Source organism: Microcebus murinus, chromosome 16 (genome assembly GCF_040939455.1).
Source record: "Microcebus murinus isolate Inina chromosome 16, M.murinus_Inina_mat1.0, whole genome shotgun sequence".
NCBI classification, from domain to species: domain Eukaryota; kingdom Metazoa; phylum Chordata; class Mammalia; order Primates; family Cheirogaleidae; genus Microcebus; species Microcebus murinus.
The window spans coordinates 64,501,060-64,614,651 of NC_134119.1; the positions used below are offsets into that span (position 1 = coordinate 64,501,060).

A 113,592-nucleotide genomic window follows, 5' to 3' on the forward strand; every position below is an offset into this window, starting at 1 on the left:
TCTTTCTAAATTTGCATGATTTTTTTTTTTTTTTTGAGACAGAATCTCGCTTTGTTGCCCAGGCTAGAGTGAGTGCCATGGCGTCAGCCTAGCTCACAGCAACCTCAAACTCCTGGGCTCACGCGATCCTTCTGCCTCAGCCTCCCGAGTAGCTGGGACTACAGGCATGCGCCACCATGCCCGGCTAATTTTTTCTATATATATTAGTTGGCCAATTAATATCTTTCTATTTATAATAGAGACAGGGTCTCGCTCTTGCTTGGGCTGGTTTTGAACTCCTGACCTTGAGCAATCCTCTCGCCTCGGCCTCCCAGAGTGCTAGGATTATAGGCGTGAGCCACTGCACCTGGCCTATTTGCATGATTTTTATTTCCTTTCCTTGAATAATTTCTCTGACTAGAACTTCCAATACTATCTTGAATAGAAGAGGCAAAGGCAGGGAACATTTTTAGTCTTTCACATTGAGTAGAATGTTAGCTGTGAGATTTTCATATTTGGCCTTTTTTATGTTGAGGTAGTTTCCCCCTGTTCCTAGTTTGTTGAGTGTTTTTATCATGAAAAGGTGTTGAATTTTGTCAAATGCTTTTTAGATGATAATGTGGGTTTCTTCCTTCGTTCTGTTATATGTTATATTACATCAATCGATTTTTGTATGTTGAACCATCCTTGCATACCAGGGATGAATCCTGTCTGGTCATTGTGTATAATCCTTTTAATATGCTACGTAATTCATTTTGCTAGTATTTTACTGAGGATGTTTGCATCACTTTTCATCAAGGATATAGGTCTGGGTCAGGCGTGGTTGTTCTTGCCTGTAAGCCTAGCATTTGGGAGGCTGAGGTGGGAGGATCACTTGAGGCTAAGAATTTAAGGCCAGCCTGAACAATATAGCAAGACCCCACCTCAACAAAAAATTTTAAAATGAGCTGGGCATAGTGGGATACACCTGTAGTTCCAGGTTGACAAGTGTTTTTCTTTCAAGACTATAAATAGGATGTCCCACTGCTTTCTGGCCTCCATAGTTTCAATGAGAAATCTGCTGTTGATCTTATGGAGGCTCATTTATTTGTGACAAGTCACTTTTCTCTTGTTGCTTTCAAAATTCTCTCTTTGTATTTGGGTTTTGATAATTTGACTATAAAAATATTAACATCTCATGTGGATGTCATTTAATTATGTGATGTTTGTTCAGCTTCTTGGATATGGGATATCATCAGATTTGGGATGTTTTCAGTCATTATTTCTAAAAATTTATTTCTGTTCCTTTCTTTCCTTCTTCTCTCATAGGTACTCCTGTGATATGTACATTGGTATACTTAAAGGTCCCTCAAGCTCTGTTCATTTTCCTTCACTCTTTTATTCTTCTCCTCTGACTAGATACTTTTAATTACCTTATCTTCAGGCATGCTTACCTTTTCTTCTGCCTGCTCAAATGTGAACTTAGTGAATTTTTCATTTCAGTTATTGCATTTATTTCTTCTTCTTCTTTTTTTTTTTTTTTGTAGAGGAAAGATCTCGCTCTTGCTCAGGCTGGTCTTGAACTCCTGGCCTCAAGTGATCCTCCTGCCTCAGCCTCCCAAAGTGCTAGAATTACAGGCGTGAGCCACTGCACCCACCTGAGGTGTACACTTTTGATATGGGTGCTTTTCAGGGTCTGTATTATTCTACAATAAAAAGCTGAAAAATAAAGTTGGGAAACCTTCTCATAAAAAAAAGCTTCCAGCCTGGATGGCTTCATTAGTGAGCTACAAAATATTGAAGTACAAATTAACAATCTTATCCAAAGTGTTCTAAAGACTAGAAAGAGAGTATACACTTTAACTCATTTTATGAGGGAATATAATCGTCACACCAAAACCCAACAAGGAAATTATAAGAAAGAAAAGTTAGAACATAATCTCCTTCAGAAACATAAATACAAATATACTAAGCAAAATATTAATAATTAGCTAACCAAGCCCCATGATATATAAAAAGAAATATATATCCAAATCAAGTGAATTTTGTTCTAGGAATGCAAGGATGGTTCAGCATTTGAAAATCAATTTATATAATTCACCATATTAACAGAAAAAAATGGATAAAAACTATATGATTACCTAGATAGATAGAGGAAAAGTAAGAATTAATTGCTAAGAATTAACATACTTCTATTATTTTTTAAAAAATCAAACTAGGCCGGGTGCAGTGGCTCACACCTGTAATCCTAGCACTTTGGGAGGCCAAGGCAGAAGGATCACTTCAGGTCAGGGGTTTGAGACCAGCTTGCATAAGAGCAAGACCCTGTCTCTACAGAAAATAGAAAAATTATCTGGGCATATAGCACCCACCTGTAGTCCCAGTTACTCAGCAGGCTTGAGGCAGGAGGATCTCTTGAGCTCAGGAGTTTAAGGTTGCAGTGAGCTGTGATGATGCCACTGCACTCTAGCTGGGGTGACAGAACAAGACTCCATCTCAAAAAAAAAAAAAATTATATAGAAATGCAAAGGTCCAAGAATAGCCAAGAATGTCTTGAAGTGAAACTCTACCAGATATCCAGAATTATGAAGATACAGTAGATAAGACAAAGTATGATATTGGTACCATGATAGAGGAGTAGACCAAGGGAAATAACAGAGTCTAGAAACAGACTCATATACATGGACACTGAAATTCCAATAAGATTGTGCTGCAGGTAGGTGGCAGGGAATGTTCTTTCAATAAATCCAAGTGGACATGCATAGGGGAGAAGTAAATGCACTTTACTTTCACCCTATATGCCCTATCATTTCCACTGGGGTTGTAGATCTAACTATGAAGTCAGACTCACAAAGCATAGAAACTTCTAGGTAACTTATGAGAATGTCTTTATGATATTTCTATGAAAGATTTCTTATGCAGGAAACAACATAAGCCACTGAAGGGAGAGACAAACAAACTGGATTGCATTATTAAGAGCCCTTATTCATTCAAAGATGGCAGTAAGAGTGTGAGCGGGCAAGCCACAGAGTGGGAGAAGACACATAACCAACAAAGGGCTCGTATTTAGAATATATATCTTTTCAAAATGAAAACCCAATTTGCAGAATGGGAAGCAGATTTGAACAGACACTGTCCAAAAGAGAATCTCCAAGTGGCCAATGAACATAGGAAAATTTCTTCGACCTCATTTTTATTAGAACTGCGAATTCCAATGAGAGTTAGCTACAACTACACAGGCACTAACATGATTAGCACCAAAAGTACTGACAATACCAGGTGGTGTTAGGGATGGGGACCAACCAAAACTCTTATGCTTTGCCAGTAGGTATAAAAATTTGGACCATTTTGGGACACTGTTTAGCAGGACCTCCCAAGATAAGAGATATGCATAGTCCACGCTACGGTGGACTTCACTCTTGGTTATATTATGTATGAGCGCTTACGTGCTACAAGACTGTTCCTATATAGGCCGGGCGCGGTGGCTCACGCCTGTAATCCTAGCACTCTGGAAGGCCAAGGCAGGTGGATTGCTCGAGGTCAGGAGTTCGAAACCAGCCTGAGCAAGACTGAGACCCTGTCTCTATATAAATAGAAAGAAATTCGGTCAGGCATGGTGGCTCACACCTGTACTCCTAGCACTCTGGGAGGCTGAGGCGGGTGGATTGCTTGAGGTCAGGAGTTCGAAACCAGCCCGAGCAAGAGCGAGAGCCCGTCTCTACCATAAATAGAAAGAAATTAATTGGCCAACTGATATATATATAGAAAAAATTAGCCGGGCATGGTGGCGCATGCCTGTAGTCCCAGCTACTCGGGAGGCTGAGGCAGAAGGATCACTTGAGCCCAGGAGTTTGAGGTTGCTGTGAGCTAGGCTGATGCCATGGCACTCACTCTAGCCTGGACAACAAAGCGAGACTCTATCTCAAAAAAAAAAAAAAAAAAGTGTTCCTAGCTAAATTGTTTCTTTTTATTTATTTATCTATTTTTATTTAGATCAGTGCCATCATCAAGGAGATAATTTGTTTCTAGCCCCAAACTGGACACAACCTAAATGTCAATCCATAGGTGACTGCATCAATAGAGCATGCTGTAATCACAACAGATGATTATAGCAATGAAGATGAATGAACTTAGCTGCACACAACACAGTGAATCTCGCAGACAGAATGTTCAGCAGATGAAGCCAGTGATGAAAGAGTACCTACTGCATGATTCCACAGAACCAAACAAAACTATTTTAGAGGGTGTTAAAGGTCAATGGGGACTGGGGAGGAGGCAAGGGTGGTGGCTGCAAGAAGAGACACATCTGGGACACTGTCAATATTATTTCCTATGGGTGGAGGTTAAAGATTTGTGTTCATGGGCCGGGCGCGGTGGCTTACACCTGTAATCCTAGCACTCTGGGAGGCCGAGGTGGGCGGATTGCTCGAGGTCAGGAGTTCAAAACCAGCCTGAGCAAGAGCAAGACCCCCATCTGTACTATAAATAGAAAGAAATTAATTGGCCAACTAATATATATAGAAAAATATTGGCCGGGCATGGTGGCGCATGCCTGTAGTCCCAGCTACTTGGGAGGCTGAGGCAGGAGGATCGCTTTAGCCCAGGAGTTTGAGGTTGCTGTGAGCTAGGCTGACGCCACGGCACTCACTCTAGCCTGGGCAACAAAGTGAGACTCTGTCTCAAAAACAACAACAACAACAAAAAAGATTTGTGTTCACACAAAAGATCTATGCACACTGGTGTGTGTGTTATACTTTTTTTTTTTTTTTTGAGACAGAGTCTCACTCTGTTGCCCGGGCTAGAGTGCCGTGGCGTCAGCCTAGCTCACAGCAACCTCAAACTCCTGGGCTCAAGCGATCCTCCTGCCTCAGCCTCCCAAGTAGCTGGGACAACAGGCATGCGCCACCATGCCCGGCTAATTTTTTCGATATATTTTTAGTTGGCCAATTAATTTCTTTCTATTTTTAGTAAAGACAGGGGTCTCGCTCTTGCTCAGGCTGGCCTCGAACTCCTGACCTCAAGCAATCCTCCTGCCTAGGCCTCCCAGAGTGCTATGATTACAGGCGTGAGCCACCGCGCCCGGCCTATACTTTTTTTTTTAAATTTTTTATATGATTTTTTAATTTTTTTGGCCTATACTTTTATAAGATGTTTACAGATCAAAAAAATCCAAAGGGAGTAATTTATAGAATGAAAGTGAAATTCTCCCTTCTACCTCCAATCCCATTCCCTAGATGTGATCCCCAATTAATAATGTGGTAGGTATTTTTTTTCTCTATGTACATGGAAGCATGTAGGTGTATTTTTTTTTTTATTCAGCTGGAGACCTGCTGTTCTGCACTTTGCCTTTTTAAAGTAGCCTCATGCATCTTGGAGATATTTCCAATCAGAATAAAAACAGCTGAGCCATGCCCCTCCCTGGTCACACAGCGGCCCACCCATTAGCTACCCTGTATTTGGTATCCCATACTGTTGAGCAATCAGGGTGTTTCCTGTTAATTGAGACTACAATAGTGTTGCAAGGAATAAATATCTTTCAACATTCTCATTTTCCACATGTGTGAGTATCTTGGAAAGAAACCAATTTCTAGAATTGGAATCGATGGCTCCAAGAGTGTATGCATGTTAAATTATAGTAGGTGCCACTTAAAAAAAAAAAAAAAGAAGGTAAGTTAGAAAATAAAATGTGGGAGTGTGGCAGGGCCGGTGGAAGGGGAGAGAGTGATTGGCCCCATTTTTTTCCCCAGAGCATCTCAGATATTGTCAACTGCAATCTGATGTCTGTGGTTCAGCTGAGGCTGGGCTAGGTGCATGAGCCTGTAGCCCTAGCTACTCAGAAGGCTAAGGCAGGAGGATGGCTTGAGCCTAATAAGAGTTCAAGGTTACATACAGTAAGCTATGATCATACCACTGCACTCCAGCCTGGGTGACAGAGTGACACCCTGTCTCTAAAAAAAAAAAAATAGAAATAAAAAGAAAGGAAGAAAGAAAAGAAAAGAAACTGCTAGACTGTTTTTTCAATGTGGTGGTTGCACCATTATACATTCCTACTAGCAGGGTGTGAAAGTTGCATTTCTTCTACACCCTTCCCAGCACTTGGTACGGTCAGTCTTTTTCATGTTCATTCTAATACGTGGGTAGTGACCTTGGTATGGTTTTCGTTTGCATTTCTCTAAGGACTGATGATGTTGAGCATCTTTTTGTGTACTTATTCGCCGTCTGCATATTTTCTCTAGTGACGTGTTTATTCAAATCATTCGCCCATTTTTAAGAATTGGGTTGTTGGCTGGGCGAGGTGGCCCACGCCTGTAATCCTAGCACTCTGGGAGGCCGAGGTGGGCGGATTGCTCAAGGTCAGGAGTTCGAAACCAGCCTGAGCAAGAGCGAGACCCGTCTCTACTATAAATAGAAAGAAATGAATTGGCCAACTAATATATATAGAAAAAATTAGCTGGGCATGGTGGCGCATGCCTGTAGTCCCAGCTACTTGGGAGGCTGAGGCAGGAAGATCGCTTGAGCCCAGGAGTTTGAGGTTGCTGTGAGCTAGGCTGACGCCATGGCACTCACTCTAGCCTGGGCAACAGAGTGAGACTCTGTCTCAAAAAAAAAAAAAAAAAAAAAAGATTAGCCAGGCATGGTGGTGCATGCATGTAGTCCCAGCTATTCAGGAGGCTGAGGCAGGAGGATCACTTGAGCCCAGGAGTTTGAGGTTGCTGTGAGCTAGGCTGATGCCATGGCACTCACTCTAGCCCAGGCAACAGAGTGAGACTCTGTCTCAAAAAAAGAATTGGGTTGTTTTCTAGCTATTGATTTTTAAGAGTTCTTAAAGTATTTGGATACTAGTTGCTTATCAAGTTTGTGATTTGCAAATATTTTCTTCCAATCTGTGGCTTGTCTTTTCTCTTAATTGTTTTTGAAGAGCAGGAGTTTTTACATTTTTTTTCCTTTGAGACACGGTCTTCCTGTGTCGTCCAGGCTGTGGATGACAGTGACAAGTTTTTAATTTGGATGAAGTCTGATTTATCAAGGATTTCTCTTATTAATCATGCTTTAGGTGTTGTATATAATGAAATTTTGCCCCCTCACAAAGATCATAAGATTTCTCCTATGTTTTCTTATAGAAATGTTCTTATAGAAATGTTTCTTATAGAAATGTTCTACTTTTAGGTTTGCATTTAGGGCTATGGTTCATTTTGAGTTAACTATTATACATAAAATGTCTTTATATTTAAAGTGCATTTCTTGTGGCAGGGTCTTGCTTTTTTCATTCAGTCTGACAATCTCTATCTGATAACTGTGTTTACATAATTTGGGGTTTTTTTTTTTGTTTTTTTTTTTGAGACAAGAGTCTCACTTTGTTGCCCAGGCTAGAGTGAGTGCCGTGGCGTCAGCCTAGCTCACAGCAACCTCAAACTCCTGGGCTCAAGCGATCCTCCTGCCTCAGCCTCCCAAGTAGCTGGGACTACAGGCATGCACCACCATGCCCGGCTAATTTTTTGTATATATACTTTTAGTTGGTCAATTAATTTCTTTCTATTTTTAGTAGAGACGGGGTCTCACTCAGGCTGGTTTCGAACTCCTGACCTCGAGCAATCCTCCCGCCTCGGCCTCCTAGAGTGCTAGGATTACAGGCGTGAGCCACCTCGCCCAGCCCATAATTTGGGTTTAATGTGCTTATTAATATGGTTAGATGTGAATTTATTTATCTTCATATTTTTCCTATCTGTTCTATCTGGTCTTTGTTCTCTTTTTCTACCTTCTTTTGGGTGAATCAAGTATTTTTCACGATTCCACTCTATATTCTTTTTGGGTATATTATCTATAGCTCTTTGTTTTGTTATTTTTGTGGTTGCTTTAGAGTTTATAGTCTGCATCTTTACCTTGTTGTAAATTCAAGTGACATAGCTGAAACATTCAAGGTTGTTGAATTTTTGTTGGTTACACACAAACCAATCTAAGTCATCTGCCTTATTAACAGAATAAAGGAGAAAATAGTTTGATTACCATAAATGAAGCGGAAAAAGCATCTGGCCAATTTCATAGCCCATTCCTGATAAAAACTCTCGTGGGAGGGCGGGGAGTCGGGACTTGGTAGATTGTGGCTGAGTGGTCTTAGAGACCATCTGATCAAGGTTCGAATCCCAGCCTCTGCCTCTGACACACTGAGTCCACTGGCCATTGCCCACTCTTGTGAGCCTCCCTCCTCCCTGGGAACAGCCTCTACCCAAAAGGCCACGGGGACAGTGCCATGGGGCACTTTGCATTTAGGACACACTCAGCCAGCCCCTTGCACAGTACAGGCAGCGGGTGAACAGAGCAACCCCACCCCAGTCCCCAACTCGAGAAGGATGGCATCGGGATTCAAACCCACAGTCGCCTGCAAAGGCACTTAGTGAATCCATGGGAGCAGGGTACTTGGCATTCAGTAAGCGCTCAATAAATGCAGCTGTCAGGCCCTTCCTCTCCATTTTACAAAAGTGGAAACTGAGGGTCAGAGTAAAATCAGAGCTTCCCAGGGGCCCCGAGAAAATGCAACCCAGAAAAAAATCGGGTGTGATCTTCGTAATAGCCACAAAGTGGAAAAAAACAAAACTTCCATCAACCGAAACACAGATAAATGACACGTGGTACATCCATATGGTGGAATAGTATTCAGCCCTGAAAACAAACGCGGCACTGCCACGTGCTAGAACATGGGGGGACCCTGGAAACCTTATGCTAAGCGGAAGAAGCCAGTGACAAAGGACCACGTGGTATGTGACTTCATTTGCATGAAATGTCCAGAACAGGCCAATCCATAGAGACAAAAAGCAGATCAGTGGTTGCCAGGGCCCGGGAGTGGAGGCCAACAGATGTGTGGTTTCTTTTGAGCATAATGAAAATGTCCTAAAATTGATGGGTGCGCCACTCTGTGAATAGAAGGGCTATTGAATTGTGCACTTTATTTATTTATTTTTTTGAGACAGAGTCTCGCTTTGTTGCCCAGGCTAGAGTGAGTGCCGTGGCGTCAGCCTAGCTCACAGCAACCTCAAACTCCTGGGCTCAAGCAATCCTGCTGTCTCAGCCTCTCGAGTAGCTGGGACTACAGGCATGCACCACCATGCCCGGCTAATTTTTTCTATATGTATTAGTTGGCCAATTAATTTCTTTCTATTTATAGTAGAGCCGGGGTCTCACTCTTGCTCAGGCTGGTTTCGAACTCCTGACCTCAAGCACTCTGCCCGCCTCAGCCTCCCAGAGTGCTAGGGTTACAGGTGTGAGCCACCGCGCCCAGCCCGAATTGTGCACTTTAAATGAATGAATTGTCTGCTATGTAAATTATATTTCAGTAAAGCTGTTTTTAAATGGAGGCCCAAAATCTGAAAAGAACATTGCCAACAACTGAGGTTAATGCATTTTAATTAAATGTCTACAGACTGAAACATACTGTTGCAGAGGATTCTTCAACTTTTCCCTTGTTCTTTTGCATATCAATGACATTAAAGTGTCGTTTTTTTTGGAGGTACATCCTCTAGACATCTTACTCGGGCCTAGACAAAGAGGGGTTAAGCAATCCCCTGGGGAGGATCCGAATCACAGCCCAGAGAGGGGCAGCTTCCTACCCAGGGTCACACAGCCCTGAGGCTCCAAGAGTCCGGAGCCTCCACCTCCCTGAGTTCACACGTGTGAGATTCCAACCCCAGCTACAAGTGCTGACCCCGGGCTGCCTCTTTCTGACTTCTCAGGAAAAACAACAAAAAACAAACAACAAAAAAAACACCCACAAGCCAGGAAACATCCATCATGTGCTGTCTAGCCCAGGCAGGAGGGGCAGGGGTCAGCAGGGGGATGACCTCAAGGTCTCCGTGGGGACCAGGATCCGGCGGGGCTGAGGGTGAGGGAGGCTGGAAATTTTCCCACCCTGAGATTTTCCTGCGTCAACCCAGGAGGGCGCCCTAGATGCCGCCGGCCCTGCCCCCAACCTCCTTCCTCTCTGGACGCGGCTTCCCGGCTAAAGATGGATGGGGCGGGCGGGCCACGATGGAACTGCCAGGCCCGGGAAAGGACGGGCACGTTGGGATAGACACCGTGAGGGCCCCTGGCTCAGAGTGGCCAAGGGCCTGCCTCGGAGCCACACAGCCCAAGTCTCTGCACACAGGGTCGCCGGTGGCTCCGGCCCTGCGCGGCCGCCGCCCTGCCCGGGAGCCGGGGCCCCGCCGGCCTTGGGCGTGAGAGCAGCGCTTGGCCCGGGGCCCTGCCCGGCCCTTCCTCCCCCACACTCGGGACTCGGCCCTTCCTTGTGTTAAATAGAAACCTCTTTATTCTAAGTATCGAACATTCCTTAATACACTGGACTTGGGCCAGACCTTGAGGTGAGGGGAAAGGGGGGCGGCGCCGGGATGTTTCTGTAGAGCCTTCCAGAAGGCCACCTACCCCACCGGGCAGCGGCGGGAGGGGTGCTGGGAACCGGCTCCGTGGCCTTGGGAAGGTCCGTGCTCCCTCTGGCCTCCGTTTCCCTTCTGACGTTGGGGTAGGGTGAGAAAACCTCTCAGGGTCTTGCCCTCCCGGGGCTCTGCGTCGGGCCCGGCGGCGGGAGGCGGCCATGCTCGCGCGAGGAATGCTCGCCAGCAGCACATGGGGGCGCCCGAGTCGGGGCGGCGCGGGCCTCAGCGCTGGGCCCGGGGCAGCGCGGGGGACGCCGGCCGGGCCCGGGGCAGACAGGCCAGGTTGGGCCTGGCCAGCCGGGAGACGGGGAGGCGGCCCAGGAAGAGGGGGAGGCCGAGGCAGAAAGGCGGGCGGGGCACGGGGATGTCTGCGAAGAAGGCACGGTCCCGAGGGGGCGACAGGGCTCCCCCCTCAGAGAGCTCCAGGTCCCGCGCGATGGCCAGGATCTCCTGGCGGGCAGCCGCGTTCCGCAGGCCCCGGATGTCGAGGAGGGCCGCCACGTGCTTGCGCCTGGGGGGAGAGGAACAGAGAGGGGCGTGGGGGGTCTTTGGCTCCAGGGGTACCGCAGGCCTAGGAGTGGACCCCGCGTGGCCCCCACCGGCTCTGGAATCAGCTCCCTCGTCCCAGACCCTCACCTCATCCCAGCTCCCCTCCAAAACTTCACTCCCAGCCACTTCCAAATACCCCCCCACCTACAGTCCATTCCAGAATGTTCACCTCCAAACCCCGCCCTGAAATCTTCCTGTTCACCCCAAACCTCAGCTTGTGATGAAAATGAACCTTCAATCTTCACCCCCATCTTAGCTCAGATGACTCCGAAATTTCCATCCTGGTACCCTCGCCCAAAATGCAAATCAAGACTTCTCAATCTAGAACCCATTCTAGAACTTTCATCCCCACATTTGACCTTGGAATATTCACTTCACCCCCATCTCACTCCCAGAATCATGTTCCACCAAAATTCTACTCCAGGACTAAAACTCACCTTGGGGACCCTCACTCCAACCAGAAACTCCGTGCCCCAAACCAGCTCTATTCTGCAACCCCTGCTGCTAAACCCAACACATTAGGACCTTTCCCTTCACCCCCACCTCAGCTCCAGATCTCAGAGCCAAAACTCCACTCCAAACCAACACCCATGTTTCAACTCAAGATCCTGAACCTGACATTTCCTTTCAAGAACATTCGTTTCAAACAGAGCTCTGGGGTCTTTCCTGCCACCTTCAGCCCAGCCCAGTGTCTTCATCTTCCCATATGCCAGGTTTGGAATCCCCACAGCTCCAAAATAGTCATCCAAAACATGGCTCAAGAACCTTCCAGCTCAATCAAGCTCCAAAACAGGGCCTCCAAACTCAGCTTTGGAATCGCTTCTCCCAGCCCAGCTAGAGAACTCTTCAAACTTAGCTTCAGATTCAAGTTCTGATCCAAGATCCAAGATTCAAGTTCAGGCACTCCAACCCAGCAGGAATACTGGGACCCCTTGGGACGCCTTAGGACCCCAGGGCTCTGTGCCTTCCCGAGGACATGACCCCATTCCCCAGAACCAGAACTGACCATCCTGAATCAGTTCCAGAACCCTCACCCTCGATCCTGGAACATAAACCCACTCCTGCCTCAGTCCTTATTTCCCTAGGGTTTTGCATCTCTGAGTACAAAATCTCAGTCAGCCTGAAAAGCACTGCGGGACTAGTGGTGCTGCCACCAGTGCTGCCACCCAGCGCTCGCAGAGGGTGGGGTGCTGTGGTGTCGTGGTCTGGTGCACTGGCTTTGGAGCCAGTTTGCTGCCTGGGTTCAAGTCCCGGCTTTGCAGCTGGCTAGCTGTGATATTTGAGAGGAGATATTTAATTTCTGCATGCCTCTCATGAGTTACTTGCATATATTTTCTAAAATAATCTTAATTATACCTCTTATAGAGTGGACACGTCAGATGCTTATTTAGGTTTGAAATAACTCAAGGAGCAAGAACTGGTATGGTTAGTGCCGTGTATGACAAGGATGACGATGATGATGATGATGACGATGTAGTATTTCCCCAATAACCCCAAGAAGAGAGTATTATTATCCCCATGGAATGGATGAGGAAACTGAGGCTCAGAGAGGGCCACATGGAAAGGAAGTGGCCCACCAGGATTTGAATGGCGCCTGCGCCAGCTGCTGTCCCAGTGCGTGTGCGCCCGCGTGCCCATGCGTGTCCCCGTGTCCCCCGCGGCTCCCCTACCGGGCCGGCCCTTCCTGCCGGCGGGCGGGCGGCCCCGCGCCCCCCTGCCCTGGGCTTCCTGTGACGGCCTGTTTGTTTGCAAGCCCTGGTGGCGGCGGCGGCAGGAGAAGGAGGGAAATCGTATTAATAATGCCCTGGTTCCAGCAGGAAACGGCCGTCAGACACGCTCGCCACCTCCCTCCCTCGCCCAGGAGGCAGGAAACGCTGGGACCGCCGCCAAGGCCGCGGGGAGACCTCGGCCAGGCCGCGGCGGCGGGCGGCAGGCGGGGCCTCTCACCTGATGTCCGGGTAGTCGCGCACCAGCACCCCCACCTCCACCTGGATGCTGGGCGTGTCTTCCAGCTGCAGGACTTCGGCCAAATGGGGCACCACGGCGTCCAGCCACGAGGCCTGCGACTCCTGCGGGGGAGGGCTCGCGCTCACATCCCACGGCCCGATGTCCCCTCCAAGCCACACCCTCTCCCTACGCTGGCCTGCTCTTCCCCCTCCTGGCCTCAGTTTCCTCTTTTGTAAAAACCTCGCAGAAAACAGACCGTAGCCAGATTTTGAAAAAAAAAAAAATCCACAGTGTCATCTCCTCCCTGTTCTGCAGATAATCTGGGACTCAGGGACACCCCTCGAAACCGCTTCCAAGTTTGCAAAATGTTCCGATGGGGAGGAAATTGGATCAAGTGTACGAGGGAGCGCTCTGCATTCTTCCCTACATCCCCATGTGAATCTACAATTCTCTCAAAAATTTGTCCAAAATAAACATTCCAAGGACTCCACGCTAGAAACTTCTGGAAGAGCGTCTAAGCGAGGAGGCCCTTCCAGTCCTGCTCAATACAACTGAGTACAAATAAGATCTGGCGATTTTTAATTCTTGCGCTTGGAAATGTTAGACTTCCGAGTTTCTGTCGCATTTAGCTTAGCTTCCGTTTAAGCTGGTAGCAACAGTTAATGTTTAGGGACCGTCCTCAGCACTTAGGGATAACTGATCTGACCCCCGCAGCAGTGGAAGGGGACCCGTCCTCTCCCCCTTTTGCAGCCAAGGAAAGCGATCCGAGGCGAGCTGTCTGATTTTTAGGCGCAAAGGGTACGGGTCAGGGTGTTAACTGTTTCCAGGGACCGAAGCTGGGCGAGGCCCTGCCCCCGCCCCCACCCCGTCCCCGGCCTTTAGTCCTGGGGTTCTCGGGTCTCGGAGCGCCCGCCGGGCCCGCACTGACCAGCCGCCGGAACAGCCTCTGCAGCTGCGCCGCGTCCTCCCGGAGCCTCCCGGCCACGCGGCTGCGGGTCCGCGCCGAGCCGCAGCGCAGGCGCCCGCGGAGCAGGGGCCGCACGTACTCCACCAGCGCCCGCCGGTGCAGCTCGGCCACCAGCGCCTGCGGGCGGGCACGGGGTGGGTGGGGTGCGGGAGTGTGAGCCGCGTGCCAGACCGACCCCCACTCGGGGGCGCGGCCAACGGGAACCCCTCCCGCAGGGCACCCAGCTCCAGCCCCCACCCCCTCCCTGCCCGATCTTGCCTTCCCCGGCCCCTGATCAGCCCCTGGACACCCCCAGCGGCCCCCAAAGGGTGCCCCACCCCAGCCTCTCTCCATTCCCCAAGCTCCACTCTCAGAGGCGCCCACCCAGTCTGCACCCCGCCCCACGCCCCAGTCCCCGCAGGAACGCCTCCCGGACACCCCAGGCAGGGCGCCACCTCCTCCACCCCCCCAGAGGTGCTCCCCATCTAGAAGGGGGGTCGCCCCAAGCAGGAGCGTTCTTGCTCTCCCCACCCCCACCCCGGGCGTGCGCACCTGGTAAGGTTCGTCCTGCATCCGGCGCAGTGCCAGGGCCTGAGCGCCCAGCGTGCCCACGATGCCATCCAGGGCCTCCGGGCTGCTCAGCCACTTCCGGCGCATCAGCTTGTTGAAGTGTGGCTGATGGGACAGAGCAGGGGGTCGCCATTCTCCTCCCGCCCACCCTCCCCTGCACTTAGAAATAGGTTCCCAGAATTCTGCTCCGCGCTGAACCAGGGCTCCATGGTGCCAGGGACACATGAGGGATGACACAGCCCAGGCCGTGCCCTCCTGGAGCTCACAGTCCAGAGGGCGAGAGAGACCCGTCCCCAGGCAGTGATGACCCACAGCTGGCAGGGCTGGGACAGAGGAGCCTGGGGGTTTAGGTAGCTCAGAGGGGCTGCCTGACTCAGCAGAGAGTCAGGAGGGCTTCCTGGAGGAGGGGAGGCCCAGGTGATGATTGTCCTTAGCCAGGTAAGGAGTGGGGCAGTGTGTGTGGCTCAATGGGAGGGAAGAAGCAATGTGAAGAAGGCTGAGTTTAGATCAGAGGCCGGGCGCGGTGGCTCACGCCTGGCTCACGCCTGGCTCACGCCTGTAACCCTAACACTCTGGGAGGCTGAGGCAGGAGGATCATTTGAGGTCAGGAGTTCAAGACCTGAGCAAGAGCAAGACCCAGTCTCTACTAGAAAAAAGTTAGCAGGGCATGGTGGTGCATGCCTGTAGTCCCAGCTACTCGGGAGGCTGAGGCAGGAGGATCGCTTGAGCCCAGGAGATTGAGGTTGCTGTGAGCTAGGCACTCACTCTAGCCTGGGCAACAAAGCGAGACTCTGTCTCAAAAAAAAAAAAAAAGAAAAGAAAAGAAAAGAAAACGGGCGACCTGCATTCAAAAATTAACAACTTTAAGACATGTTTTTTAAATTCATTAACCAGTGGATAGCCCTTAAGCAAAGGAGGGCGGACTAATTCCACATTCCTCGTTCTGGATCTAGTTTGGGAAACACGTTCCCCGTGCATGCTCTTAGGAAGGAGCAGCGCCAGTGTCTCGCTTAATCGCACACTCCTTTGTGAAAGGTGGCTTCGCTCCCCACCCTTGAGAAGGCCAGGATGTGATGGAACTCGTGACCCTGTCTTGGTCCCCCTCTTTTCCCAGATGCACTACATTATGTGACTGTGACTTTCAAGGAAATTTGTCGGCCATTTGCTGATTTGGGGGGGAAATTAATTTCTAACTTCTTTTACTGATCAATAAAAAGCATTGCACTTTTGAAATACACCAAATGGTCCATTTGTTTATAATTAAAAAAAAAAAGTTTAGGCCAGGCGCGGTGGCTCACGCCTGTAATCCTAGCACTCTGGGAGGCCGAGGCTGGAGGATCACTCAAGGTCAGGAGTTTGAAACCAGCCTGAGCACTACTAAAAACAGAAAGAAATTAATTGGCCAACTAAAAATATATAGACAAATAAAAATTAGACGAGCATGGTGGCGCATGCCTGTAGTCCCAGCTACTGGGGAGGCTGAGGCAAGAGGATTGCTTGAGGTGTGAGCTAGGCTGATGCCATGGCACTCTAATCTTGGCAACAGAGTGACACTCTGTCTCAAAAAAAAAAAAAAATTTTTTTTTTTCTCTGTCCAAAAAAAGAAAAAAGAACTTTAAGACAGCAACAACCGAGCATGAAACCAAGCTGGGTTTCAGGGGACATGGGACATGGGGCTGCCCAGGTGGGCAGGGCTGGGCCCTGTGAGAAGCCCCAGCTCCTCCCCACCCCACCCCCCAAGGGCGCTAGAAGCCATGGTGGGATTTGAGCACGGGAGGGAGAGGGGTCAGGTTTACCAAGATGGATGGGCAGAGGCTGGAAGGAGGGGAAAGTGGGGGTGAGAGGGCGTAGGGAGGAGAAGCCAGGTGGGAAGATGGGTGAGAGGCCCCCGGCTGGGAGAGAAGGGAGGACCGGTGGGCAGTCGGTCTGTCCATGAGATGGAGGCTGGAGGGGGTGGGTGGGCACAGGGAATGTGAGGTGCCGGGATGTCCAGGCTTGGTGTCCCCAGGGGCCTAAAGCAGACCCCTATCCCTCTCGGCCCCAGCACCCAGTTCCTGCTCTCTCGTCCGGACACCAGCCCAGTTATCTGAACCTCCAAAAATGGGGCCCTGTGGCCTTCTGTTGAAAAGCGGGGCACAGGGAGTGCTTGGGCCGCGTTTGCTGTTGCTGCGAAGCTTGTGCATTTGTACAGACAGCCATGGCCGGTGCCTGCACGCTGGGCCCTGAGTTAAGCACTTTGTGGCCCAAATCCTATTGTTTCTTCAGAGCCATCTGAGAAGCCTGGAATTCCTGTGCCCATTTTCCAGATGTATAAACAGAGGCCCCAAGAGGACAAGAAAGCTGCCCAAGGTCCTCCTTACTTGGAAGTTGTGCAGCCAAGCCCAGAACAAAGGCTGCACCCTCTTCCCGGCATCCCCGAGTTCCCCCATTGACTCACTTTCTCTACATAATATTTATTCATTTAGTCACTCAAGAACCACTCTCTGAGCCCTTCCTGTGGGCCCAGCCCTGAGTAGATCACTAAGGACCCATTATGCCCAAAATGCCGAGGACATGGCAGAGAGTGAGACAAACAAATTCCATGCACAAGATAATCACAAACCAGTCAGGGGACTCTAAATACTGATCTGATATCTGATGATAGTAAGGAATTATTGTTCCACTTATTAGGTATGAAAACGACACTGATGTTATATTGTTTTTTGGTTTTTTTCTTTTTGAGACAGAGTCTCACTCTTGTTGCCCTGGCTACAGTGCCGTGGTGTTAGCCTAGCTCACAGCAACCTCAACTCCTGAGCTCAAGCGATCCTCCTGCCTCAGCCTCCTGAGTAGCTGGGACTACAGGCACATGCCACCATGCCCAGCTAATTTTTAATATATATATATATATATATTTTTTTTAAGCCAGTCAAATTTAGCAGTGGGGGGTTGAATACCAACTTTAGTGACACTAATGTTAATAATTTCTGATAACCCACTACCATCAGACCAGCCTCTATATATTTTCAGATGGCCGATTAATTTGTTTCTATTTTTAGTAGAGACGGGGGTCTCACTCTTGCTCAGGCTGGTTTCAAACTCCTGACCTTGAGCGATCCTCCCGCCTCAGCCTCCCAGAGTGCTAGGATTACAGGCGTGAGCCACTGCACCAGGCAAGGATGTAGGGGATCTTTAAAAGAATTCAGAGGTGGGGTTGGGGACAAAACAGGATTGGCCAGAGGTAACATTTGCTGGAGTTCAAGATGAGTCCAGAAGGGGTCACTCTGCCTACTTGTGGGGCTGTATGTTTAAAGTCTTCCATAATAAAACATTATTTTAGAAACATTCCAGTGAATTCCTGCCCTTGAGAAGCTACCATTCCAGTGGGAGGAGGCAGGTAAAACAAACAAACAGAAAAGCAAAGGACAGAGTGGGTGGCAGCCAGTGCTTTGGAGACAAATACAGCAGGGAGTCAGCAGGCGGGTCTCTGGGGCTTCACTGAGAAGGTGACATTTGAGTCAAGACTTGAAAAAGGTGGGAGAGGGAGCTATGTGGCTATCAGAGCGAGAGCATTCCAGGCGGAGGGAATGGCAGGTGCAAAGGCCCTGAGGCAGAATGTGCCTGTTGTGTTAAGGGACAGCAGGGGGAAAGTGTCAGGAGCTGAGGTCTGGGAGGGAGCGGGCAGCCCCTGCAGCCCCAGTGGGCTACAGTGAGGATTTGGGCTTTTGCTCTACGTGAGCTGGGGGCTATGGGAGGACTCTGAGCAGAGAAGGGACATGGGTTGAGCATGTATGACAACCGGGAACACATACCCGCCTCCGTCTCACTCTCAGTGCCCCTACTGCCCTGCCCTCCCCCCTTCTCTCACCCACCTTTGAACCTGGCCCCCTCAGGGTGTGTCCAGGGCCCCAGAGATGGGCATTTGGGGTCTAGGGTCTAGGAGAGCCTGAGCAAGGGGTCTGGGGGACCTTAGTGGGAAGGGGCTCCACCCAAACCCAAGCCCCCACCTGCTGGTGGCGCTGTTCCCCCCTTGGCCACATCCTCCGACCTCTTCCTTCCTGTACCCCCCTCTGACCTCCCAAACAGCCCTGGCATGGCCCTAACCCCCCACTCCTGCCTGCTTCCCAAAAACTGAGTCACGGGCTAAAGGAAACTGCGGGACGGGGAGGTGGGGGGGTGCTTCCCTGCCCTGGCGTGGGCCCCCCCCCCCCGTCCCCCCCCCCACTCACCTGCAGTTCCTGGAACAGCAGGTCAGCCAGAACACGATGGCAGAGCCGGGTCACGCGGTCCAGAGCGCTGGCTGAAGCTTCTCGAGCCGGCTCACTTTCAGGGGGCCCCACCCTGGCCAGCCGCTCGGCCAGAGCCCTTTGGGGATCAGTGGAACCGAAAGTCACGGCCCCCAACGTCTCAGGCCAACTGCCTAGACCTGTCTCCTCCACATCATGGGGTGGGCCCCATTTTGTCAGGCCCAGGGGATGGCCAGGGGCCCTGGGGTGGGCCTGGGGGCTGAGGAGTGTCAGGGGATGGGGGGATGCTGGGGTGAGGCTGGGGTATTTGGGGGAGCCGGGGGTGTCTGGGGAACTGGGGGTGTTGGGGGTTGGGAGATGTCTGGGGGGTGTAGGGCATACTGGGGGACGGAGGGGTCTCTCTGAGTCTCTGGGTCTCAGTTGCTCTCGGTGCTTTCTGGGCAGGAGTAGGGAGACCTCTGTTCTAGAAGTCTGTGGTTCCAAATGTCTACGATTCTGAAATTCTACCCTTCTCACTGTCTGTCCCTGTGGCAGACCATGTTCTTCCACCGCCGAAGGGCAAGTGACTTGTTCAGCAAGTGACTTGCTGCCCAAGTCACAGGCACTGGGCCTTGTGCCAGGGGACCCCTTCTAGCAAGACTCCTTAGAGGGTCCCATGGGAGATGACATGTGTACCAGGTTCCTCCCTGGAAAAGTGGAACCACCGCCCTTCCACGGGGGACCAGTTACATAAATGAGGGGACAGCCAGGCAGTGGGACATGGTTCAGACATGAATGCCTCACGCCCTAACAGGAGCCCTCCGAGCTGTTATGGGGGAAAGGGCAGAAGTGGGTACGATATTCTGCCCCTTGTAATTTTTTTTTAAAGGAAAGAAATAACATATACACGCATAGTTAAATATGGTTACTTGTATTTGTATAAAATGTGTATATGTGCTCATCTGCACATATACATTTATTTACACCTATTTATTGGCAAGCGTGTCCTGCAAGGACATGGAAGATTCTAGAAATACTGGCTGCCCCAGAGCGAGGGGAGGATATGGAAGGAATGAGACTTTTCACTGTATGCCCCTTTATATCTTTTGAATTTAGAGTTCTATAATTCTAACGCTGCGATTTTCCGATGACTCTGATTCCAATGCTTGGTGATGCTATGGTTGTTTCTGGAACTCCCAGATTTTATGGTTCTAAGGTTCCATGCACATGCCCTCCCCTGGGGGGGTGGTCAGTTCTGTGATCTCCACCCAGGGACCAGGCACCCCAGGCCAGCTGTCGCCTGGGACTGGCCCTGCCCCCCTCCCCCAACACGCTGTGGGTTCTCTCACCTCAGCGGGGGGCCACAGTTGACCAGGGCGATGGTCCTGCTGATATAGGTGTCAGGTGGCAGCTCCCGGACTCCTGGGTTCTCGTGGAATCGTTCCACGCGTTGCTGGAAGCTGGTGGCAGGAGAGGGGACACGCTGGGCTGGGTCCGGGCCCGTGCTGGGCACTGAATCTACAAAGCCACCACCCCTGCTGTGGCACCCTGCCCGCCCTGTCCTTATTGATCCCATTTCATCCCTCCTCTCTCTGTGGGATCCCAGCTCCTGACGCCGCCTGGCCCCCATACCTCTGCAGGAACTCCGCCAGCCCCCCCAGGCAGCAGTGGGCCATCCGCTCCCCAAACTCCTGGCTGATGCGGGGCGCCCGCTCCGTGTGCTCTTCCAGAAGCTTCGGGGCAGGGGGCAGGATGAGAAGAGGTGAAGGGGCCAGGTCCCACCTAGCCGATCTCCCTCCATCACCCGCATTGTCCCACCCATCCCCCACCCCCTCCCCACCGCCTACCTCGCACACGTCCTGGGCCAGGCTGCTGGGCTGCTCCTCCGTGCTCCCCCAGCGCTCCTCGTCCTCCTGCAGCACTCGAAGCAGGGCTGCCCGGGTCTGAGCCTGCAGCCGGGAGACAGGCAGCAGGGGCGGGGGCTGCCTTGATCTCTCTTTCTCTGCCACAAGCCCCTCGCCCTAAGCCCCAGCAGTCCTGGATTCCACCCTCTAGCTTGCCCGGGTGATGCTGGAGAGAGAGGCCGAACCAGGAAAGCTCCTCAGCCCTGCGGTCCGAGTCTATGGCTTAGAGCTGCATATTATATTACAGTCTGTGGTTCTAAGCTTCCTCCGCCTAATAGCCAAGGGGCTTAAGGGTCTATTTGTCGTCGTTTGATGGTTGAAAGCCTCTGCTCTCAGGTTCTGCCAAACAATTAGTTCGAGATTCTCAGATTCTGTGATTCAAGAATTCTGAAGGTCTGGGATCATGGATATTTACACATCTCCGATTCCCTGGTCGATGTGTTGTCTTTAAAGGATCTAGATATGCTCAGTTCTATGATGCTAGGGTTAGGGTCACAGGGATTCTGACTGCCGTGGCTGGGGGAACTGGCACTCGGACAGGAAACCACCACCGTGGCCAGGCAGGGTGTTCATGACTGGGGCCACTCTGCCCAGCGGTGCCCAGCAGACATAACCCTAGCCTGTTAACCCTTTACTGTCAGCCCTGCTTATGTGCAAAGCTGCTTCCATGCTGTACTTCCTCCAGTCCCTGGGCCCCTGAGTTGAGGTTCTGGGACTAAACTTTCTCTTGCCCTAAGATTTGAAGTGTCTGAATGTACTGATCCTTCACTGAGTGTCTCTACGCCTGGGGGCTGGTGCCTGAACAGAAACAAAATGATCAGCTTGGGTGCGAATGTCGATGGCTTGTGGACAGAACTCAGAGGTTCACACACGGAAACGGGAGATGGACATAGTGAAAGGGGGAGGGGAGAGGGCCCCCAAAGCCACCATGACTCCTCTCTCTCTGCAAAGCCCCTCCCACTCCCGAATTGCCAAGTTCCAGGTACCTTAACGTCTGTGACACATTCATCCTCCAAACCCCGCAGGGTGCCAGGGGACAGAAGGGGCCCCAGCTCCCCGTTCTCCAGGGCGACCATGTCCACCAGCCCTAGGACCTCTCTGGGGTTGGGGGGAGAGAGACAGGGAGGTCTGTGAGAGGTGGGGCCAGGCAATCAGACCTGTCCCCCACTCACTGTGTTTGTGACCCTGGGCCACTCCCTTCCTCTCTCTGAGCCAGCTCTGCTCATCCCTCAAAGGAAGTCTTTGGGACTGTGGCTCCCCCGGTTCCAGCTCTCTGAGTCAGCTCCCTGATGGATGGTGTCCGGGCAAGATTTGCAGGGTCAAGTTCGGGCTTGGTGATCTGACACGCAAGGCCTCACCCATGATCACCTTCAGCCAACAAAAGCTCCCTTCCTCCTCTGCTCCTGGCCTTGGCGGCCTCCCCATCCAGCCTCCATTCCCATCTTTCTACTCCCCTGCATGCCTCAAACTATGCATCCCTCCCACCCCATGCCCTGCCACCCCTATGCACACCAGGCTCATGGCTTCCTCTCCATCAGAAACGCCATCTCCCTACAGATTGGACCTAACCCATGTCCCACCACTCCAGGAAGCTTCCAGACTCCCTATCCTGCCTCCATCTCTCACGGGTGGCATGTCACATGTATTCCCAAATGACATCATGTGGTTGATGTTGGTAGCTGTTGCCTTCCCATTCTTCTGATTTTGTTGGATAACCACCCACCCCTTTCACGTGTGGTTTGGGTATGGCTAAGTCCCTCTTCCCTGCAGTGGACAGGAGACCCAGTTGTAGCTAATCAAAACATTTCATCCTCCAGCCACAAGAATGGGTATGTTTTAGGAGTCAAAGTCTCAGTCGTAAGATTCTAGGACTTGGGGGGTGGGGGTCAAGGGTATGGAGGTTCTGGATGTTACAATTATAGAATCGAAGGGGCCAACAGCACTCAAGTCCTCAAACTGGAAGGATAAACAGTGTCAGGGATCTAAGATCCAAACGGGGATGAGGCTAAGGTTTAGGATTGGAAAGCTCATTGGTGCTAAGGTTCTAAAGTCGACAGAGTCATAAATCTAAAGTTTTAAGATTGGGAGAGTCAGTGGCCTGGGATCTAGAGAGAAGCCAGTGTAAGACTTCTAGAATCCTAAGGGTCCAGTGTGCTAACGTTAAGGGTGGGTGGGGCTAAGGTTCTAGACAGGAATGGCCAACAGTGCTGGAACTCTGGGACTGGAAGGGCGGACAGCTGCGATTCTAGCAGTGCGAGTGGCAGCGACAGGGGCAGGTCCACAGCTGAGCTCCTGGGACTGAAATGGTCAGTGGTGCTGAGACGTTGGAACTGGAAGAATCGATGGTGCCAATAGGTTCTGGGTCTGAAAGGGTGGGAAGTCCTAAGATTTTTAAGGCCGGAAGGGTCAATGTCACTAAGACTCTAGGAGTGTGACTATAGATGACATGAAGGTTCTAAGTCCAAAAGGCTTAATAGTGGAAGGGTGGACAGTGCTGTGATCCGGGTGTTAAGTGTCCGCGGTGCTGTGATCCCGGGTGTTAAGTGTCCGCGGTGCTGTGATCCCGGGTGTTAAGTGTCCGCGGTGCTGTGATCCCGGGTGTTAAGTGTCCGCGGTGCTGTGATCCCGGGTGTTAAGTGTCCGCGGTGCTGTGATCCCGGGTGTTAAGTGTCCGCGGTGCTGTGATCCCGGGTGTTAAGTGTCCGCGGTGCTGTGATCCCGGGTGTTAAGTGTTCGCGGTGCTGTGATCCCGGGTGTTAAGTGTTCGCGGTGCTGTGATCCCGGGTGTTAAGTGTTCGCGGTGCTGTGATCCCGGGTGTTAAGTGTTCGCGGTGCTGTGATCCCGGGTGTTAAGTGTTCGCGGTGCTGTGATCCCGGGTGTTAAGTGTTCGCGGTGCTGTGATCCGGGGTGTTAAGTGTCCGCGGTGCTGTGATCCCGGGTGTTAAGTGTCCGCGGTGCTGTGATCCCGGGTGTTAAGTGTCCGCGGTGCTGTGATCCCGGGTGTTAAGTGTCCGCGGTGCTGTGATCCCGGGTGTTAAGTGTCCGCGGTGCTGTGATCCCGGGTGTTAAGTGTCCGCGGTGCTGTGATCCCGGGTGTTAAGTGTCCGCGGTGCTGTGATCCCGGGTGTTAAGTGTCCGCGGTGCTGTGATCCCGGGTGTTAAGTGTTCGCGGTGCTGTGATCCCGGGTGTTAAGTGTTCGCGGTGCTGTGATCCCGGGTGTTAAGTGTTCGCGGTGCTGTGATCCCGGGTGTTAAGTGTTCGCGGTGCTGTGATCCTGGGTGTTAAGTGTTCGCAGTGCTGAGGTTCTTGGCCAGGACACTGCCGAGGTTCTAGGACTGGAAGGGCCGCGGTGGTAAGGTGCCGAGGCGGCAGGAGTGGACAGACTGAGAGTCTAAGATTGCAAATGTCGCCAGTGCTGAGGACTGGAAGGGGCAATGGTGTTGGGGTTAGAGGATGGAAGGGTCAGCTGTTCCAAGTCTCTGGGATCACTAGAGGCCAGTGCTGGGCGTGGGGCTGGGGTTCTAGGCGACTTTGGGCAGCCCGAGGCGGTCCCGCTCACCTGGGGTACACCTGGTTGTGCCAGTGCAGCAGCGCGTAGCGGTCGGCCAGCGGCAGCCTGCGGCGGGCGGAGGTCCCCAGCCACTCGGCCAGCGCGCTGTGGTAGCCGCGCAGGTAGACGCCGAAGGCGCCCAGGCCGGCGGGGTAGGCGGGCGCCAGGCGGCCCCGCACCACCGCCATGTCCTCCAGCAGCCGCGCCCGCAGCGCCTCCAGCTGCCCCGCCAGGCCCCCGGGCGCCCCGGGTGCCGCCGCCTCCAGGCGCTCCCGCGCCGCGCGTGCCACCGCCTCTGCCCAGCGGGCGCGCAGCTTGCGGGCGGCCCCGGGCCCCCGGCGCCCGTCGGCCGCCTCCTCCTGCACCAGCACCTGGCCCAGCTGCGCCACGGCGCCCGCCCCGGCGCCCGCGCCCGGCCCGGGGCCCGCCAGCGTCTCGCGCACCAGCGCCCACAGCTCGCGCTGCAGCGCCTCGTACAGCAGCGCCACGTCCCGCGCCCGCCGGCCCCCGCCGCCGCCCTCGGCCTTGGGGGGGCCCGGGGCGCCCCCCGACGACGCCAGCTCCTCGGCCTCCAGCTCCAGGATGTGCTCGTCGGCCCGGGCCAGCTCGCGCTGCTGGATCAGGCTCAGGATCTCCAGCACTGCGGGGGCAAGGCGGGGTCAGCGCCCGACCGCGCCAGGAGGGGCAGGAGGGCTGGGGTGTGGGCGCTGAGAGGGGCCAGGGATGGGTCCCGAGACGGGAGGGACACGGGTGTCAGGGGAGGGGAGTAGGGAGGGCGGGGCGAGGAGGGTGGGGGAGAGGTGGGCGCCAGGCGAGGAAGAGGAGGTCCACGGAAGAGGGGTGCAGTGAGTGGGGGGGAGGGGAGAGTAGAGTGGGGGAGAGAAGATGGGGGTGAGGGAGCGGGCCAGGCCTGGGGGCGGGGACAGCAGCAGGTTGGGAAAGAAAGAGGATCTCTGGAGGTGGGGGGGGTCTGGATATGGGGTGGGGGGCAAAAGACTAGAAGGCGCATGCGCAGAGTTGGGGCCGGGGTCTGTAAGCGAGGGAGACGAATCGGGAAGTGAGGGGCTGGGGTGGGATTGCGGAAGAGGGAAAGAGTTAGGGGCCGGAGTGAGGGGTCAGGGCAGTGGGTTAGGGAGGGGAGAGGGGTCAGGGTGGGAGAAGTTCGTGGGGCTGGAGGAAGGGACCAGAGGAAGTGGGAGGGGTAAGAAATGGAGGAGGAGGGGGGAGGACACCAGAGGCTGGTGCGGGGACGGGGCTGGAGACCGCGGGATAACGGGCTTGCAGATGGGGAGAGGGGATGCGACTAGAGATGGGGTCTTTTGGGGACTGGACGGCCGTGGGGGTATCCGGCGCTCTGGCAAGTTCAGACCATCCCGACAGAGGGGAGCCGCGGTTGGAAGGCCTCCGGGTGGCAGCGGGAGGGTCCCGGCGGCCCAGGGTTACCCTCGACACCTCCACTCCCCCCTCCGCTTCCTCCCTGGCAGAGAAACTATTTCCTGGCCAGCTATTTCTGCCCATCCGTTTCCAGAAGGCGGGGCTCCAGGCACCCCCTCCGCACCCCCCTGCAGTGCCCTCCCAGTCCCCCGGAGCTGGGGCTGAAGCGGCCTCCAGCCAGAGGTGGAAAGATCCGGACAGAAAGGGCTCTGGGGGGGACATGGCCCGAGGGGGCCAAAGCCTGGCTCTGGGAGTGGAGAGGAAGACGGGAGGGGGCGTGGGGAGGGAGGCAGTTAGGATGGGGTCGGGACAGGTTTGGGGATGGCACCAGGGATGAGGATGGCGTGCTGGTGGGGTCGGGATGAGGGAGTTGAGGATGAGGATGAGGTTGGTGCCAGCTCTGCAGGGGGAGTGGGCAAGGGACTGAGAATGACAGCCAGACTCAGGGTAGAGGTGCGGTGGGAGGTGTGGGGGGAGATGAGTTTAGAAGGAAGTTGAGGATGGGAGGAAGGGGGAGACTGAGTCTGAAAATGAAGTCAGGCCGGCAGGGAGTTGGGACAGGGTAGGAGTGTGGGTGGAGGGGAAGGTGCAGGCTGGGGGTGGGTTTGATGATGGAGAGGAGGTTGAGTTTGGGGCTGGGGGTGGAGTTTGGGGCTGGGACAGGACTGGGAATGGGACTGAATAAGGGGGCTGGGGAGGGACATGGGGCTGGGGGGTGGCTGCCGACAGGGGCTGGGCTGGGCTTAGGAGTGAGACGGAAGAGGGGAAAGGGCTGAAACATGTTGGAACATGGGATGGAACTAGGGACACGGGATGGGAGGAATGGGACGAGAAATGGGACCAGACCAGGGTGTTGGGCATCAATCAGGTGTCAGGCGTGGAGAAGAGGCTAAAGATGGTGCTTGGAGGAAGCTATGGGTTGGGGACAAGCACAGGGACATGTGTCAAGACAGAGGTTGCTGACAGGATTGGAATAATTTGGAACAGAAAAGGCATCAGCGGGACAGTGGGGGAGGGGAGGGGATGGGTGGAGTTGTGGGTTGAATCGTGTCCCTCTAAAAGCAGTATGTGAGTCCTAACCCCAGTACCCCAGAAGGTGACATTTGGAAATAGGGTCTTCACAGAGGTGGTCAGGTTACGATGAAGTCTTTAGGGTGGGCCCTAGTGCAATGTGACCAATGTCCTTAGGGAAGGGAAACGGGGATACAGAGACAGACAGTCACACACACAGAGAATGACGAGGACCACCCAGATCATGGTACTTTGTCATGGCAGCCCTGGGAACGGAAGGAAGTCGAGTGGTGACAGATTGGGGAAATGCAGGTAGGGGTGAGGCGGAGGCTGGGCCTGGGGCTGAATTTGAAGATAGCGATTTGGATGTGAATTGAGATAGGGATGAAGTCGAAGGTGGAGGTTGGGATCAGGCTGGAGTTAGGGTTGAGGTTCAGCGTGAGACAGAAAGGGAAAAGAGATTGGGGGTGGGCGAGGAGGGGCGGAGACCAGAGGTTGGGGGGCCATCCAGTTGAAAGTGGATGAGGTTGAGTTCAATGTTGGGGGCACAGGGGGTTGACAATGGGGGTAGGGCGGGGATCGGAGGAGATGGGACCAAAGCTGGAGTGGCAGGTGAGGTTGGAGATGGCAGGTGGGGGAAGCTGGATTGGGGGAGGGGTGGGAGGCTGGGATGGGCTGAAGTATAAGACCAGGGCGACCAGGCTGGGGATGGAAACAGACACCATGATTCTCCCAGGTCCAGGTCAGGGTCCCGACTCACCTGACAACGGCTCCTTCATCTTTGGGGGCTCCGGGACCTTGGGTGGGGGTTCAGGAGCTGCCTCACCGGCAGGCACCACTCTCTCCGCCAGGGACGTGCGCCGGGGCTTGGGCCCGCGCCCCAGCCTCAGGAAGGCCAGTCTCCTGGCTGCCTCCCCAACGGTCTCCTCGTCGCCCTGGGTCCGGGTCCCCTGAAGCCGGGCCAGGAGGCCAAAGTCTGCTGAGCTCCTGCGTATCCCCGGCGGCAGCACGCGGCCCAGGAAGGAGCGGGGCTGCCCATCCCCGGGGCTGCCTGCCCGCCTGCCCGGGGCCCAGCCCAGCCGGAAGGGGGCCAGGCCCGCCAGCTTCTCCAGGGTGGCGCGGCGACGGCAGGATGTCCCGTTGGGCAGGGTCCCCAGCTCCCCAGCCTCTTCTTCTTCAAGCCCTGGAACTTCTTCGAAGGGGTTCCGAGAGGACCTCAGGGGCAGGGTCCCCGCCCGGGGCACCTTGGGGTCTGCCACCCCTAGACTCTTCAGGATGGGCATTTTCACAGGTGGGGACCTGGAGGAGAAATGAAGACCATCGACGGTGTTGGTGACAGTGCTCTGCGTGTGAGCACTTGAGGAGGTGTGTGCATCAGGCACAGTCTGAGCACTTAGTGATTCCTTGAATCTGCACAATCCTGTGAGATGGTGACTGTTACTATCCCCATTTTGCGGATGAGAAAATCGAGGCTCAGATGTGCAAAGGCACTTGCCTAAGTTCCCACAGGAATTCAGGGACAGAGTCGGGATTTGCACCCAATGTCTCTATTTGCAAAGCTCAGTTTCTCTCCCGTGAGCACCAATGTTGAGACCCTTTCCCTGCCCCCCTCCTGCCCTGACCCCTCCAGTACTCGGGATCTTAGTCCATCCTCTGGTCTTCCTTCCAGAGCCAGGAAGGCTGTCTCCCAAGGTGGCACAGCCTCCAAGGGTAGAGGCTGCACAAGGACCCCCCATCTTCCTAGACATCTGGGCCAGACTCCCCGGCACCTGCCTCAACCCTGTATCCCCTCCTGTCCCCTGTCTGGTTAGGACCCCTGTCATTTCTGCCTCGTTTGTTCATTCCTCCAGCAAAAACTTACCAGGAGACAGCTAGAATAGGCAAATCCTTAGGGACAGGGAGGAGAGTCGTGGTGCCTAGGGCAGCGAGTGGCTGCTAATGGGGACGGGGTTTCCTTCTGAAATGACAAAGATGTTCTGGAACCAGACAGAGGTAATGGCTGCACAATGTTGTGAGTGTACTAAATGCCACTGAACTGTACACTTTAAAATGGTTTAAAAGGGCTGTGGGCAGTGGCTCCTGCCTGTAATCCTAGCACTTTGGGAGGCTGAGGTGGGAGGATCACTTCGGGCAAGGAGTTCAAGACCAGCTTGAGCAACATAGCAAGAACCCATCTCTACAAGAAATAGAAAAATTAGGCCGCGCGCGGTGGCTCACGCCTGTGATCCTAGCTCTCTGGAAAGCTGAGGCAGGAAGATCGTTTGAGCTCAGGAGTTTGAGACCAGCCTGAGCAAGAGCGAGACCCCCGTTTCTACTAAAAATAGGAAGAAATTAGCTGGACAACTAAAACATATTTATATATTGGCCAGGCATGGTGGCACACACCTGTAGTCCCAGCTACTTGGGAGGCTGAGGCAGGAGGACCGCTTAAGTCCAGGAGTTTGAGGTCACAGTGAGCTATGGTTGTGTCACTCACTGCACTCCAGCCTGGGCAACAGAGTGAGACCTTGCCTCAAAAAAATAAATAGATAAAATGGTTTAAAAGAGTGAATTTTATGTTATGTATATTTTACCACAATTTAAACAAAAAAAATGTACTTAGGTATTTATTTGCCATGGGCCACAGCCCTGTGCAGGCACTAGGGACATGGCAGTGGCCAAAGCAGACCCGGTTCCTGCCCTGGCAGGGCTCACGGCTTCCTGAGTCCGGCCCGTCCCATCTCCTAAGTCCCTCTCTCCCGTCCATGGTCCCTCCTCTCACTCCCTTCCCACTGTCCCAGCCTCCTCCCTGGTCTCCAGCCTCTAGTCTTGGCACCTCCAGTCCACCTTTGAGGACCTTAATAAGTGGCAAACCTGCCCTTCCCCTTCTCCTAACCCTTCCATGGCTCCCCAGTGCCCGTGCACTAGCGGAGCCCCATTCATGCTTCAGCACTCATTCTCAATGCCCCCTCCTCCAGGAAGCCCTCCTTGACCCCGCCGGCTCCCCCAGCCCATGGGCTTTCTCATCCCACCCCTGCTTGTTCCAGGTCATCACTATCTGGGGACAGGGCTGTGTCCCCCGCTGCACTGTGAGCCCCAGGAGGGTGGGGCTGGGGACATCTCAGTCACCGCAGTGTATGTTCCCAGCTCCCAGCACAGGACAGGCACTCGGGGAATGGGTGCTACACAGGAAGCGAAGGAAGGAAGGAGGCAAGACAGTTCGTTCCTTGAGTGGGAAGGAGGCACGGTGAGTGGACCTGGGAGAGGTCAGGAGGGAGTTGGCCACACAGGGCCTTGAATGCCGTGACAAAGGATTTCATCTTCCCCATGGGCCCTGGGGAGCCCTGGAAGGGCGATTTTTAAAATGATGAAATAATCCAAACATTCAGAAAAGTACTGAAAACAAACTTAATATACACCCCTGTGCTTGCAATCTTAGCTACATCAAATGCTGTATTTGCTTCAATTTTTTTGTTGTTGTTGTTTGAGACAGACTCTCACTCTGTTGTCCCGGCTAGAGTGCCGTGGCGTCAGCCTAGCTCACAGCAACCTCAAACTCCTGGGCTCAAGCGATCCTGCCTGCCTCAGCCTCCCGAGTAGCTGGGACTACAGGCATGCGCCACCATGCCCGGCTCATTTTTTTTTTCTATTTTTAGTTGTTTGGCTAATTTCTTTCTATTTATAGTAGAGACGGGGTCTCGCTCTTGCTCAGGCTGGTTTCAAACTCCTGACCTTGAGTGATCCACCTGTCTCAGCTTCCCAGAGTGCTAGGATTACAGGCTTGAGCCACCGTGCCCAGCCTTGGTTTGGGTTTTTTAAAAGAAAAGTGCATTGCAGCCTCCTGCCGTCTCCTACCCCCACACTCGCTCTGGCCTTCTCGCAGGGAAACCAGCATTCGGAATGTCCTGTCCGTCTGTCCAAGCAGATCTTTTTCCCGTGCTGCATAGACTTGTATCCAGACGTATTGTTTTACATGGTTTCCAACTCTCTATAAATGGTGTCATACGATTTGGGTCCTGCAACGTGCTTTTATAAATTGTTTTGCTTACATCGTGACCTTACAACATGAGCTTGATCCGTGTCTAGCCATATGGCTCTAGTTCATTTATTTTAAGTGCTACATAATATTCCACTGTATGATTAGGACAAAATCGTGCAAATAAAATGCCAGATGTTTACTCTGAGCCTCCTATCTCCCTCCAGCCTCCATGGGCCTCTACCTCCAGGGAGGCAGCCACCTTGGCAACCCCTAGCCTGCATCTACGTGCGATCAACACCCCCCCCCATGCACGCACACTGTCCCCACACTCATTCCTCTGACTTTCATCTTCCAAACTGGCCTCCACGTGCCTCTTCCCAGAATGGCTTCATCATCACCCCCAAAACTGTCTCCGCCTCCACCCCAAAATTGCAGCTTCCGATTTCTCTCCAACTGAAGTCAACGTGGTCCAAACTAGGTCTGAGAGTGTCCCACCTGGCTCCAACATTCCCCCTGCCCGCCACTACTACTAAATTGGATTCAGTACCCTCAAACTATTTCCAACACCCCCAAACATTTGGCTGCAACATTTTCCCAAAAGTGGCCCCGACGTCTTTCCTCTTCCTGGCTCCAACACCCCCTCTGCAAGCTGGCTGTGACATCCTGCCCCTCCAGCCCCTGGTGCCCGGCCCCTGACTCACTTCCGAGGCATCCCTCAAGCCCCTAGCCTCCCGCCCGCCCCGCAGGATGTCTTGGCCACCAGAGCTTCCCTCCTCCGGCCCCTCCTCCTCTTCCTCGCTGCCAGCCTTTTCCCTCTGCGCAGAAGCCCTGACCTCTGTTTGCAGAATCTGTCACCTCCAGTCCCCAGCATGTGCATTAGAGAACCATCCTGACACACTGTGTGTCCCCAAGCCCAGCCCCAACTGATACAAGCCCGGTGGAGTCCTCGGCCCCAGACCCCGACCTGTCATCGTCCTAGCCCGGTGCAAGCCCGTCCACATCTCCGGTTCCAACCTGGCCCCTGTCTTCCCACTGGGTCTCCAACCCAGCTCTTGCCACCATCTCCGGTGGCCAAAACCCCATCTCTTGGGATGGATCGGAGTGAGCACCCAGTGGGCTCGGTCTTTCCACCGGGACTCAGAGGGCATCGGACCCAGTGTCGTCTCATCTCTCTTCCCCCTTGGTGGTTCCGAGCTCTCCAAGGCGCCCTCAAAGCCTCTCTGGGCCCCAGAGTCCCCAAGAGCTGCCCTGCACTGTCCCCCTGCTCCATCTCCCCTCTGCCCTCTCACCGGCACCCCCCCTGGGGTCAGACCCCCAATTCTCTCTTTGCTCCCAGCCTCTCCTGGGTTCAAGACCCGGGTTCTCCTGAACTCCAGGCCAGTCCGACTCTGGGCAGTGGCTCTTCCCCAAAGGCACTCGGGGGTGTGAATGTTCCCCCTGCCCCCAGCACACTCACCTCTGTCCTTCGTGCCTGTCCCTCTGGCCCTGCTGCTGTCCCGTCTCCAGGCTACTTCTGCCAGGACTGCGGAGAGCTTGGATCTGAAGGTGGGGGGGCTCGGAGGAGGACAATTTCCTGTCAGGAAACCCCTCCCTCTCTGGGGCCAGGGGCGGGAAGGACTCATTATCTGTCTGCCCTTTCTGGCCAGGCTGCGGTTGGGCTGGGGAGCCCACAGCCCGCCCCCCACCTCGGGCTCTTCACGCCTCCCATTGTGACAACACCATCCTGGGCACCCCGGGAGGCTCCCTGTGCTGGACTGGAACCCAAAGCTGCTTTCCAGCCTGCAAGCCCTGAGGCCTTTGGAGCGAGGAGGGTGGGAGGGCGTCCCTGCTATGGGGCGAAGACCTCAAAGAAAGTTCTGGGCCCAAAGCCTGGGCTTGGGCCAGACGGGGGTGGCACCGGAACAGCTCTGGAATTCTAGTTCTCTTTGCCTCAAAGCTTCCACCCCAGGTCTCTGCATGGTCCCCTCCTGATGTCTCAGCTCTGTCGCCCCTTCCTTGGCTCCCCTGGGTCCCCTGTCTCCCAGGATGTCACTCTGATATGCCAGTCCCTATGTAGCACCTTCCACAGTCTGAAGTTATCAGAGGCATCTGGCTTCCTTGCAGATTCTGGGACTGTGTCCCTCCACTGGAATGTAAATTCAGCAAGGGGACTTTGGGTCCCATCCCTGGCTGCCTGCCTGGTCCACAGCAAGCGCACAGTGGAGATTTGTGAAAGGACTGCATCAGTGGGGACAGAGTGGTGGCGCTGGGGACAGGAGGCGAGTCTGGGGTGGCTTCTGCTACAGTGACAGTCCACATGGCAGGTGTAGTTGGGGCTGGGGTTGGGTCAGGCCTTGTGTGCGGTTGGATTTGGGAGTTTGCATGACTTTTAAGGGCCGGGTTTGGGGGTTTAGGAGGGATCACCAGCCTTGGCAAAGTCGGGGCTGGGGTCTGCATTAGGGTCGCAGCAGACCCCAATCCCAGCAGATGGAGAAGTGACCCAGTTTTAAGATTCAAAGAGCTTGGCCTGGTGCGGTGGCTCATGCCTGTAATCCTAGCACTCTGGGAAGCTGAGACAGGCAGATCGCTCAAGGTCAGGAGTTGGAAACCAGCCTGAGCAAGAGCGAGACCCCGTCTCCACTAAAAATAGAAAGAAGTTCATTGGCCAACTAAAAATATACAGAAAAAATTAGCAAGGCATGGTGGCGCATGCCTGTAGTCCCAGCTACTCGGGAGGCTGAGGCAGGAGGATTGCTTGAGCCCAGGAATTTGAGGTTGCTGTGAAATAGGCACTCTAACCTGGGCAACAGAGTGAGACTCTGTCTCAAAAAACAAACAAACAAACAAAAAAGATTCAAAGGGCTGAAGGCCTCAGTTCAAGACTGAATTCTCCAGTTTAGTTTAATTTTATTAAGATGTAATTCACATGCCATGAAATTCACTCTTTTAAAAGGTACAGTCCTGTGGGTTTTAGTATATTCACAAGGTTGTGATGAGCATCACCGCTACCTAATCCTGGAACATTTTCATCACCCCAAAAAGAAACCCCCATACCATTGGCAGTCGCTCCCCATTACTCCCCACCTCCCCCCCCCCCAGGCCCTGGCAACCACTGGTCCCCTTCCTGTCCCTGTGGACCTGCCTGTTCTAGACGTTTTATGTAAATGGGATCGTACACTCTGTGGCCTTTTGTGAGTGGCTCCTATCACTTATAGCACAATGTTTTCAAGGTTCATCCATTTATAGCCGCCCCCTCTGTAAGCCTCAGTCCCCTCATCTGGGAAATGGGGTGTGGCCAGTGCCGGGGACAGGGGAGCAAGGGAGTGTCCTATGTAGTGAGAGGCAGCCTGTGCAGGGTGGCGATCTGCTTCCCCCGTGTGGCGCAGGGGGAACTGCAGGTCTCAGTGCTAGGGCTGGGACATGATTGGGGGGGGGAGTTCAGCCACTCCATCCCATCCCTCACCCTGCAGGGCCCTTGGGTGCTTCTAGAACACTATCCTGAACTCCTCCCTCTCTGTTTCCCTCCCTGAGACTCCTCAGGCTCCATTTGCCGAGTAAGAATAAGAATGTCCCTACATAGGAAGTTCTAATCTCACCCCCTGTGAAGTGCTTTACTCATTTTTTTCATTGATTGTCCCAGCCTGAGGTTGCTACTATTATTATTCAGGGACAGGACACCATAGTGGTTGAAACTCCAAGTGCTATAGTTTGGGGGCGCTTGGAAGTTCAAATCCCAAGGTCACTAGCTGTGTGACCTTCAGATGTGACTTTTCTTCCTTGGGCCTCTGTCTCCTCATCTGTAAATGGGGTTGACAACGATGTGCCCTACCTCATGGGGTGGCAGGAAGGATAAAGTGCTCAGAGCCTGCCACAGGGGAAGCCTCCATGATTCTATGTAGGTGATAGTTTCAACCAGTTAATGTTTAACAACCAGCTCTCTGTGGGCGGGGGTTGGCGAGCCTTGATTTGCAGCACTTGCCAATTTCCATTGTGTAAATATTCCCACCGTGGCTAATTCCAGGCTACCAAGGTGATGTCGCTCAAAGCATTTTTGGAGGAGAGATGCACTAGGTGGCCCACCATCATACAGAAGTTTCGTTATGCAGATAAAATACATGTAAACAACCTCAGGATCATAGATAATAGTAGATGTAGTCAAATAATTTGGATGTGATGAGTATGTATTACCTGTACTATTAATACAATTTGTTTGATTGTATGTTTGCATAATTTAATTTCTAATAATGGCTGTGGTTAACCACCAGTTCCAAAATTCCTGAGACTGTAACAATCAACTTGTTTGACAATCGGCTCGCCTGAGCCAGCTCCAGCCCACTCCTGTTACCAACACACCCATTTTTTAGAAAGGGAAACTGAGGCCCAAGAAGGTGGTCAGATAGACTGGGGTGGGGGTGGGACAGGGCACAGACACCATCCCAGGACTGTGTGATTCTGGGCCAGGACTACGAAAAGCCCCTTTCTTTCATCCCACCCTGGTCTGGAGGCCACGGGCAGTCCCCACACCACTGTGTGGCTTCGGCCAGGTCTGAGTGTGCCCATCTGGAGAGTCGCTGTGTCCCGTAGGTGATACCCCCACAGGGTTCCTTTGCCCCTGCACCAACCCTGCCAGGGAGTCCCATCCCTGTCCGTCCCCCCATTTTACAAACTGGAAAAGTGAGGCCCAGAAAGGGCGAGTTCCTGCCCGCGGGTCCCGCTGCCAGATAGAGAGGACACTGCAGCCCCAACCCTGGGGTCTGGAGCTCCGGGGTGAGGCGGTGTCACTCGGGAGGTCAGTCCGCCTCCGCAGTGGCCAGGCCCCCCGCTCGCCCCGCCACCCCTCCGCACCCCGAGGCCTCTGTGCGGAGCCGCGACTCGCGAGAGGGTGGGCCGCGAGCGAGGGTGTGGGCACCTGGGTCCTGCCCCGCGGATCTCTGCGTCTCTGTGTGTATCTCTTTGTCTCTGTCTCTCTCGGTCTCTCTGCCGCTCCCACACTCTGTGTTTTTGCTCCCTGCGTTTGTCCCTCTTTCTGCCCTCCTTCGCCTCCGTTCACCCTGCCGTGTCTCTGCGCTTCCCTCCTCCTGTCGCCGGCTCTCTCTGTCCCTTTGTATCCCCGTCTCTCTCTTTTTGTGTGCGTCTCTCTCTACATCTCTCACTACTTTCTCTGCGTCTCTGGCGCTTTGCCCCGGCGTTTCTCTCCCCTTCTCTCTCCTCCGGCGAGTCGCCACCGTCCTGTAGGAACACGCTCCCCACCTGCGCGCCCGGACCTGCCTCCACCCCCGGAGCCCCCGGCCAGCCCGGGCCTGCGCCTTTAAGGGCCGGCGGCGGGGGGCGGGGCTTCGGCGGCCCCGCCCCGGCCGCCCCTCCCCCTGACGTCCCTTCCTCCTCGGCCCCTCCGCCGCCTCCCTCCGCCGCCGCCCGCCGGCTCCGCGCCCCCTCCCGGCCCGCCGGCCCGCCAGCCCGCCAGCCCGCCGCCCATGGCGCCCGGCGCCCCGGCTGCCCGGGGCCACTAGCAGCCGCGGCGCGCCGCCCCCCGCCCCGCCCGCCTCCCCGGCGCGGATTCCGGCGTCCACCGTGCCCAGCTTCTGAGCGCGTCCCCGGCCGGCGGGGGGGGAGGGGAGACCGGGGACCCCAGGATCCCCGCCCCCCCCACGCGGCCGCCCCTGCCCCCGGGCCCGGAGAAGATGTCTTCGCGGACGGCCCTGGCCCCGGGCAACGACCGGAACTCGGACGCGGTGAGTGCGGCCCGGCCCCTCGGGGAGCCCCGGCCGGCCCGGCCGCCACCCCCCGCCCCGCCGCGTCCCCCGGCCCGCGAGTCGCCGCTCGCGTCTCCCGGGCTCGACCCGGCTCGCCGCCCCCACCCCCGCCGGACTCCGTGCCTCCCGGCCCTCCCGCCCCAGCCCAGCCCGACCCGGGGCGCCCCTCTCTCGGGACCCCTCGCGCCCGGCGCGGACCGCTTCCGCTCGGGACTCTTCCCTCCAGGAAGCCCCCTCCCCTGCTTCCAGCAGCCCCTCCCTCTCTGGCGAGTGCGGGCCCTCCCCTGCAGCCGGCCGCTTCGGCAGCTCGCCCCTCCCGGACCCGCAGGGCCCCTGACCCCCAGGCCCAGCCCCGGCCCTCTCCCGGGAGGCCAGGCCTGGCCCAGTCCTGCCTCCGCCCCGGCCTTCCTCGTCCGAGGCTGGGGGCCGGCCCCCCAGCACCCCCTCGTCTCACCCCGGGCCCTCTGCCCCTCCAGGACACACCCGGCCCCGTGGGTGCCCTCTCTCGCGGAACCTGGTTTCCACCTTTCCCGGGCCCAGGGCCTTTTCTGGATTCCTCAAGGTCTCTCCATTCCCAGGCCTGGTCCCCATCTTCCAAGCAGCCTTGTCCCCGGATCCCAGCAACCTGGGGCCCCCAGATGCCACCTGGACCCTCTCTGGTCTCTTCCTCTCCCAGGAAGCCTTGGCCTCCAACCTCCAGGCCCCCACCCAGCCCAGGCTCCGATTTCTAGGCCCTGGACCCGCTGACTCCGGGCCTCATCCTCCCTGTGCCAGCTCCTCAGCCTCAGGCAAGCCCCCTCCCCAAACCCGACCTCCCCACCTCCCTCCTAGGCCGAGTGCAGGCCCCTTCCTCTTAGGCCACTGTCCTTTCTCCTGCCCCAGGGCCTCCCCCTTCCTTGGGGGGGGTCTGGCCTCCTGAGGAACCCCCTCCTCAGCTTCAGAGGCCTTCCTCACCTCACAGGGCCTGGCCCCACATCCTTTTTCCAGAAGATGCATGGGCTTGAAGTCTGTGGTCTTGCCTTGGCTTCAAGCCTCCTCTCTTGGGGTCAATCTGTTGGCAGCCTTCTCCCCAAATTTCTAGACCTCTTGCCTTCCCATAAGGCTCAGCCCTTATTCCTCTAGGCTGTCCCTTGCCCAGGAAGCCCCTTCCCCATAGGTGCAGGCCCCCAGCCCCTTTTCTGGTTTTAAAGACCACTCCCAGGATCCCCTTCTCTGATTTCTAGGAGATCCCCCCCTAGTCCCAGGGACTCTTGGCCTGTGATTTCCACTGTCCCCATGGCTTCGTCACCTCTACCATTCCTGGGCTCCCCTCCCTGCCCCTACACTGCAACCCTGACAATCCCAGGGAGACCCCCCCTGCCCCCCCATGTCCCATGTTTCTGGTCACTCTAAGTGCTTGTGAAGACCCACGCCCAGCCATGCCCGGCCTCCTCTCCAGTCGCGGTCTTTGTCCCTTTCGCCCAGGCCTTCTGCCAGGTCCCTGCCCCCTCCGCTGCCCCCCCCAGGTCCCCACCAGGGAGATATCTTTGCCCCTTGTTCATCTCGCAGGACCCTCCCCATCCCCCATCGTTGCTGGGCCAGACTCCAGTTTGGAGCGTGATGAAATGCCCACCCCCTCCCTTCCCTGATCTCTACTGGGGGGTGCCAGGGTGTCCACGGTCCTGGCTTCAAATGCTGGCACTGCCGGCTGGTTTGCACTCGTCCTCAGACCACTGGTTCTCCCTTTCTGAGCCTCAGTTTCCTGCCCTGGAAAATAGGGGTGAGCACTCGAGTCCCTTGGAAGGCTACTCGGTTTGGGGCAAGCCTGGCACATAGGAAGTGTCCCACATGGTCGCTGCTGTTGGGACTGTGGCTCTGAGTCACATAGCCCGTGGATTCGCAAGCCAGGGCTGTCGTTAGTGGTTGAGTGAGCTTGCCGATTCCCTCCCAGCTTGGAGCCTCAGTTTCCTTATCTCTAAGTGGGGTCCATGGTAGCACCTCCCTGTCAGAGGTGTGTTCAGGAGCCAACAGGATGATGTCAGGAAGGTGCACTGGGCCAGCGTGTTGAAACTGCTATTGTTGTCATTACTATTAGTCTAATTATTCAGGTGAACTTGGGTGAAGCCCAGTTTCTGTCTCTCCCTAGCTGTGTGACCTCGGGCAAGTGACCTCACCTCTCTGAGCCTTGGTTTCCTCGTCTGTAGAATGGGGTTCACATGCAGACTCGCTGTCCCTTTGTCGTCAAGAAGTGTGCCGGGAGGGGATTTGAGGATGGCTAATCCCTTCTCTGTCCTCCACCTCTAGTCAGGAAGACATGCTTGGCCATCCTCGCAGGGTGTCACCTGTCTGTCCCTGGAATCTGAGTTTGTAACCCCTTCCCCTGCTACCTGGTTACCATGGCCACAGCCACTTGGGGTCATGCTCCCCCACCCCAAGTTCCAGGGCCCCCCACCAGGGGGCCAGCCTCCCTAGGTTCCCTAGCAACAGGCCCCAGTGTTGGGGCGCCAGCCGGGCAGGAGGGAGCCAGGCCAGCTGGTGGTGCCGGCCAATTTTAGCTCCCGCCCCCAGCCCCTGGGGCCTTTGTCACCCACTGCCCCAGCTGCCCCTCGCAGGGGTCCCGCCGCCCTGCTGCCTTCCACGGGGTGCCATCCCATCTGTAGTTGGCTTCCCTGCTGCCACCTGATGGGGATTCTTCTCCAAGCGCTTATCCCGGTGGGGATGGGAGGCCTGTCGCCTTGCTCTCCACCTCCCCTCCCGACCTCCCCGGGGAGGAAGCCTGGGGGGCGCCGCCCCGTGGGATGTGGGAAAGAGCTCGGAAAGAGCTTGGTGCCCAGGAGCAATCAGCAGGCCCAGGTTCGAATCCCGGGCGCTCTGCTCCATCCTCCATGTGCCCTGTGACCTTGGGCAAGGCACTCCCCCTGCCTGAGCCCCGGGGTCCCGTCTGGAGCGCGCAGACCATAGCTGGACCCGCGCTGGAGGCCGTGGGCCCTGGGCGCGTGGTTGGTTGCAGCCCGGTGCTTGGCACTGCTGGGGGAGGGGGGCTTGTGTTTCTGCCCCTTGGGAATGAACTGTGTGACCTTCACAAGCCACCTCTCTCCAAGGCTCAGTGTCTCTTCTTGGGGCTCGGAGGACAGGTGCCTCCCTCCGTGGGGACTAAATGTGGGTGCGGTGCTCGCTGCACGGGACGTGGCCCTTAGCACGGGCTGCTTGGTGGAAATGCACCAGGCACATGGGGCATATAAGCGACGGAAAGTGAAGAGCTTCAACTCCAGGGCAGACTGTCTGGGATTAGATCCCGGCTGTGGGCCTCAGTTTCCCCACCTGTAAAATGGGGGTGATGATGCAGTATGAGGCATCGTGTTGCGTAAGTGACCAGCACTCGTTAAACGTTGGTTGTCACTGCTATTAAGGGGCCTGGCGGAGACTCCCTGCAAGGACCAGAGCCAGGCCCCCAGCCCCCTGGCCACCCGGCGCCCTTCTTTCTTCCTCGGCTCCCTTTGTCCGCGTGTTTCCCACCCGGCCCTGGGACGGGCACAAGGGCCGCACAGGCTCTGCGCGGAGCTGTCTGGTCTGGGCCCTCTGGCACCCTGGGCCCCAGCCCTGAAAGGGAGGCACAGTCCCTGGGGCTCGCAATCAGGCCAGGCCAGCTCGGAGCAGGCAGGTGACCTGCGGGGGAGAGAGGCCTGGGAGGGACAGGACAGCAGGAACAGAACGTCGGGGACAGGGATGGGGACAGGGAGGAGCGGTGGTGTGGGAGACAGTGGGTCAGGGCAGGATCAAGCGGCTGCCGTTGCATGGGGCAGTGGAAGCAACAATGTTTTACACGGAAGGAAGGGAACAATGACTCAACCAGGGCTTCGGGACAAAATGAAAGACTTGGTTGCAATGTTTGGAGCCCAGTCTGGGGCGACAATGACTGGAATAAAATGTTGACCTCTGGGTTTGGAGTAGAATTGGGGCTAGAGCAGCGACAGTGACCAATGGCTGGCCCGGTGCTGGCCGCGGTGGAGCGTTGAGTCCAGACTGGGCTCTGATCAGCGTTCAGAGCTGCAGCATTTAGAATAAAATATCGTGGCGATGGCGGGGCATACCTCCTTTACTCCATTGCACTTCGCAGATATTGCATTTTTTTTTTTTTTTTGCAAATCGAAGGTTCGTGGCAACTCTGCGTCAAGCAAGTCTGTCGGCGCCATTGTGCGCCGCCGTGTGCTCCCTGTGTCACTTCTTGGTAGTCCCCACAATATTTCAGACTTTTTCGTTATTATTACGCTGTGCTGATCCGTGACTGCTGATCTTTGATCATGACTCACCAAAAACACAGATGATCGTTAACATATTTTAGCAGTACAATATTTTTTTAATGAAGGTATGCTCAGTGTTTTTGGACATAATGCTATCGTAGCACACTCAAGAAACTACAGCATAGCGTGAACGTAACTTTCATATGCACTGGGAAACCAAAAAAAATTCGTGTGGCTTGCTTTATTGCGATAGACTACTTTGTTGTGGCAGTCTAGAACTGAGAACTAGGTCTCCGAGGTAGGCCTGTAACTAACAAAGGAAGTTGAGGGTAGACAGATTGCAGTGAGGGGGGAAGAAGAGGCCCGATGTCTGAGGACCCGGATGCAGTGGATTTGGGAGACCCCGGGGTTTTTGTTCTCAGGGGCATCCTTTTGTAGAGAGAGAGATGGAGCATCCAAAGGCATAGCGGGTCTCCATGGCCTGAGTTTGAAAAGGGCCACCAGCGGGCTGGTGACCAGGGCTAGAGTTCGTGGCCCCAGCCCGCGGGTGCCACTGAAGGCAGGCTCGGACAGCTCACGCTCCCCTGTCTCCCCCGCCCAGCATGGCACGTTGGGCAGTAGCCGCTCCTCAGACAAAGGCCCGTCCTGGTCCAGCCGCTCCCTGGGTGCCCGCTGCCGGAACTCCATCGCCTCCTGTCCCGAGGAGCAGCCCCACGTGGGCAACTACCGCCTGCTGAGGACCATCGGGAAGGGCAACTTTGCCAAAGTCAAGCTGGCTCGGCACATCCTCACCGGTCGGGAGGTGAGTAAGGGCAGGACCAGAGCCTCGGGGGGACGTTGGTAGAGATCAGGGTTGACCCTCATTTGCTGGGACAGGTTATCATAGCTCAGATTTTCCCAGTAGGGGGGGAAAAAAAAGAACCAAATTTCAGGCATCCCTGAAATTATCCACAGCACAGTGAGAGCCAGGTGTGGCATTTCTACGGACGCACGTGGCTTTGGTGCGTGAACCGGGGGCTATCTCCCGGTTTTCATGGTGGCTTTTGGTTCCTTGAAGTCTTCCAGTGATCTTGAGGGTACACCAGGTTTATTCCTGTCGTGTTTCAGTTACACACAGCCTCAGTCTCCCCACCTTCCCTTGCAGAGTGGGCATCTGTGCTGAGCACGGCAATACTGTTGCAGAAAGGGCTGTCCTAGACCTAGTCCTAGACGCCAAGCCTCGGCCTCACACTTAAATGAAAAACAAAGGCGGTGCGTGGTTTCATGATTTCCTCTGCACTCCCCTTCAACTTTAGAGAAATCGCTGGAGCAATTTCTTCTGCCCTGGGTGGACCCTCCCCTGCCCTCGTGCCGCCTCTATACCATACGCAAAAATGACACCAGGCCCCGAGGGTTTTATGGGCAAATTCTACCAAACGTTCAAATGTTATGCCAATTCTTCCAGAGACTAAAGAAAGAGGTTCCACTGCCCTGCTGATTTTTATAAGCTAGCTTGGCTGTAAAAGCAAAAACAGATAAGAAACAAAATTACAGGCCGGTCTTACTCTGGAACATAGATACAAATATCTTAAAATATTAACTAAAATCTGGCAAATCAGTAAAAGAAAGCTGTGTGATGACAAAGCTGGGTTTATCTCAGGAATGCAGAGTTCTTTTTCATTTGACAATTTATTCATGTACTTCACCACATTCACAGACAAAAGGAGAGAAACCATATGATCGTCTCAATACTGGTGTAAAAAAGTGTTTGACAAATTTTTTAAAAACCCATTCGTGAGGCCGGGCGAGGTGGCTCATGCCTATAATACTAGCACTCTGGGAGGCCGAGGCGGGCGGATTGCTCAAGGTCAGGAGTTCGAAACCAGGCTGAGCAAGAGCCAGACCCCACCTCTACTATAAATAGAAAGATATTAATTGGCCAACTAATATATATACATATATATAAAATTAGCCAGGCATGGTGGCACATGCCTGTAGTCCCAGCTACTCGGGAGGCTGAGGCAGGAGGATCTCTTGAGCCCAGGAGTTTGAGGTTGCTGTGAGCTAGGCTGACGCCACGGCACTCACTCTAGCCTGGACAACAAAGTGAGACTCTGTCTCAAAAAAAAAAAAAAATGTTCTTCAGTACTGAAAAACTTATAATGTTCTACCCCAGTGTGTAATTCAATTTAAAAACTTGACCAATAACATTCTGATTTTTCCCCCCGTGCTATTTCAAGGCTCTTTAAAAATATATATGTTTTTTAAAGTTTTAAGTGTTTGAGAGGTAGACTTTATCAGGCCGCATAAGTTTAAATCCAGCCCACAACTTACTAGCCATGTAACTTTGGCAAAATGACTAAACCACTTTGTGCCTCAGTTTCCCCACTCGTAAAATGGGAATAATCATAGCACTCATAGGGTTGTTGTGAGGGATTAAAAGAGTTCTTATTTATTTATTTGTTTTGAGGCAGAGTCTCACTCTGTTGCCTGGGCTAGAATGCCATGGCGTCAGCCTAGCTCACAGCAACCTCAAACTCCTGGGCTCAAGCGATCCTCCTGCCTCAGCCTCCCGAGTAGCTGGGACTACAGGCATGCACCACCATGCCCGGCTAGTTTTTTCTATATATTTTTAGTTGTCCAGCTAATTTCTTTTTATTTTTCTTTTTTAGTAGAGACGGGGTCTCACTCTTGCTCAGGCTGGTTTCAAACTCCTGACCTTGAGCGATCCTCCAGTTTCGGCCTCCCAGAGTGCTAGGATTACAGGCATGAGCCACCGTGCCTGGCCAAGAGTTCTCATTTATAAAGCACGTAGACCACATAGTGAGTGCTCAGTAAATGTTAGCTGGTTGTTTATTATTCCATAGTTCATGTGCTCAAAACAATGCTGTGATGGATAAATGATCTGAGATGCCCTAACAAAGGGATCCTGTCACAAAGGGATCCCCTCAAGATCTTGGTCACCCTAACACAGTCCTCTGGAGTAGCCTTGTCTCGCCCCTACCATGGAATAAGGGATATTTCGCTGCAGAAGTAAGGGCAGCATTGGAGATGGAGGGAAGAGCATGTGCAAAGGTCCTGAGGCCCAGGTTCTCCCATCCACTAGGAATGGCCCAGATTGAGGGTGCTCCTGAGAGAGGGGGCCAGGGAACGGTATCCCAGGGTGACCTGAGTCGGAGAACCTCCCCCACAGGGAGGTACTCCCTGGTGCCTTGACCTTCCCCCCTTCTCTCCACCTCTAGGTCGCCATCAAGATCATCGACAAAACCCAGCTGAACCCCAGCAGCCTACAGAAGGTGAGGCCCAGGGAGAGGCAGCGGAGTGGGGGCTGGGTTCCGGGGACAGCCGGGTGACCTGCCCGGCCCCTCCTGCTTCGGCCTGGCAGGGGAGAGGATCCCCAAACCACCCGCCCTCACTCTTCTCTGTCTTCCTTTCCGGCCACGCGCAGCTGTTCCGCGAAGTCCGCATCATGAAGGGCTTGAACCACCCCAACATCGGTGAGGAGGGGAAGGGAGCGGGATCAGAGGCAGGCCACCACCAGGCCACTAGGGAAAGGACAGAATCGGGGTGGGGGCCCTGGGCAGTGATTATGAAATAGTTAGAGAGACCTAGTTTCTCCTAGTAGCATCACTGCTGTGTGATCTTGGGCAAGTCGCTTAACCTCTCTGAGCCTCTCTTTCTCTTGCCAGAGTGGGCGTGAGAAGAGGGCCAAGGTCACTGAGAATCAGATAGGATCGTGCGTTGAAATGCCTAGTTCAGGCCTGTGCGGAAGCTGGTCTGGGCATTTTCATCGGTAGCAGCATTGCCGTCATTGTCATTGTCATTAGTCCGAGGGGGGAGGGAGGGGTCTTCACCGAGAGAAGCAGAGTTTAGCCTGTCCTGGATGTGGCCGCGGCATTCGTCCATCCATTTCATTCATTGACTCGGTAAACATTGACCGAGCGGCTGCTGTGTGCCGGGCACGGGGCACGCCAGTAAACAGGCACAGGTCCCCGGCCTCGCCGCGCGGATGTTCTCGTGCGGGACCACGTGGAAAAGGTGGCACAGCGAGGCTGAGGAGTTGGGGAAATCTGGCCATCAGTAGGGAGCCATGGAGGGTTCTTGAGCAGGGGATGACATGGTTGGCACATCCCGCCGTTGCTGAGTGTAGGCTAGAGAGTGTCTTCCCACCTAACCCCCACCCCACCCCCGGCCTGTGCAGTGAAGCTCTTCGAGGTGATCGAGACCGAGAAGACGCTGTACCTGGTGATGGAATACGCAAGTGCCGGTGAGACCGCGCCCCTCCTCCCCCTCCCTTGACCCCCGCACCCCTCGCTGACCCTGCCCGCCTCTGCCTGCAGGAGAAGTGTTTGACTACCTCGTGTCGCACGGCCGCATGAAGGAGAAGGAAGCCCGAGCCAAGTTCCGACAGGTCAGAGGGGGGCTGGGGCTGGGGCTGGGCGGAGTGTGGGGGTGCCTGGGTCCCTGGGGGGGTCCGCGAGCTGGGTGTGGCCTGGGCTGGCCAGGGACCTGAGGATGGGGCTTAAATCTGGGCGTCGGTGAAGGTGCAGAGTTGGGTGTTCGTGACATGCAGTTGCCCAGGTGCGGGGCCGTGCAGGTGTAGGCGTGCCCAGGTGTGCGGGGCCGTGCAGGTGTAGGCGCACCCAGGTGTGTGAGGACGTGCAGGTGTAGGTGCGCCCAGGTGTGCGGGGGGGGCACAGATGTAGGCGCACCCAGGTGTGCAAGGACGTGCAGGTGTAGATGTGCCCAGGCGCAAGGATGTGCAGATATAGGTGTGCCCAGGTGTGCAAGGACACGCAGGTGTAGGTGCGCCCAGGCACGGGGCTGCGCAGGTGTTGGGTGCCCAGGTGCGAGGCTATGCAGGTGTAGATGTGCCCAGGTGCGAGGATGTGCAGGTGTAGGGGCGCCCAGGTGTGAGGCTATGCAGGTGTAGATGTGCCCAGGCGCAAGGATGTGCAGGTGTAGGTGTGCCCAGGTGTGCGAGGACGCCCAGGTGTGCGAGGACGCGCAGGTGTAGGTGCGCCCAGGAACGGGGCCGCGCAGGTGTAGGCACGCCCAGGTGCGAGGCTATGCAGGTGTAGATGTGCCCAGGCGCAAGGATGTGCAGGTGTAGGTGTGCCCAGGTGTGCGAGGACGCCCAGGTGTAGGTGCGCCCAGGCATAGGGCCGCGCAGGTGTAGGCGCGCCCAGGTGCGAGGCTATGCAGGTGTAGATGTGCAGGTGCCCAGCTGGGTCACGTTCAGGTGTGAAGGCACCTGGGCGTGCAGGTGTTGCTTGTGGGCATGAGGGTGTTCACAGTGCATGGGTGTGTGGCAAGAGGACATGCAAGTGCCAGGGTGCCTGGGCTCCACCAGTGTGTGAGTGTCAGGCTGAGACCAGGCTGCTGCGCTGACGCAGCTGTCCTAGGTACGAGGGGCGTGAGCCCTGGCGAGTCGGGCCGCCTGTCCCCTACAGGTGTGCGATGTTGTCATGGGAGTTTCCAGGTGCGAAAGGCAGGAGGGGCTCATCCCCATGTTGTGGTTCTGACGCCCCTGTGTCCGGGTGTCCTGTGGAGGTGTGTGTCTGTGCAGGTCCCACGAGCACCTGTCACTGTGTCAGCCGAGGGTGCGGGGTCCCAGGGTCTCAGCCTGGCTCGGTCGGGTGTGAGCGGCTCTCGGGGCCACTGAAGGAAGCTGAGGGCTTTGGGGGCCGCAAGTAACGGACCTTCCTCCCCTCCAGATTGTGTCGGCTGTGCACTATTGTCACCAGAAAAACATTGTCCACAGGGACCTGAAGGTAAGACCCCCACCCCACTGCGACCTCAGGGACCGCAGCTCGGCCCACAGGCCCCCACTTCTCCCTGCCCCGCATGCCCTGCGTGGCTCCCCTGTGCCCTCCAGCAACCCCCCCACCCTCTTCTCCCCACCCCTCCCTCAGCCCCCGGCCCGTCGACTCTGTCCCAGGCTTCCATGGCGACAGGTGGGCAGGAGGGGCAGGAGGAGTGAACGAGGGGGAAGAAACAAAGTGTCCCGGGCGGGTGCGTGGGTGTGGGACAAGGACACCGGGATGCGATAAAGAGTTCATCGCTCTCAGCGCCTTCAGGGCCTCGGCATCTCTCAGACCCTAGAGAGTTCTGGAATCTTCCAGAATGTAGACTGTAGAGCCCTGGGGTCACCCTGCCCGCGGGGCCTCAGCAGGATCTGAGGACTTGAGAAGGGCCCTGGAGAGAGAAGTGGGGACTCGGAGGGGCGAGGCCAGCCACCTGTCCGCCGAGCAGGGCAGCCCCTCGTGCAGCTCCGCGTCCCCAGGGTCCCCGTCCCCGGGGTCCCCTCCCCCACCTCCCGTGCTCGATCAGCACTTCGCCCCTAAGACCAGATAGCTGAACCTTTGTCTGGCTGGAATTGATTTGTCACGAACTGTCATGTTGAAGGCACCTACTGTGTGCTAGGTCGTGTGCTCAGCGCTTTGACGCGGGGCTTCCCAAACTCTGTGACAAAGGACCGGGTTGGTTTTGTTTGAAAAAACTTTCAAACTTCCACTTTTGTGAAATAGGATAAAATAGAATTGCAGTAAAAGCGAGATGAAAAAAAGATGTCAACATGTAAGCCCCATTTTGAAAACTATTATTAGATTCAAAAGACATAAATTTCCGCTGTCAAGTGGCGGTGGATGTTTCCTGACGGTGGCCATCGCTCCGTTGCCCCGTGGGGTGCGGTGGACGGTGACGAGTAAACTGGAGGCTGCGCGCCCCCTGGTGGAAGGTCGTGGAACGCCCAAAATGAGCTTCAGGGACCCGTTGGTACACCAGGGGGACCTGCCTCTGGAACCCGCCCAGATGTGTGTGGGGTTGGGTCTGGATCGCGGGGCCTTGAATGCCAGGAAAGGAAATGTAACCCCTGAGCAAGGCAGATGCCGTCAGATCCAGGTTTGGGGCAGAGCTCTGGGATGTGTCTTTGTGGGGTGTGTCCCTTTGTTGGGACAGGAGGTGACACAGAAATAAACCACCCGTGATACTGGTGGCCTTGGAGCCGGCTGGCCTTGCCTGGATTCCGGGTCCGCCGCTTTCTGGTGTGGCCTTCGTGAGCCTCAGTTTCCCCATCTGTGAAATGGCAATTATAAGACCACATGCCGCAAGAAAGAGACAGAATCGTGTAACAATACGAAGCATTTATTATGTGCTGACTGCATTCCAGGTGCTGTGTGAGCACTTGACGCTTAACCCCTTAACTGCCTTCCGTTCACACTTGGGGAAACTGAGGCCCAGAGACCTCTGGTAACACACCCAGAGCCACACAGTGAGTGGGTGGTGGAGCTAGGATTTGAAGCTGGAATTCTCCAAGATTCTGTAGTCTCAACCCCACAATATGCAGCCACTCTTATAAGCGACAGTCCACAACGCCCGGCACATAATAAGCTTGCAGCAAGCATCCGATTAAATTATTGTTCTCATTTGTATCGGTCCTGAGCAGTCAGGCCTCGTGCTTTTTCTCCTGGGTAAACGGAAGCTCAGAGGGTGGGGAGGTTGCCTGAAGACCCCTAGCTGTGCAGCCCACGTGGTAGCAATGTGACGTGGCGCTTGCTGGGTATGAAATACTGTTCTTGGCCTTTTACGTGGATTAGCTCATTCTCAAACTGCCCTATGGGGTGGGGCCTCTCATTATCCCCATTCTATGGATGAGGAGACTGAGGCCCAGAGAGGTGAAGTTGCTGTCCAAGGTCGGGCAGAGAGTAAGGGACCGGCCGAGGGTCAGTCCCGGGGGCGGCGTCCCACCCGCCCCGTCCTCTCCTCTCAGGCCGAGAACCTCCTGCTGGATGCCGAGGCCAACATCAAGATCGCCGACTTCGGCTTCAGCAACGAGTTCACGCTGGGCTCGAAGCTGGACACGTTCTGCGGGAGCCCCCCGTATGCCGCCCCCGAGCTGTTCCAGGGCAAGAAGTACGACGGGCCGGAGGTGGACATCTGGAGCCTGGGCGTCATCCTGTACACGCTCGTCAGCGGCTCGCTGCCCTTCGACGGGCACAACCTCAAGGTGCCGGGCGGGGCTGGGCAGGGCTCCCGGCCCGCGGTCAGGGCCCGCCCCTTGTATGTTCCCCCTGCAGAGGGCCAGCGCGGGGGCTGGCCTGAGGTCACTTGGCAGGACGGGGGGGGGGGGGGCAGGCAGGACTCGAGTCCCCACGGCCGCGAGGCCAGCCCGAGCGGACTGTGCTGGGGTTCGGGACACGAGCCTTCAGCTGACAGGTTTGGGTTCAAATCCTGCGCCATCCACTCCGTCAGCAACTATTTTTTTGCCTGCGTCTCAGTGTCAGCCTCTGTTTTAGGCTTTGCAAACATGACATGAGCTAGAAACACAAAAGCCCCTGCCCTTGTCTGTGTCCCACCCCAGGGGAGCCTCGGAAACACTGTGCCGGGGGACAGAGCCCGTCACAAAAGGCCACAGAGCGTGTGATCCCGTTTACACGAAGTGTCCGGAGCAGGCCGGACCGTAGAGACGGAAAGGGGACTAGCGGTTGCCCGGGGCTGGGGGAGGGAGGCGTGCGGGCCGATTGCGAAAGGCTAAAGGCTTCAGGTTCCTTTTGAGGTGATGAAAAATGTTCTAAAATCGATTGTGGTTAAGCGAGGATTGTGCAACTCAGCGAAGATACTGGAAACCAATGAATCGTACACTTCAAACGGAAAAAAAAAAATTCCTGTCTTTGTGGACTAACATTCCAACAGCAGAGCCAGGCAGAAAACAAAATCAATAGGCAACATAGATATCATATCAGATTCTGGCTGGTGCCGGGGGCGGGAAAATTCTGGAAGGGGGTGTGGAGTGTGGGCTGAGTTGTAGGTTGGTGGGTTTGTTTTTTTTTTTTTTTTTTTCCCTTTGAACTTGTTAGTTTGAAACATTGCCAATCTACAGAAAAGTTGCAAGAATAGAACAAAGAACACATGGTACCTTTTGGGAGGCTCACAGTCGCTGGCCTTTGGCCACGTTTGCTGTATCTGCACATGATGATGTTGCTGTCATCATCATTATTGATGGGCCCTTTGACAGTTAGCTGCAGACACTGTGTCCCTTTATCCCTAAAGGCTACAGCGGTTTATCTCCTGAGACCAGGGGCGTTTTCATACCGATGATCACACACAGGAAACGTGGCCTTGGTACAGTTTAGGCCCCTGTCGCACGGTCCATACTCACATAAAATTTTTCTGAGCTGCAAGCGTGACGCTAAGAGACCTTTTCAAAGGGCAAGACCAGTGAATCACCTGCCCCAGGCCTCTGTCACTTCCTGCCGTCTTGGTTTCCCCGCCAGGTACCCCAGGCCTTGCTGGGCAAAGGAGGCACAGAGCCAGGGACAGGTTCCAGCTCTGTCATTGCCTTTCTGAGTGACCTTGGACAAGTCCGTTTCTGAACCAGGACGTTAAGAATATCTACTTGCAACTGGTCTGGGTATAGAAAGCCCTTCTCCAGGGGCTGGTGTCTGGACACAGTGTCACCCTAGGCAGCCGCTCTGGTGGTGGCAGTGGTGGCCCGATACCATCTCACCAACATGTGACAAAGGCAGTGTGGCACAGTGTTCACAAGCACAGGTTCCAGAGCCCTACTGCCTGGGTTCAAACCTAGGCCCAGGGCAAGTGACCAGACCTCTCTGGGCCTCAGTTTACTCATCTGGAAAATGGACATCATAACCACACTTCATAGCATTGGGAAAATGGATTTAATTTGCATAAAGAGCTTAGAAAACACTGCCTGGGGTGGTGGGGTAAGTGCCCGGAAAGCAATCCATATTAAATACCCACAGGTCTTGGGACTCTAGTTACCTGCAGTCCCAGGAAGCGCCCTAGGCACGTGCATTCTCCAGCCCTTTTAGGAGAATGCCCCAGAAGGCAGCTCCAACCGAGACTTGGCAGGGGGCTCCACCCCAAGGGACTCTGGTTCACCCCTCCCATGCCCACCCATTTCCTGCTTCCCTCAGTTTTTTTTTTTTGAGACAGAGTCTCACTCTGTTGCCCAGGCTAGAGTGCCGTGGCGTCAGCCTAGCTCACAGCAACCTCAAACTCCTGGGCTCAGGTGATCCTCCTGCCTCAGCCTCCCGAGTAGCCGGGACTATAGGCATGCGCCACCAGGCCCGGCTAATTTTTTCTCTATATATTTTTAGTTGTCCAGCTAATATCTTTCTATTTTCAGTGGAGATGGGGTCTCGCTCTTGCTCAGTCTGGTCTCGAACTCCTGACCTTGAGCGATTCACCCGCCTTGGCCTCCCAGAATGCTAGAATTACAGGTGTAGCCACTGCACCCACCCTACCTGTTCTTTATTCAAATGTAAGGGATTTCCCCTGGTCCACCAGGCCATGGAGCCTCAAATTTATCTTATTTTGAAAGGCCCTTAAAAGTAACTAGGATGTGAGGCAAATGCGCTTGGGGGATTGGAGAATTGCAGGTCCTTGGAAAGCAGGCGTGGCTGGGGGCGGGGAGAGGGGTCCAAGGGAGGGAGGGAGGCCGGGGTGGAGATCTCCCCTCCCCTTTAGTGAACCTGATGTTTACATGGTGGCCCCCCCCCCCAGGGAGTGCTAAGCACTTTTGGGGTGTTAACTCAGGTATACCCTGGCGACAGGCCCCGAGGCTGGAGGCTGACTCACTGGCTTGTCTCCTTCTTATCTGACTTGGAGAATTCACTTTCTCTAGATTTGCCCTGAATGAAAAGTCATTTAGCTCTTGAAAAAAGTGTTTCATTGCTATGTGTGTACAATGTTCCCATTTTACAGATGGGAAACTGAGGTCAGGAGAGGAATGGGATCTGGCCCACCTCGTCAGAGCTGGGACTCGGAGCTTCTGTCACTTCCATCAGAGGGGTGGGGACAAAGATGGGAGCATGTGTAACAGGTGGGGCGTCGGGGCGGACCCCTCCCCCAGTAACCCCGTCCCCCCAGGAGCTGCGGGAGCGTGTCCTCAGAGGGAAGTACCGGGTCCCTTTCTACATGTCAACAGACTGTGAGAGCATCCTGCGGAGATTTTTGGTGCTGAACCCAGCTAAACGCTGTACTCTCGAGGTGAGCCCCGCAGCCACCGACCGGGGGTCCCCTCCTCCCGTCTCCTGACTTCCCCAAACGCTCCCTGCCCCCAACAGCCCTCTCGCCCCACTCTTCCTCTCCCAGGCCCATCCTGCCGCCACCCCCAGCAACCCCACCCTGCCAGTAATTAGCTAATGAGCTCCTAGGATGATTACAGGGTGCCAGGGGCCCAGATGATGCGGAGGAGGTGGGTGGCGGCAGGAGGCTCTGGCAGAGGATGGGGGAGGGGCAGCGGGTGCCAGCTCCCAGGGAGTCCACGATGCTGGGTGTTAAGCACCGGGGGTGTGGGGCAGGTCAGGTGGCCCCACTTGGGGGCCCGCCTGGGAGGTGGGGAGCTGCATTACTCCTGGTTCCTTCTGACCCCCGTCTGTCCCGCTCCTGTTCCCCGCAGCAAATCATGAAAGACAAGTGGATCAACATCGGGTATGAGGGCGAGGAGCTGAAGCCATACACGGAGCCTGAGGAGGACTTCGGGGACACCAAGCGGATCGGTGAGGGGCAGGGAGAGTAGGTGCCCAGAGGCTCAGAGCCAGGGCGGGAGCTCGCACGCACCTGTCGCCTTGGTCGGTGCATCCGAGAAACGTGCAGGGCTCTTAGGGAAAGCGGCGAGGAGTCTGGGCTGCAGTCCCTGCACTGCCACTTTCTAGCTGTGTGACTCTAGCTTCCTCTCTCTGTGCTTTTGTTTCCTCATCTGCAGATGGGAATAATCACAGCACCCACCTCATAGAGTTATGAATATTAAATGAGGCAATCTGCATACAGCACTTATATTAGTGCCTGGCGTGTGATAAGTGCACATGCATGTTAGTTTTGAATGTTAAGACACAAGTCACAGGCCGGGCGCGGTGGCCCACGCCTGTAATCCTAGCACTCTGGGAGGCCGAGGCGGGCGGATTGCTCAAGGTCAGGAGTTCGAGACCAGCCTGAGCAAGAGTGAGATCGAATCTCTACTGTAAATAGAAAGAAATTAATTGGCCAACTAAAAACATACATAGAAAAGATTAGCCGGGCATGGTGGCGCATGCCTGTAGTCCCAGCTACTTGGGAGGCTGAGGCAGGAGGATAGCTTGAGCCCAGGAGTTTGAGGTTGCTGTGAGCTAGGCTGATGCCACGGCACTCACTCTAGTCCAGGCAACAGAGTGAGACTCTGGACAACAGAGCGAGACTCAAAAAAAGAAAAAGAAAAAAGATGCAAATCATAGACCACTTCTAGAAAGGTTTGAGCCAAGTCATTAGTGATCTGCATGTTTGGGGAAACCCCCCACCTTGGCACATATCTCACCTGCCACCCTTTTGCCCTGATCCCTCTAGCCTGGAATCTTAGAACCCTTGAACCCTAAAGCATTAGCTCTGGAAAAACCCCTTAGAAGCCATCCAGAACCTTCCATTCTACAGCCGAGGAAACTGAGGCCACCATCGGAGTCTGGCTGCATTAATCAGGACCTTCAGGGTTACAAGTAACAGAAAACCCAAGTCATTCTTGCTTTAACAAGATAATAATAACAGGTTGAACCCCCAAAAAAAAAAGTTTGAACCGTATGAAATTGCCATTCTATAGGTCAAAAAATGTCAATACTGGCAATTTTTTATGATCTAACCTAATAGTGGTAATTTATTCATTCACATAACTGAAAAGCCCAGGATATGCAGCCTTCAGGCACAGTTGGATCCAGGTGCTCAGAGACAGTTGAGAATCTTCACCTTGGTGGCTTCTTTTCCAGGCAGCTCTCGTGACACGGGGGCAAGCTGGTAACAGCGTATCCTAGTATCCTGGACACCCTATCAGGAAGAGAAGCCACTTTCCTAATGTTCCAATAAAAATCCCTGGCTGGTGCCCATAGGCTACCCCTGAACCAATCAGTGTGGCCTTGGAGATGGACTGCTCTAATTGGCCAGACTTGGGCCACACGCCTGCTCTGGACCAATCAGCGCACCTTTAGGAGGGGAACACTCTGATTGGCCAGACCTGGGTTTATGTGCCCGTGGTGGGGTTTGGAGCAGTCAGGAGTCAGCCAGGTGACTGAAGAGGGGAAAGAATGTTCTTTCAAGGAAAATCACGGTGACGCTGGCAGAATGGACATGGGAAAGTTCAAACAGTGGGCATTGCTGAGTGGCACAGAGGTGGGTGGAGGGTCTGGGAGACTGATCCTTTTCTCCACCCGTTTCCCAGAGGTGATGGTGGGTATGGGCTACACACGGGAAGAAATCAAAGAGGCCTTGACCAGCCAGAAGTACAACGAAGTGACCGCCACCTACCTCCTGCTGGGCAGGAAGACTGAGGTCAGAGGGGGCCGGGGGCCCTGGGGAATGGGCCATGCCTGGGGCGGAGGGACTAGGGGTGGAGGGACTGGGGGCTCAGGGATTTCGGGTGGAGGGACTTGGGGCGCAGGGATTTGGGGCGGAGGGACTGGGGGCACAGGGACAGGGGCGGAGGGACTGGGGGCGCAGGGACTTGGGGCAGAGGGACTGGGGGCGCAGGGACTAGGGGCGCAGGGACTGGGGGCGCAGGGAATTGGAGCGGAGGGACTGGGGGCACAGGGAATTGGGGCAGAGGAACTGGGGGCACAGGGACTTGGGGCAGAGGGACTGGGGGTGCAGGGACTAGGGGTGGAGGAGGAACTGGGGGCGCAGGGACTTGGGGCGGAGGAACTGGGGGCACAGGGACAGGGGCGGAGGGACTGAGGGTGCAGGGACTTGGGGCAGAGGGACTGGGGGCGCAGGGACTAGGGGCGGAGGGACTGGGGGCGCAGGGAATTGGGGCAGAGGGACTGGGGGCGCAGGGACTAGGGGCGGAGGACCTGGGGGTGCAGGGACTAGGGGCGGAGGGACTGGGGGCGCAGATGGGGCGGGGACTGAGGCACCTCGTCTGTCTTTCTCTTGCAGGAGGGTGGGGACCGGGGTGCCCCAGGGCTGGCCCTGGCTCGGGTGCGGGCGCCCAGCGACACCACCAATGGGACGAGCTCCAGCAAAGGCGCCGGCCACAGCAAAGGGCAGCGGAGTTCCTCCTCCACCTACCACCGCCAGCGCAGGCACAGCGACTTCTGTGAGTGTCGCCCCACCCCAGCGAGTCCCCCAGCCCAAGGCTCGGACCTGCCTGTGTCAGGGTTCTCCGACTGGGGAGGTCGGAACCCGCTGGATTCCGACCACTGGAATCGCAGCCAGACCCGGAGCAGACACTCCCTGTGTCTTTCTTCCTCTTGGCTTGTCTGGTTTTTCCTCTGGTCTCTGATCTCACCTTATCTTTTTCCTGATCTCTCAGCTCCCAGATTTCTTCCATCTCAGCTTTAGGGACCAGCCCAGATGGTAGCTGGCATATTTTAGTCCACTCATCAGAGGTGGAGCTCTGATACCAGAGTCCTGTTGGGATTAATCCACTATGACTGGAGCACAGGAGGACACATTGTACAAAGTGGCTGCTGAGAGCCTGCCCTCTGGCCTCTCCTCCACACTGAGTTGAGGGAGTTCCTTCCTAGTAGAAGGGGGCTGGGCAGACACACCTGATTGTACCTACATTCTGCAGCTGACAGACATTTCATCTGCTGCAGAAAATGAATGGAAACCACCACTTAGGCATGGAAACTTCCGAGGGGGTCTCTTACCCACAGCCTCATCTAATGTTAATCCTTTGACAGTCTTATTAAGATAAAAGTCACATGGCATACAACTTACCCATTTAAAGTGTACAATTCAGGCCGGGCGCTGTGGCTCACGCCTGTAATCCTAGCTCTTGGGAGGCCGAGGCGGGCGGATTGCTCAAGGTCAGGAGTTCAAAACCAGCCTGAGCAAGAGCGAGACCCCGTCTCTACTATAAATAGAAAGAAATTAATTGGCCAACTGATATATACATAAAAAAATTAGCCGGGCATGGTGGCGCATGCCTGTAGTCCCAGCTACCCGGGAGGCTGAGGCAGAAGGATCGCTCGAGCCCAGGAGTTTGAGGTTGCTGTGAGCTAGGCTGACGCCACGGCACTCACTCTAGCCTGGGCAACAAAGCGAGACTCTGTCTCAAAAAAAAAATAAATAAATAAAGTGTACAATTCAGCAGCTTTAATATATTTACAGAGTTGTACATCCATCACCACAGCCAACTTTATTATTTTTTATATATTATTTTTTTCCTACATAATAAACACCTTGTTTAACACAACCAATTTTAGAACATTTTCATTGCCCCAAAATGAAACTCCCTAACCCTTAACTGTCAACTTACAATCTTCTGTCCACCCCCACCCCCGTCACAGCCCCAGGCTCTGACAACTATCAGTGTAATTTTACATCTATGGATTTGCCAATTCTAGACATTTCCGATAACTGGAATGATACAACATGTGGTCTTCTGCGACTAGTGCCTTTGATTTAGCGTAATGTGTTCAGGCTCCATCCCTGCTACACATATCAAATACACGTATCTGTTGCTGAAGCGTGTTGCTCCGCACAGCTGTGCCACATTTTGTTTCTCCCGCCATCCGCCAGTGAACAGGTGGCTGGCTTCCGCTTTCTGGCTGTCGTGAATGCTGCTGCTGGGAACTTTCGTGGACGTGTTTTTGTGTAGACGTGTTGCCTTCGTTTCTCATGGGCGCATATGTGGGAGCGGAATTGCTGGGTCATCTGGGAGCTCTATGTTTAGCAGTTTAAGGAACTTCCGGAATATTTCCCAACTTCTCGTTTTTACAGCCCTACTTGTGTGCGGGGGTGAAGTTCCTTACTCTGGGACAGACACTAGAGTGAGGAGGCAGGAGGTGCCCGTTTCGCTCATGCTGCACCACTGCTGGGTGGTCAAACCGCTCCCCTTTCCCTGTCTATAAAGTAACAAGATTGGCCCAGAAGGTCCCCAAGGAGCTTGAGACTCCGATGTCATATGGTCAGAACGTGGCAGCCTTCAAAAATCCCCACACCGAGATGTGGGTTGCGGGGATTATCGGGGTGAAGGATTGCAATCGCCGATGGGTGCCCAGTGTCAGTCACTGTCGTCGTAAAGCTCCCAGCTCGTGGTCTGGGACTTTGCGCATTAGTGTCCCTGAGGATATAACCTGTAGACATTCTGACCGTCTGAAGCTTGTGAGTGCGTTTCACCCCCTGGCTCTAAAACAGACTCCTAAGATGTCCCAAGGGACCAGATTGGTTTTGCTTTGTTTTTTTGTTTGTTTGTTTTTGAGACAGAGTCTCACTTTGTTGCCCAGGCTAGAGTGAGTGCTGTGGCGTTAGCTTAGCTCACAGCAACCTCCTGCCTCAGCCTCGGCTAATTTTTTTCTATATATTTTTAGTTGGCCAATTAATTTCTGTTTATAGTAGAGACGGGGTCTTGCTCTTGCTCAGGCTGGTTTCAAATTCCAGACCTCGAGCGATCCACCTGCCTGGGCCTCCCAGAGTGCTAGGATTACAGGCATGAGCCACCGTGCCCGGCTTGTTTTTGAAATTGTTAATACAGTCACATCCTCCAAAATTGGTTGGTGCGAGAAAGGTAGATGATGAAAAAGTCTTTGTCCAACCCATTCCCCAGCGCCTAGTTTATTGCAGCCGTTGCAACTGGTTTTTATTTTTCTTTTTATTTTTTTTTTGAGACAGAGTCTCACTCTGTTGCCCAGGCTAGAGCGAGTGCCCTGGCGTCAGCCTAGCTCACAGCAACCTCAAACTCCTGGGCTCAAGCAATCCTCCTGCCTCAGCCTCCCAAGTAGCTGGGACTACAGGCATGTGCCACCATGCCCGGCTAATTTTTTCTATGTATATTAATTGGCCAATTAATTTCTTTCTATAGTAGAGATGGGGTCTCACTCTTGCTCAGGCTGGTTTCTAACTCCTGACCTCGAGCAATCCTCCCACCTTGGCCTCCCAGAGTGCTAGGATTACAGGCGTGAGCCACCGCGCCTGGCCTGCAACTGGTTTTATATGAATTCTTTAGGAGGGATTTTAGTCATATTGAAATGTATAAAGAGATATGGGAAGAGAGAGGAAGGAAGGAAGAGAAGGAGGGATCAAGAGAGAAAGAAGGAAGGAAGATAAGGATATATAAAAACAAATATTCTCCCCTTTTAATACAAATGATAGTCTTTTGGAGATATTTATACACAACACTTTTTTATCCGAATGATGGCACACTGTAGACCCTGCCTTTTCTATTTTATAGTCTGTCTTGAAGATAATTCTATATCAGGACATCAAATGCTTCCTCGTTCTTTCTGGTACCTGCTTAGTATTCCGTGGTGTGGAAATACCTTGACTTACATAGTCATCCCCCTGTTAAGGGGCATTTAGGCTCCTCCTAGTCTTAGAAAAAAACAAAACAAAAAGCAAACGCCGCAATGAACGACGTATGTTTGCATCGTGTCATCTGTTTGGAGTGTCCGGGTCCATTCTGGGTTTTCCCGGTGACGGCAGCTCTAACCGATGCCCCTCCCCCAGGCGGCCCGTCCCCAGCACCCCTGCACCCCAAGCGCAGCCCGACGAGCACGGGGGAGACGGAGCTGAAGGAGGAGCGGCTGCCGGGCCGGAAGGCGAGCTGCAGCGCCGCGGGCAGCGGGAGCCGGGGGCTGCCCCCGTCCAGCCCCATGGTCAGCAGCGCCCACAACCCCAACAAGGCCGAGATCCCGGAGCGGCGGAAGGACAGCACGAGCACCCCTGTGAGTGGCCAGGGCTGGGGGCAGCCGCACGTGCTCGATGCTGGTGCACGAATTAACGGGTGGTGTCGGAAACGGAAAGAAGAGCAGCAGTGCTTTCAGCAGGAAGGATTTAATACAGGGGAATGAAGTGCTTTGGAAATCTAGAAAGCAGGAGCTGCTTCCCCCGACCGCCCCTTAGCTCGCCCGGGTCCGTCACGATCCCGGCTCCTGTGCTCTGCGCATGCGCAGAGCTGCCCCGAGGCCGTGCCCTTGACCGGTGGGTCACGTTCGGCTCCTGCCGGTTGAGGCCTGGCCATGACCAAGCCCCGCACAGGTGCTGGTCTGAACTGGTTGTGGGCATTTTAAAAGCGTGGGTCACCATCGGTGCGGACGCAAAATGCTTCTGGGGTCTTTTTGGTTTTTAGACAGGGTCCAGGGCCTTGCTCTGTCGCCCGGGCTAGAGTGCAGTGGCGTTATCACAGCTCACTGCAACCTCCAACTCCTGGGCTCAAGCGATCCCTGCCTCAGCTTCCCAAAGTGCTAGAATTACAGGTGTGAGCCACTGCGACTGGCCTAGTTGTTTCATTTTTAGCATAAGGTTTTGCTCTTTAACAAAGAAGTTATAGGAATTAAGTTTTTAAATACTCATCTTTCTTGTACGTAGTTGGCAACATTCATCCTTTTAAGTTCTTCCTAGTGCCTTTGGTGCCACTGGTCACTTTGGGTTTATTTGGGTTCTAAAGACTCAAGTTAGAGCAAGGCTGCGTGGCTGTTTGCTGGGTGGGGACGTTTCTGCAGAGGCCCAGCCATGAGTAGGTGCCCGCCCAGCAATGGTGACTGGTGGTGTCTAGCTTTGACTGGTTTTAACTGGAAGTGACCAGCCATAACCAGCAGCGTCCAGCCATTACTGGTCAGGACTGGTGGTGACCAGCAGTGTTTATCCATGACTGGCCTTAACTGGCAGTGACCAGCTTTGACAGGCTCTGGCTGGCTTTGACCCGCCTTCATTGGCTTTGACCGGCCATGGCTGGCCGTAACTGGCAGTGAATGGCTCTGACCGGCGTGGCTGGTGGTGACCTGCAGCAGCAGGTGGTGGCTGGCCATGACTGGTGGGAGCTGGGGGACAGCAGAGGGAGAAGCCCCACGGGGGGTCAGGAGAAGGTGCTCTTGGGGACAGCTCCCTGGCCTACTCACGCCAGAAGGGACACAGGGACGTGGCTGCTTGGTGATCTGTAATCCGGAAAAGGTGGACGTGGCAGGGAAGGAGAGGGCAAAGCGGGAGTGCAGTATTCAAACAAAAGGTGCCTCTTACGGCTTAATGTTAGGGTGGGAAGAAAAGGAAAATGAAAACAAAATCAGATCCTAGAAAGGGTTGGAGGAGCAGACAACAGGCTGGACCTGCAGGGACAACACTCACAGCCACACAGCAGCGCTGACCCACCAGGGCAGCTGCCGCCCCTGAGGCCGCCCCAGCACTGGTGGACTCAGGAGCACACGGTCATGGTCGTGGCTGTTACTCAGGACTCAAAAGCCCCGTCCTCCACCAAAAGAGCCTCTTGACACCCAGCAGGCTGGACAGCAGCCACTGGGGCCTGCTGAAGCAAAGACCTTTGTCTTGTCACCTCGCCTGTGCGGGCTGAAGTCAGGGGGCAGGGAAGCGGCTGACATCCCTTTTCCACCTTCCAGATCTTCATGAGTGCAAAGATTGGCAGAACCCAACTTATATCCAGAACCTGTGCTGCAAAGGAGTCTGGGAAATGTAGTATTTGGGGTTCCTGCGTCTGAGTTCCTGAGAATGGTATAGTGCAGGTTAAAAGTACACGTTAAACGAAAAATCAAATATCCTTAACATAGGAATAAAAGAGTGGAGGCAGCCGGGCATGGTGGCGCACACCTGTAGTCCCAGCTACTCGGGAGGCTGAGGCAGGAGGATTGCTTGAGCCTAGGAGTGTGAGGTTGCTGTGAGCTAGGCTGACGCCATGGCACTCTAGCCTGGGCAACAGAGCGAGACTCTATCTCAAAAAAATAATAATAATAGACAATATTAGGAACTACTTTATGCCAATAAATTTGACCACTTAGATGAAATGGACACTTTTCTAAAAAAAAAAAAAAAAAAACACAACTTATCCAAAACTGACACAAGAAGAAATAGAAAACTCGAACAGTCTTAGATTCTTATGAAAGAAATTGAATCCACAATCCGAAACCTTCTCCATAAAGAAAATTCTAGGCTCAGATGGCTCCCACTAGTGGAATTCTGCCAAACAGTTGAAGAAATGACACCAAGCTGAGACAAACTTGGAGAGAATGGGAAAGACGGGGTCTCTTCCCAACTCGCCCGAGAGGGAGGGAGGGCCGCCTGGTCCCGACACTCCCAGAGCCACAGTCCCGTGTGGGCTGGGGACACAGGCGGGAGCAGGTGTTGACACGCTGACACAGGCCACAGTGGGGAGTCCAGACGAGGCACCTGACTCAGCCCGGGCCCGGGTGGGGCTGTGTTGTGAACTGGGGCTGAACGGCGTGTAGGAGTGAGTCGGGGAAGAGGTAGGAGGAATGTTCTAGCAGGTGAGGCAGCCAGTGAGCACAAAGCCTGGGAGGGGAGAGACAAGTGTGGCGTGAACAAGTGTGTTAACAAAAAGCTTGGTGCCTCCCAAGGTGGGAGGGGGTATTGCTGGAGGAGGTGGGGTAGACAAGGATGGTCCCTGGGAACCTGCCCTGCCTCAGTTTACCCCTGGCTTCCTTGCTCCAGTGGACTCAGCCTAGATGGTTGGGTTCACCTGTGAACGTTTCATGTCTTGGGGACCTTTCAGCCATCTCCTACTCACTCTCATTTTCCCCACGGGCCCCTGACTCATTCCCTGTGAGAGAGGGCAGGGGAGAGGGGGGCTGGGGAGTCTCTTTACCTCCTCACCCCCTTCCTGGCCGTGCCTCCTGCAGAACAACCTCCCTCCCAGCATGATGGCCCGCAGGAACACCTACGTGTGCACAGAGCGCCCGGGGGCTGAGCGCCCGTCACTGTTGCCAAATGGCAAAGAAAACAGGTATGGGGGGGCAGCAGCAGGCTGGTGGCAGGGGTGGGGGGAGGCGAGCCAGATTCCCCCCCCTTGATCCAAGGTGATAGACGCTGGGGGCGGGGCCTTGGGGCTGGAGGGTGTGTGTGTCTGCCCTTCCCCTGGCACGGTCAACCCCTGTACCCCCCCCCCAAAATCGTCCCCACTTAATTAATTAGTCGTCAGCACCAGGCAAGCAGTCTGCCCTGCCTCCGCCCACGATCCTTGGGAACCTGAGTTGATTTTTTTTGAATGATCCATTTTTAGAACTTGATAGAAGCCCCAGAATGTCACAGCTTCAACATCATCTGGTTGGCTGGTTCTCAAACTCCTTGTTTGCCTGAGTCTGTGAGGTCCCTTCCAGCTGGCAAGCGAGGGGACCCAGCCGGGCTGGCTGGAGCATAAAAAGGGAATGAGCTGGTCCGCACCACGGTTCACGTCCAGAGTGGGGCCGGCTTCGGGACGAGGACACTGCCGCCCACCAGGACTGTGGAGCACGCTGATGGCTGGCGTGGGTGTTCCTGTTTGGCTTGGGCGGGGTGGTGGAGCTGTTGGCAGTCGTGATTCTGTGACTCCTCAGTTCTGAGTTCTAATCTTGGCCTCTGCAGAACTCACTGGGCTGGCAGGAAGGCGTTGGGCAATCTCTGAGCCTCTGTTTCCTCTTCTGTAAAATGGGGCTGATGCTGTCTGCCTCTAGGCCCCACTAGAGGGCTCTAGGAAAGACCATATGTGTCCTCTACCTAGCACTGGGTACAGGCAGATGCATAGGCATTCAATGACTGGGAGCTTGGGGGTGGGGTTATTAAATAAAAATAATAATAGTGAACATTAATCAACCAGCAGCCTATGCCAGGCCTATGCTACATATATTAGCTGGCCAGTGCCCCTGACAGCTCTGAGAGATAGATCCTGATATATCTCCGTTTTTCAGCTTGAGGAAATGAGGCACAGAGAGGTTAAGTAAGTTGTCCAAAGCCACACAGCTGGTAAGTCAAGGCATAAAGATTCCAGACTGAATCTAGAATCCGAATTTGTAACCACTTAATAATACATGACCTTCCACTTCTGGTCAAGAGACGGTGGACCAGTCAGATTATAGACTCAGAGATCCCCATTACAGCAGCCTCACTGACGTGGAGGTTTAGTCCTCTGTGATGTGACCATCCAGTCTCAGCGTGAAGCTCCAGCTTTGGGGCTGAGGCCACTGCAGCAGCTGCCAGGATTTCCCAACCCGGGAGAAGTAGGGGAAGAGAGTAGAGGGCAAGTAGCGTTCTTTTTAAAGGCCTGACCCAGAAATGGTACCGAACACTCTGCTTACATCCCATTGGCTGGAGCATAGTCATCTAACCACCCCTAGCTGCAAGGGAGCCTGGGAAATGTAGTCTCTGGCTAGGCGGCCATGTGCAGTACTCAAATCTGGGGTTTGGTTACCGAGAGCAAAACAGGAAGATGGCTTCCGCCACGGTCAGGGTTTCCTCTCTGAGATCCAGGCTGGACCAGGGGTCCCTGGAAGGATAAAAATTGGAGGTCTGGCAGGACTAGGAGGGTTCGAGGGGCTGGAGGGGGGTCCTGGGATAGTGGGACCCACACAGCATTTTGAGAGAGAGAGAGAGGGTCCCTTCCTCTTTATTTTCACCTGTCAAAAAATTGTCATAATGCATGTGGTTGTCCTTGACGTTTACATCTGTTAATATTCCTTTCCCAAGTTTGGGTGATTTGGTTCCTGAGATTTGGATGGCAGATAGCAAGGGAGGCATCCAAAAATTCATGTGAATCTATCCAGTTGCTGACTTTGTAGAGAGGAGTTGGGCTCGGGGACAGTTTGGAGAGAGTAGAGTTTGAAAAGGGGACAGTTTGAAAGCGGGGCAACTTATGAGGGAGTGAGTAAAGCATGGCTAGGGCTGTATGGTGCACAGCCTGCACAACTGTACGCGGCGGCCCTGTCTCTGAGCCGTGGGCTACTTAGGGTTTCTGGTCTCAGGACAAGACAGTGAAGAATCAGAGGGACTGGGGCCCTGGCCTGCCTTGGGGCCCCAACTTGACTTGTCGCTCTCTGCCCACAGCTCAGGCACCCCACGGGTGCCCCCCGCCTCCCCCTCCAGCCACAGCCTGGCTCCCCCATCAGGGGAGCGGAGCCGTCTGGCGCGAGGCTCCACCATCCGCAGCACCTTCCATGGCGGCCAGGTCCGGGACCGGCGGGCAGGGGGCGGGGGTGGCGGGGGTGTGCAGAACGGGCCCCCTGCCTCTCCCACACTGGCCCACGAGGCCGCACCCCTGCCCGCTGGGCGGCCCCGCCCCACCACCAACCTCTTCACCAAGCTGACCTCCAAACTGACCCGAAGGTGAGCTCCGCGGGATGGCGGGGGCGGGGCAGGGTGGGGGCCGGTGGGGCCTTAACCTGTCTTCTCTCTGCTCTGCCTCCTGCACCCTGATATTTCTTCCTCCTCCTCTTCCTCCTCTTCCTCCCCTGCGCACCCCACCTCCCTCCTCACGCTGCAGGGTTACCCTCGATCCCTCTAAACGGCAGAACTCTAACCGCTGTGTTTCGGGCGCCTCTCTGCCCCAGGGATCCAAGATCAGTAAGTCCCGTCCACCCTCCGTTCTCTCTGGCCCTGCCTCCCTGCCTGCATGTCTGGCCTGTGTGCGGCATCGGGGAGGGGGCTCTGTGGGTTTGAGCCGGGTACCGCGTCTGGAGGTGGGGTCTGATCGTTCATCTACTCACAGAGCCACAGTCTCTCGAGGCCCAGATCCCAGCTCTGCTGAGTGACCTCGAGCAAGTCACTCAACCTTTCTGGGCCTCACTTTTCCTCTTCTGTAAAATGGGGATAACAGTACCATCCTCCTAGGGTTGTCGTGAGGACTAAATGAGGTGCTATCTGGACTAAGCTTAGAATGATGTCTTGGAAAATGCTTTATAAATATGTTATAAATAATTTGCTATTTTTACTAATTGATAGTATTATTCATGAAGCACCTACTATGTGCCCAGCACCACCCTAGGCCCTGAAGTAGAGAATAAACAAAATGTATAAAGTCCTTGCCCAGGCAGAGCCGACATGCTACTAGGGGACCCAGCCACTGATACATAGACTGTCAGGTGGTGACAAGTACTAGGAAGAACAATAGAGAAGGGGTGGGGCCAGGGCTGTGGGGAAGGGAGGGGTGCAGCTTTCCATGGGGCAGGTCTGACAAGGGAGGTGTCATTAGAGCAAAGCCACAATGCGTATCTGAGTGTGCGTGTCTGTCCCTCTGTCTGCCCACTCTCCTCTCTCTTTCATCTTCCACATTCCTCAGTATCTGTCCTATCACCTCACTAACCATTTCAAAACATGCGCCTCTGGGAACGGACAGGAAGGTCAAATCCTGATTCCCAGCCGTCCCCAGCCCAGCTCCAGCCAGCAGGAGAGACTGAGGCTGAGGCAGTGGCTGCCGGGAGTCCCAGAGTCAGTGGGTTGGGGGAGGGGGGCTCCCCACGTCCAGATTAGACACTCTGTCCTCCTCCTCTCCACTAGGGTCACAGACGAACCTGAGAGAATCGGGGGACCTGAGGTCACAAGGTGAGTGCGCCGGCCTACCTCTGACTGCCACACTGGCCCCCTCTGCTCACCTCCTCAGACCTCCCTGCACTACCCCCAGAGGGCCTGGAGTGTCCCCATGGCCCCCTGCCTCCTCTGCCAGCCTGTCTTACCCCTGCATTGATTCCTCTCATTTCCGCCCCATCCCTGAGCACCTTCTCTTGACCTTTAACTTCAGCCTCCACTCACGTACAACCCAACTCCTCTGCCTGCCAGCACCCACCTCCTCTCACCCCTCATCCAATAATGGCAGAATGGTTGCCCCAGGCCGGCAGGTGGCTAACGTTATCTGTACAGGCCCAGCTAGTACATATTTTAGGCTTTGAGAGCCAGGCAGTCTCTGTCACACCAGTTCCATTCTGCCATCATGGCCCAAGAGCAGCCACATTTAATACAAAACAGTAGATATGTCTGTGTTCCAATAAAACTGTTTTTACAAATGCAGGCAACACTGTACTTTGCAAAACGCTGCTTCGGTTTCACAATCTGCCAGTTTAGAGACCCCCGTAGAAACAAGACTTCCTAGTTCCAATAAAGTCCCAGGACTGACTCTGATTGGCTGGGACCCGGTCACATGCCCATTCCTAAACCAATGCCTGTGACCAGAGGGGTGGAATACTCTGATTGGTCAAACCTGGTCATATGCCCATCCTTGACCCAATCACAGTGGCCAGGAAGGTAATGGAATGTTCTCATTGGCCAGAACTGAATCATGTATTCATCATTGGTGCTGAGGGGCAGTCAGCCCCACCAGAACCAGAACAGGGAGGCCAGGAATGCTCCTCTTGGGGAACACTGAGCGCTTTAACGGGACATTTCTTTGCCCTCTCACACATTGTAGAACATTTATCATCCCTGACCCTCCCCTGCCCCCAACTTGACAAACACCAGCAGTACTACCATTGTAAGACATAGTGACAGTCAAGAAGCCCCTAGAGGTCAGGCATGGTAGCTCACGCCTGTAATCCTAGCACTCTGGGAGGCCAAGGCGGGAGGATCGCTCAAGGTCAGGAGTTCAAGACCAGCCTGAGCAAGAGCAAGACCCCATCTCTACTAAAAATAGAAAGAAATTAATTGGCCAACTAAAAATATATAGAAAAAATTAGCCGGGCATGGTGGCTCATGCCTGTAGTCCCAGCTACTCGGGAGGCTGAGGCAGGAGGATCGCTTGAGCCCAGGAGTTTGAGGTTGCTGTGAGCTAGGCAGACACCACAGCACTCTAGCCCGGGCAACAGAATGAGACTCTGTCTCAAAAAATAAAAGAAAAAAAGCAGCCCCCGGAAATTTCCAGATACCCCTCTGCATAAACAGACAGTGCTGCTTCTGGTTAAGAATGCCTGGGCTGCCGCGAGGGAGGTCTGTGCCCCCAGGGGGAACGTGGCTGTCGTTACCGAGGATGTGTTTGTTAGGAAACAGGCTCAGCTGCTGTTACAAAGAGATCCCAAAATACAGATAGAAATAAATTTCTGTCTCACACAAACCATGTGGCCAAGCCAGGCTGCTGGGGCCACCCTGCTCCATGAGGTCATTCAGGTCCCCAGGTTCTTCTGCCCCCATGCTTCAGAGCCCTGTTGTCATCTTCACCGTTGAGCCTTCACGCTGCTGCTGAGCCAGGTGGCAGGAGGTGGGGCGGGAGGGTGCAGGTGCAGGTCTCCTTTCAGGCGGCAGTGAGGTGGCCGAGAGACAGGGCCACCCCTGGTGGCGAGGGAGGCTGGGAAACGAGGTCCCCAGCTGGACAGCTGTATGCCCAGCCGAAGCCCTGCCACTGGGGCAAAGGGGGAGAATGGTTGTCGAGGGGACAGCCAGGAGTCTGTCCCAAAGTGGGAAGAACTGTCCCCTCGGTCCTCCACCCGCCTTCCTCTTCTGCCCCGTCTGACCTCTGGTGTCTCCCCACCTCAGTTGCCATCTACCTTGGGATCAAACGGAAACCGCCCCCCGGCTGCTCCGATTCCCCTGGAGTGTGAAGCTGACCAGCTCGCGCCCTCCCGAGGCCCTGATGGCAGCTCTCCGCCAGGCCACCGCGGCCGCCCGCTGCCGCTGCCGCCAGCCGCAGCCGTTCCTGCTGGCCTGCCTGCACGGGGGTGCGGGCGGGCCCGAGCCCCTGTCTCACTTCGAAGTGGAGGTCTGCCAGCTGCCCCGGCCCGGCCTGCGCGGGGTTCTCTTCCGCCGCGTGGCGGGCACCGCCCTGGCCTTCCGCACCCTCGTCACCCGCATCTCCAATGACCTCGAGCTCTGAGCCACCACGGCCTGGGGCCCTTCCTCTTCTCGCCCTTGTCCCCCTCACGCCTACAGGAGGGGAAAGGGGGCAGGGAGGGGATTCTCCCTTCGTCATCACCTCAGTTTCCCTGAATTAGATTTGGGGGCAGAGATTGCTGTTCTTTGGGACTGCTGGGCACTGGAGAAGGACGCGGGGACTTAGTGGGGGGGGGCTGGCACCTTCCTGGAGCCTCCAGCGGGTCCTGTCCCCCTCACCCTGCCATGGGGGCACCTGAGGAGACTTTGGGGGCAGGAAGGGAAACTGAGGAAATTCTTCCATTCCTCCCAACAGCTCAAGGATGATGCCTTGGGCGGGCACTGGGAGAGCTGCTGAGCCTACGGACTGGAGAACTGGGGGGGCTGGGAGTGGGGGTCAGAGAGGCAGATTCCTTCCCCTCCCCTCCCCTCATGCTCGAACCCCCTTCCTGCCCCAGGCTGGCGCGGGGCACTTTGTACAAATCCTTGTAAATACCCCACCCCTCCCCCATGCAGAGGTCTCTTGAGGAGCTGCCCCTGTCACCTCCGGTTTTTAAGTTATTACACCCCCACCCTCCTGTCGGCCCCTCACCTGCAGCCTATTGCCCAATAAACTTAGGAAAGTCCCCCCCACGCTGACCCTGGGGTTTTCCTTCCCTGCCCTCACCTGCAAGTGAGCTGAAGAGGAGGCGTGTGACTTTGGGCCAGTGGTTTCTCCTTTTTGAGCCTCGTTTTTCCCATCCACAGAATGGGAGTCGTGGGGGGGGTGTGGGTCAAGGATGGTCGTGGCAGAGGGCGGGACAGAACTCGGCCTCATCCACGCCCGCCCGCCATGTTACACTGGACTCTAAACCACTTCTTACTCCGATAGTACCTTATTCAATAAACAGTCATTGACCAGTGCCTACTCTGCCCCAGGCCCCGTGCTGGACACGAGACACGAGGAGGCCCGACTGGGGGGCGGGTTCTGACACAAACAATAGAGAAACCATTTGTCTTGGGGAGCCTGGAAGGAAAAGGGGCTGGGGTGTGGGGAAGATGCTCCAGAAGAATTGATGCTGGGGTTGGGCTTTGAAGGATGAGTAGGAGTTGACTAGGTATTGGGTATGCCCTGGGCAAAAAATAAAGCCCAGAAGTGCGAGTGCCTGGTATATCTTCAGAGAACTGTGGGTAATTCCGCTGTGGTTCTGTGTTAGGCATGTGTGGAGACTTAGAGAAATGCTATATTAGGACTAAAAGCAAAAAGGTATTTGTTGGTTTATATTATTTAATAGGCCACCAATGCCTGACTTCATGTATGGTTGAGGCCAGACATTAGGCCATCTCTTCACTCTTTCAGTGTAAATTTAATTCCAGTAGTTTTATCTAGTAGGCACTCTTTTCCGGATGGCAAAGGAATCCCCACCAGTTACTGGTTTCTGTCCCTCCAGCTTCGTACCTGCTGCAGAAAGATCCTCATTACTAACTTCCCAGCAAAAGTCCCAAGGCAGATTCTGATTGGCCCAGATAAGTCATGTGGCCACCTCTGAACCAATCACTGTGACTCTAGAGTGGCCAGGCTCATAGCTAGAGCTGGACATAGATTGGGTTTCCCCAGAGGAAAGTCAGGTGTCGTGAACAAGAGAAGGGACACAGGAGCTCGGCAGACGTAAATGGTTGAAGGCTGTGCAGTACAGAAGGGCAGGGCTTGTTCACATAAGGCCTTCAGGGCCAAAATAAGCAGTCTGGGCTCTCCCCTAAGGTACTGGGGAGCCATGGAGGGGTTCATGCAGGAAAGAAATCCCTGAGGGCGTCCTCTTACTGGGAACTCGGTAGTAACCAAGACAGCCCCAGCCCGCATGAAGCCCACAGTCCAGTGGAGGAGGCAGAGTCATCCTCAGTGACAATCTAGAGTGGGCAGGGCTGGCATAGGGAAGTCCAGGGGAGCACCTAACGAGGCTAGACATGTTGGCAGGACCTTGATTGTGGAGAGGGGCTAGGATTCCTGAGGGCACTGGGGAGCCACGGTGTCATTGTGAGCAGGGGAGAGAAATTGGCTGGCTTGTGCAGGGTGGGTGGGAGGCACGCAGGGCAGGCGACAGGTTAAGGAAGAGGTCGGAGTGGCAGAGGTGGCGTGAGAAGGGATGGAGTTAAGAGTCTTGTGAGGCCAAATGGGCAGGATGTGGCAGCCGACAGGTGCCTGGGCTGCTAATCCGGTGGCGCAGACCGTCTCCACTGCAGTGTCCGTGGTCTGTGTGGCCTCCGGGTCTGAAGCTTCGATTGCTGACGGCGTCTTCAATCGGGGCCAAACTGTAAAGGGCACCCTGGCGTCTCACGGGTCCTGCATGCCTTGATCTTGGGGGTCTCTTCTAATCTTCATGTTTTAGTAATCTCCCTGGGAACTCTTGGAGACATCTTGGGCCTCAGTTTCCCCTCCTTAAAGCAGAGGGTGGATCTGTTGAACTCTAAGGGCCCTTAACTTCTGTGACTCTTAAGATTTGAAAAAGTGCCTCTTCCGGGTTCCTGAGGGTTCCTGCCATTTGCTCTGCCTCACACTTTTTTTCTGAACCTTTTGCTGCCTTGTGGGCCACTCACTGTCCTTGCCGATGGGGACCTTGGCCTGTTTGGCTGAGTGAAGGTGATTGGCGTGCCCAGCCCCCAACATGTGTTCAGATGCTTCTTGATTTCTGTCACCTACTCCTCTCCCTCCCCCCTGTTGCTCTCCCATGTCCCTTTCCTGTTCCTTGCTGGGACCACGTTTGCCAAAAGCCCTGTCCCTAAAGACCATGGGGGTGCTCTGACCCAGGCCCCAGACTGGAGAAGGAAACAGCTTGGACAGGCAGACATTAAGGTGGGAATTGGAGGGTGTAAACAGCAAAAAAAAAAAAAAAAAAAAAAAAAAGATCAAGAGAAGTGATGGAGAGAACTGGAAAGATGAACCTTCTGCAAATGGTATGTATTTCATCGTGCGTGACCTGGAAGAATCACAAACAATAGGATTGATTGCGACTAATTGCCCCAAGGAGACATAGGGAGCCATGGCAGGCTCTTGAGCGAAGTAAGGGAAGTTTGAAAGACTGGTAGCAGCTATAGAGGGCTGAAGTCAGGCCAGACAGGAGGCCAGTGAGAAGCGTAACAGAGGCAGATGAGAGGCATGGGCGGTCTCAAACTAGAGGCCCGTGGGCTAAATTCAAACCTCAAACATTTTATTTGCCCTGCGTTTCTCCCCAGGGTGGACCGTGTTTCAGATCTGAGCATGACTGTTGGGAGCAGCGTTGGAAAGGGCCCGTGCTTGGCTATGTGACGCTGGGTCGCACCTCTTTGCGTCTCAGATTCCCTATAGAGCTTTAAAATGTGTTTATTAGACTCTGGCCATTAACTTTGCCTCATTTTGGAGACGGGATAAAACATGCTTAGCACGTACCCAGATAGAGCCACTTCGAGGCCACACGGTGGCCAATTGCAAAAGTCCCTGCTCCTTTTCCCTCAGTGACTATCAGACACAAGGCTAAGGCCACCATTGCTTTTATTCATTGCTTTGCGCAGAGACAAAGCACGAGCTCGGTCGGCGCGAGTTCCTGGTGGTGGGCGGAGCTCTGGGACCGGTGGGGACCTCGCCAGGGAGGCTTTTCATTGGCCAGAACCCAGAGGGTGGAGTCCGTGGGAACTCTGGTCGCGACTGGAACTCCGAGAGGGGCGGATAGAGCGCCCAGGTGACACAGCCGTTATAGGTGGGACTCCGAGGAAAGGGGCGAGGCCAGAGGTGAAAGGTCAGCCTCCGGGGTGTTGGGGGGAGGCGGCCAGGTCGTCCCACTGGCTGGGGCCGCAGCAGGCGGTGGCGGGCGGGCGGGCAGCGCGCCTACTTCTGGGCGGGGATCATGTCGTCGATGGACTGGCCTTTCTCCAGCTTCTTCTCCATCTCCACCATGAGCTTCACACCGTCCACCACCAGCTGCACCTGCTCCACCTCGGATGAGCCCAGCCGGTCGGCGTTGGACACGTCGAACACGGAGCCCACGGCGGCTGTGTCCACACCACCTGCGGGAGCAGGGGACAGGCGCGTGAGGAAGAGCAGCGCGCAGGGGCCTGGTCCCCGTGCCAAATGCAACGGCTGCATGTGCTGAGTGCCTACTGCCTTGCAGGTGACCTGCTCACAGAGCGTCGCGGGCTCACGCCTCCAGCTTTAGGTGCGGTAGGTCACCCCCTCAGCCATCCAACATGCAAACATAGCACAGTGGGCTAGACAGCGGGCTCCGGAGCAGCGCTTCCTAGGGTCCAATCCTGACCACCCCCCACTTTGCAAATGGGGAAACTGAGGCCCCGGGGTAGCCCCAGGGGCATATGCAATGCATGTTATATAATCATGAAGATATCGTACGGACTCCTAGGAGATAGACGAGCTGACGCCCATTTTACAGAGGAAGAAACTGAGGCTCACAGGGGGCCAGTCCTTGCCGACCCCCAGAACTCACGGGGATGCCCCACCTCCCTTCCTCCGCCGCAAAGGGCTGGCCCCAGACGCCCCGGGGCAGGGGAGGGATGTGGGAGCCGCACCTGTGCCCCGCTTCTGCAGGCGCAGACGGGTGAGAATCTCCTCGAACTTGGGGTGCTTGCTCAGGTTCGCCAGCTTCACATGCACGCCCCCGCGCAACCCAGTGCCCAGGTTGGACGGGCAGGTGAGCACATAGCCCAGGTGCTCGTTCCACATGAAGGGGTGGCCGGCTTTCTTAAAGATCTCCTCGATCTGCAGTCAGGGGAAGAGGACCGGGGGTCAGCGCCAGCAGGCACCCCCAAATACACTCGTGACTTGGGCAGGGCTCAAAGACATAAGGCTCAGAGAGACAGGGCAGGAGGACGTGAGTTTAGGCAGCGGTCCGAGGGGGCGGGGCTTGGGCGTAGGGGTGGAGCCGGGTCCAGGGGCGGGGCCTTGGGAAGTGGGTGGGGCGGACTCTGAGGGGCGGGGCTTGCGTGGGGAAGGGGCGGGGCGTTCAGCGTGGAGACCAAATCCAACAGGGAGGGGCAGACACCCACCTTCTGCAGCCCCACGCAGAAGCGGCGGAAAACCTCCTTCATGTTGCCCCCCTTCTCCATAGAGATGACCCGGAGGTGGTCCTCCTCGTTCACCCACACCAGGAAGCTCTTGTTGTCGTTGTGCCTAGGGTGGGGCGCAGCACAAGAGGCCAAAGTCAACTCTGGGGGAGCCCCACCCCCTCCTCTCCCAAAAACGTACCCCCGCTGCGGGGAGGCGGCCTGAGGGGCGGGAGGTGGGTGGCATCTGCTTCCTCAAAACGCATGTAGACAGTAGTGTCACAGGATCAGACTATCAGGGACTTAAGTCTTTGAACAACATTACATTGTATACTTTTGGAATCTCAGAATCCTGGCCAACCAGAAGCTTGGATAAATCTTGGAACTCCTACATCTGGTCTCCAGACCAGAGGCTCTTCCCATCGCTTTGGGATATCTCCCAATTCTAGCATCTCAGAAATAGGGCATTAATGTTATAACAAATTACCGCAAATTTGGTAAAAAATATATATATAAATAAATAAAATAAAGAAATAGGGCATTAAAACCATAAAACCTTAAGATCTGGAAATGTTTGAATGCATGGAATCACAGAATTTGAAACTAGTAGAATCTTAAGACCAAAAAATATTTAAAATCTTGAAATCTTATGATTATCTAATCTGTAGATCTTAAAACCTAAACTCCCCTCATCGTTTGAAACTTAAGTTCTCTAAACCTTTTGAAATCTTTTTCAGAATCAGGATTCAAAGATTCATAGCAATTCTGACTAACAATAATAGTTTGTAATAAAGATAATGCTAAATAGTCAAGATGTTCTGAGCGCTTACTGTATACCAGGCACTGCTTTTGACACTTTACATAAATTAGCTCATTTCATCCTCACAAGAACTCCAAGAGCTACAAATTACTGTGCTCCTCATCTTACAGATGGAGAAACCAGGGTAGAGAAAAGTTAAATAATTTGCCCAACGCCACAAAGCTAGTCTATGGCAGAACTGGGATTTGAACCCAGGGAGCAGGGTTCAGGTCTAAGTTCTCAGCTGCCACTTATCTGGTCCAAGTTTCCCAAATTATGGCACACAGACCCCAGGATAGGCAGGTGTGGAGGCAAGATCATTTTCCGTGGCACTTGGAAGACCATAATTATTCTTTTCCTTTTTTTTTTTTTTTTGAGATAGAGTCTCACTTTGTTGCCCAGGCTAGAGTGAGTGCCGTGGCGTCAGCCTAGCTCACAGCAACCTCCAACTCCTGGGCTCAAGCGATCCTCCTGCCTCAGCCTCCCGAGTAGCTGGGACTACAGGCATGCGCCACCATGCCTGGCTAATTTTTTCTCTATATATTAGTTGGCCAATTAATTTGTTTCTATTTATAGTAGAGACGGGGGTCTCGCTCTTGCTCAGGCTGATTTCGAACTCCTGACCTCGAGCAATCCTCCCGCCTCGGCCTCCCACAGTGCTCGGATGAGAGGCGTGTGAGCCACCGCGCCCGGCCCATAATTATTCTTATGATCTTGACTTTGGTGGAGGCGTGAGGAAGGTCGAGAGGGGTGCCCTGGAGGAGGCTCGGGGAAGGGGAAGCCACGGGGCAGGAGGGGCCTCACCAGATACCACGGGCATCGGGCCAGTCACGGGCCATGCCTGAGGCCAGCAGCAGCGGGGACACGGGCTTGTCGAACAGGAAGTGGTCATCGATGAGCTGCTGCTGCTCCTTCTCTGTCATGCTCTTGAGAGGGTAGTATTTCCCCTTGAACTCGCCCGTCAGGCTGTTGAGGGCTATGGGGCCATAGGAGAGGGTGGTCAGCAGCCCGCCCCACTTCAACCAGCGTGTGACAGCCCGGGGACCCCACACTGCTGGCCCTCACAGGCCTTGGCCTCGGCCCTGTGGAATGGCCTCAAGGCACCTAAACACTGTGCCTAAACCCAAATTCCTGACCCCTCCCCTGTCTGCCCAGACCCCAGGAACTGCCACACCATGAGCTCAAATCAGAAAACAGACTCTCAGCCAGGCACGGTGGCTTATGCCTGTAATCCTAGCACTCTGGGAGGCTGAGGCCGGCGGATCACTCGAGGTCAGGAGTTGGAAACCAGCCTGAGCAAGAACGAGACTCTGTCTCTACTATAAATAGAGACAAATTAGCTGGCCAACTAAAAAAAAAAAATATATATATATATATATATAGAAAAAATTAGCCGGGCATGGTGGCACATGCCTGTAGTCCCAACTATCCGGGAGGCTGAGGCAGGAGGATCGCTTGAGCCCAGGAGTTTGAGGTTGCTGTGAGCTAGGCTGACGCCACGGCACTCACTCTAGCCTGGGCAACAAAGCGAGACTCTGTCTCAGAAAAGAAAAGAAAAAAGAGGAGAGGAGAGGAGAAGAGAAGAGAAGAGAAGAGAAGAGAAGAGAAGAGAAGAGAAGAGAAGAGAAGAGAAGAGAAGAGAAGAGAAGAGAAGAGAAGAGAAGAGAAGAGAAGAGAAGAGAAGAGAAGAGAAGAGAAGAACACAGACTCTCCCCTTTCCCTGAGGCACCCAGATGACAATGCACCTACAGGTCACATGCGCTGGGACCCGCTCCCACTGGCTGGAAGACAGACAGCCAAAGTCCCAGGAACTCAGGGAGCTGTTAGTAGAAATTATTATGAAATAGCAGGTATGTTATTTGTATATGTTCATATGTCTAAAAATGTGTATATAATGAATATGTTTGTACATAAGTGTGATAAATATATGATTCATTTATATATTTCACACATTATTTATATAGTTTATATAGTAGCTATATATATAAAGGCATGCCTCATTTTGTTGCACTTTGCAGATACTGCATTTTTTACAAATTGAATATCTGTGTCCAATAAGTCTGTTGGTGCCATTTTTCCAAAAGCATGTGCTCCCTTCATGTCTCTATGTCACATTTTGGCAATTCTTGCAATACATTCAACTTTTTTTTTTTTTCTGAGACAGAGTCTCACTCTGTTGCCCGGGCTAGAGTGCCGTGGTGCCAGCCTAGCTCACAGCAACCTCAAACTCCTGGGCTCAAGCAATCCTGCTGCCTCAGCCTCCCGAGTAGCTGGGACTACAGGGATGTGCCACCATGCCTGCCTAATTTTTTCTATATATTTTTAGTTGGCCAATTAATTTCTTTCTATTTATAGTAGAGACGGGAGTCTCGCTCTTGCTCAGGCTGGTTTCGAACTCCTGACCTTGAGCGATCCTCCCGCCTCAGCCTCCCAGAGTGCCAGGATTACAGGCGTGAGCCACCATGCCTGGCCCTATTATTTATGTTCTTGAAGTTATTTGCGTGTGTTGTATCTCTGTGGTGGAAATACTACATAATGATGTGCTACTGCACATCTTTTCCCATCTCCATGTGATGTCACATTGAGAGCATAAAATTGGCCAGGGGAGGAGAATTTACACCACAGGAATTGGCAGTAGATGCAAATCAGGGCTTTTTTTTTTTTTCTTTCCTGAGAGCCAGTTGTTAAACACTTACCAGCGGAAAACACTGCCTGGAAGCCCCAGTGGTTCTACCTGCAGAAGCCCCCCACTCAATCTCTCCATCCCGCAGCCTGTTCTTTGCTCCTCACTTGACCCATTTTGGTTGTCCCCTCATGGCCCCTCTGCTCCCAGTTTTGCCTGCACCCCCCAGGCTGTTCCTTGCTCAGCAGCCGGAAGGAGCCACATAAGCCTGGACCTTTGCCTCCTCTGCCCACCTCCCTTCCTCAGAGTCAAGGCCAAGGCCCGGTAGCCCACAAGCCTGCACAGTCTGGCCACCCTCACCTCTCCAACCTCCGCTACCCCTCTCCCCCTCGGCCACACTGCTCCAGCCACACTGGTCTCCTTGCTATCCCTCCGACACTATTCCTCCTGCCTCAGGGCCTTTGCACCTGCTGTTGCAGCTGTCTGGAATCCTTCCCAGTCAGGTCTTGGCTCCCCCTTTCTAGGGTGGCTCCCCCAGCCCAGTCATTCTCTGCTACTCTCCTCCTTGCTGGCCTCATGGAATGACCTTGAGCATGTGTGGGTGTCTGTGTTCCCTCCCTGCCCCCACCAGGCTGAGAGCTCCACGAGAGCAGTGGCCTTTCCCGCCGCATTCATCGCGGGACACCAGCTCACCGCTCAAGCCAACGACAAGCAGAAATGTACTCTGGGTGCTTGGACGACAGGAGCTGGGGCAGCTGGGTGCCTACGTGGGTGTTCTCAGGGGCCCTCCAGCCTCGATGGCCCCCCAAGACCCCCGGCCCAGGTAGGGCAGACGGCCACCACCCACCAAGGCCCGTGGGATTTACCAAGCTCCTCCCGGGTTTTGGAAAATGGGGGCCCAGGAGGAGCAGAGCCAGGGCATGGTGGGGACACTCGCCTTCCACAGAGAGCTTCTCCACGGCCCGGCGCTCGCCGCGGGAGCAGTGGGGGGGCAGGCTGTAGCCCTTGATGCTGCGGCCGGTGCGCACGCGGCTGCTGAGCACGTAGTTGGGGTCCAGGTCGTCTCCACCCTGGAGGACGGGTTGGGGGTCAGGGCCCGGTGGACTCGCAGGGCACCCCTCTCCCCGAGTCTCCACTGCCTCCTTTGCCCTTTGGTCCTCCCTGCCCGGGGACCCCACCCAGCTCCCCCTCCCTCCCCCGTCTCTGTCTCATTGTCCCCAGCCCTGTCTCCCCATCTCCTCGCCTGCCCCTGTGTTCCCACACCCCTCCCCACCTCTGTCCCCCGCTGCTGTTGCTCCTTCCGCATGTCTGTGCCTTCCTCCTCGCTCCCTCTCTGTCTCTCTCCATCTCTGTCCCTCTCCTCTCTCCTGCCCGCTCTCCTGCCCGCCCCCCACAGCCCTCCCCTCCCCCGGGGGCAGCCGACCTTGAGGTTCTCATGGTTGAGGTCGGTCTTGTGCTTGTCGGTGGGCTTGTAGCCCCCGTGCCGATCCTGGATGACGGGGTCAAAGAGCTCCTTGAAAACCTGGTAGGACTCCTCGTCACCGGCCACGCAGCCCACGGTCATGATGAAGGGGTGACCTGGGGGGGTCAGGGTGAGGTGAGGTCAGAGGTGCTTGTCCCCAGCAAGCCAGGCCTGGGCTTGTGGGCCCAGTGGGGACTGCGCATGTGCGGCATTTGGGGTGAGGAAGGGATGCTGGGGGCGGGGGCAAAGGAGAAAGGGGAGTCTCAGGGGGCCAGGTATAAGGAACTAAAAACATAAGCACCTCAGAGTCCCCAAATCATGGAATCGTGGCCTAACATTATTTTAGAATCTCACACTACCGGCTTCCGCAGAGTGTCAGGATGATAAGAAACTTGCACAACCCTCTCATTTCCCAGGTGGGAAAACAGGGGCCTGGAGAGAGAGGGCCTGTCCCTCCACCGCACGATGACTTGGCTGCTGGGTGGGACTAGCACCTCCGACGCATATGTTTCCACGACACGCGTGCCCATTTTTCAGACGAGGAGACTGAGGTTCAGGGAGGTGGACTGGCCTCCTCGAACTGTAATCGTGCACGTTTACCGAGTGGCTGCCCCCGTGCCTGGCACTGTTTCAAGCCCTTCACATGTATTAACTCACTTGTTTCTTGCAATAGCGACGTGAGTGTGGTCCCCATTTTGCAGACGAGAAAAGCAAGGCCCCCTCAGGGGAGGCGGGACTGGGACCTGGCAGGCGGCCTCCAGAGCCCCCGCCGGTCCCTGGGGTGCTCCACCGGGGAGGCTTACCCGGGTTGTCCACGCCCGTCTGGATGACGTCGTCCAAGGTGAAGCCAGATGGAGTCTCCTTGTCCCTCAGCTTCTTGTAGATGTCGGTGGTCAGCACCTTGGCCATGTGGTTGTTGTGCTTGGTGAGGTCGGGGAACTCATCCTCAGCCTTGTAGTTCAGCTTGAACTTGTTGTGGGTGTTGCCGAACGGCATGGTGGCGGTGCGGGGGACCTGGCGGGCGGCGGGGCAGGGCGAGGTGAGCGCGTGTCCGGCAGAGAGCAGCAAGGCAAGCAGCGAGGCTCTGGGTTCAGGCAGGATCTGATACCGGAAGTATCCGGAGTCTTGAGTCAGGCTCCCGGCTCTGCCATGTCGTGGCTGAATGACCCTGGACTAGCGCACTGGCTGGAGACTCAGTTTCTCCAGCTGGGAAATGGAGGGGGACCCCCAGGCTGGAGAAGTATGGTGGCATGGTAAGAGCGTAGTTTCTGGAATCAGCCTGGGTTTGAATCCCAGCTCTGCTACTTACAACTAGCTGTGTGGCTCTGGGCAAGTTGCCTGACCTCTCTGTGCCTCAGTTTACTCATTTTAAAAGGAGGATCTTAACAGCACCCGCCACATGGGAAGGTTCAAAGGATTCAATGGGTTAATGCATGTCCAGCACTGGGAACAGTGCCTGGCACCCAATAAGCATTGTTTCACCTAGCTATCATTATTGCTCTTGTTATTTTAAAGGATCACGAGAAGAGCTGATGAAAAGGTGCAGGTGAAGGTGTTGCTGGGAATGATCACGTGCACAGAGAAGGGACATTCTCTCCACGAAGGTTCTTGGATGTTCAATCAAAGGATGAGGGCCTGGCGGGAGGGGCAGCTGCCACCACCTCTGCCTGCTGAGAACTCCCCACACTGAAGACAAGCTCAGCCTCTGGGGGCAACTGAGCTGGGTTCAAATCCCACCTATGCCATTTCCCTGCTGTGTGACCCCAGGCCAGTCACTAGGTCTCTCTGGATCTCTATCTCCTGTGAACTGAGCCTTCCCCATGGGGTTGCCAGGAGGACTCTGAACCCGGGCATGTAGCTGGCTGAGCAAGGCCCTGGCACAGAGTTGGGGCCTGAAAGCTTGGTGGCTGCTGTTACTGTTATTGTCACTTTTGTTCACTACAGCCAGAAAGGAGGAGGGACCCTCCAGTGGTGGGGGTGGGGTGGGACGCCGGTGCCCAGCTCAGGGCAGGGAGGCAGGTGGGATTATGGGAGGGAAATCTAGACCATGGTGCGCTAAGGGCTGGGGGAGGGGGAGAGGGGACCCGCCAAAAACCTCTGGAGCTGCTGTCCAGGGTGGTTATTTTTGGAATCTGGCAGCTGCCTGCTCCCCCGCCCCCAGCCGCAGCCCCGCCCCGCCCCCACATTCGGGGCTCGGCTTGCACCGCGTCAGCAGGCCCGAGACAGGTGGGCCGGGGTGGCCCGGAGGACATGTGTCCAGGCCCTGGGGCTCAAGGACATCCTAGGCTTCCGACCCAGGCCCCCTCCCTTTCCAGGGTGTCCCCTGATCCTGCCAAAGACACCCCAAGAAAGGGCACCGAGGCAAGGAAGATGGCCCCAAGGGACACATCAGAAAGAGCTGCAAGGCCACACACCTGCATCCCCACAGACTCCCCAGATCACACTGTAAACTGAGTCACACGGTCACACTTCCAAGCTCGGGGACATACCCAAGATAGAGGCCCTCATATGGGAGCCACGGCAAATCAGACACCAGGTCACAGGGGCCCACAGGACAGCAAACACAGAGCCCCTACACCTGCTCTTGCAGCCCCTGACAGGTGACACCCAGACACATCCCACTGCTTGGGGTGCAGGTCTGGCGACAAACTGTAACGAGCACAGGCCTGACCCACAGCCCCTTGCAGGGCGACAGTTGGCAGCTGTCAAGGCCCGTTTTGTCCCTGGGGTCCCTCCCCACGACCCAAGACTCCTGCTGCAGAAACAACAAGTGACAATGGGAGTTCGGCGGGCTCACGGGTGGAGGGGACCCCAGACACACAAGGTCCACCTGCCCACACACTGAGCCACCCTGTGTGCGGGGAGACGTGGGGGGTCGACAAGCCCCTTCCAGAGTCAGGTCAGCCTGAGACACCCGTGGAGACCCCCATCTGGACCCCACCCGGATTCCCACCTGGGGCAGTACCTGGCCGGGCTGCGCTGAAGGGGCTGTCTGGATCCTGGAGGCGACACTGACCCAAAGGAAGGGCCTGCAGCCGTGGCCTTATATAGGGGGACCCAGGCTGTGCCATTGGCTGGGAGGGGCTGTCCCCAGGGAGGAGGCCGGAGGGCAGCTGAGCGGCTCACCTCGCCCGGGCACCGCGCCCACCCTGAACCCAGGCATGCCTTGCACCCAGTCCCATGGCCTTGTATGGGCCGCCGCAGGGGCTGGGCCCAGCCCCCCACCGAGCTGATACCCTGACCAAGTGCTGAGTCGAGCTGGCGGTGGGGACAGCTGGCCCCCCGCCGGGAACACGGGACAGCGTCTGGGAACGTCCCAGGCACGTAGAAGCCACCCTCCCCCGGCCTGCTACAGCCACCAGCTCCCTCCTGTGACCCTCGGCCCCTCCTCAGTCCCCACGGCCTTGACCGCAGCGGGTCGTGGGCCCCCACCACTCGCTGAGCGCCAGCACCTGGGGACACTCGCCACGAGCCCTGGAGGGCCAGGTACCCCGTCAGCCAGAGGAGGGCATACAGGCCCAGAGAGGCTGTGTGACTCGCCCGCTGCCACCCAGCCATAGGGAGGAGGTGACCAAAGCCCAAGCTGGAACCTAGAACAGTCTAAACCCAGAAACCTGCCATTGGACCCTCCTTCCTCCTCGGGACTAAGTGGGAGGGAAACTGAGGCTGGCTGAGTTGGGAAGATTCAAATTCAGGGCTGGGGTTGGACGCGGTGGTCACCCTCCCTCCACCTCCTGCCCCCCAGCCCGCCCCGTGCCACTGGCGATTCCCGGCTGGAGGGGACAGGGAGGGTCTCCGCAGCCAAGGGGAGTTATTTTTAGAGGCGCCTCGCTCTGCGAGGGCCGAGACGGGAGGCGCTGGGTATGGGGCGGGGGTGTCTGGGGCAGGTGCACGGGAGGTGGGAAGTCGCCACGTGTCCGAGTTAATTATAACCAGGCATCGGGTGTCCCAGGCCTCGCCTCCTTACAAGGGCAGCCCAGGCCCTGGGAGGCCGCGGGAAGGGGTGGGCAGCGACGCGGGCGGAGCGGGCGCAGACTCGCGCAGACCGCGGGGTGGCAGGAGCTCTCGGCGGGCGCCGCGACCGGGACCGCGACCTCAAGGGCTGAGGCGAGGATTCTGCGGGCGGAGGACGGCATTGAGGAAGCCGCTTTCCTGGCGCCTCCTCCAGGGAGCTCCCGGGGTTGCACCGAAGAAGAGGCCGTCCCTTCCCTCCTCCCGGGGTCGCCTCCTCTTCTGGCGTCTCCAAGATCTCCCCCTGTTTCTTCCCAGGCAGGTGAGGACAGGCCTAGGGAAAGGGGAGCCCTCTGCCTCTCCTGAGCCCCCTGATCTGTGGCGAGAGGGTTGCTTAAAACGCTTTTCCTTGGGGCCCAACCCCTTCCCGGCAAGGGCATGGTCAGGGAAACTGAGGCCCAGAGAACTCAAAGGAACTGGTCTAGAAACAATTGTCTGTTGAGCCCTTACTGAGGACACGGCAGAAAACAGCCCAAACCCCCGACCCTATGGAGGTGACATTTCAATAGGGGCTTGGAAGGAAGATGCAAAAGGGTAGCAGATGAGAGCGGTGGCACGGCAGGGGAAGCAGAGGAAGGCCTCTCTGGGGTGGTGACATCTGAGCTGAGCCCGGAGAGGAGGAGGGAGCCAGCCATGGGGGGTCCCAGGGGAAGAGCAGGTGCAGAGGCGCCGAGGTGGGCGTGGTCGGGCACAGCCAAGGTGGGCGTGTCTAGGCACAGATCAGGTGGGCGTGACCGGGCACAGCTAAGGTGGGCGTGGCTAGGCACAGATCAGGTGGGCGTGGCCGGCACATCCAAGGTAGGCGTGGCTAGACACAGATCAGGTGGGCGTTGCTAGGGACAGATCAGGTGGGCGTGGCCGGGCACATCCAAGGTGGGCGTGGCTGGGCACATCTGAGCACTGGCGGGAGGCCAGGAGGCCCGAGCAGATGGGGCCATGGAGAGAGTGGGAAGAAGAAGATGAGGTTAGGGATTGGGGTGGGGGTGGGGGTGGGGGTGGGGTGGGGTGGGGTGGGGGTGGGACTGGGGGTGGGGGTGGGGACAGGAGCAGACTCAGGCGGTGGGAGGAGTTCCAATCCCACTAGAGTTGGGTGAGAGCCGCTGAGGGTTATGAGCAGGGAAAATGCAGGATCCCCCGTCACACACCGGGTGGGTGGCACGGCTGAGCCACCCCTCGTGGGAGCATCTGACATTCTTTTTAGCCACACAGTGCCTGAAGCCCTTTCTATGGGGAATTCCCACCCTAAGCTTTCCTCCTTTGGCGATGCCAAAAATGCCAGAAACTCATTTTCCCAGAATCCCTTGCAGCCATGATCCAGTCATGTGACCCTGCCTGAGCCAATGAAATGCTCCAGCAGGACATTGTGCCCTAAGCTCTACCAGCTTTACCTTGAGTCTCAAGGAAACCACTGGCCTTGGGAAGCATTAGGATTTCCCCCATCATGTATAATACTGTGTTTCCCCAAAAGTTATGGGTAGGTTTACCCATAAAATAAGCCCTAGCAGGATTTCCAAGCATTTGCGCAATAGAAGCCCTACCCTGAAAATAAGCCCTAGTGATGGGCGTGGCTCCGCAGGTGTCTGCACACCCCATGCATTTGGTCCCAGAGCGGGAAAGAAGACAAGCAGCCCTTCTCACCTGCCCCATGAGAGCTCTATGCCTCGACATGAGAGATTGGGGCCAACGGTTCTAAAGGAAATAGGGTCACAAGAAATTCGGGATGGAATTCAGGGTTTGGAGAGTCATGATGATGTTCCAGAAGAAGACTTAACTATATTTGAATAAATGTAGATGGTTGTAACGTACTTAAAAAAAAAATAACACATGCCCTGAAAATAAGCCCTAGGGTGTCTTGAGCAAAAATAAATATAAGACCCTGTCTTATTTTCGGGGAAACACGGTATCTTCCTCCCACCCCCGCCTGAGCCTGTGGGTCTCCAAGGCCTGTCCCATCCCTCCTCCCCCTCTCCACTGCCCACCCTAGCTCAAGATTCCCTCCACTGTCCCTCCTGCTCCAGCCTCCTTCCTGGACTCCTGTCCCAGCCTTTCTCACTCCCACCTACTCCCTACCTGCTAACCTCCTCTGCTCAGAACTTGCCATGGCTCCCCAGTGCCCTCAAGATAAATGAGTATTTGTTGACTAAGTCAATAGTAGTAGCCATATCAGTTACAGAAACCACTCTACCCAGCTCAAACAGAAAGGATTTTGCTACCAGATATTAGGCACTTGCGAAATCGTTGGAAGGACTGAAGGAACACTCTAGGACGCCAGGACCATTTTCCCTCTGGAAAATCTAGTTTTTCGCTTTCTAGCCTCTTCATTGACAGGAGAATGCAAAAGAAGGAGGTTAGCATGGATGTTGAACGGCCATTCCACAGTCTCTACCCTGACAGTGCAGTATTCATTTACAACTCACAATAATAAGGCTCAGAGAGGTTAAGCCATTTGCCCAATGTCACACAGCTGGGAAGGGGCAGAACCGGGAATCAAATGGGCACAAGGCTGCCAAGAACAGCTTTAGGCTTTGGAAAAGATAACTTCCAGGCCTCTCAGCAAGTTCAGATTGTATTTTCAGCCAAGAATCTCTTTTCAGGACATCAGGCCCTGACAATTTGTACCCACTTCCCCATCCCTCCACCGCCACCCCAGCAGCCTGGCTTCAGAGTTCAAGCACTGAAGTGCTGGGCGCGGTGGCTCATGACTGTAATCCTAACACTCTGGGAGGCCAATGCAGGAGGATCGCTTGAGGCCAGGATTTCGAGACCAACCTGAGCAGGAGCAAGACCTCGTCTCTACTAAAAATAGAAAAATAAGCTGGGTATGGTGGCACACATCTGTTGTCCCAGCTACTCAGGAGGCTGAGGCAGGAGAATCGCTTGAGCTCAGGAGTTTGAGGTTGCAGTGAGCTATGACAACACCACCTCACTCTACCCAGAGTGACATAGCAAGACTCTGTCTCAAAAAAAAAAAAAAAAATGATAGGAACTATTTTCAACACCCCAGAAAGGTCTCTCATGCCACTTCCCAGGCAATGTCCTGTCTCCTCCAAGGGAACCCCTATCCTGGGTTTTTAACGCCATGGATTTTAGCTTTGCCTATTGTTGAACTTCATGCAAATAAAATCATACAGGATACTCTCTTCTAGTGATTTCTTTCGCTCAACACTCTGTGTTTTGAGATCCACCCCTACTGTGGCATGCAGCAATAGGTTGCTCTTTAGCAGGTTTTGTTATATGGTAGTTTGATTATCAGTCACGTCCAAATATTTCCTGGCTACTGTTCTGATTTCTTTCTCTTATGAATGTTTTTTTTTAAATATATTTTTATTAGTAGATAGAGATGAGACATCACCTAATGGAATACTCTGCAGCTGTTAAAAAGAACAAAGCTAATTTATATACACTGCTTTGGAACAATTGCCAAGACAGATTGCTAAGTGGAAAAAAATAATAAAGATATACCTATTGCCACAAAAATGAATGAAACACGCTTCCCCAAAGTGCAATAGCTTTAAAACAGACGTGGGGGGGGCTGAGGGTTGGTTGATCCCAGCTGGGCTTAGCTGGGAAGCTGTGCTCCCTACGTGGGCATAGTGGGGCGCAGGGTGCAGGGGACGAGGCGCTCAGGGGGAGCCCTTCGAAGCTGGGATGCAAAAGGAAATGTGCAAGGCTGGGCGCGGTGGCTCACGCCTGTAATCCTAGCACTCTGGGAGGCCAAGGTGGGAGGATTGCTTGACCTCAGGAGTTCGAGACCAGCCTGAGCAAGAGCGAGACCCCGTCTCTACTATAAATAGAAAGAAATTAGCCAAACAACTAAAAAAAAAAATAGAAAAAATTAGCCAGGCACAGTGGCATGTGCCTATAGTCCCAGCTACTCGGGAGGCCGAGGCAGGAGGATCACTTGAGCCAGGAGTTTGAGGTTGCTGTGAGCTAGGCTGACGCCATGGCACTCACTCTAGCCTGGGCAACAGAGTGAGACTCTGTCTCAAAAAAACAAAAAGAAAGGAAATGTGCAAGACCTGTTAAGGTCTAAGGTCAGAACTGTCACGACTGCCCCTAATGCCCCTCTGCCATTGGCCAAAGCAAGTCACATGGCCACGCCCAAAGTTAAGACCAACCGTGCCCCGTCCTCCTCCACAGGTGAAGATTATTTTCATCCGTGTTTTTCTTTAAATGGGCGCACATGCTGGCAGGTCCACGCACACCGACGCCATGGAGTGTCTGGAAGGACGCTGGAAACTGGTAATCAGGGGCTCCTGCGGGAGGGCGTCTGGGGTCGAGGAAGGCAAGACTTAACTTTTCACTCTGTATTCTTTTACTCTCTGTGAACGTTTCTCTCTCTCTCTCTTTTTTTTTTTTTTTTGAGACAGAGTCTCGCTTTGTTGCCCAGGCTAGAGTGAGTGCCGTGGCGTCAGCCTAGCTCACAGCAACCTCAAACTCCTGGGCTCAAGCAATCCTCCTGCCTCAGCCTCCCGAGTAGCTGGGACTACAGGCATGCGCCACCATGCCCGGCTAATTTTTTTCTCTATATATTAGTTGGCCAATTAATTTCTTTCTATTTATAGTAGAGACGGGGTCTCGCTCTTGCTCAGGCTGGTTTTGAACTCCTGACCTCGAGCAATCCGCCCGCCTCGGCCTCCCAGAGTGCTAGGATTACAGGCGTGAGCCACCGCGCCCGGCCAGAGAGGGTATTTGTTGAGTGCCTTGTTGGCTGTGTTCTTGGGCAAGCAATTTCTCCTCTCTCAGCCTCAGTTTCCTCATCTTTACAATGGGCTGGTAACAGTGCCTACCTCACGGGGTAGCTGTTAAGGATTCTGGGGCTCTGCGACTCCTTGACTGTGTGACTTTGGACTACTCACTCAACCTCTCTGTGCCTCCTATTTTTCACCTGTTAGAAAAATATGATGGTGAGGATTAACCGAGTTAATCTGCATATAGGACTTGGCACAGGGCCTGCCCCGGGTAAGAGCTCAGAAATGCCAGCCCTTGTGGGGTTCTGCAAAAGGGTTTGGAACGGGGCCAACCTAAAGAAATGTTTAGCTTAGTTAACAATTTCTCCTTTCAATCTTGATCTCATTTGATCCTCTGCACAATGATGTGTGGTAAGCGTGATCACCCCTGTTTTATAGAAGAGGAAACAGAGGCTTAGCAAGAGATCACTGTTGCCCCTGGTTACATGGAAAGGAAATGGCAAGACCAGGATTTAAACCCAGATCTGTGTGGTCCCCTCCCCCCCCCCATATAGCGTTTACCTTGTGCCACCCTGTTCTAAGCCTTTTATGGGGATTACTGATTAATCCTCACAACAGCCTCACAAAGTACAGTGCCCTGTGAGGCTCATTCTACAGACCAGAAACCTGAGGCCCAGAGAGGTTATCTCCTGGCTTGGGGTCACACAGCCAGTACATGACTGAGCTGGGATGTGTACCTGGGCCACCTGGCTCCAGTCCTCACACTGCCTCATGGCAAGCAAGCGTGTGGCAGATCCAGAACCAACGTCCAGTGTCCCAAAGCCAAAACAATGGTGGGGAGGGGGGCTTGGCCGTCCCCTTCAATCCTGTTCCCTAGAAGTAGCTGGGGAAGTTAGGATGCCTGTTGGAGTTTTCTCTTCCATGATTCAATCAACACCCATTCTGCCAAGTGCCTTCTCTGTGTCGGGCCTGTGCTGAGTGGCACTGGGGACACAGTAGTGACTGCACGGCCCTGGCCCTGTCCTTCCCTTCTGGGACTCACAGTCCCGTCTGGGAGATAGATGCGTTCCCTGACAGTGATGACTCAGAGTTGACAGAGCTAGAATGCGGGAGCCCAGGAGACTGGGGACCTGGTGTGGGGGAGTCAGCGAGGGCTTCCTGGAGGAGGAAGTATCTGCACTGGGCTCAGAGAACAGGGACTAGAAGGCAGGTTAGCTGGCTGAGTCGGGATGCAGAGCTACGCCAGTCCGGGGCCTGGTCCACGGGCCGGCAGCGCCCTCTGCTGGATGCGTCCCACTGTGCAGTGGCGGGCGTACAGAGTTGCAGCAAGTTCTGTTAAACATGAAGCTAGAATTGCGTGCGCCCAGCTTTGGCCTTTTTATGATTCTAGGACTTAGATTCATTAATTCAGTCACCCATCAGATATTTACCGAGCATCTACTTTGCGCCAGACTCTGTTCTAGTGCTAAAGATAGAGTGCTGGCGGTTCAGAGCCCTGCCCTCAGAGCTGACATTCCAGAAGAGGAAAAAAAGGAACCAATAATATAATATAATATACAATCAGCTGCTAACATTTACTAAGTGCTCTCTACGCACCAGGCTCTGATAAATATATGTACTGTCTATATATTAACTCATTCTGCCCTCGGAGCCTTTTACTATCCCCATTTTATAGATTAGGAAAGCTGAGGCACAGAGAGGTTAAGTTACTTGCCCAAGGCCCACACAGCCAGCAAGCGCTGCAATCACATTTGAACCTGGAGCCCAGTTCTTAGCCGTTGCATTCCCTCACGAATAACATAATGTCTGTTATGTCATATAGCATAGTGGTGCGATACGATGTGTTATGCGAAATAATTTTAGGCTCTGAAAAGCTCTGTGAACGAAATCAAGAGGGGAAGTGAGGCCGTGTTTTTGTGGGCGGGTGCTATTTAGAAGGGGTAATCGGGGCCAGCTGGGTGGCTCGCGACAGCCATCCCAGCACTTTGAGAGGCTGAGGCGGGAGGCCCACGTGAGCCCAGGAGTTGGAGGCTGCAGTGCGTTATGATGACGCCCGGCACTCTAGCCCGGGCGACAGAGCGAGACCGCGTCTCAAAAAGTAAAATAAAGTAAAAAAGTGACCAGGGACAGGCCTGTCGGAGGAGGCGGTCTTTGAAAAGAGGTGGGATCAACGGGGATGCGAAGTTTCCCAGACTTTAGCTCCGTCACGGCCCCGTTCGCGGCCTGCAGCGCGGGCACCGTCCTCGGCTCGCGCGTTCTAGAAGTTACGGGCTCCACGTGCCAGGCGCGGCGCGTCCCGCGGGGCGGGGGCGGCTGGGCTGCAGCGCGCAGGTGGGCGGGGCCGGCTCACCTGGGGGGCGTGGCTCCGGCCGCGCCCCGCCCCTCGCAGGAGCCGCCCAGGCCCGAGACCCGGGCGCGGCGGGGAGCGGCGGGCTCTGCCGGCGTGCGGGGCGCGACGGTGCGCGGCGCGGCGGCGAAGCGGCTCCCGCAGTGGTCCGCGGCCAGGTGGGCGCCGGAGTGGGGCGCGGGAGTCCCGGGAGCCGCGAGGATGGGGCGGGGGCGGAGGGGAGGACCGGGCCTGGCGCGCCCCTGGGCGCCCTTGCCTGGCGACAGGGCCGGGCCTTGGGGCCCCGACGGCCCCTGCCCCTCCCCGGGGCTCCCCGGCGTCTGGAGGCCCCGCGGGGGCCGCGCCCCTCCCCGGGCGCAGGAAAACCGAGCGAGGCCGGGGCGGGGCCTAGGGCGAGGGGCCCTTGTGACGGCTGGGAACCCGGCTGCACGGCCGGCCCCGGCCTGGGCTCAGGTGTGCGGTTTGCGGGGCTGGGCCACTTGGGGACCTTCTGCCTGCGTGTGTGCGTGAGTGCTCGGGTGTGGGGGGCGGGGGACTGAAAGAGAGTCCTCCGTGTCACCCTGTGATGGGGCATAGAGCCTGTGTGAGTGACGCGGGACCGTTTCAGTGATGCGACGACCCGAGCGACCTCTGATTGTGTGTCTGTGAGGCTGTGTGTGCGTGGACAGTCGGATCGTGTGTAGTCCTGACGGCGTGTGACCAGGAGATTGTGTGGCTGCGGCCGTCTTTCTGCCTGTAGGGTGGGGTGTGTGCGTTTGCATGCCAGGGGGTGCGCAGCCCCTGGGACTGGGTCAGCGACAGGTGACAGTGGCTGACCGTGCGGTTGCCTGTCCCTGCTGGTGCACCGGGCTGTGCGGGACTGTGTCCGGAAGCTGGGCTGTTTCGTGGGCCCGGGGGAGGCGTGGAGGGGTGCCAGGTTGCGTGAGTTGTGGGGGTGCGGGCTGCGGTCCCCGTAGCTGCCCAGGGCTGGCCGTGGTGTGCGGTGGAGGCTTGTCGTGGGGCTGTGTAAGAGTGGGGCGTGGGGCGGGGAAGGGGCGACTGAGTACCCTGTGGTTGGGTGACAGGGTGGGAGACACCCCGAGTGTTGGATGACTGTAGCTGAGCTGTGACTGTCATTCTGGCTGTGAGGTGGCGCGTATGAGGGTGCGGGCGAGACTGGCAGGACAGGACGTCGTCACGGCGGCAAAACTGTGTGACTATGGTTGTGGTTGTCAGGGTGGCTCCTTTTCTCTTAAATTTTTGTGTCATCCTCGCGCGGGGGCCACGCCAATCTGTGTCTCTGCAGTGTTAGTCCACGTGCAGCCGCGGGAGCACCAGGGTGGCTCTCGGTGAGGTGGCTGGTTGGGAGTTTGACCCTGATGTGGCTTGTGTGCGAGGTGTGAGGCTTGGCATGGTGTGACGTGCACACACATGTGGAGAGACGTTGATGTGTAGACATGTAGGCATGTATTTATATGTGGCGACGAGCCTCTGTGGCGTGTGACATGCACAGGATGTCCTTATTGAAGGTGACCACCAGCTTGCAAGCAGGTGCACCAACCGCTGTACATGGTGGACGCAGCGTGACGTGTCCTCAATGGGCGTGTGTGGGAACCTCGAGCTCCCTCTGTGTGGCCACAGCTGTCTGTCCCGTGGGCACCCACCGCTGACGGCATAACCGAGTCCGAGTTCAGGGGCCCTCTGCGCATGCGTGTTTGCAGCTCTGTGTGTCCGCGTGTGTGCAGCGTGGAGGCACCTGAGTCCCTGCTGGCCAGGCCAGAGGTGGAGGGTGTTAGAGGAAGTGGGGGATCTGGGGGTGGCCCACAGTGAATCCTGGGAGCGTGTGGCTTTTGAGGGGCATGGAACGGGGAGGTGGCCGCTTGGGAGGCCGTGGGAGAGAGCGAGTGTCGTGGATAAGCACAGGGGGACAGTCTGCGTGTGAGTGGCCTGGAGGGTGGGAGAGACGGGTCAGAGTGTCTGCACCTGTTGGCTTTTATGTCCGTGCGTGGGGTTGGATTTCCGAGGGTTAGTGTGTACGTGTTGCTTCTGAAAGAAGCGTGTGTGTGCACACCTAAGTGTGTGCGTGTTGGATTTGGCCGTGTTTCTGAAAGGCAAATGTGGGTGTGAGTGCGTACTGAGTTCTGTTTTTAAGAGGAAAATGTGTGCATGTGTTTTTTATTTCTGAGAGGAGAACGTGCATTATGTTGCATTTCTAGTGACGGAGCGTGCACGCGTGTCGAGCTGTGCTCCTGAGTGTGTCGTGTTGTGTTTGGAAGAAGGGAGTGTGCGTGTGTATGTTGAATTGTATTTCTCAGAGGATGCATGTGTTGCATCGTATCTTTAAGAATGGAGGGGGGGGGTGTGTGAGAACCCAGAGGCAACAACCAGCTAATTGTCTGTGACCTTGTCACCCACATACAACCACAGGAAGTCCCCCACCATTATAAGCAGAGCTTCAGACTCTCAGCTGTCACACGGCCCGTGGGACATCCATGGACCACTCCTGTCACACGTGTGTCCCAACAGGCCCTGGGCTGGCTGAGCCTGTCTGTGATGCAGGGTGGAGCCCCTGTGCCCTCAGGCTCTGTCGGCCTAGGAGCCAACACTTGACGCCCCTCTTGGTCCCCCCCCCCCAACCTAGAGGCCTCGTCTGCTTCCGGGGCCCCAGCCCCTCAGCCCTCTCCTCCCGCCCCACCCCACCCCACCCCCAGTGGTCTGACTGGTTCCCAACAAAAACACCCTAAGAATGAGCTCATGAGCTGCCGCCTCCACTCGCCCCGCCCCACAGGCCCAGCAGAGGAGGGACCTCTGGTCCCAGGTCACACGGCCGACGGGGAGCTCTAGGCCAGGGTACCCAGGGTCGGTGGGGTGGGGTGGGGAGGGCTGGCCAGGTGAGCTGAGGGCAGGTGGGGGACCACAAGACCCAGCTATTTATCCTCTCTTGGTTAGTTACACAGTAGGATTTTGGAGTTGTCCCTAGGGCGGAGCCCTGGGCCCGGAGGACAAAGGTAGACTAGAATGTTCCCAGATGAGAGCTGGCGGGATAGGTGGATAGGGAGCTGGCTGGAATGGGGAGAGACTGGGGGGTCCTGCGGGCCAGGATGGGCGAGGAGGCTGGGGGCTGGCGTACCTGGCCATGATTCCCCAACCCCTGCCACCCCCCCTCCCAGGAGCAGCGATGTCTGTGCAGGTGGCAGCCCCCAGCGGCGCGGGGCTGGGCCCAGAGCGCCTGAGCCCCGAGGAGCTGGTGCGGCAGACGCGGCAGGTGGTGCAGGGGCTAGAGGCCCTGCGGACAGAGCACCACGGCCTGGCCGGGCACCTGGAGGAGGCCCTGGCGGGACAGGGCCCCGTGGCCGGCTGGGAGCTGCTTGAAGAAAAGCAACAGGTGGTGAGCCACTCGCTGGAGGCCATCGAGCTGGGGCTGGGCGAGGCCCAGGTATGAGGGGGCCGGCTGGGGCTTGGGGGGTGGGGCTCAGGTGTTGGGGACAGGCACAGAGGTACAGTCAGGGGGGAGCCCAGGGAGAGCAGGTCTTGAAGGGGCAGCTCCGGGCTAGAGAGGGATCCTTGGGCAGTGTTGGGGGTCTTTGTGCATGGCAAGGGTCCCTGAGCCAGACAGGGGTCCTGGGGAGGCTTTGGGGTTGCGCGGGCGGAATATGAAGCGTCCCTGCGAGCAATTTGTGCCCGGGGAAAATCAGAGGAGCCCCTGGGAGCCTCAGAGTCGCAAGAGCCACATCGGCAGGGCCTCTGCAGAATCGGGGGTCCTGTGGAGAGGATGGGGCGCCCTGGCCTGATCGGAGGCCTGGGCCGGGTCAGGGCTATCTGGTAGGTAGGAACCAGCCCCCGACTTGGGCCCCTGCCGGGCAGGTGCTGCTGGCCCTGTCGGCGCACGTGGGCGCGCTGGAGGCCGAGAAGCAGCGGCTGCGAGCGCAGGCCCGGCGGCTGGCGCAGGAGAACGCGTGGCTGCGGGAGGAGCTGGAGGAGACCCAGCGGCGGCTGCGGGCCAGCGAGGAGGCGGTGGCCCAGCTGGAGGAGGAGAAGAGCCACCTCGAGTTCCTGGGGCAGCTGCGGCAGTACGACCCGCCCACGGAGAGCCAGGTGCTGCGGGGCGGGGCCTGGGGTGGGGCCGGGCCACCGGGCCCTTCGCAAATCTCTGTCCCCCAGCCCCTCTTAGGAGCCCACAGCCCTCCAACCCTCCTTGGGGTCCCCACATTCCCCGGAACTTCTGCAAAAGCCTCCCAGCTGCTCCCGGATCCTCCCCAACCCCCCAGGAAGCCACTGACGCTCCTGGTCGCCCTTCCCTCAAACCCTGAGACAGATTCAGGGCCCTGGTCTCTGAAACAAGCTGGCGCCCTCATGCCGGCCCACTTTCCTCCACTTTCCTGTGCTCCCCACAGCCGCCCGAGTCGCCCCCTCGCCGAGACAGCCTGGGCTCCCTGTTCCCCAGCGAGGAGGAGAGAAGAGGTAGGTTTGGGGAGCACAGCACAGAGGGTGGGGGACGACAGGCCCAGGCTGGGGAAGGGACTTTGATCTACTGGACCCCAGGGTCTCTGAGCCGAGGATGGGGAAGTCAGGAGGATGAAGCAGGCGGCAGGCAGGACGGCCACCATGACCACAGCCCCATGAGCCAGGGGGGCAGCCATGTTCAAGTCCCCAGGCCAGAACGTGTCACACCAGCCAGTTAGATGCCCAATCCCAGAAGTCAGTGCAGGGGCCCACAGTCCCGGAGGCCCGTTGGCCAGCGAGGCAGTTCTGGGGGGGTGTCCCCTTGTGCGAGGCTGGGGGCCAGGAGGCCCACAGTGACCGGGAGCCCACCTCCCCAGGTCCCGAGGCGGCAGGGGCGGCGGCGGCTCAGCAGGGTGGCTACGAGATCCCAGCCAGGCTTCGGACCCTGCACAACCTCGTGATCCAGTACGCGGGGCAGGGCCGCTACGAGGTCGCGGTGCCTCTGTGCCGGCAGGCCTTAGAGGACCTGGAGCGGAGCTCAGGCCACTGCCACCCTGACGTGGCCACCATGCTCAACATCCTGGCACTGGTGTACCGGTGAGGGGCCGGGGAGGGCAGGGACCTGGTGCCCCTCTGCCAACACAGAGCACCGGGGTGGGGGGGAGGGTCCCCCCTCAAGAGAACAGGAAATAGGGAGCGAGGGGGACAGATTGGGGAGGTCACTGAGACCCAGGCAAAGAGGGATCAGAGCACAGGCACGAGAGACCCCAACAGAACAGGATGAGACCTGGGGTGGCCAGAGGCTTGGCAGAGATCTGGGGGTGCAGGGACCCAGTGCTAAACTTGGGAAGTATGGAGAGACCCAGAAAGTACCCCCAAAGGGTGCCACCCAGGCTCCTGGGGTCAGCCTGCCCCTGTGGCCGCCCCCACAGGGACCAGAATAAGTACAAAGAGGCCACAGACCTTCTCCACGATGCCCTGCAGATCCGGGAGCAGACGCTGGGCCCGGAGCACCCCGCGGTGAGTGGCCCCCAGGAGGAAGGGGGCACCGTGGGGCTGTGCCTGCCTGTCCCTAACCCGGGCATTTCTTCCCCCACAGGTGGCTGCCACCCTCAACAACCTGGCGGTCCTCTACGGGAAGCGTGGACGCTACCGGGAGGCAGAGCCCTTGTGCCAGCGCGCCCTGGAGATCCGTGAGAAGGTCCCATCCCCCCACCAGCCCCCTGTGGCCCTTCCCACTGATCCTGGAGCACCTGCACTGTGACCCTGAGCCCCCAGCTTGAGTCTAGGTCACCAATCCTGTGATCTACCACCCTTGACCTTCTGTGAGCTCCCCGACTGATCCTGACTTGCCTCCTCTCTCATATGTCCCCCTAACCCCACACGGCCACCAGCGCAGTCCCCATGACCTCTGACCCTGGTAACCCCCAATCTGAGTGTGCACCTTGCGCCCTCATGTAACCTTCCGTTTAGATCCTCTAATCCCTAACTTGTGACCCTCCTTATGGCAATGTCGTCATTCAGCCCACCAATCCTGTATGACCTTGCTGACTCCCAGGTCCTAGGTGCCGACCACCCGGATGTGGCCAAGCAGCTCAACAACCTGGCCCTGCTCTGCCAGAACCAGGGCAAGTTCGAGGACGTGGAGCGGCACTACGCCCGAGCCCTAAGCATCTACGAGGCGCTGGGCGGGCCCCACGACCCCAACGTGGCCAAGACCAAGAACAACCTGGTGAGGCCCCCTGGGGCCCTCCATCAGCTGGGGACGGGATGAGCATGGGGCACGGTGAGGCCAGGAGACCCCCTCTGCCGGGCCCTTGGAGAAGGTGCCCCATCATACACCGCACCCAGAGAACAGCTCCAGTGAAAGGAAGCGAGTGAGGCTGGCCAGGGCCGGACGGTAGCGTCAGCTATTTATTGAGCTCACAACAGGCAAGGCCCCCCTTAGCCTTGCCCTGGTTCACCTAGTTCTTACAATGACCCTGTGAGGTAGCTACTTTCTCGCTCCATTTTGCACAAGAGGAAACTGAGGCACAGGGAGGTTGTGTCACTGGCCCAAGGTAGAACAGGAAAGAGGCTTGGGGCCAGGAAGTCAGCTGCCTGCCCTCGACCCCAAGCAGAAGTGGGGCTGGGCTCCAGACCTACTCTGCTCCAGGGCAAGGTGTCACACAGGGAGGGGACAGTCAGCTCTGGACAGGGTCCCAAGATCACCCAAGCCGTGCCCTCCCCGCAGGCCTCAGCCTACCTGAAACAGAACAAGTACCAGCAGGCGGAAGAGCTGTACAAAGAAATCCTCAGCAGGGAGGACCTGCCCGCCCCTCTTGGTGAGCCCCGGCCCGGCCCTCCCCTAGGTGGCTTCTGAATGTCCCCACCTCACTGTCCCCATTTGTTCTTCTAGGAGCCTCCAACAGAGCCGGTGATGCAGAACAGCAGGTGACGCTGGGCTTGGCTTCAGCTCCCGGGGTGGGGACTGGACAGGCCCCAGGGCACTGACTGGCGTCCCCTCCCCAGACCCTGCGTCGCAGCAGCTCCTTCTCCAAGCTCCGCGAGTCCATCCGGCGTGGAAGTGAGAAGCTGGTCTCCCGCCTCCGAGGCGAAGGGGTGGCGGGCACGGCCGGGTGAGTGTCGGATCAAAGGACCCCGACACATTCCAGAGCCCACCCACCACCCAAGAACCCTCCGTGGCTCCCATCACATGTACAGGTCAAACCTGGCACTGGAAGGTCCTTCCCCGAGTGGGAGCCAGACCTTCCTGGGATTGATCCGTTCCCCTCGTGCCACCCTCTTTCGCAGAATGAAGAGAGCCATGTCACTCAACATGCTGAACGTGGATGGCCCGAGGGCTGCTGGGACTCAGGTGAGAGGGACGGATGGGGCGGGGGGAGTTAGGAGAGGGCAGAGTGGAATGTGGACCCCTGGCCAGGATAATGGGTGGATTTTACTTGGGGTAGAGGCAGGGGGGTGACAAGCTGCTGTCGGGGCAGCGACAGAGCTGTCTCACCTACCCTCCACCCCTCCCCAGTTTCCCAACCGGCACCTGGGCGAGGCCCCTCGGACCCTAAGCACCAGCACCCAGGACCTGAGTCCCCACTAAAGCCGACTGGACCGTGCAGGCCACAGCTTCTCGGGAAGAGGGGCAGGGGGGGTGGGCTTCTCACCGCCCTCTCCTGCGATTAAAGGCTGTAGGTTTGACAACGAGGAAGATCTGCCTGAGGTTTCCTGAGCAGACAGTCACGAGCCTCAGGGACCCAGGGCCAGGCACGACTCGGGAGGCACCAGGAACACGGGTTACGGCCCCGCCCTCACAGCTGCTGAGCGATCTGCTCGATCCTCCGCAGCGTCTCCTCTGACTGCAGCTGCTCCAGGCTGAGCAGGGACAGGCCCAGCTGATCCTCCTGCAGGGGACAGGGAGGAGTCACACACGGGTGGGGGACCAAGACAGCTGCTGTACTTCCCCTAGAGCTCCTGATGGGGACAAGAGGACCATGGGACAGGATGTTTGAATCTGGGAACATCCATGGGACCCAGAGTGTGCTGTCCTCGTGAAGGGAAGACAACCCCGAGGGAGGGAGCCGGAGTCAGGTCCCAGGAGGATCAGCTTTCCCAGGGCCAGCACGTGCCTCTCCAGAAAGGGCCCAATCCTCTCCCCTGCGGGCCGCCCAGCCCAGAGCCTGGCTCGTGGGTGAACTTGTCCGGGGCTCACCCGGTGGAAGGGCTGTGCCATCTGCCGCAGGAAGTACTTGGCGACCTGGACGCCCTCGTCAACAGTCAGGTTGAGGTTGGCGTCCGTGAGGTGCTCCTGGATCCAGCGGGGCAGCTTCCCCCGCTTGTCCGCCCGGGCAAAGCGCTTTGCACAGAATGGGGGGGGGGGGGGGAGAGGGCGTCAGGACCCCTGTGACCCCCCCAGCTGGGAAACGGAGAGGGAAACAGCCTGGTGCTCGGGGACCCAGGACGCCCTCAATGCAGACCTTGTCGGCAAAGACCATGAGGCCGTAGTCCGTCTTGCCCCGGATGGCGCGACCCACACACTGGGCCGCGTGGCGCATGGCGTCGAAGGTGAGGAAGTCATTTTCACGGATCTGGAACTGGTCACGCAGGTATTCCAGCCGTGCCTGCAGGCGAGGCGGAGTCAGGGAGCTGGGGGAGCCATCCTCCCCCCAGTGTGCCTGCCCCAGCCCGTTTCGGGGACTCTTCACGAGGCAGGGCGCTGCTTACCTTGAGAATGCGGCTCTGCGTGTAGACGTAGGGGACGCCAAACATGATGACGGCCCGCCCGTAGTGGTGCACTGGGAGGCAACAGCGGGGGGAGGGGGTCACAAGCGCGGCTGGTTGGAGGGGGGAGGGCTCTCGTGGCCTGGGAGGTCATGGACAGGGGAAGCCCCTCTGCATGCCCAGGCGGTGGGCGGTCCCCGGAGGGAGCAGACAGACAGCATGGCGGGCAGCTGTTCCAGAGAGTTCCACACAGGCGCTGTGGAGGGGACAACCTGGTCCACTCACCAAAGTCGATTCCCTCGGACACTTTGCCCCGGGCCACTGAGAGCAGGATGGCGCCTCGGCCGTTCTCGCAGGCCTGGGGAGGGGAGGCCAAGACGCACACTGCGTCACTCAGAGCTGCCCCCTCCTGTCCACGCTGGTCTCCCAGCACCCCGGCACCCACCTCCTGGTACTTCTCCAGGGCGACGCTGGTCTCGGCCCCATCTTGGGTCTCGATAAAGAGCAGCTTGTTCCTCTGGATGTTTTCGAGGATGCCCTAGGGAAGGGCGCCGGGGAGATCAGGGTCAAGGGTGGGGTTGGCGGAAGGTGGACCCAGGGCACCACTGTGCTGCGGACTCCTGTGTGACAGCCAGTGTCGCTCTCTAGGCCTCAGCTTGCCCTTCTGAGACCCTGGGGCGTGGGGGACTGTCCAACCTCGTTTCTTTTGGGAAATGTCATGATCCAGGTGGGAAACCAATCACTGCCAGAAAAGTTGGGCAGGCATGTGGCCCAAGGTGGCCAATCAGGATGGTCCATCCCCTGCCAGCAACAGGTGGAGGGGTTGACTACAGGCAGGGACAGCCAATCAGAGGCTGCCCTGAGATTTCACATGAGAGTGAAATAGAAACAGTGCGGTACTGGTATCAGGACAGACACAGACCAGTGGGACAGAACAGAGGGTGCAGAAACACACACCCTCACCCCAGTCACCTGTGCGACTCAGTGGGGAGAGCTCTTTTCAATAAATGCTACTAGAGCAAGATTTCCAAATTGGGGGGGGAATGAACCTTGACCCCTACCTCACACAGTGCACAAAGATGAATTTGAAGCACCTGGATGTGAAAACTAAAACCACAAAGCTTCTAGAAAGAAACACAGGAGCCTACCTTTGTGACCTTGGAGCAGGCAAGGGCTTCTTAAATGGGGCAGCGGCCATCTTTCCACGGTGTATAAAAGGCCAGTGTCTTGGCCGTGAGGGGTGAGGGTCCCGCCCCCGATAACTTGGATTAGCCCAGTTCACTCATCTCACCCCAGAGAAGTGCTTGCTCTAACCCGCCCGACAGAGAACGGGGCTGTGCTCAGAGGCAGAAAGCATAGAGCAGCCCACTCTCCCACCCACAACCTGCCGGTCACCCAGAGCCTGGCTGTGGCGAGCCCTGTTTCCAGAATGCTCCATGACCCCTGCACCCACATCCCACAAGAGGAGCCTGTAGACTCAAGGCTTTGCCCGGGTTTCAGTCTAGCCTTAATTCTCCAGAACCTTCCTCTAACAGCAAAGCACCCAGCTAGAGTCACACCTGCTGCCCAGGGTCTCCCCACTGGTCCGCATGTGCCGGAGGAATACAGGGCTGGGGAATGAGGCCGCCAGGAGGTGGGGGTGCGGGGACCTCCTCTGAGGGTGGGGCCCACAGAGACCACGTCTGAGTTCGTAACCCGATGTGCTGGGGACAGAGCCCAGGGCTGCATGCTGCATGCCACACACTGCTCCAGTGTATTGTACACATTCTCCCGTGACATGTGCTACACGTCACATTGCAAACACAGGAGGAATGAAGCTGAGGAAGCCTTTCCAGTGAGCGGGTGGCCAGGGCGGCTGGCGTACCTGCTCGTACCAGGAGGCCACGGTGCTCTCCATGTACTGGTAGCTGGTGAAGAAGGCCACGATGCCATCGGGGACCACTGCGGACATCTCCAGCAAGAGGTTTCCGTAGTTCCGGATCACAGCTGCACGGGGTCAGAGGTTGGACCTTCTCCTGCCCAGGTGGTCCTCCGCCCTACTCCATCTTTAACGTAGCATTCCCAGACAGCCCACTGAGGACCGTTCACTCATGTCCCACCTCTCCTCCATCCAGACCCATGGGAGGACTGTCCCTCCCACCCCAAGGGCAGGCAAGGTCACGTGATTTGTTGTGGCCAATGGAATGAGTGCAGAAGTGGCCATGGGCACAATTCACCATGATCATCATGGTCTCTCTCCTGTCACATCACGCTGCCTCTGATGTCCCCAATGGTGGAGGTGCCCAGAGTGAGGCAGCCACCACCAACTCACAATGGCCACACGCCGTGGGCAAGAAGTAACCTCTGGGTTAAGCGACTGCGACGTGGGGATGTTTGTTACGGTGGCACAACTTAGCCTATCTGACTGATACCCCTTCCCCCTTGGAACCCACGGACACCAAGCCCACAGGCAGCATACCGATATCCTCCCGGGTCTCAAATTTGGAGCTGATGGCCACCTGGTCATTGCCACGGCCAATGATCTGAAGCAAGCGACAGAAGTCACAGTTAGTGTAATGAGCAAAGCAGCAGCAACGCGTTGACGAGTGAGTGCCAATCACCTGCTAGTGCTATTCTAAACTTCTTATAGACACAGTGTCATTAACGAACCCTCCGCTACTCTGTTTTCTGTGTTGCATGGACACATGACCTGGGCTCAAAGAAGGCGAGTCGCCTGCCCAAGGTCACACAGAGCACAAACGGCAGAGAAGGACTTGAACCTGAGTCTGTCCCTACTTCTGACCAGCAGCTACACGGGAGCCCGGCCTCCAGGCCAGTCACAGCCCTCACAAAACCGCCACGTGGTCGTGACCAGTCCACACCTCCGAAGGGCAATTCCAAAAGCCAAAAAGCTCTGAAGGCTCCAGATTTCTTAGGTTTGGCAAACTTGTTAAGTAAGCAAAACCTGCCCTGACCTGAGTGTACTCAAAGGCCTGACTTATCCCCTTGGTGTGACACTTTAAAACCTTTGGCTGCTGAAGTAGAAGCCGCCTGGCTGCCTGGACAGAGCTGCCCAGACCCCACAGCACACAGCCACTCGTTTCTCGAGTCTGGAGGGCTCTAAGTTCCAAAACAGTCGCCTCCGGGGCTTCAGGTAAGGGACTGAGGCCAGGTTAAGACGCCCATGCCGGAGAAGGGGACGGGCAGAGGGAAGGCTCACTACCCAGGTCACGGGCAGATGACATCCTCGGCACAGCCACGTTAACAAAGATGGTGACTAAGTGCCTACCTGTGCTAGGCCCTGAGCTACACAAGAGTTTCCTATCTGTTATCTCTCTAAATCCTGTAAACAGCCCTGGGAGATCAGGGAGGATCATTCTCATTTGGCAGATGAGAAAACTGAAGCTTGGGGAGTCATGCCCAGGTCCGTCTGAACCCCAGCTCTTATCTGTCAAGCCCTCCTGCCTGAGCAGGGGCTGGGGGGGGGGGGGGAGGATGGCGTCACCCCCCATGCTGTCACTCACCATGGGGCAGAGGCAGACCCGGGCCAGCGTCATGGTGAAAGTTGCCATGGTGACAGGGTGGAAGTCCAGGATCTTGGGGTAGATGTCCAGTGGGGACAGAGTCTACAGTAGGGACAGTGGGAAGGGCCTCAGCAGGCTTGAGCAGGGACGAGGAGCCTGACGGCAGAGGTCTGGGCACTGGGAGGGGACAAGGGAAGGGTCCTCACCCCTGACGTGATGATGACAGACTGGAAGCGCTCAAACACGGGTTTGATGGCCAGCGAGGCGTCCATGCAGCTGCCGAGAGAGAAGAGGGCGGTGAGGGCCAGGCAGGCTGGGGCCCCTGACCCGTGGTGTGTTCACCCCCCACCGGGGTAGGGTCCCACCTGAAGTGCAGGATGGGGTTGGCAATGGTCGGGGTCCTGTCGTCAAAGGGCTCGATGATGATGGTGAAGCCTACGGACACAGGGGCGGGTGCAGGGGGTGAGAATCCCTCACTAGGACCACATCTCGAGCACTCGGCCATTCCCTCCCGCCCCTACAAGTGAACAGGACCAAAGACCAGCTGTCGAGCCCAAAACCCAGGCACCAAAACACACCCCAACTTGTCTACGTCTCTGCAGGGCCCACCCTCGTGCAAACATTCACTGGGGATCCCAAGCAGGGAGCACCGAAGCTTTGTCCCTCACACCCTCCCAGCGCCAAAAAGGCCCACCCAGCACCCAGGACCCATAGTCTCGAGCCTTCTCTGTGACCTTTCTCCCTAAGCCACCAGCAAGCCGGGCAGCTCTGCCTCCAAACCCTACCTGTGATCTGACCACTTCACCCCACAGCTACCCGGGCCAGCCACCTCCTGCCTGGCCCCATCCCCCGCTGGCTGCACAGAATCCGAGTCGGGTCATGTCCCTGCTAGGGTCCAGACTCGCCGGTGGGACCAGTTTCCCAGACCCCACTTCCTCCCTGCTCAGTGGCCCCCTGCCGGATGTCACTCTCCCAGGGCCTGTGCACTTGCCCATCACATTGCCACAAAAACTTCTGAAGGTGGCTCCATTTGGTCATTTGAGACTTTGCTCAAAAGTCAGCACCCCAAAGGGACCTTCCCTGGCCATTTTCTCTACCGCAGGCGTGTTCCCACACTGCAACGTCTTTTTTTCCATGGTAACTATCACTTTCTGGAATTATCTTCCTCGTCTATTTGTTTCCACCTTTGCTACTGGCTTTCCTCCAGAATGGAGGTCGCAGGAGGTTAGGAGCAAGCTCTTTTTTGGTTCCTGCTGCTTCCACAGCACTAGGCCTGGCTTGTTTGAACAAATGAATGATTTAATATATTCAATTTCACTCAAGAGAAAAAAAATCAAGTCCTCTGTGTTGAGGACACAGTGATGACCGAGACAGCCTGGTCCCTGCCCACTTGGGCTCACAGTCCAGGAGAGACAGACCTGTCCCCAGTCAGTGATGATTCAGGGCTGGGATGGAAGAGCCTAGAGGAAGGGTGTGACCCAGCCTGGGGGTCAGAGAGGACTTCCCGGAGGAGGAGACATCTCCACTGAGCATAGAACTGAGGGGGAGGTGGGGGGATGAGGAAGAGGAAGAAGGAAGCTCCAGGTGAAAGGAGGACGGGAGCTGTCGGTAGACGGGGAAACGGGGAAGGAGGGAGGGATGACGGGGTCGCAAAAGCAGCACCCAGCAGGACTCGCTGACGGCGCTGGGGTGCAAGGGACCAGGTCTCCATCCTGCAGACCCAGCAGGTCGCCAGGCCTGACCTGGTTTCCTGGCTAGAGCATTAATCCCAGGGATCAGACTGAGCCTGGCCAGCTTAGAGCTGAGGAAGGGGCGGGACACTGACTGATAAAAGCCCCTGGAGCATGTCCCTGTCCCTCTAGCTGGAAACCTGAGCGCTGTCCCCAGCTCCTCTCCCCGAGGTGCCCACACCAGACACCAGACACCGCACTCCCCACATCCTGGCCTCCACCTCCCACGTCTCTCTCCACTCGATTCCTTTCTCTGTCCCCACAGCCTTGCCTGGCCCAGCCTCCTCTCCTGCTTGGGTCCCTGACCCCCACCTTGCTAAAGGCATCTTTTTTTTTTATTTTTCGCAGAGATGGGTCTTGCTATTGCCCAGGCTGTTCTCGAACTTCTGGCCTCAAGTGGTCCTCCTGCCTCAGCCTCCCAAAGTGTTGGGAATACAGGCGTGAGCCACCGTGCCCGGCCCGGAATCTTTCTAAAGCACAAATGTGACCCAGCACCTCCCTTGCTCAGAACCTGCCCTCTGAAAGCTCCACGAGCAGCTGCTTACCACGCCCTGTCACTGAGCTCCTCCCGCTTCTTCCCAGCCCAGCGCCCACCCCCATGTCCCCGCTGTGCAGCTAGAGGGAGCCTTTGAAAATAGGAATCTGAGCACGGGCCTGCCAGTGCCTTCAAATAGAGCCCCAACTACAAGTCCCTGCCCTCAACCCTCCAGACTCTGCAGGGGCCCCGATTCCAGCCACCAGGGGGCCCAGCAGGGACAGAGAGAGGCGCGCTTACCCTTGGCGTAGGTGCTGACGAGGGTGGCGAAGTTGGCGAGGAGGGTGAGCGGGGAGAAGTCGGCTAGGTCGGTGATCTCCAGGGTGTGCAGGAGGGAGCGCAGGCGCTCGGCGCAGAACCTGGCGGGGACGCGAGAGGGTCAGGGGCAGCGCCCCCTCTGCCACCAGAGCACGCAGTCACCTGTCTGTCTTCCCAGGTAACTGGGTGCTCCCTGAGGGCAGGGACGGGGTCTGCTTCCGAAACTTGTGTGTCCCCACACTGTATATGTGCGTGTCATACAGAGCCACCACTGCATGATGGCACACACACAGAGCAATAACCAAGCACCCCAGAGTCAGGTGGTCACTTTGTCACATGTACTCGCACACAACCTTACACATAAGTTCTTGTCAAGAGACCCACAACCATACCCCAAGCCCCAGTCACCGTATCAATCCCACACGGCCACACGAGCACACCCAGAATCTCTCGGGCACCCTTGGTCAGAATCGCACAGGCTCGCAGACGAAGTCACACACGTCCCACAGAGTCTGACAGACGCTGCGCCAATGGCAGGCACGCACGTGCAGGGCCACCCAGCCACGATCGTACACAGGCAGACCTGAGGCTCTCACCCCAAAGGGACAGGTCACAGAGCTTTGGAGCCAGGTGGACACTCAGACGTTAAAACCTGCCTCCCACACGTCAGTTCCCCCAGCCTGTCCTTAATGCCCACGCTGGGACAGGCACCCCCTGGGGCTCCCCCATCCCAGCCTGCCTACACTGGGTCATTGCTATCTGGGGACGAGTCTGTCTCTACCCCTGGGCCGTGGGCCCCATGAGGGCAGCCCTGGGCTGTCTTGTGCACTTGTGTTGAGTGAGTGAGTTCCTCTCTCTGTCCACACAAGTTCCAAAGGTGGGGGAGATGGGCAAAGCCACTCCAAGGGCTAGACCACCCCTCAGAGACAGAGCAGCCAGCAGTTTCAAGTCACAACCCCCGGCACTGTGTGACTCTGGGCAATGGCTTCCCTCCTAGAGTCCGCATCTCCTCTGCAGCTTGGGACACTATGCTGGGGGTGCAAGTGAGGAACGGAACACAAAGGGCTCCGCTGCTTTCTCATTCAACCCTCATGCACGCCTGTGAAGTAAAGAAACGACTCCCTATCCATTTCACAAAGGAGGAAACTGTGGTTCAGAGAAGACCAATGACTTGTCCAAAACAGCAAAGGAAAAGGACAGGAAGCCCCCAGCCATGCCTAGGTCCGTTCCCTGCCTACTCTGTGACCCAGGAGACTGCATGGCCACCAAATGCACCCAGACTGCACCATGGGGACACCCCTGCCCTCGGGTGTGGACGTTGAGAAGCACTGGCAGAAGACACGGGGGACACCCAGCTCCTATCCTGCTGGGCGTGTGTCCTGGTCTCACAGTTTTCCTGAGCCGCCTCTCTAGGCCCTGCCCCGCTGACTCATGACACTACTCCCTTCCTGGCCCCTGTGGCCCCGGCTGGAAATCACCCTCCCTGGCTGCTCGCCTGCCTGCCCTCGCTGGCAACCGTCCCTCCACTGAACACTCTCCAGGTAACACCTGCGACCCAGCCGTGTGGGCCTGTCAGGCCCCTGCCCAGCACCCGGACCGGCTCCCACCGAGTCCCCCCAGCCGGCCGCACCTGAGGGGCTTGCGCTGGATGCACACGCGCTGGGCCAGGCCACTCAGGAAGGCGGGAGGGCTCTCCTGCACCACGTGCTGCACGCGCAGCCGCCACTTGACGTACTCCAGCAGCCGCCGCAGGAAGCCCAGGAAGTGCTCGGCAGTGCGGATGGAGCCGGGCACCGCCTCTGCGGAGACAGGGGGCAGCGGGCATGGGAGGCGGGGCGGGGAGGCGGGTGGCAGCGGGGAGTGGGGGCGGTGGGGACAGCGGCTCACCCTTCAGCACCTCATCGGGTAGCACGGGGTTGGCCAGGTGGGCGTCGGTCTCCCGGGCGGCGCTGGCCTCCCGCAGCCCCTCCACCAGGCGGCGGTACTCCTCCCGCAGGCGCTGCTCGTCTGTCTCCTTGATCCTGCGGGGACACCGGGTGGGGGCTGGCATCCTGGGGGCAAGGCAGGCAGAGACCAGGGCCCAGGAGAGGGCACGGCCCCTGGGAGCAGGGCAGGGACGCAGGTCCACCGGCCGGCCCGCCCCCACCTGAGCACCGTCTTCTGCAGCGTCTCCAGGTTGCCCTGGCACCGGTCGAGGATCCGGCGGGTGAGGTTGACACTCATGGAGTCGATGCACACGTTGTCTGCGGAGGAAGGGGAGAGGGCCGGGCTGAGGCAGGCCAGCACCGGGCACTGGTCTGAGGGCTTGGTGTCCCTTTGGTGCCCTGGCTCCCTCCTCACCAATGTTGTGGGCCTCGTCGAAGACCACAACGGCCTTGCGGGCCAGCTCCTTGGACACCAGGTCGGCGATCTTGGGGTCCAGGAGGTAGTGGTAGCTGTACACCACCACGTTGGCGTGCAGGATCTAGGGGGCGAGCGGGGCAGGGTTACCTGGGCCCTGCCACCCCCCACCTGCATGACACTGCCCTGCTGCTTCCTCACAGGCCCACAGAAGCAACAGAAGGACAGACAGACACAGGTATGGTGCAAACGTAAGCAAATGGACAGAGAGACTGGCAAACAGAGCTACGGAGCGGCGGGGAGATGCAGACGCACACAGCAGCCGAGAGCCCATGCCCCTCCCTCACGCCCCTCTGCCCACCCCCACCCGCCTCCTCACCGAGTATCGGGCAAGAAAGTAGGGGCACCAGCCCTGGCGTCGCCCCAGGGACTTCAGGTCATCCAGGTTGTAGATGCCAGCAGGCAGGGGCACCTGGCGCCCATGGGCATCAAACTCCTGGGGCGGGAGACAGGTGCCAGGCAGTCAGGGAGGCTGGCTGCCCCAAGCGGCTCAGCCACCCCCCCCCCCCGGTCCTGCCCCCAACGCACCTCATAGAAGCGGCAGTGGGGCAGGCTGGCGTCCTGCTCGTACTGTGCCCGCACGTAGGAGGCTGTGAGGCTGTGGCACTTCCCGTCGACGTCCTTCCCAAAGCGCAGGGGTGTCACCTGAGGGGGTGGAGGGCATCATAGCACCAGGACAGGCTGGAAGCCTGACCACTCTTGGAACCTGGGCCCCCACACCCCACAGCTGGCTGGGACTTTTGGACAACTTGAACCTCAGCTGGATTCACTAGTAGTTAAGAAACCCAGGAACTCACTGCAAGGTACAATAGTAAAACTGTTACATTCTTAACCACTTTGGTACGGTGCTCACCCGCCACGAAACCTTGCCCACAGCAGGCACTCAGTCCACACGATAGTCTGTGCTGTGCATTGACAAATCCATTTTGCTCTTGTGTGATGAGGAAAGCTTGAAAGCACTGAAAGCTTGTTTTACTTTACAGACAGCTTTACTTGTAATATAAATCAGAATAGGTAACATATACATACATGTTTTCATTACATTATTTTTAAATGTTCACAATTTTATTTTGATAAACGAAAAATTAGAAGAGTCATATCACAGCTGTCACCTAAAGTCACTGTGTATGTTCATCTGTGGCTATCGACTATAGTCGACACTGGTACCGAAGTGGTTAAAACTATTATTTTTAAAACTTGAAGCCTCGCCGGGCGCGGTGGCTCACGCCTGTAATCCTAGCTCTCTGGGAGGCTGAGGCGGGTGGATTGCTCGAGGTCGGGAGTTCGAAACCAGCCTGAGCAAGAGCGAGACCCCGTCTCTACTATAAATAGAAAGAAACTAATTGGCCAACTAATATATCTAAAAAAATTAGCCGGGCATGGTGGCTCATGCCTGTAGTCCCAGCTACTTGGGAGGCTGACACAGAAGGATCGCTTGAGCCCAGGAGTTTGAGGTTGCTGTGAGCTAGGCTGACGCCATGGCACTCACTCTAGCCTAGGCAACAAAGCGAGACTCTGTCTCAAAAAAAAAAAAAAAAAACTTGAAGCCTGGAAGAATCTTTAGCATGTAAGTTGAGGATAACTACTTTATCCTTTGAAATGCACATAGAACCATGGCAACATCTAATAATCAGAGGAGGTTCTGATCGTACAGTCTGAAAACCCAACTGCCCCTTAACCTGCTCTGTCCCCTCTAAGGCTCATTGGCAGCACAGCACAGGGCTGTCTTTCCAAAGAGCAAAGCCTTTTCCTTCGCCAAAGGGCTGGCTCCGAGGCTGCCTACCCTTCTCCCTCCCTTTCCCGTCTCATCAGTCGCCAAAGGCCTGTGCTACTTCTCTTTGTCATCCATTATGTGTATTATTTCTTATATACTCTTACAAATAATGTGATTTATATTGAGTTACCAAATGTAAAGTACTCAGAACAGTGCCTGGCACACAGCACAATGGTCATATAATATAACTCAACAATAACAATTACTATCCTATGTGTTATGTAAGTATCATAGTAATTTTTTTTTTTTTGAGGCAGAGTCTCGCTTTGTTGCCCAGGCTAGAGTGAGTGCCATGGCATCAGCCTAGCCCACAGCAACCTCAAAATCCTGGGCTCAAGCGATCTTTCTGCCTCAGCCTTCCGAGTAGCTGGGACTACAGGCATGCGCCGCCATGCCCAGCTCATTTTTTTCCTATATATTTTTATTTGGCCAATTAATTTCTTTCTGTTTTTAGTAGAGACAAGGTCTCACTCTTGCTCAGGCTGGTCTGGAACTCCTGACCTTGAGCGATCCTCCTGCTTCGGCCTCCCAGAGTGCTAGGATTACAGGCATGAGCCACCTCGCCTGGCCCGTATCATAGTAATTTCTAATATTCTTTTAGCTCCTTGTGCACACTAAGGGCTTCAGCTGCATCATCTCACCCAATCTTATCATCAACAACCTCATGAGGCATGTGCTTAATTATCCCCATTTTACAGAAGGGAAGACTGAGGCCCAGAAAACAGAAATCACCTGTCCAAAAGTACGTAGCTTGTTAAGTCTCAGAGCCAGGACGCCAGGTGTGCCAGTTTCCAGGAGCCACCTTTTTAACTCCTCCCAGGCCCCGGGAGAGTGGGAAGGCTCCCGGGAGGAGGTGTGCTTACCTGAGCCATGAAGGATGAATCAGAATTTGACAAATGAGAAAAGAAGTGTGTGTGTGGCCCATGCACTGGCCTGGGGATCTAGGACCTGTGGTTGAATGGACGAGTTTCCTCAACCCCAGGGCTTGGGGCAAGGGGACAAGATGGGTGCTCACCTCCGGGTGGATACACAGGTTTTTGCGGGAGCTCAGAGCCAGCCCCAAAAACGGCAGCTTCTCGCCCTCCTGCTTCTCGTAGAAGTTGAGCAATTTGCGGAGTTCTTCAATCACCTGCTCCAAAGTAGGGGGGGGGGGGTGTGAGAGGCAGCTTGTACTTCTTGTTCCAAGCACCAGGTCCCTGCCCTGCCAGGCCCCAGCCTCTTCCCCAGCTTCCTAAACACCCCCTAAGGCTGGTGAGGGTGACCACCAGGGGGACCAATGAGGCCTAGGGGAGAGTAGGGACTGAACACCAAGGTCAGCTCACCTTCTCTATCTCCGGCACAGTCCTCGAGCAGTAGATGAGTTTGGTCACCTCCAGCGGATACGCCTGCCAAGGACAAGGATACTCAGCCCCTGTCCAACTCCTATCCACTTTCCCCTTTATGGGCACAGTGGGTCACTCACCCGCTGGTATGCTATGATCAAGGCCAACAGGGACACTGTCTTCCCAGTGCCTGAGGGCATCTCCAGGACTCCATGACCCTGCATGTTGGGGGCAGGAGGGACAAGACATAGGCTCTCAGAATCTTGGGGACACAAACTCTGGGGACTCCCCGCCCACAAATGCTACCACCTGAGAACAGCGGAACAACACAGCAGTTAATTCTCGGCCCCAGGGGCAGTGGGTTTGAACCCTACTTCTGCCACCTTCTTGCTGAGTGATCTTAGTCGAGTACCTTCAACTCTCTGGGCCACAGAATCCTCATCCCTACAATGGGCCTAATAATTAGCCCTTCCCTATAACGTAACTATGAGGATTAGTGAGAAATTGTGGGCTAAAAATAGCATAGTATCTGATATACAGTAAACCCTTTTTCTTTTAATTTTGCAAAAACTTTCACAGCACTTACGCTGTGCTTGGCAGTTTCTAAGTATCGTACATCAGGGTTTCTCAATGTCAGCTCTACTGACATTTGGGGCGGTTTGGTTGTGGGGGGTTGTTTTGTATGCAGTAGGATGTTTAGCAGCATCGCTGGCCTCTACCTGCGAGATGCCAGCAGCATCTCACCTCCACTGGTGTGACAACCAGGAATGTCCTCAGACATTGCCAAATATCCTCTGGGAGTCGAAATCATCCCCACTGCTTAGATGTATTAACTCATATAACTCTCACACACCTGTGAAGTAGGTACTTATTACTGTTCCTATTTTAGGGAGGCAGAAACTGTGGGTCAAGGAGGCTAACTGATTTGCCCAAGGGCACACAGCTGGTAGGACACCAACCTGGGTAGTAAACTCCAAAACCTATACATTCCTAACCACTGGGCGACTCAACCTTGCATAAATGTCAGCTGCTGCAATTATTATCATTTTGGGTAAAAGAAGATTTTGGAGTCCTGGATTCTCAAGGACCTCGGATTTCAGAAATCTAGACGACCTGCAACCTCAGTCTTAGACCCACGCGTGACAGGAAGGGGGCAGCGGTGGGGCCCACCCACCTACCCACCTTGGCGTCCAGCGTGCGTTTGAGCTCCCGCATGTAGGAGAACTGCTCCGGGTAGATGTAGTCGTACGGGAAGTACACCAGCAGCCCGTCCACGTTGAGCCTGGCGGCAGGGACGGCTGGGTCAGTCCCCCATCCCCTCAGCTCCTCCCCAGCCTCGACGCTCCCCAGCGGTCGGACCCAGAGGGGTGACCTGCCGGGCACGCCCGGATATGCCCCGGTTCCCCAGGAGCCTCTGGCTCTCCTCTGGGTCTCCTCGCCACTATCCCCGGCACCGCCTCGCCAGTCCCCGCGGCTGTCCCCACCCCTTCCGCCTCCCCTCGTCCCGCAGGTCCTCCCATCTTCCAAACCCCCCGTGCCCGCTCCCAAGGAGCGAACCGGGACCCCCTTCTCACTTCATGGCGCCGGCCGCGGCGTGCAGCGGCGTCGACCCGCCTCCCTCATGAATATTCAGTGAGAGGCAAGGTCCTGGGCATCCTCAAAGGTCCGCTCCACCTTTGCCACAACACCATTGGCTAATCCCGCCCATCACTCCGCAAGGGTGAAGCCAATCGGGATGCTGCGCGTGCGCATGGAGAAGCGAGGGCGGACTCCGAAGGGAGGCGGTGCCGAAGGCGTGGCTGAGGATCGCCGAGAGCCAACCAACAACAAAACATGGAAGGAAGAAAGACGAGAGAATCGATCCCATTCATACGGACTCGGTCTTCCTGCGTCTGCCCGATGTCTGAGCAGCGAATAGAGTCCAGCGGAGAATGACAGGGAAACTGGGGACAGCTTCGGAGCCCACGAGTTAGGAATGGCCTCACCGCACCAGATAAGCATGCATTTATAAAATACCCGATGTGTCCTAGACTTCTGTGGGATAAATAACTTATAAATAGCTCCTCCCATTTATGGGGCGCCTACTGTTTACCAGATACTGTGCTAGGCGTTTTAATCAGGCAGTGATAAAGGCAATTGTGGTTCGGTGGCTAAGGTGTGAGCTCTGGAGCCAGAATTCCTGGGCCCCAATCCTGGCTCCCCTGTCTCTTAACTGTATGATTTAACTTCTCTGGGGTCCTAGTTCCTCATCTGCAAAGTATTAACAATGAGACTTTCGAGGAATGAAATAGCAGAGGACGCAAACAGGTGGAAGACCATACCATGCTCTTGGGTCGGCAGAATCAACATTTTTTAAATGTCTATACTACCCTATCTACAGAGTCAATTCAATCCCTATTAAAAACCATCATCATTTTTCACAGATATAAAAAAATAATTTTATGCTTTGTATGGAACCAGAGAAGACCCCGTATAGCAAAAGTAACCCTAGGCCATAAAAACAAAATGGGATGTATCAATTTACCAGACTTCAAACTATACTACAAGGCTATAGTAATTAAAACAGCTTGAGACTGGCACAAGAACAGGGATATAGACCAGTGGAACAGAACAGAGAACCCAGATATAAAACCATTCTCATACAGCTATCTACTCTTTGACAAAGCAGACAAAAACATACACTGGGGAAAAGAACCTTATTCAATAAATGGTGCTGGGAAAACTGGATAGCCACATGTAGAAGACTGAAACAGGATCCACACCTTTCACCTCTCACAAAAATCAACTCACGCTGGGTAACAGACTTAAACCTAAGGTGTGAAACTATTAGAATTCTAGAGGAAAATGTTGGAAATACTCTTCTAGACATTGGCCTAGGCAAAGAATTTATGAAGAAGACCCCAAAGGCAATCACAGCATCAACAAAAATAAATAAATGGGACCTGATCAGATTAAAAAGCTTCTGTACAGCCAAAGAAACTGTCATGAGAGCAAACAGACAACTTACAGAATGGAAGAAAATTTTCACAAGCTACACATCCGATAGAGGGCTGATAACTAGAATCTATTTAGAACTCAGGAAAATCAGCAAGAAAAAATCAAACAACCCTATCAAAAAGAGGGCAAAGAACATGAACAGAAACTTTCCAAAAGCAGACAGAATAATGGCCAACAAACTATGAAAAAATGCTCAACATCTCTAATCATCAGGGAAATGCAAATCAAAACCACAATGAGATATCACTATCTCCAGTGAGAATGGCCTTTATTAACAAGTCCCAAAACAATAAATGTTGGCATGGATGTGGAGAGAGAGGAACACTCCTTTATTGCTGGTGGGACTGCAAACTAGTTCAGCCTCTGTGGAAAGCAATATGGAGATACCTCAAAGTGATACAAGTGGATCTACCATTTGATCCAGCAATCCCATTACTGGGCATCTACCCAAAAGAACAAAAGACACTCTATGAAAAAGAGACCTCTCCCTACTTTAGACATATGGGGGGGAAAAAAGACACCTGCACGCGAATGTTATAGCAGCACAATTCACAATTGCACAGATGTGGAAACAACCCAAGTGTCCATCAATACATGAGTGGATTAATAAAATGTGGTATATGTATACCATGGAGTACTATTCAGGTATAAGAAACAACAGTGACATAGCGCCTCTTGTATTTTCCTGGATAGAGCTGGAACCCATTCTACTGAGTGAACCATCCCAAGAGTGAAAACTAAGCACCACATGTACTCACCAGCAAATTGGTATTAACTGATCAACACCTAAGTAGCCATATAAGAGTAACATTTATCAGGTGTGGGGCAGGTGGGAGGCAGGAGGAGGGGATGGGTCTATAGATACATAATGAGTGTGATGCCCACTGTCTGGGGGATGGACACGCTTGAAGCTCTGACTCAAAGGGCAGCAAGGGCAATATACATAACCTTAACATTTGTACCACCATAATATGCTGAAATAAAAAAAAACAAAAAAACAGTGAGACTATCTACAAGGTAGGCGATGCTTAAAGTAACCCACACCACAGCAGTTAAAACTGCTTAGCACACACGAAGCACTCAATAAATGCTAGCTTTTTGTTGTTGTTGTTGTTCAAGAAATAGCTATGGGGCATCTACCATGTGCCTGGCCCCGTGCCAGACCCTGGGAACACAAAGGGGACCATCACAGTTCCAGTTCCTATCCTCAAAGAACAGACATTAAACAGACACATAAAACAATGATTACGAGTGTGGCGAGTGCCGTGAAGGAGAATTCCAGGAAATCATAAAGGTTTATAAGAGGAAGCCCGCTGTCACTTGGCTGAGGAGCCAGGTGAAGGCTTCCTGGAAAAAGTGAGGTTCGAGTAGAACCAGGAAGGATGAGAAGGAAGTAGCCAGACACAAGGAATGGATGAGAGAAGTGAGAAGGACATTCCAGGGAGAGAGACCATTATATACGAAAGTTCTAGGGCCAGAAGAAAACCGAAGCCTGCAAGTGCAGAAAGGAAGCCTGTGTGGCTGGAACTCAGAGCTGAGGACAGAGAGCGGAGAGAGTGCAGCTGGAGGGGCAGAGTCAGATCCAAATTCTTTGTGGTGGCCAACAGAGTCCTTTCCAACTCACATGCCCCTTGTCACCCCTGAGCCAACCCAACTTACCACTCTCTAATCTCCTCCTCTCTCCCCCAGCTCATTCTGTGTCAGCCACACTGGCCTCCTTGCTGTTTCCCAACACGCCAGACACATCCTGCCCCAGGGCCTTTGCACTTGCTGTTCCCTCTGCCTGGAATATCTTTCCCCGGTAGCATTCTGGCTGCCTCACTCACCTCCTTCAGATGTTTGCTCAAATGTCACCTCAGCGAGGCTTCTCTGACCAATAAATTAAACCAGGCCGGGTGAGGTGGCTCATACCTGTAATCCTAGCACTCTGGGAGGCCGAGGCTGGAGGATTGTTTGAGCTGAGGAGTTTGAGATCAGCCTGAGCAAGAGTGAGACCCCCGTCTCTACTATAAATAGAAAGAAATTAGCTGGACAACTAAAAATATATAGAAAAAATTAGCCGGGCATGGTGGCTCATGCCTGTAGTCCCAGCTACTCGGGAGGCTGAGGCAGGAGGATTGCTTGAGCCCAGGAGTTTGAGGTTGCTGTGAGCGAGGCTGATGCCACGGTACTCTAGGCCAGGCAACAGAGTGAGACTCTGTCCCAAAAAACAAAACAAAAATTAAATTAAATTAACTCCCCTAAACACACACACATACACATACACACGTACCAAGTCTCCCCACGTCAGCCTCCCAAGTAGCTGGGATTACAGGAGTTGCTAGACTCCATCTTGCAAAAAAAAAAAAAGAAGAAGAAGAAAAAGAAAAAGAATTTGCATTTGGAACTCATAAGTCACTTAGGGTGCACGGTGGCACATGACCTGGAGGAACTAAGATAGACAAACAGAAGCCACTTGGTAGCTAAAGCTAGGGTGGCGGAGAGAAGGATTATGTTTCTTAATCCTCATAACAGTCCTGTAAATTATATGCTTTAATTATGCCCATTTTACAGATGAAAAACATGCTCAAAGCAGTGAGGTAGCTTGCCCAGAGCCTATTTTATTCTAGCTCCTGTGCGA

The 113,592-nt window shown here is 55.5% G+C and overlaps 5 protein-coding genes across 7 annotated transcripts; 2 read left to right on the forward strand and 3 right to left on the reverse strand.

Moving 5' to 3' along the window:
* Positions 1 to 10,235: 10,235 nt before the first annotated feature.
* EXOC3L2 (exocyst complex component 3 like 2) lies at positions 10,236 to 31,976 on the reverse strand. The gene is made up of 13 exons (XM_012761410.3): positions 31,915 to 31,976; positions 28,362 to 28,457; positions 27,261 to 27,799; positions 24,065 to 24,695; positions 21,490 to 21,601; positions 20,447 to 20,548; positions 20,232 to 20,332; positions 19,949 to 20,059; positions 18,603 to 18,738; positions 14,377 to 14,499; positions 13,807 to 13,962; positions 12,879 to 13,000; positions 10,236 to 10,893 (listed from the first exon to the last, which is right to left on the reverse strand). The coding sequence occupies exons 3-13, from the start codon at positions 27,781 to 27,783 to the stop codon at positions 10,605 to 10,607; spliced, it is 2,406 nt and encodes an 801-aa protein (XP_012616864.2). The 5' UTR covers positions 27,784 to 27,799; positions 28,362 to 28,457; positions 31,915 to 31,976; the 3' UTR covers positions 10,236 to 10,604.
* A 3,836-nt stretch (positions 31,977 to 35,812) lies between these two features.
* MARK4 (microtubule affinity regulating kinase 4) lies at positions 35,813 to 67,782 on the forward strand. 2 transcript variants are annotated; one of them, XM_012761399.3, is made up of 18 exons: positions 35,813 to 36,169; positions 41,012 to 41,212; positions 43,632 to 43,685; positions 43,838 to 43,886; positions 44,591 to 44,656; positions 44,730 to 44,800; positions 46,107 to 46,163; positions 48,161 to 48,397; positions 51,283 to 51,402; positions 51,815 to 51,914; positions 53,594 to 53,703; positions 54,307 to 54,466; positions 57,823 to 58,040; positions 60,960 to 61,063; positions 63,136 to 63,414; positions 63,572 to 63,651; positions 64,585 to 64,629; positions 66,547 to 67,782. In XM_012761399.3, the coding sequence occupies exons 1-18, from the start codon at positions 36,119 to 36,121 to the stop codon at positions 66,609 to 66,611; spliced, it is 2,067 nt and encodes a 688-aa protein (XP_012616853.2). In that variant the 5' UTR covers positions 35,813 to 36,118; the 3' UTR covers positions 66,612 to 67,782. The 2 variants fall into 2 exon arrangements, with proteins under 2 accessions (XP_012616853.2, XP_012616851.2); XM_012761397.2 differs by lacking the exon at positions 63,572 to 63,651.
* Positions 67,783 to 70,367: 2,585 nt separating this feature from the next.
* CKM (creatine kinase, M-type) lies at positions 70,368 to 79,842 on the reverse strand. Of its 2 annotated transcripts, none has more exons than XM_012761411.2 (8): positions 79,736 to 79,842; positions 77,574 to 77,784; positions 76,732 to 76,886; positions 76,246 to 76,378; positions 73,490 to 73,661; positions 71,890 to 72,013; positions 71,413 to 71,602; positions 70,368 to 70,896 (listed from the first exon to the last, which is right to left on the reverse strand). In XM_012761411.2, exons 2-8 carry the CDS (start codon positions 77,764 to 77,766, stop codon positions 70,718 to 70,720), a joined length of 1,146 nt encoding a protein of 381 aa, XP_012616865.1. In that variant the 5' UTR covers positions 77,767 to 77,784; positions 79,736 to 79,842; the 3' UTR covers positions 70,368 to 70,717. The 2 variants fall into 2 exon arrangements, with proteins under 2 accessions (XP_012616865.1, XP_012616866.1); XM_012761412.3 differs by having other exon boundaries at positions 79,724 to 79,783.
* A 10,754-nt stretch (positions 79,843 to 90,596) lies between these two features.
* KLC3 (kinesin light chain 3) lies at positions 90,597 to 95,349 on the forward strand. Its single transcript, XM_012761404.3, has 13 exons — positions 90,597 to 90,648; positions 90,969 to 91,234; positions 91,663 to 91,893; positions 92,193 to 92,259; positions 92,619 to 92,838; positions 93,174 to 93,261; positions 93,341 to 93,442; positions 93,800 to 93,973; positions 94,475 to 94,565; positions 94,640 to 94,674; positions 94,753 to 94,859; positions 95,035 to 95,098; positions 95,264 to 95,349. The coding sequence occupies exons 2-13, from the start codon at positions 90,977 to 90,979 to the stop codon at positions 95,333 to 95,335; spliced, it is 1,509 nt and encodes a 502-aa protein (XP_012616858.2). The 5' UTR covers positions 90,597 to 90,648; positions 90,969 to 90,976; the 3' UTR covers positions 95,336 to 95,349.
* On the reverse strand, positions 94,142 to 109,709 carry ERCC2 (ERCC excision repair 2, TFIIH core complex helicase subunit). Its single transcript, XM_012761401.3, has 23 exons — positions 109,550 to 109,709; positions 109,158 to 109,257; positions 108,116 to 108,193; positions 107,976 to 108,038; positions 107,669 to 107,782; positions 105,408 to 105,524; positions 105,199 to 105,315; positions 104,820 to 104,943; positions 104,626 to 104,722; positions 104,367 to 104,500; positions 104,110 to 104,278; positions 102,462 to 102,580; positions 100,322 to 100,391; positions 100,163 to 100,232; positions 99,957 to 100,058; positions 98,912 to 98,975; positions 98,318 to 98,439; positions 96,899 to 96,991; positions 96,739 to 96,811; positions 96,457 to 96,527; positions 96,210 to 96,353; positions 95,945 to 96,088; positions 94,142 to 95,636 (listed from the first exon to the last, which is right to left on the reverse strand). Exons 1-23 carry the CDS (start codon positions 109,552 to 109,554, stop codon positions 95,544 to 95,546), a joined length of 2,283 nt encoding a protein of 760 aa, XP_012616855.2. The 5' UTR covers positions 109,555 to 109,709; the 3' UTR covers positions 94,142 to 95,543.
* Between the last annotated feature and the right edge of the window lie 3,883 nt (positions 109,710 to 113,592).

Bases quoted from the DNA above. Each gene is read 5' to 3' on its own strand.
- EXOC3L2 (XM_012761410.3), bottom strand. From the start codon at position 27,783: ATGCCCATCCTGAAGAGTCTAGGGGTGGCAGACCCCAAGGTGCCCCGG. The intron at 21,602-24,064 runs GTGAGCGGGACC...CCCCAACCCCAG, and splicing joins CACAACCAGGTGTACCCCAG to AGAGGTCCTAGGGCTGGTGG. The intron at 20,060-20,231 runs GTATGGGGGCCA...TCCTGCCACCAG, and splicing joins CTGGCGGAGTTCCTGCAGAG to CTTCCAGCAACGCGTGGAAC.
- MARK4 (XM_012761397.2), top strand. From the start codon at position 36,119: ATGTCTTCGCGGACGGCCCTGGCCCCGGGCAACGACCGGAACTCGGAC. The intron at 51,915-53,593 runs GTGAGGGGCAGG...CCCGTTTCCCAG, and splicing joins CGGGGACACCAAGCGGATCG to AGGTGATGGTGGGTATGGGC. The intron at 64,630-66,546 runs GTGAGTGCGCCG...TCCCCACCTCAG, and splicing joins GGGGGACCTGAGGTCACAAG to TTGCCATCTACCTTGGGATC.
- CKM (XM_012761411.2), bottom strand. From the start codon at position 77,766: ATGCCGTTCGGCAACACCCACAACAAGTTCAAGCTGAACTACAAGGCT. The intron at 76,379-76,731 runs GTCGGCTGCCCC...CCCGTCCTCCAG, and splicing joins TCAACCATGAGAACCTCAAG to GGTGGAGACGACCTGGACCC. The intron at 70,897-71,412 runs GTGCGGCTCCCA...CTGCTCCCGCAG, and splicing joins CCTGCAGAAGCGGGGCACAG to GTGGTGTGGACACAGCCGCC.
- KLC3 (XM_012761404.3), top strand. From the start codon at position 90,977: ATGTCTGTGCAGGTGGCAGCCCCCAGCGGCGCGGGGCTGGGCCCAGAG. The intron at 91,235-91,662 runs GTATGAGGGGGC...CCTGCCGGGCAG, and splicing joins TGGGGCTGGGCGAGGCCCAG to GTGCTGCTGGCCCTGTCGGC. The intron at 94,860-95,034 runs GTGAGTGTCGGA...CCTCTTTCGCAG, and splicing joins GGGGTGGCGGGCACGGCCGG to AATGAAGAGAGCCATGTCAC.
- ERCC2 (XM_012761401.3), bottom strand. The intron at 104,723-104,819 runs GTGAGGAGGGAG...CTTCCTCCGCAG, and splicing joins CGACGAGGCCCACAACATTG to ACAACGTGTGCATCGACTCC. The intron at 102,581-104,109 runs GTGCGGCCGGCT...CGTCCCCGCCAG, and splicing joins ATCCAGCGCAAGCCCCTCAG to GTTCTGCGCCGAGCGCCTGC.